At 50.4% G+C, this 143,016-nt stretch overlaps 1 protein-coding gene across 1 annotated transcript; it reads right to left on the bottom strand.

The window, feature by feature from the left end:
- Nucleotides 1–27,636: 27,636 nt before the first annotated feature.
- On the bottom strand, nucleotides 27,637–89,594 carry Nectin1 (nectin cell adhesion molecule 1). The gene is made up of 6 exons (XM_057767959.1): nucleotides 88,614–89,594; nucleotides 43,260–43,610; nucleotides 42,492–42,794; nucleotides 42,079–42,196; nucleotides 40,464–40,615; nucleotides 27,637–31,382 (listed from the first exon to the last, which is right to left on the bottom strand). The coding sequence occupies exons 1-6, from the start codon at nucleotides 88,687–88,689 to the stop codon at nucleotides 30,838–30,840; spliced, it is 1,545 nt and encodes a 514-aa protein (XP_057623942.1). The 5' UTR covers nucleotides 88,690–89,594; the 3' UTR covers nucleotides 27,637–30,837.
- Nucleotides 89,595–143,016: the final 53,422 nt, after the last annotated feature.

Below are 143,016 nucleotides of genomic sequence, written 5' to 3'. Positions count from 1 at the left end.
TCTCCCGCCCGTAACTGGTGAGCAGAGGCAACTCCCTCTCCTCTCAGAGGCTCTTGATGGATAAGCTTACAAAATAGTGCTTCTCAACATGTGGGGCTCCACCCTCTGGCGTATCAGATATCCTGCATAGCACCTATTTACATTATGATTCATAACAGTAGCAAAACGACAGTTATGAAGTAGTGGTGCAGTGATTTTATGGTTGGGGTCAGCACGTTGTGAGGAACTATTAAAGGGGTGCAGTGTTAGGAAGGTTGAGAGCCCCGTTGTAGAGGCTTCTGTTAGTCCAGTGGCAGCAGAGGCAGAGAAGGGCAGACTGCTCAGGAGGGAGGCTTAGAGCCACGAGTATGGGGCATGGTGCTTGGTGGGGACAAGGGGAGAGGAGTGCGTAGTGGGGTCTGGGGGTAGGTTCTATCCTTGAGTGGAAGCTGCAGGGTACAGTCTGGCTCCTCGTATGTCCCCAGGGAGGCCTGTGACTGCTCGGTGGAAGGGGCAGCTGGCCAGAGAGCGAGATGGAGGAAGTTGTGGTGGGGATTAAGGCCAGGCACAGCTGTCTCAGTGCATCACAGCGATTGTTACGGTGTGTCTCGGCCCGCTCTACAGGGGACCCCACTGGAGTCTGTCCACAACTTTGCAAATTGCAGACTTCCATCATCTTTTCTCCCCATGCCACAGCCTGGGCCCCTCCTCCAGAAGAAAAATTTTGCAAATCTTGGGAGGGGGGTGATTTTCTCTTCTGGGGATGGTGGACCTCTTGACTCTGCTTTACCTCACCCACTCTCAGGCACCTTGCCCACACTTCTCCTTTGCTGGACTGGACAGGCAGGCAATGGACCTGGGTCTTTCTGCACCAGTAGGAAGCAGGAAGCTGCACAGGGCCTGCTCTAGGTGCCCGTGTCTTCCCTTCATTCCCTATGTGTCTGGTGGTCGCGCTGGCTACTGCGCACACAGCGCCTTGAAGCAGGCTCCCGGGGACCTGGAGGGTGGACGGTGTTGTCCTGACTGCTCACTGGGTGGTCTTTGTCCAGGCTCTCAAGTTCATTGAGCCTCAGTTTCCTAATTTATCAAGTAAATGCCAACAAGGCCTGTGGTTTAGATTGTTGGGAGATTAAATGAAACAGTGTTTGGAGAACAATTGGCACGAGGCCTGGGGCCCAGCCAGCACTCTGCACTGCCACTCTGATCTCCTTTGTGGGAGCTGGCAGGGTAGTGCTGCATTCCCTCCAGTGGGGATGGAAGTGGAGTAGGGTTGCTCTCTGAGGAGTCAGTTTCATGTTGTCGCTTCTTGGTCTGACCAGAGGGTGGTCTTTTGTACCCTGCATTGTATCAGAAGGTGGAGGCTGGGCTGTTCTTCTGGGTGCAGTCCCTCAGAAGGGAATGTGACCACCCTGGGGCCAGGATTTGGCACCTACGTTGGGCCTTCATTGGCACTTCCAGCCAAGAGGGAGGATAACTGTGTTGAGGAGACAAAAGCCTGCCTTGGCCACCAGTCCCAGGAGAGGGTGTTATCTTTGGGCCCAGCCACTCTGGCCTGGGTCTCTAGGCTGGCACCATATGGTACCACCTTCAGTTCCCAAGCCTTCTGAAAGGAGCCGGCCGTGGACAGAGATAGCAGCCATTCAACTGGTGCTGGCCCTGTGAGCAACTGGGAGTGGGGCCAGGAGAAGGAGCCATGAAGGAGCTTTCTGGTGGTTGGTAGAGCCTGGAGACACAGAGTGCGGGCACAGGTGATGCTTGGGGGAGTGAGAGCTGGGCATCAGGTTGGTATTAGCAAACTCGGAAGTCCTATCTCCCCTCTGGTATATGTAGGAGGCAGCACCCCTTGCCCGGGGGGACTGAAGTGGGGCTTCCTTCTCCCCATCTCTCCTGATTAAGTATCTTGTGTTCTTTCTTTCCCCCACCACCATGCGTGTGTGCGTGTGTGTGTGTGTGTGTGTGTGCGTGCACACACACAAGAAACATGAAACACATGAGCCACAGCACACGGAGTCAGTGCTCTCCAACCTTATGTGGATCACCAGGCTTACCTGCTGAGGCATCTTATTGGCTTTTTCTCCCCTCTGAGACAAGATCTCATTGTATCTCAAGCTTGCTTCAAATTCCCTACCTAGCCAAGACTGACCTTGAGTTTTTCGACCCTGCCCCCTTGACTTCCCAGATACTGGAATCACAGGAGTGCAGCACTAAGTCAATTGAGCTCTATTCCCAGCCCAGCATCTCATTCTTTTGTCTGTTTTCTTTCCCTAGGGTTTAGCCAACCTTACCAAGGGTCGGTAGATGGCGGAGACTCCCAGGTCATAGTAGGGTGGCTGTAGGGGCACATCTTCTTCCTGCTGTCTCCCCAGCTCTAGATGGAGACCCTGGAAGGAAAGAGGACTCTGCACAGACCATTCATTCCTCACCATGCTCCAGATGATCGTTTCTGCCCTGGAGTTGGTCGGGATGCTCCTCTTGGTCCATGGGCCCCGTATTCACTGTAGTGGTGATTGGTTTAGAGGTGATAAAGGCACCCTGGCAGGAGCCAGCGCAGGTCAGGCACCTCACAAGTGCTCAGGGATTGAGACAGTCGCACATGGCAGAGTAGCCTCGAAGCAGCCAGGGCTGGTCTTGAGTGCTCTCCCTCTTAATCTGATTTTTTTTTTCCTCCCTAACTCTCTTTTTTAAAAAGAGGGTCTCACTATGTAACCCTGGCTGACCTGGAACGCACAGAGATCTGCCTGCTTCTGTTTTTGTTTTTGTTTTTTTGAGACAGGGTTTCTCTATGTAGCTCTGGCTGTCCTGGAACTATGTAGACCAGGTTGGCCTGCCTCTGCCACCCAAGTGCTGGGACTAAAGGCGTGCACCACCACCACCACCCAGCTTGGCTTGGTCTTGAGCTCTTGGTCTTCCTGACTCCATGTCCAGAGCACACTACCTTATTGAATCTATTCAGTGCCGGACCTTGAACCTGGGGCTTCATGCATGCTAGGTAAGCACTCTACCCATTGAACCACCTCCCCATGGGTGGTTGAGAGGCAGTGAAAGTTTCCTCTGAGGACTCTGGGTTCCAGTGAGGGCTCTGACTAGGACAGCCTGAGTTTACCGCTTTTCAGCATGGAGCAATGGAAGGTTTTAACCTAACCTAGGGACACTGGTGCATGAGGGCACCATCACTCTCTTTAGGATAGACTCTCACCTTGAGGCTAGCTCTCACTCCACCCCCATCCCTGTCTCCTCAGGCCAGGGATCTTGCCCTGTGCTGCCCTAGGCCCACCTGAAAGTCCTCAGGTGCGGATTGGCTCTGCCTGTCAGCAGGTGGCTCCAGCTTCTGGTGGGGAGACATGTCCATCCTAGAGGAACAGAGTGAAGGTGAGTTCAGTGCAGGCTCGAATGGGGACCTTTGTTCCTGTCAGGACACCTGAACATAACTATCCTCAGAGCCCCGAGTCCTGCTCCCAGGCAGCTGCAGGTGGACAGTCTGAGGCGTGGCTGCACAGCAGTGGTGAGGAGAGGCGGAGGGCGACCTGTCCTTCCCAGGTATCCTTGTGATAGTCCAACCCAGCCTACCTAGGACACTGTAAGAATCCTGTGAGTCTCAGGTCTCCTAGCTCCCAGCAATAGCGAGAACTCTACTTACTGCTCCCAGGGTCAAGAGAAGGAAGGAGAACCTAGGGACCAAGTGTGGGCCAGTGACCATCTCAGCCATCACAGCAAGCCATGTTTTTCAACTGAAAGTTAGTGTAGAAATCCATGAGGAACAAAGTAACATTTTAAGTAAAGAGAGGATCAGTACCAGCATGCTGAGCCGTATTGGAGCCTGAGGCAATGGGGAAATCAGTCATTCTAATTCTGTCTCTATTTAAAATGTGGGTGTTTTGTTCATCCTAGATTTTTTTAAACACTGATTTTAATAAAAAAATATTGCATTCAAACTTGGCATGAGAGTTGAGGCAGGAGAATGGTTTGGATCCAGACATTTGAGGCTAGCCTGAGCAACATAGTTAGACCTTATTTAGAAAAAGAAACCAAAAAAATAAAACAAATACATTCATCAATCAATCTATCTATATATGTACATATACATATATAATATATAAAATGAAAGAAAAGAATTAAAATGATATTGATGGTGTTGGCTAGAGTTTGGGGCTCCTCCATGAACTTTAAACCTCAATGGTCTCCAGCCCCACTCTTGGTCAGTGACTAGGTCCTGCAGTTCTCAACCTGTGGATCGTGACCCTTTTGAGGCACATATCAGATATTCTGCATATCAGATATTTACATTACAATTCATAACAGTAGAAAAATTACAGGTATGAAGTAGCAAGGAAGTAATTTTATGGTGGGGGTCGCCACAATATGAGATGCTATACTCAGGGTAGCCGCGTTAGGAGAAGATGAAGCTGTAACAGCTATATAGCAGTTTCTTGGGGCCACATTCTGCCTCACTTTGAGCTGGTGTAGGGTGAACTGCGTCTTTGTGGCAGGATGTAGGCAGACTGACTGCGCACAGGACTGTTCTTCCAGCTAAGACTACTAATGCCTGTCCCCTCCCACACGGGTTGAGGAGCACTTGACCCCCTGAATCCCTGAGAGGGCAAGTGCTTGCTGGGAGTTTAAGAGCCGTGGGGGATGGCAAGGAAGATAGGATTGTCCACACTCACCCATCTATGTCAGTTCCTGACTGGTTCTTCTGCTGCCAGCGGTACAGAAGGAAGACAGCCAGAGTCAGGACGAGGACGAGGACCATGGCCAATGCTCCCCCAATGAGCCTGGCTGCACTTCCCGGGCCCCCCTGGGGGAGCGGCTTTTCTGAGACCAGGGGGAGACAGAGAGATGGGGGGAAGGGGAGAGAGAGGCTCATGAGCCAGGGAGAGTCAGTAAGGTCAGCAAAACCTAGAAATGCATAGAATCAGACCCTGCGACAGCATCCCGTGTCCCCCTGGTTCTAGGAGGGTGATTGCCTGGTTCGACCAGGAGGTCAGATCTCTCCCAGAGCTGTCACTCCAGTGCATGCCTGGATCCAGATCTAGGGCAAGGAGGTGTGTGGGGGGACCCAGGGTTGGCTGAGGGTGCTCCCAGATGGGGTCCCCACCTCCTTATTCCATTTCTGGCCCTGCAGGGGAGATCCCTGCTGAGGAGTTTAATTCCTTCCCCTCCCCACCCAATTAACCAAGCAAATGAGCTAATTGGAGCCCTGCCCTCACAGCTTTGAAGAGGATGGGATCCTGAGGGGAAGAAGGCTAGGAGATTAGATGGGAAGGGGTACCTGGAGGCTCCTGAGGGAATCCTAGTCTCTTCAGGCTGGAGGAGCTGAGGTGTGGGGCGGCCCCTCTCAACTTGCTCTATGTGGGGTATGCCATGTCTCTGGGCCTTGGAAAGAAAGGGGCCTTGGAATTGTTGGGGCATGGGGAGCAAGGTCCCAGTCTGAGCCGAGCTTCCAGTCCACCATGTGCCAGGAGTACAAGCAGCATTCCTACTTGCAGAGTTGGCACATGAAGACACGGAAGGTGCCAGGCCCTTGTTCCTCCCTCTGCTGGGCTCCATGTCTCACCTCTGATCTTTGTAACACTCTGAGAGGAAGAACCTGAGGAGGGAGTCAATGGAGCCCTTTCTCTCCTTCCTCCCCTCCACCACATTATACCAAATTAAATGTGGAGAGGACCTGAATAGAGATGCTAAATTGCAGTTTGCAATAAACATCATGTAGCCAATTTTCCTAAAGTGGATTTGACGAGTATCATCCCCTCCTCCACAGTCCCAATGCTGTGAAGGAGAGGAGGAGGACTGTCTGGCAGGTACCCCAATACAGCCTGGCTATCATAGACTCTGTAGCCCCCCTTTAGTTCTGGCTTCTGATATTCAGAGGACAGTTTCTCCACAACGGCTCCAGTCTCAGCATCCTGGCATCCATACATACACAGCTGTTGGCCTATGGCTCCATTGGGAGGGCTGTGTCTGCTGGAGGGAGGCCTTGTATGGCAGTTATAGGCTCTTGGGGCCAGTTGCACACGTGTGTGCATGGTGTGTGCATCTATTCACAGGAGCTAGGGTGCCTCAGGCTCCCTTAGACCCTCTGCCTCAGCATCGTGTCTTTTGTTCACAGACATCTCGGACTGGGATACTCTAACCAGATAAACAAACCTTGCCCATCTCCTCTCCTCTAAACGCTGGTATCTTGCATGAGTACTTCTCATCCGTATCCCCAACCTTCCTGCTCTCCCCACCTTCTCTAACACTCCTCTCTCTTTTCCCTTTGGGTTTGGCAGATGCATACAGGTAGGAGCACATGGATTGTTCCACAGTTGCACCGGTCCTGGCCACGGAGATGTGAGAGGGCGAGGCTGTGCCTCTGAACTCCACCAGTCCTGCCTACCTCCAGGGCAGCTTTATCATCAGCTGCTATCCAGAGCTAAACGTCTGTCTCTCTGCAGCCAGTCTTGTCCCCTTGAGCTGTTCTCCACCCTCCAATCCCAAGTGATATTATTTCCTTCTTCCCTTATTATTTTTTTCAGAGCGGGTTTCTCTGTGTAGCTCTGGCTGCCCTGGAACTCACTCTTTGTAGACCAGGCTGGCCTCAAACTCACAGAGATCTGCCTGCCCCTGTCTCCCGAGTGCTGGGATAGCACCATGCCCGGCTTCCTTTCTTTCTGAGGATTCAGTCTCATGTTGCTCAGGCTAGTCCTAACTTACTATGTAGCCAAGGGTGACCTTTGACTCCTGATCCTCTGGTCTCTTCCCTGAGATTCTGGATTACAGGTGTGCACCACCACAGTCACTTTATGCAGTGCTGGAACTCGAACCCAGGGCTTAGCATAAGCTAGGCCAGCACGTGCTCTACTGCCTGAGCTGCATCTCCATCCCCAGAGTGATCTTCCTAAACTGCAAATCTGATCAGTTCCCCCCTCTCCCTTATAAGGTTTGGAGGCTCGTCGAGGAATGGTCCTGATGTTTCTGTGTCCTCCTCCTTTGACTGTGCTGGATCCTCACAGCGGGATTCCGGCTACCTCTCTTGCTCAGGTGTTGTGGGAGCTGCTCCCATACACTCCTCTCTCTACTAGGTCAACCTGGTATCTGCTGTCCTTCTATTTCCTCCATTCCCGTGGCTGTCCTCCCTGGCACTCTCTTTCACTGTCTGGTCTATGGACTGTGCCTGAGTAACTAGTTTGACATGGCTGTCATGTGCAGGATCAACCAGTTTAGTGGAGGTTGGCTAGCTGGTCCCCAAAGGGCAGTTGGGAGCTAGGGGGCCCAAGCACTGGAATCTTACCTTCCACCAGGGGGCACTCTCACCCTGAGCTGCCTTCATGCTTTTCTGGCTAAAACCCAAATGTATCTGGTACCCTGGGCCCAGAGGTGCTGAGTGGGTGGAATGGCAGGGGAATGAACACATGCCCTGTTTGGCACTCATATTTCAGGGGTCCCTTCTACCAGTCCACCTGTAGGGCAGCAGCTACACCAATGGGGCAGAAGGGAGGGGCAGCATTAGGGCCAAGAACTGCTTATGTGTGAAGGACCAGGATACAGGGCCTTCACCCATCACCCTCTGGGACCACTTTGGAAGGAAGATGGCAGCTGTCCTAATAAGGGGCCTGGTATCCAACTGTGTGACATATAACAAAACAAAACAAAACAAGACAGCTGGGAAGGGTTTGTTATATGTGCTGGAGTGGATGGGTGGATGGGATTAGGAGAACCAAGGCCCACAGAGGGTAGCAGGCTCCAAGCAAGCCCTCACATGAGCCAGGGCCAGGATGAAGGCCTCTGACTTTGTTTCTTCTTTGAGAGGTTTGCCCTCTCAAAGACGAGCTACCTACATTGTCCCTGGGTTCTGCCTCATTGACCTGGAGGATCCCCTTCCCTGACTCAGAGGAATGGGTACTAGTAGAGAGAAGATAAGAAAAGGGATTTAGAAAAGAGAAGGCCAAGGGAAGAAGCTGGCTTATGTCTGTGGCTTGCCAGGCATTCTGCCCGGCGCCTTGGCTGATTTCTGGTTCATTTGATCTTTACATTAAGCTTACGGAATTAGATAATGTTCTTCTTGATGAGCAAAGTCCAGCTTAAAAAGGTGAAGTCATTTGTTCAAAGTTCTCTAGGTGGTCAGGAGTAAACTGTGACCCAGGAGTGTGTGGCTTTCCCTGGCCCAGACTCTCAGGATTTCTTAGAGATCCTGATTCCCTTCCACTGCATGGACCCGCTGTGGCCATCCTGTCCGTTTGCAAACAGGGCCCCACCTAGCCCTTGCCCCCCAGTGAGGCCCCTAGTTGCTTTGTCTCAGAGCCTCCTCTTGACAGCTGTGAGGAGGGGGTCTGGCGCTGGCCCCAGCTGGAGCACTGGCATCAAGCCCCCAGACACTCTCTGGTTACACCGTGACAAATGTGTTCCCCAGCCTTAGCTCCACGGGGTTTAGAGCAGGCTGTCACCTGCAGGCAGCCGGACATGGCTGGGAGAAGAACCAGTAAGGGGCCAGAGAAAGCTGGGAAAGCATTGGAAGAGAAGTGAGGGCTTCCACAAAGAACCTGCACTGAATGTGAGCCCAGTCTTTGCCAGCCTCGTGAGGCTGCCTGTGTGCCTCTTGTTCTACTGAGGATGCTCAGAGAGGTTAAGTCACCAGTCCAGAGCTCCATAGCCAGGATCACCACGTAGATCCAGCGTGACTTTTTTTATTTTTCTCCTCTCCTCTCCTCTCCTCTCCTCTCCTCTCCTCTCCTCTCCTCTCCTCTCCTCTCCTCTCCTCTCTTCTCCTCTCCTCCCCTCCCCTCCTCTCCCCTCCTCTCCCCTTTCCTCCCCTCCCTTTTTCTCCCTTTCCCTCCCCTCTCCTCCCCTCCCCTCTCCTCCTCTCCCCTCTCCTCTCTTCTCTTTCCCTCGGCCTCCTTTCCAGCCTCATGTAGCCCAGGATATCCTTGGCCCTACTACATAGCCTAGGCTGACCCTGAACTCCTGCTCCTATTGACAACAAGCTTTTTCCATCCTGCAAACCGAGCACATGGAATCCAGTCTGTTACGAAAGAGGCCAGGGCTCGGGTCTGGTGGCTTGGACCAGAGACAGGGAGGGACCAAGGCTCCTTCAGGCACCAGTCCCATGAGCTCCCTGGAGGAGCTGGGGATCTTATTCTCCCCTCTGTGCCTGCCCAGGTGACTGTGCTCTTGACTCAGGGCTGCAGCCTGCCTCCCAGCTTGCTGCCTGTTCCTGCTGAGCCTCCTCTGCAGTCACACCTTAAGCTCTAGATGCTAAGCCCTGGGGCAGGGGCCTTTTCTTGGGGAAAGTGGGGTCAGACACAGACACAGCAAGTACCCCACTTTAAGATACCTGCCTCGAGAGGTCTTCACAAAGCCCAGGATGAGGATGGAGACGAAAGTGTTTATCTCTGAGAGTTCAGGTTTCACAGAGCTGGACCCCTTGGTGGGGTTTTGAGAGTCTAATAGGAGTTCCCAAAAGTGGAAAGGGACAACAGTACAGACAGGATTGTGCTATGGGGACGGGTGTACGGACTGTGAGGTAGGTGCGTGAGAAGAAGCCTAGTTATTGCATATGGCAAGGGAATGGGCTCCAAAGTGGGTGGGGCAGGAAGCTGGTAGTGGGGACTGGGCAGAACATGCTTAGACGTTTAAATGGTAACAGCCTCTCTCACGGGGTCCCTGCCTGGGCACAGAGACCCTGCCTTTCTGAGCAGCTGGATTGACTTCCCCCGTGTAGCTCCCTCAAGAGCCCTTTACCCAGGGCTGTCCTGGGTGGGTCACCTCCTATGGAGCAGGCCAGACAAACTTTCTGGGGGAGTCTATGGGTCATACAGGAAAGTAGCTGCCCTGGTAGGGGAGGAAGAAGATGGGGCTTTCATTTTGGTGACTGTTTGGTTGGGTATAGGGGAGGGTGGGACAGAGGAAGGGCTGGCTGAGTTCTCTGCTCAGGGCCCACCCAGTGGGTCACATGACCACTTCCCCAGCCCAGATGTACAAGGTGGCTTCTATCTGCTGGATAGAGGGAGGGCTGGACGGAGGGTACTGTGGGACAACTCCAGAAGATCTGAGAGCAAAACCTAGCCTTCCACAAGCTCACCCAGATCTCTAGGTCTAAGTAGAGCAGGTGTTTCACGATTATTTTTTCCCTTGGCCTTTTGAGACAGGGTTTTTCTATGAAGCCCAAGCTGACTTTGAGCTAACTGCCACAATCCTTCTGCCTCAGCCTCCTAAGTGCTGAGATTGAAGGCCTGTATCACCACACCTAACTAATTTTAATGTCGCGGTTGTACGGAAGCCTGGGTCACATGACCTGTTTCATGGGAACTAGAAACTTCTGGCGGTACAGGTCACTACAGATGTGAGGCTGGGACCAGGTGACATACCAAGACATCAGGACTTCCGGTGTGACACATCACGGTCAGTAATTAACAGCCACCGCCCCTGCAGGCCTGTGGCCTTGGCATCTAGACTGAGTGCCTTAGCTCCCTAAGACATTATGTGGACTCCCTAGCCTGACTCCAGTCATTTCCCACACAGCCAGCCCTGCAGCTTGTTGCTTGTTCCAGTTCTCTCCAACACTGTCCCATTTCAGTTCCGTCTTCCCAGGACCCCAAGTGTAGCTGGCTGCTGTATCAGCATATTTGGGGATTGTAGGACTGCCCCCTTCCTGCCTAGAGATGACTGTATCTTTTCTCTGTCTATGGGAGCCAACTCTCTCAGGCTCTTCCTTTTGACCTGGGCTGGTATAGAATTTACCTAGAGGCATGTGGAAAAGAAGCCATAGTTTGCTTTTCTTGTTCTAAGTAGCCAATGGCTGTGTGACTCAGACACAGCCAAACTCTACTGTTTCCTTCCCTTTGGCTACAGGGCTAGGTATGGTCTCTATTCTTCCACCAAGGTGCTCCTGGGCTGGAGCTGCTAAGAGCTTCTGAATACCTCATTCTAGAGCACCTGCCTAAGGTCTGGGCTGTCTGTGCCTGGCTTGGTGGCCCCTCCAGTAAGAAGAGTCTTTCCCCTTGGTGTAGAAGTTGCTTTGGTTTGGATAGTGGCCGGGGGTCACTTCGTAGTCACCGTCACAGTCCTCGTCTCTTTGCTCTCCTGCCCTTGACTTTCACTCTGCTTGCCTGGGGCAGGCATAAATGATGTAAAATGCTCAGCCCAATGCCTGGCACATAGTCAATATGTAATAAATGGTTACTATTTTTGTTATTAGCTATTCAATAAGTAGTAATTGATGGTGGTGGTGCTGGAGTTGCTGATAATGGGGATGAGGCTACCGCTGCTGCTGGTTGTGGTGGTGGTGTTGTGGGGATGATGATAATGGACACATTATCACTGCTTCTCCCCTCTTTGGAGATGATATGGGTGGAGATGAGATGGTTCCTTCTCTTCTTCCTCTCCTCTTTCCTCCTTCTCTTCCTCCTCCTTTTTTTTTTTTTATGTTTTGAGACAGGGTTTTATGAAGTCTAGGCTGGTCTTGAATCCACTGTGTAGACACAGCTGGCCCTGAAGTACTGATCATCCTCTCTCTACCTCCCAGATGCTGGGATTACATGGGTGTACCAAAATGCCTGACTCAGAAACGTGGTTTGACAGAAATGACACTCAGCCAAATCATACTTGCCACTGAATCATCATATCAATTGTGTCGTACATATACTTTTACTTAAATTGTCTCATTTGACATCTCCAGTGCTTAACCTCTGTAGACAGATCAGTAACTGAATCTCAGAGAGAGTTCATGACAGGGTTGAGGCCACATTGCTGCTGGAGATGAGAGAGGAACTGGGGGAGGCCTGATTCTCAGGGCAATGTTTTGGGTAGCATGAAGGAAAACCCTGCCTGAGCCTATCCCCGCCCGCCCCCCCCACTTTGGACCTGCCTCTAGCTCTCAGGTGCTCTGCAAGGGAGACAGGCAGCTCAGCCTTGAGCTTCTTACCAAGTCATTCAAAACCTCCAAGGGAGGTTTTCATCTGGAAGATGGGGACAGTGGCACATGGCTTTCAGGTGTTATTCAGCTAACACATGTTTGAAGCTTTCGCATAAGTGCCTGGACACACTGTTGACAAGCATCTCTTCTTGTAGGGCCCCTCAGGAAAATATGCATGCTAGTCTTCTCCTGCCCACAGCATTCCTTAGTCTCCCCACCATTATGATTAGCTCATAAAGACACCATCATGAGTGCCTTTACAGGCTTAGGATGAAAGACTAAATGTGTGTGTGTGTGTGTGTGTGTGTGTGTGTGTGTGTGTGTGTGTTGAGGACAGTCATTTTCCATTCTGGAGCTCTTCAGAGTGCCCAGGCTCCCTTGCCCCTCCTACCTAACTGTTGCACCTTGAGTTGTCATTAGGAAAGAAGAGACAACTTAAGCTGAACCCGCCCAACATCAGACGCAGCTGGAGAGAGTTACTGGGATTTCATGCACATTCCTGGGGGAGGAGGAACTATCTTCCTAGTGGGGACCTTGCCCTGCAGGGACCTGACCCTCAGCCTCTTGAAGGGCAGGGTATGGCCCAGCCAAGTGAGAAGATCAGGAGAAGCCACTGTGTCACACAGCCATCCCTTACCCTTCTGGGCACCCTGGTTCTTCTTTGTCAGCTCCTGTTTCTTTCCCAGCTGGTCTCAGAGAGCTGCCTTGACTTAGGAACAAGGACCCAAACTGGAAAATGTGAAGGACAGTGAGAAGACAGAGGCCTGATTCTCCACTTTTAGTAGCATGGCCTTCACTGGGCTGAGATAGGCTGTTTGTGCCTCTCTGGAAGGAACAGATGCAGGGCATGATGGCCGCTGTCATGTGGAGAGGGAGCAGGCCACAGACAGCAAGCAGTACCTGCCAAGTCCCAGTTCTCACTGTTTTCTGGATAAGAATGGCAGGCAGGGGAGGGAGTCCAAGTTCTGGAGTCCAGGGTCCAGCAGGAAATCTGGAAAGAGCAAAGGGCTCAAGACTGACCTCATAGTAACTAAACCTCACTGGTAGTATGGAGTCACCTGGGAGCAATGCAAACAGCAGATTCAAGGCTCAGGCCAGGCTAAGATCACTGGAGTCAGGTCTAGGATTCTTGGGGTTGAGTCTGGGATCTTTCCCTGGGATCCCTATCCCCCTTCCCATGCTCAGCTGTGGGAAACCTGGGAAATACTTGTATATTTTTCCTGGGAAATCCTGTCTATGGGGTGGAAATACCCAGGGAAGTACCTCTTCAGCCTGTTAAGGGCTCAGATTCCCCTGGCCTACCTTCCTGGGACTGAGGACTGAGAATTTTCTACACCTCAGTTAGGAGAGTATGTGCTTAGTTTGCTTTAAGCCCTGGGTTCCTCTGAGGCAGTGCTGTGGACTTCCTGAACTTGAGGTACTTTAAACAGATCTCGAAGTATCCTCGGTGGGGAAGGACCTCAAAAAGTCATTGAGTGTCGACCCATCACAGCGTGGGTATGGAAGTCAGGGGGTAATTTTGAGGAACTGGTTTTTTGCTTCCACCATCTGGACTCCGGGGATGGAGCTCCATGTGAAGATGGCATTCCTGGGCACAGGACCCTTGTTTCTTGTCTCAGGTGAACTCACAGGGACCCTGGAAGTGAACATCAGTGTCTTTTCTTTACTCTGTTGGCTCCAAGTCTTCAGGTTCTTTAAAGGCAGCCTTGGCTCCAAGGGACTCTAGACCTGGCCACACCTTGTACTTGTGTGTCTAGGCTGTGGCCTAAGATTCTTGGTTACTGCCTCAGACAGGCCTGGGGCTCTTCTATGCAGCTAGTAAATTGAAAGTCAATGAAACCTGTGGGCCACAGTTTCAGCTCAAGTCTTTTTAATTAGTTCTTTTTATTTCATGTGCATTGGTGGTTTTGCCCTGTATGAGGGTGTCAGATTCCCTGGAATTGGAGTTATAGATGGTTGTGAGCTGCCATGTGTGTGCTGGGAATTGAACCCAGTTCCTCTGGGAGAACAGCCAGTGCTCTTAACCACTGAGCCATCTTTCCAGCCCAAGTCTTTCAAAACCAAACAAACAAAAAAACCCAAAAAACCAAAACCAAACAAACAAAAAACTCAAAAAAACAAAACAAAACAAAACAACAACAACAACAAAAAAAACCAGAGTGTTACTCTGTAGCTTAGGCTGGCCTTGCAATTACTGCAATCTCCTGTTTTAGCCTCCTGACTGAGTGCTGGGTTACAGGCATAAGCCTTTATACCTGGATCACCTCAGATCTTCAGTGAATATTTCTAAGGATAAGAGTGGTGGGAGGAAAGAGGGGATGTAAATAAGTTACTAAAACAATGAGTGAGCGAGAAAATGAACACACTTGTTTCAAGAACCTTCCTTGTGTGCTTAGCTAAATTTCGGTGTGCTCTGAATTGTCCATAAACTCCCCTAGTTCTTCAGAATGTGAGTTCTCTCTGTATGTGTGTGAATGCGCGTGCGCACACATGTGTATGTACAGTGAGTTGAATACAGTGCAGAGCGCTTGGCTTGGAGTCAGAAGGCATGGATGTGAGTTCTACATCTGCTACGCATTACTCTGTGACTTTGGGCACGATGTCAAACACCCCTGACCTTGGGGTGATCTCCAGTTAATTTGGTTGGCAGGTCTGCCTCTTGCTTACCTATCTGGGGGTTACGGAGATTATAGGACACAAGGTCCCATTTCAGAAGTCCAGAGAAGCTAGTCATTCGAATCCCTGCTTGCTGTTGACATGTTCATGTAGGGCTTTGCTCTGTCCTAGTTCTGTGGGTTCTGCCATTTTCTCCAGATCATGTCTGTTTCACAAAGTTACCCTGATATCATCTTTTCCAAGAAATCTTTCTTCATGATTCCTGCCTGCCTCTCAAAACTCGATTTGATATTGAACATGATTCTCACAAGCTCAGGCTGTACCTGCCTGCCTGGGGCACTTACTGTTTTGTGGATGAACAGAAACATGTATGGGGCCCACATTCCCCTCCCAGGAGTAAGAAAGGCTGATGTGTGCCCCCTTTCCTGGACCTCTGCCCAATGTCTCTCCTTGGTGTACACCACACACACACACACACACACACACACACACACACACACTCCACTCCCCCACCCCAGAGTCTGCCTAGGTAGCAGCCTGACTTTGAATTCACTGGTCTTGAACTCAGGACAATCCTCCTGTCTCAGACCCCTCGGCCCTGGAATTACAGGTTTGGGTCACTGTATCTCCCCTTGCCTTTTTTTTTCCACTTTTATTGAATTTGCTCCACGACAATTCCATACGTGTATGAAGTGCATTATGACTACTGCATCTGCTCACCCGCTCACACCCTGTGAGCCTCCCCTCCTCCCTACAACCTCCTTTCCCACATTCGTATCTCACAGATCCCAGCCTGTCATCGAATACGTGATATAGATGTAGACGTGCGGAGGATAACCTCGGACTTCCGATTTTTCTGCCTCTGCTTCCCGAGCACTAGAATGTCTGGACTGATTGTGTATCAGCATGTCCAGTTTATGCAGGGCTGGGAATTGAACCCAGCTAGACCTCATACTCGCGAGCAGTCTACCAACTGAACCTCTGGCCTGTCTTTGGTCTTTAAGTGGTGGAGGCCAGGAAAGGAAGGGACTGCAAAGGGGTTAGAGGAGTGCATAGCCTTTGAGGTAACCTGGCTGGAGTTGATGGCCAGCTCCTAACCAGCTGATTCTGTGACTTTGGACAATGCTGTCTGCTCCTCATTTCCCAGTGTCCTCATTTCCCAGTGTCTTTGGATGATGGTTGTAATACTAATGTCTCCCAGGACTGTGGCAAGGGGCTGACATAGTAAAGTGTTCTAAACCAGACCCAGTCCTCAGTGCGTGATGCTGTAAGTCAAGTTGCTATTAATATAGCCGAAGTCACTGTGTGATTTCTAAACATTATATAAACATAAGGATTTCTTATCACATTTAGGTTCCTGGGATTCAGTGTCTTCATTTGAAGGCAAGGGGAAATGATGGCTGAGCTTCCACCTGTTCTAATGTTTTATACCATGAGTTCTCTGTATCCGTGATCTGTATTGGAGATCACCAGGTATCTGCGATCTCCAGCCTCTGAGGATATTCAGAAGTCTGGTGAGATGGCTCAGTGGGTAGGGGTGCTTGTGCACACAACCCAGTGGCCTGAGTATGGTATCTGGAACCCACAGGGTGGAAGGAAATGACTGACTCTTACAAGCTGTCCTCTGATCTTCACACATGTGCTGTTCCACCCTTACAAACAAAGATGTGGATGTAAGAGGCAGGTGGATCTCTGTGAGTTCGAGGCCAGCCTGGTCTACAGAGCGAGTTCCAGGAGAGGTTCCAAAGCTACAGAGAAACCCTGTCTTGAAAAACCAAATTAAAAAAAAAAAAGATGTAAATTAAAAAAATAGTCATCGTACCTGGGTGCCATTGTGTATGGCTGTAATCTCAACAGTTGAAGGACTAAGTCAGGGGAATTTGCATCAGGGTAAGGGTTAGGGTTATGAAACCTGGTCTATGTGAAGACTACATTAAAAAAGAAAGCAAGATATTGGCTATGGTTTGGGTCTGATATGTCCCCCGCGGACTTGTATGCTGAAGATCTGGTCCCTGGTGCTGACTGAGAGGCCACTAACCTCACAATGAAGTGATCTATTGAGGAGCTCAGGGATGGATGGGCTGTTAGGAGGCGCAGCATGGCTAGAGGAAGTGTGTCACTGGGCTGTGCTCTGGAAAGGTACAGTGTGCCCGTCCCCAGCTTCCTGAGCCGTGAAGTGAGCACCCTTCCTCTACTAGGTGGCATTTGGTCTTTTTCACCCAGAGCAGGCGAACCGTTTAGAACAGAGTCGCAAGAAACCTTTCCCCCACTAAGCTCCCCTCGGGTATTAGGTCACATTGGTGGGAACACTGAGACCTCCTCTGTACTGAACACATGCTGACCCTTCCTCGTCATCATTCTTAAAACAATGCGCCACAACAGCTATTTACATGACACTTATGCTGTATCCAGTGTTAGAAGTCATCTAAAGACGGTGTGAGCTATGCGGGAGGATTGTGTGGGTTCCGTGCAAACACTGAGGCATTTTATATAAGGGGCTGGAACATCTATAGACTTTGGTATATGGAAGTCTTGGACTCTAATGAGATTAAGGATGGCCGACTCTTAAAGACTAGACGATAGATCTTTTGCTGGAGATTTTCACGTGTTGAGCTTTGAGGGCAAAAGCAAAGGGCACAGGGCAGAACACCAGTGGCTTCGGCTTTGAGAGAAGCCTCTGACCTTTGAGAAGGGCTGGTGGCAGGGGTTGGAGGGTGAGCTCCTTAGTTAGTTGGGCCCTGGTGCCATGCTTGTCCTGGAGCCTCCAGGAAAGCCAGTACCAACCAATTGGCTGCTCTCAGTACCACAGGGTTGAGGATGTCTCCTGAAAGACTTACATAAACGAATCCAGTTTTCATTGCTTAAACCTGCTTCTTCCTCCAGTGAACAGAGAGGAAAACTCTGGGGACAGAGTAAAGGCACAATTTTCTTGGGGGTCTATCTCTGCCTCCACTATGACACGGAAAGGCACGCCTGCTGTGGTTTTCCCTGTAGGAAGGACTTCTCTCCTCATCTTGTCATAGAGGAGGCTTGGATCATTTTTGTTACCATGGTGGAGCACAACAGATCCTTCATTTCTTGGCATGGGAAGACAGAGTGGTGGTGGGGGGCTGTCACTGATGAGGTGGGTCAAGCAGTGTGACTGGCAATTCATTCTCCCACTGCTGCCGCAGCAGCCAAGTTCCTCCGCAAGCCTACACTCACACTCCTGCCCCAGGCACCTGGCCTCAGCATCCACTGAAGTAGACATAGGCTGTGGAATCGGGCATAGCAATTCATCATTGTCAGTCTGTGGGGAGCTTGGGGACTCGCTGTCCTGACTCTGCAGCTTTGTCTACAGGAGCATGTCAGGAGAAGCCACCATGCTCCCATGTCCCCTGCACTCTGCTCCACATGCAGACAGGGACCATGCCCTAGTCAGTTCTGTCATGGAATCAGAGAGCTTACTTGGTGAGACATAGAGTAGGGGAGGAGAGCCCAGCCCTGGGATTCAGCCCAGTCCTCTCCAGTGCTTTTCCTGCCTCCTGCCTGGGATCCAGTTCTAAGCAATGCTCTTCCCCGGCAACTCATGATAGGTAGTCATTGGAGAAGAAGCGTGAGGGGTACCTCCCTGTTCATTGCCCTCGTTTTGCTACCCCCCAGGAACTCTGTGTTATACAATATTAGTTTAAAATGTGTCATATTCATTTATACTATGAAATATTTGTTTAATAATACAAAGATGTGTTGCATTCTTTTATGTTGCATTTGTTTAACTCTTTGAAGCTGTGTTACTTTGCCTGCCTAAAATACTTGATTGGTCTAATAAACAGCTGAATGGCCAATAGCTAGGCAGGAGAAAGGATAGGTGGGGCTGGCAGGCAGAGAGAATAAATAGGAGAAGTCTAGGGACAAGGGGGAGGAGTGAGAAAAGGAGAAGAAGAGAGAAGGATGCCAGGGGCCAGCCACCCAGCCACCCAGCCACTAGCCACCCAGCCACCCAGCCACCCAGCCACCCAGTCAGCCACAGAGAAGAAGAGAAAGAAAGAAAGAATAAATAAATATAGAATAAAGAAAGGTAAAAAAGTCCAGAGGCAAAATGTACTTTAAGAGAAACAAGATAATTTAAGTTAGAAAAGCTGGCTAGAAAGCCAAGCTAAGACTGGACATTCATAGGTAAGAATAAGTCTCCATATATTTACTTGGGAGCTAGGTGGCAGGCTCTCAAAGAGTAAAACAAAAAAACAAACAAAAAAACAAAAAAAAACTACAATTCTGAGTTATTTAGGAGTCAACTATGGGGGAGGAGATGAGGACAGAAAAAATTTCTAAGCAAATTCTACTGGGCAGTCAAGGCAGCAACCTTAACAGCTCAAGCCAGTCAGCCAGTCACGCAGGCTGTCATGTTCTTTACTGCTGGTGTTTCCTTCTACTCTTGGACAGCCCCTTCCCCCTTCCTGGCTCTCTCTACCCTCTTCGACTTCCTAAGTCCTAAGAAGACTCCATTATACCTGGATGGGCAGACATCAGCCCTCCTTCTGGGAAACATGTACCAGTGGGCTTCCAAACTCTCTGTGTGTGTGTGTGTGTATTCATGTGTGCGTGAAGGTGTGTGTGCACATGTGCTCACAGGCCAGAGGTGGACCCAATGTCCACCCTCCTCCGTTACTCTCTCCCTTAGGTTGTGAGACAGGGTTTCTCACTGAATGTTGAGCTCACTGATGTGGCCAGACGTCTGGGCAGCAGTCCTCAAGGATGCTGTCTTCTGTCTCTGCCTCTGAAGCACTGGGATTACAGGTGGGCGCCAAACTCTTTTATTTTATTTTTATAGAACCCTTTCAAAAGATCAAATAATTTATCGTCATGAAAAAAAACAATCAAAATGTCACTAGTCATCAGGAAAATTCTTGTTAAAGCCACAGTAAGACACCACTAGGTCCTTGCTAGGATGACTGAAGAGAGATGGCAGCAAGGCCATAGGGCCATGGGCACTCACACACTGCTGGCAGGGGTTTTGCCTAAACAAACCAGGCTGTACTTCTGTCTCTAATCCATTCTCGGGCAGGTGCCAGCCGACACAATTGTGATGGGCCCCACAGTTTCACACGATGTGGGTAGCAACTGGATGTATAATCATGTCAAACAGGTCATCCCTGTCCACAGAATAAATACACTGTGGCCCCCACACACAACAGAATAATACACACTGAGGAAACACACACCAGAAGAGAACTGACGCCTGCAGACTGTCCACTGACCTCTACACACATGCCACAGCAATGCACATGTGACGTATGTGTATCACACACACAACTACTACTACTACTACCAACAACAACAACAATGATGACAAAAGTAAATCTTTGAAAACTATCAAGGAAGGGTGCACTTCATGGCTCCAAATGAGGGTCTTGCCTATAAGTGTAGTATTTTTGAGTTTCTGTCCTTTTCTTTTTTATGATTTATTTATTTATTTATTGGTATTTTGCCTGCATGTAACTCTGTGTGAGGGTGTCAGATCTTGGAATTGCAGACAGTTGTTAGCTGCCATGTGGTTGCTAGGAATTAAACCCGGGTCCTCTGGAAGAGCAGTCAGTACTCTTAACTACTGAGCCATCTCTCCAGCCCCATGAGCTTCTGTCTTGATTGTGTCTCTGTGTGTGTGTTTGTGTGTGTGTGTGTGTGTATGAAGCTGAATCTTGACTGTCTAAGCATTTTATCCTTGGCAAATGAAGAAGCTTAAAAACTAAAAGTGACTAACTCATACACAAAGTCCTGAGAAGTAAAACAGACCAAAGCTGAGACCTAGTCTCTTACTTCCCCTAGGATATTTCTATCTCTTTCTGTAATTAATTATTTTGCAGGGCTGAGAATCAGACCCAAGGCCTTCTGCATGCAAGGCAAGAGCTCCATCCTGAGCTACAGCTCCGGGCCCCTCTTTCTACAGATGAAACTTTGCAGGGGGCGGAACCCAGAAATCTTTGCTCTGAAGTAAGCACCGTCTTTTGTTCCTGCAGTTGGTCCCAACTCCCCACTAGTGAAGATAAACCAGTGTGGGGATCTTAGCCAAGGCTAGCTCTGCCAGCTACCACACCCAGCCTTAAGTTGGGATGAGGCAGAGGGGGGAGGAAAATACTAAGAGGGTGGTGGTCACCACGGCATGTACGGTGCAGAGCTGGCATCTTAGCTATGATTTGACATGTTCTTACAGCTGATGTTTTCATGACCAATCCTGAGATACATATACTAAAAGTTATGGTGAGAAATTTATCCTCTCTGCTAGACCTAACTGAGGCCCCCATCTGTCCAGGAATATATGCGGAATGCTTGACAAGGAGGTTGTTTTCGTTTGCTCCATACATAGCAGCAGCCTGTGGTGGGTACCACTCTTATTGGCTCTCTGAACCATCTCTGAACCATCTTTATTCATCCTAGCAACTTGTTGACATAAATCTCAAGGACAGCTGGCAATGTACGTAGGTCCACACAGATGACCCTTGGACACAGGGCTTGAACCCTGTCCCCTTCCTCTCAGTACATCTCACGTACATCCACAGGAGGTGTCTGTGATGAGCAGAAGTGATGATAGAGTCAGAGTCCAAAAAAATGGCAACAGGCTGAAGTTCTGACCCTGACCATTGAGATTACATGTAGCAGAGTCCCACGAAAACCACCACATTCTGCGGTGAGGGAATGTGGATAGGGGACCCTAGTATAAGAGCAAACAGGTTAGAGCGGGGACATATAAAGTCTCAAAAGTCTAGACATCTGCCTGTTCACTGACCCACCAATTTTTCTCCCTATCTACTTATCCACCCACTCACTCATCCAATCCATTGTTTCTTCCTTTCTCTCTACCCGTCCATTTACTCACCCCTTCTCTTCATCCCTGTCTCCATCCCACCCATCCTTCTACCCTCTTCCCTTCCTCATTCCTCACCTACCCATCTACATTTTCATCCATCCATCCATCCATCCATCCATCCATCCATCCATCCATCCATCCATCCTTTTATCCATTCGTCCATCCATTCCTCCATCCATCCATCCATCCTCCCAATCTTTCCTCCCTCTTCCTTCCCTCCCCCTTCCCTTCCTCACTCCTCACCTACCCATCTACATTTCCATCCATCCATCCATCCATCCATCCATCCATCCATCCATCCATCCATTCATCCTCCCAATCTTTCCTCCCTCTTCCTTCCCTCCCCCTTCCCTTCCTCACTCCTCACCTACCCGTCTACATTTCCATCCATCCATCCATCCATCCATCCATCCATCCATCCTCCATCCATCCATCCATCCATCCATCCATCCACCCATCCTCCCAATCTTTCCTCCCTCTTCCTTCCCTCCCCCTTCCCTTCCTCACTCCTCACCTACCCATCTACATTTCCATCCATCCATCCATCCATCCATCCATCCATCCATCCATCATCCATCCACCCATCCTCCCAATCTTTCCTCCCTCTTCCTTCCCTCCCCCTTCCCTTCCTCACTCCTCACCTACCCATCTACATTTCCATCCATCCATCCATCCATCCATCCATCCATCCATCCATCCATCCATCCTCCCAATCTTTCCTCCCTCTTCCTTCCCTCCCCCTTCCCTTCCTCACTCCTCACCTACCCGTCTACATTTCAATCCATCCATCATCCATCCATCCATCCATCCATCCATCCATCCATCCTCCCAATCTTTCCTCCCTATTCCTTCCCTCCCCCTTCCCTTCCTCACTCCTCACCTACCCATCTACATTTCCATCCATCCATCCATCCATCCATCCATCCATCCATCCATCCATCCATCCCTCCATTCATCCTCCCGATTTTTCTCCCTCTTCCTTCCCTCCCCATTCCCTTCCTCCCAATCTTTTTCCCTTTATCTCCTCTCCATCTACTCAGAAACTCAATTATCAGGATCGAGCCTTTCTATGTTCCATGCCATGACTAAGAAGACAGTTGCTTTGGCTGTGCCCACTGCACAAGAGTAGGTAGATCAGCATCAGGGAGGACACACAGTTTCCCACCCCTGCACCCTAATCATCTCCTGGTCAGGCAGTTGCAGGCCACAATATTTCATCTGGCTCATGAGGATGAGAGGGAGATAGTGTTTTGTTCTCCCAGGAACACTGGGATAACTGAGGGCTTGACAAACAGCAGACTTTATTTTTTTGGAGTAATTTTAGGTTCACAGTAAGGCTATATGGAAGGCAGAGAGATTTCCCAGAGACCCCCTGCCCTTATGTACAAACAGCCTCCCACAGTCTCAGCTGTGGGTTTCTCCTGAGACTGAGGGTCCCAAGGATGTTACAAAATGCAGAGGAGCTATGTGCCGGCTAGTTTTATGTCAACTTGACATAAACTAGAGTCATTTGGGAAGAAGAAACCTCATTTGGGAAAATGCCCCCATGATGACCTGTGGGCAATCCTGTGGTGTGTTTTCTTACATAGTGTCTGATGTGGGAGGGCTGGCCCACTGTGGGTACTTACCTCACCCATGGCAGGTGGCCCTGGGACATCCAGAAAGCAGGTGGAGCGAGACTTGGGGAAGAAGTTGGTAAGTAGCACTCCCCCGCGGCTTCTGCTCCAGTTCCTGCCTCCAGGCTCCTGCCTGAGCTCCTGCCCTGACTTCCTTAGATGACAGGCTGTGATGCCGAAGTGGAAGTGAAATAAACCCTGTCTTCCCTAAGTTGTTTTTGGGCATGGTGTTTGACCACAGCAACAGAAATCCCAACTAGGACAAGCTAGAGCCTTCCGTTGAGCAGAAATTAGGCATGAGGAGGTCAGGGGACTTGCAGGGCTCTGAATCAGCCATCCCGCCCCCCCCGACGTTTTCATTCACTGGGTAATCAGGCCTTCTCAGAACATGTGGGGCCAGTCCTCAGACAGGGAAAAGGGCCTAAAGGGTATAGGCATGGCTACCTTTCCTATCGAGGGAACTGAGCTTCCTTCTTGAAGCACATTTGCTTCTTTCAGCACCATGGACCAAGAGTCTTCATTCACAGAGGGTCTTGGAACCTCCCTTCTGGTCTGGAAGATGCCTAGAGTTCTCACATCTAGGAGCAGTGTAGCATCAGAACACCTGCTCACAGCTATTGCAATCTCCTGGCCCCCTACTTACCTCCAGGTGGTGGCTTCTGTGACAGGCGTTATCATCTGGACATCGTGCTTTGAAGGGTAATGATGAGGGTGGCTAATAATGATGATAATGACATAGTCGTTACCTAAGTCCTACGCACACTGTCTTGCCGTCATCCGACTACTCCTCCACTTTGCTGTTCCAGATATTACACTTGTTATTCGCCAATAGGTCTCTCTCTCTTCCTCTCTCTCCTTAGAGTGTTGCTTTCTATCCAAGGCTTGTGTTGAACTCACAATCCTACCCCAGCTTTCTGAGTTCTGGGATTACAGGTATGCATAGCCATGCTTAGTCATGCTCCTGTCTCAGGACTGGCTTTTTCTTCATGATTGACACCTGAGGATGCTCCCAACTTCATGTTGGAGGCTTGAATTTGACTGTCTTTTAGACTTTCCAAGCTCCAGAACTCCAAAGGTTCTGCCTATACCTGCCTGGGGCATGGCTTAGTGTTTTAAAACCTCAACTGTGGCCCAGTGTGGAGGAGCATACCTTTAATCCCAGCACTTGGGAGGCAGAGGGAAGCAGATCTTTGTGAGTTTGAGGCCAGCCTAGTCTACAAAGTGAGTTCCAGGATAGCCAGGACTACACAGAGAAACCCTGTCTCAACAACAACAAAAACAAAAACCCAAAACAAAGCCAAACCAAACAACTGTGTGGCTAATCTTGACTGTCAACTTGATAAAATTTAGAATCACTATGGAAACAAATGTCTGTGAGGGATTATTTAGATTAGGTTAATTGAGCTGGGAGGGTCCATCCTAAATGTGGGCAGCACCATTCCCTGGGCTCTGGTGGCAGACTGAAGGAAAGAAGACAACTGAACATAAACGCTCATTCCTCTCTACCTCCTGACTGTGGCCCTTCCTGATGCCGGGACACCTTCACCCATATAAAACACACTTTCAAAGAGTGAGTAAGCAGGATCCGAATAAACTCTCCCTTCCTTAAGTTGTTTTGGTCAGCTCTTTTGTCATAGCAACAAGGCAAGTAATTAACACGTTGAGTGATTCTGGATTAAGTACTCTGTGCTCAGCGGCACTTGTGGTATACACAGATGGTGCTGTTGTGTTGGCTCTCAAGGCAGGTTGTCTAGTCTGAGCCTGGAGTCCAGGGTGAACTGAATATGATGAGGCCAGAAGTGGTGCAGAGTATGGGGTGTGAAGTGTGTGTGTGTGTGTGTGTCTGTACCTGGGGAGGAGTGGTTGTCAGAGGGAGAAAAAGAGGGGACAATGCCTCTGACAGTCATCTAAGAGCTGGTGGCAAGGGTGAGGAGTGACAGAGCAGTCCCCAGAAGACTAGGACTTGGTGGTCATCATCAAGTATATCAACCAGGGGGAGAGAATAGGGCTTGAGGACCCCGGAGGTTAGCATCAAGGTCAAGCCTGAAGACTGCTTCCAGGAAGCCATTGGACATGGAGGCAGGTACCGAGGTGTTTCCAGAAGCAGAGTCCAGCCAGCACTTATTCCAGCAATCAGAAGCCTTCCTCCATTCTCTGTGCCACCATCCATGTCCCTGTCATTGTTTTAAACCAGTTGCTGGCATCTTTCCAAGGAAGTCTTCCTCAATGAGTCTAATATGATTGGCAGCTCTACTCGGTACTCAGCGTAGCTCCTGCGTGCTCCACTGGGGGCTTGTATTGATTTTCAGTCAACGGAAATCTGTTCTAGATCTGTTTTCCTGTCCCCTCAGTCTCTTGACACCCCTCTTCCCACTCCCCACTCTCAGAGGTGGCCCTGCTCAGCATGAGCAAGCTCAGAATACATTTACTGGGGTGCGACTGGGTTCCTAGCTTCCACTCTTAACTTCAGATCTCCACGTACAGAGTGAGGGGGTTGGACTGGCATGATCACTTTGGAACAAATAATGTCTGAAATCTGCCCAGAGTACTTGTGACCCCAATATCTGCAGGACCCCTATGTATTCTTCAAGGTCAAGGCAGAGGTCATGTCACCCCCTTTCAGACAAAGCTAGCAATACTCATCCTGTGCAGCTACAGCTTTGCCCTGCTAGAGCTCTTGGTCAGGAGGCCAATGTCTCATTCGGAATCTAGAGTCCTTGGTGTTCTGAATTCTTGGAGCGGCCATAATCACAGACTAGCAGAGTGGTCTGGCCTCCAGTGACCCAAACTATGACCTAGTGGGGGCTGGAGAGATGGCTCAGTGGTTAAGAGTGTTGCCTGCTCTTCCAAAGGTCTTGAGTTCAATTCCCAGCAACCACATGGTGGCTCACAACCATCTGTAATAAGGTCTGGTGCCCTCTTCTGGCCTTCAGGCATACATACAGACAGAATATTGTATATATAATAAATAAACATTTAAAAAAAAACCCTGTGACCTAGGTGAAAGAATATGTAACCAAATATATGACTCCTGAACATCAAGTTTATTCCCTTAGTCACCTGCAGCGAGAGATTTGCTCGGAGAATGGTTTCTAGAGAACAGGGTACCAGCTGGGAGTAGGCAATGGTGGCATGCAGGAGGCAGACGGCCCTACTCAGGCAGGGACTAGTTCGCTACCCAGCCTTGGGTTCCCTACTCTGGCCAAGTGTTTTGGGTTTGGACAAAAGGAGGAGCCAGGGCCTAACTAACAGGAATTTTCTCCTAAGCCTAACTCAACTAGGAAGTGAGTGCGGACACTAGCTAGTATCCTCAAAGTTGGGTATCCAGCCTCAGGCAGAGGGAAAGTGTGGGTCAGGCTTCTCCAGTGCAAAGCTCCGCCCACAGAGGCTGTGCCTGAGACTAATTGGCTTGCCCTCCTTCCTCGAAGCTGGAGAAAGTCTTGGCTAATTTGCCGGAACGCTCTAGTTAAATGCCAATTAGGATGTTCTGTCCACTGCTCTCTTCCAATATATTAATAATGTAATTAAGCATTTATTGCTCGCACAAATTAAAAATTAACTTAAACAGACAGCCTGAAAAACTGAGGAAATAACCGCTTAGACAACCAATTTGCATCTCATTCGAGTATCAACATCTAAACACAGCTCTGTCTGTCCTGGGTGCCTTGGTTTAGCCTTCCAGTGAGGGACTCAGCCAGCTGCCAACAGCTGCGGGCTCCTCTTCCACGCTGGATTCTGCCTTTCTTAGGGGATCTAATCTTAGGTGTGGAAGAGGTGGCCTTGTTCCCACGTGGACCTGAGGACTTGCTAAGCAGCTGTCTTGGCTTCTATGGTCCCTGCCCCCTCTAGAGCCCGAGGCTCTATGGGGTAGATCTCGGTAAAAAGAGATGCCACCAGGGGTGAGTAGGAGGGGCAGTCCCTGAAGCCCCCTGTCCTCCCACCCTCGGGGCTGATTTGTCCTGCATTCCAGCCCAGGAGGTGGGAAGCAGATGTTGCTGGCATGGGGAGGAGAAGAGAATGGAGGAACAAGAAGAGCCTCCCAACCAGCCCCCTGGGACGGAAGGGTTAAGGCTGGGATCAGGGAGAGTTGTTGGGGGACAGGGCGGCACTACATCCTCAGAATAGAAGAGGGAAGGATAGAGTCGCCCCGCCCCCATCTCCGGGGATCTGTCTAACACAGCAGGTGCTCCACTGCGTGTTTTCTTCTCCTCAGAGACACAGGGGACCCGGCAGGGAGGAACAGGATTCAAAGGAAGTGGGCAAGAGGGGACCAGCCCAGGAGAGGGGTGGGGACTGAGGCAAGAGCTCTGGAACAGCGGCTGCCTGTGGCTCGAGCCAGAGCACGTCTTCCTCAGCTGTGTCCTTCTGTCATCCCTTTCCTGACCCCCATCCTGCCTGGGCCCTGCCCAGCAGACGCCATCCATTTCCCTGTGCCCTGCTGCTATAACCAGCTCACATCTCCTCACTGCAGGATGGTGCCATTGCAGCCTACCGGTGCTCAACCAGAGATGCCGGCAAGGTGGCTGATGGGGCACCTCAATGAGTCCCTGTCATAGGACCAGTTGTTCTGGTTATCTATAGTGTTCCTGCATCCTCTCTGCTGTCAGGCTATCTTCTCTAGCTTTGCCCAAACCCTACTTTCAGTGACAGGATGCAAATGGACTTGTTTTTAAACACTTTATTTATAAAAAAGTACATTTTTTTTCTCAGTACATTTTCAACCCATCTTTTTTTTTAATACAAGTAAAAGGGGGTGGGACACCCCCCTCCCCAGGTCAGAACCAGGAGAATCTGCTGGGCTGTCCCCCAGGACCAAAGAGGAAAACGGTGACAAAGAAATTGAAGCAAAGGAAGCTGGCCACACTCAGCGGTAAGGGTGGCAGCTTCTCCTGGATTTTGTTTCCATTGGTTAACATAAAAACAAAACTCACCCCCCCCATCCCAAGCCCATTCCTCACAGCCAGGGACAGAAAGCAGCATCGGTGAGACTGGATTCCTCACTTCTGGGTGCCTCTGGCCCAGGCCAGCTTGAGCCACCTGCCCTCACTAGGAGAGGGTGTTTCAGTTGGCAGTCAGGCTTGGGGAAGTCTCTCCCTGGACCCCCAGAGGCCTGGGAGCACCCCCCTCCTCCCAGTAAAGGGAATGTGGTGTCTGCTGGGCTCAGGGCGGCCCCACCCACCAGACATGAGTTCTGATTCTCCCACCTCAAGGGCAGCAGAAAAGTTATTGCACCAGTGACTGGGGCACAAAGGGCACCTTCCTAAGGCTGGGTCCCCATCCACTGTCTTGGGCCTGAGCATTCCTAAGGGCTTCTCGTTCCTCATGTGTGTACTTGTGCACACACATGCCTGTGCTTGGTCTGTGAAAGGTGAGCGCCAGTGTGCTGGACATGTGTTCACTGATGTGTGCTGCTGTTCTTTTCAGGGTCTTCTGGTAAATGAGACTCAGAATATCAAAATCTGCAGGGAAACAGGAGTCCAGGGGCAGCAGAGGGAGGGCAATGAGAGATGACAAATGGAGAGGCCCTGGCACAGTTAACACACCAAGTTTATTCTCTGTGCAGCAAGGCAGATGCTCAGCTTGGGTTGGAGCCATGAAGGTGAAGCGGAATGCCCTCTGCTCTGCTGCACTGGGCCTTCCATGGTCAGCTGGATGTCGCCACTGTCCTGCAACAAACACAGCGCCAAGAAAGCCCCTGCTCCTTAGGCCCAGCAACTGATGCCTGCCTCATTTCCTCTCTTAACCCAGGTAGCAACTGCCTGGTAGCAGCACCACAGCTGGGATCCTGGATCCTGCTGCAGACCCCGTAAATTGTGCTTTGCTTGGGGGAAAGGCATGCAGGTGTCTAAAGGGGAGCTTAGGTGCTTTGTCCGGGCCCAGGGCCTCCTCAGTACATCACGAAATAAGGAATAAGGGGTGAGAGTGGAAGGTTTGAGAGGTGCAGGAGGGTGAGTCTTTTCAGAAATGCCTCCTGCCTCGGGAGTAAGGGGACCAAGCAGAGGGGCTAGAATTGGCATGAGGAGGAGAGAGGTGCTGTGACATGGGAGGGTCACTAATACTGCTGGGAGAAGCAGCCCGCTCCTCCATCTTCCTCTGCCCTGTGGCTAGAAAGGCCCTAGAAGTTTCTTTCCTGAACTCCACCCCATCCAGTGTCCCCAATGCCAAGAGGGGAGAGCCGCCACAGGGCTGGCATGGCTTCAGACTTCTGCTACATGGCTACTGGGCGGCCTGGGCTGGGACTAGGGCAGTGAAGGCCTGGCGAAATGGCCCCAGCTGGTGGGCTGAGGGGTGCCAGAGATGGCGCTTGGACTGGGAATTCAATAGCAGCACCAGGGAGCGGGGTGGGGCAAGGGCTGGGGCTCCCTTAGGAAGCCTATGGCAGGGTGGGTCAGTGCCCGTGGGGCACAGAGTGCTCTGCCTCCCTCTCCCCAACACCTGCTATCCCTCAGAGTGTCACCTTGGGCTGAGTTAGTTGAGACCCCAGGCAGGCCCTAGGCCTCTCGCAGCCCACTTTGCCTACCCCAGGGCATAGGCATGCCCATTTAGAATGTGGGGAATTCGGGGCACAGATGGAGAAACTGAGGCACTTTGAGCTTGGGGACAGTGAGCTGGGAGAGCCTTTCTCCATGCACTCAAGGGAGGGCCCTTCATCGTCCACCTCACCTCAGAATGGCACTGGTAGAAACTGTGGACAAGCAGCAGGTTCCTAGGTGCTCCTGCACTTTCCTTGAGACTTGTGACATCTATGCTGGCCTTCCTGTATGAGACGTTAGCAGTCCCCTGCAGTCTACCAGATTGTGTTTTGCGGAGCTTCCGTGCGGACGCCCTCGCCATATAAATACTTCTTTGCCTCAAATTCCTTCCTGGGATCCCAGCCCCGACTTCCCAGAAGAGTCAAGTGTTGCTAGCACTTGACAGATGAAGAGAAATCTGAAAAACGTCACCATTGGAAAGGTTGGAGCTACACTGAAATCTTAGAGCGGCAGCAGCTGGGTGGTTCATCCTCTCTGTCTCTGGATGCTTCTGTGGGCTGATCCCTCCCTGAGCAGAGGAGGGTGGGGCCTGGGGCAGTGTTTAGCCTGGGCAGGGCGTGAGAGCACTGGGGGAGATCCAGTGGTGTGTGTGTGCATGTGTTGGAGGAGGCATACAGGGACTGTGAGTAGAGTCCAGCTGGGGTCATCCGCTCTGTAGAGAACAGACTGGGAGTAAAGGGAAGCAGTATATGACAGCAGGCCAACTTCATTTTGTAGGCCAGCAGAACAGAGAAAGCATAAAGCCACTCTTACCAGGAAAACACAGTGCCCAGGACCCCAGTAGGAACCTCAGCTCCATCATTTCACAGACAACACTCCCCTGATACCACAGAGAACTCCCCTATAACCTTTTAGGTGCCCTGGCTGCATCACCAGTTTAGAGTGGGGGGACATTGGGCAAAGGAGCAGCATACGGGGTGAGGTGAGGGTGCTCTTCATCTTGAAGCCCCCTCTGCCCTCCCTCCCCAATGAAGAGAACACAAACAAATTCCAGTGTTGGGGGGTGGGAGAGGACTGGCTCCCCAAACCCTGGAGGGACGCCCAAGTACACAAGACAAGAACAGGGCTCCCAACACAGAGGGCAGTGGATGGGGTCCTTAAAGGAAAGATACAGCAACACCAAAGTCACAGTCGAACACAACACCGCAGGGAAGGGTGGGAGAGGGTGGAAATAAAAAAACGAAGCCAAGTGGGGTCTGCCCTGAGCTCCCCTGTCTCCCCAGGAGTTTGGGGCTGGTTTAGGGCAGCTGGTCAAGTCTCTGTTGAGCTCCTGGGGCAGTGGGCTGTAGGGGTGGGCAGGGGGCGTGCGGGTAGGAGCCAGGGAGAAGTGGGCACAGACAGAGGCTCCGGAAGGTAGGGCTACACATACCACTCCTTCTTGGAAATGAAAGACCCATCGTTCTGAGAAACCATGTTCTCAGCCAAGTCCAGTTGTTCAGGGTCATACTGGTAGCCCAGAGTCCGGTCCCCATAGCCGTCCTGACGGGCCTCCGCTTCATCCACAGTGAAGTAGGGCCGTTTGGCGTCCTCGTCATATTTGGGGTGGGGTCCGCCCACCTTGCGTTCGCCCCCTCCACCGCCCTCCTCCTCTTCTTCCTCCTCATAGCTGCTCCCGCCCAGTGGGCCGGCCTTCTTTTCGTCATCTGAGTCATCAGGGTACTGCAGGTTCTGTGCCATGGGCGGGTGATGCTGGGGGATCCCTGCCTTGCTGTAGCCATTGCCATATACATGCTTCTTGGTGCTGTAGTCGCCTTTGAAGGTGTGCCGGCGCCGGCGCAGGGCCACTATGATCCCTCCAACCACAATCAGCACCAGCAGGACACTCCCTGCCACGCCCCCGATGATGGCTGTGGGCACCTGCCCCGAACGCCGCCCGTGTTCAGGAGACGGGGTGTAGGGGAACTCTGGGTGAGGAAAAGAGATGGAGGGGACAGAGTCAGTGTCTGCTCTTCAGAAGTCAGCAGGGGGTGTAGGGAAGCAGGGGAGGGAAAGGCTCAGGACAGGATGTCCACACCCCGTGTTTGAGCAGTCCTGGTTCCAGAGGTTCCTAGCACCCCACCTCCTTGAGGTCACATCAGCTGCAGCACTGGGCGCTAGAATAAGGCAGGCGAGAGGAGAGAGGCAGCTAAGGCAGCTAAAGCACCCAGAGCACCCAGCCTTCTATCCTGACCATCCCTGGAGGTAGTGCCAGTCCTATTCCATTCCATCATGGTGCAGGGGCACATCTGCAGGTACCCAACTGTGTGCCCCTCACCGCCACCACCCTCTAAGGCTGGTCTGCTATTCATTTCTATTCAGTGCAGGAGACAGTTAGGGAGGTTAACTTACCCAAGGCCACTTAGCCAATGAGATATAGTATTGCTGCTTTTTTGGTTGTTTTTAAAAATAAACCCTGTGCACATGTCACCAATGTCCCTTTGCCTGACAGGTAGACATCATTGTCCCAACACCAGGAGTCTAGTAGGTATTCCAGAACTGGTTTCTTTTGCCTTCTGGACATACAGAAATTGGGTTTCTAACTTTTGGCTCAATAGATACCCTATAAGTGCCAGTCATCTGCCAGTGTGCTACAGACCAGGGTTGTGACTCTTGGTAGTGCTCCTGCCCTGCAGAGCAAGGTGGAGATCTGTTGGAATTGCCAGGTTGGGCTATGGGGTTGAGACACCAAAGAGACAGATGGTTAACACAAAGTAAGGACAGGCAGAACGGGGCTGTGGAGGCCCACATGTGTATTACAGACCAGGAACATACACATGTATGAGCATGTTTAATGGCTCACAGGCCGTGCCAAGCACAACACATGTGTGCATAAAGATAAGGACATAATGAGGACAGACTGAGCCAGGCATAATCACTCATACTTGTAATTTCAGGATCTGAGAAACTAAGGCAGGGGGACTGCTATAAGTTCAAGGCCAGTTTGGGCTATAGAATAAAACTATCTCCAAAAATAAAAAAGAAAAAGGAAAAATAGAAAAAGAAAGAAAAGGAAAAGAAAGGTCAATAATGTGGGCAGAGTAGAAATAAAAAGATAATAAAGGTGGGGGAAAGACTAAAAGAGTTTGGAAGGAAGAGACAGTGAGGCGGGTGACTTTTTTGGACAACCCTGTAATCTCCTTTTCTCCTTTGTCTCCCAGGCCTGGGAGGTGGATGTGAGAAGGCTAAGTCAGGCCACACCAGGCCAGAGGCCAAGAGGTCCCAGGGCAAGACACAGGGAGACGGTTCCCAGCACTACCACAGGGTGGCACTGGAGACCATGACTGGCCTTGGTAAGGAGCTGGGGCAAGCTGCTGTCCAGTCAGTCCTCTCTCCAGCCTGGCCCAGGAGGGCCAAGGCCAAGGTAGCATGCCTGTCTGGACCCATGTGTCTGTTCCTGGGAGCCCGCTGCAGCTGGCTCACTCCCTAATTCAGCATCACTCACTTCATCGGAATCCTACTCCTCCCATGGGTCCCATGTGAGTGTGTGGGGTGCTGTTGGCTAGCAGGCAGGAGCAGGGCGGAGGTTCGGAATGGGGGAAAGGCTTTCCCGTGGCTCACGGGGGCCCCAGAGGGGGGTAAACACTTGCCCGAGATCACATGGTTGAGTTGTGGCCACTCAGATGCTCCCGAGCCTGGAGCTGGTGGAGAGAAGCACAAGCCTGGGGGACTGGGTTCCCCGTTTGTCACCAGTGTGTACTCAGTGTAGGTCACAGAGGAGATGGTCTGTAAATGTTTACTGATATCTGTCTTGACTGACTATCCCTGCAACAGTCTCTGGGAGCAGTCTCAAGTTCCTCTTGGTTTCCTGGGTCCCATCTGCTCACTGCCCTTAGAAAGGAAGCACCTTACACATCTGTACTCTCAGCCTGCCTCCTCCTTCAGTTCTCAGATCGGATCCTCTGCATCCACCTCCATGTCTTTCTTTGCTTGGTTGGTTTGGAACAAGGCTTCACTAGGCCAGGCTGGCTTTGAACTTGAGATCTTCCTGTCTCGGCCTCCTGAATGTTGAGGTTACAGGCTTCCACCACTCCTGGCCCACCCTTACCTGTCTACTTCCGTATTCAGCTAGCAAATATACCCCAAATATCTTTCTCTCTAGTCACGGCATTGCTATGGAACCAAATGACATGGTTGGAGTCTCAGCAGCAAGCAGGCAATAGAAAGCTGGCCATAAAGGGCTCAGGAGGGTAGGAGAAAGAGAACGCTGTGGCATGTACTCAGAAAAGGCTTCTTGGAGGCTGGACTTTGCCCTGTCTGGAAGGATGATTTGGTCTTAGAGAAGCCAAGATAGTAAGCAAGGTGTCCATAAAGAACTTCTGAACTGTGCCCCTAGCTTGCTGCGTCGAGACTCCCTGGGTCCTTGGCTTTCCCTCTTGGGCTTTCTCCAGCTCTCCTAGTGGAGGCTTTGTCTTTGGACCTCTGTCCCCCTCTGTCTTTGCTCATGACAGAGCTCTTCTCCATTTCATGACTTAACTGTGATCCTCCTGGTGTGCCAAGCCACTTCAAGTACACAGCTCTCACTCAGCTGCAGAACTGTATCTCTGAAGGTTTCTGGGATACAATTCCCAAACTGTACCCCATGAGACCCTGAGCCATTGACTCAGAGCTCAGCAAAAACCAGTAGGATAAACACTCTGAAAACCATTGGCTTAGATGACACACGGGAGCCCTTCGCCTTCTCCCACACCCTGCTGGACTTTGAGAGAGATCCAGGATGGAGTAATTCCCAGCTTCCTGAAGCTTGACCCTATCTTCCTCCTCATAGGACCATCCCAGGGAACTAACGTTTAGGGTTATAGAGTTGAGAAACTTCTGGAATCACCAACTCAAATCCCACCTGCTCCAACACGGTTGTCTGTCCTCCTTCCTCATCCTCTTCATCCACCAGTCCTCCACTGGGGCTCCCAGTGCCACCAGCATCTGTCCACTCTGACTCTTCCCTCTATTATGCCAGTGTTCCTCTCTGGATTTGGCTGTTTGTAGAAGATTCTCGGGCCTCTTACCTTCACTGGGTCTCTATCCTTTTAGCTGTCCCACTCAGAGTGAGCAGATTAATTTCCACTGTGTATTCATGGGCACTCTCTATCCCAATGACCGGCAGCAACTCGCGATTGCCTGCTGGGCCTTAGAACCTGGCCTCTATCACACAACTTCACGACTGTCCTCAGCAAAGGCCTGGATACTAAAGACTTGGTTGCTAGTTCATGACACTACTGGGAGGTGGTGGTATCATTAGAACCTACTGGGACGAATTCCGATCATTGAGGGGGGTGCCCTTGAAAGGGATATGGGGACCCTGTCTGTTTGCTTGCTGGCTTCCACAGAATGAATGAGTTACTCCACCTCACAGTCTTTCCATGCTCTTATCATAGGCCCTAAAGCCTAGGTCAAACAACCATGGGCTACAGCTTTTGAAACTGTATGCTAGAATTAATTCACTGCCACCACACACACACCCCACCCACACCAGAACAGGCGTCTCACTATGTGGTCACAGAGATCAGCCTGCCTCTGCCTCCCGGAGTGCTGGAATCAAAGGAGTACAAACTTTTCCTCCTTTTAAATTCATTATCACAGGTATTTTATGACAGTAACGAAAAGATGATTAACACATTATGCTTGCTATCTAAGTGGGTTCTGTGTGTGTGTGTGTGAGACTAAGGATTTAACATAGATCCCAGCACAAAGCCAGGCAAATACTCTACCACCAGGCTATATTCTTAGTTCTCTTTTACTTCACATTTTGAGATAGAATCTCACTAAGTTTCCCAGGCTGGCCTTGAACCTGTGATCCTCTGGCTTCAGCTCCCCAAGTAGCTGGGATTACAGACCCAGTTTCAAGTGAGTCCCTATTCACAAACAAGCTTTGGCTCACACCACCCACTCTGCCTGCACCCTTTACTCTATTTCAAACAATTTCAGATTCCAATTCATTAATTAAAAATTCATCACTAATAAATGCAAATTAGGATTAGCCACAGTTGGTTCTGATTCCCCTTTCAGTTGGGATAAGAGAAGGGCCGAGGGAAGGAGCCGCTCATCCTCTGGGGCTGACTCACTGCAGCATGACCACTGTGCATAACAGAAGTTCTACCGTGGTTACTTTCCTGCTTTCCCAGCAAAGAACCAATGAAAAATACCGTGCTCTTACATTTAACTCAGCTAGATTGGATTTCCTGACCCCACTAATCACAGAATGACAGGGTTTGCTGTATCATCTGTCTGATGAGAATGGTCGGTGCCCCAAACTACTCTGTAAATTATATTTTGAAATAAATCTAGAATCTAGCCAGTTCTCGCCATTCCATCCCAACCACCCTCATCCAAGACACCACCATTTCTCACCTGGACGATTTATGGCCACCTGCTTCCACCCTTGGCTCCTAAGGACTACATCTGATACAGCAGCCAGCAAGATCCCATCAATGTGCAAGTCACATCCCACCGCTACCCTGCCCAGAGCCCCTAATGACTGTTTTCCCCTCAAAGAATGCCAAAGTCACAGAGTCTAGAATGTTCTCCATGACCTGTGCCCTGCTCCACCTCTGATACCATCTTGTTCTGCTTTCCTGCAGGCTGAGGGCTCTTTGCCATGGACTGGGGCTTCACGCCATCACCTACTTCAGGGCTTGGCTTGAACATCACCTACTCATGAAAACTTTCCCCCACCCACCATCTTTAAAAATGCAACGTACAAGTCCCTCATCTTCTGCACAGTGACCTTTCTTTTCCCTACATTACCCTCAGGATCCCATAAGCTTCACAAAGATGGAGTCTGGTCTATTTTACTCACTGATTTATCCCAAATGCCTAGAACACATGACGATGAAATCTCTGTTAAGTTAAAGAACATATTCTCTCATGCCATGGCTCTGCCTTAAAAGTGAGGCTCATCCAGGTGGCGGAAAGCATACAGTCACAGATAACGTGGGCCTGGGACACACTGGGGACCTCATTTCATAGGAGTCGGGGTAGGAGGAGAGCAGTGGCTTAGGGATGGGTTATACTTGGTTCTCTACTTTTGAGCTCCTCCGTCCAGGTCTTCTACTTTATTTTTCCTAAGCTCTAAGGAGGTTTACTGTTCCTGTGGGCCTTTTTGTGACCGAAGGGAATCCATATTATTCTGACTACTTTAGTGTCGGTTCTGGGTAGAGCAGAGGAATGGCTACGTGGCCAAAATAAACACATCAATCAAATGAGCGAGGAAAGAAAGGGATGGCTAACTCATGTGCCAGCAGGGGAAAGGGACATCCTGCCCCTCTCCTTCACCCCTCCATTTGTCACACTCAGCAATAGTCTCTATGTCAGAAGCAGAACCATAAGGGCCACAGCTGGGTAGAGGGGAAAACTGAGCACTGGGGTCATTTGCTCTTGTTGCTGGGGGCCCAGTTGGCCCCTCTCACATCCTCTTACAAAGTGGCCCACCTGGCTCTGCTTCTGAAGAATTGCAGGCTTCTGAGATGGACAGGACCTCAGAGCAGTGGGACTTCTCATTCTGGGTCCATAGTTCCCAGACTAAGATGGGTGATTCAGTGTGAGGGGCTTTGGGTTGATCTGAGGTGAACTGGAGTTAGGGTTTATAGTCTGGAACTAACCTCTAGGTTCAAAGAAAATGCCTGGGCATGCTTCCACAACCAATGTTGAATGTTTTAGCTGGCAGGAAATGACCTACAACAGATCAGGCCAGGAAGTTGTGAGAACTACATTTCCCAGCATGCAATGAGATCAGCCACAGGGAGAATGGGAAGGCCTGGGGTCATACCCCCGAGAAACCCTGCTGTCTTCCCGCAGCTGAAGCAGCTGTGTAGTTCCTCCATTGTCTGCTGGGGCTCCTGCAAGTTGGAAGAGGAACTCCCAGAGGTATGGACTCAGCTGCATCCGTAACTCCCAAACACGTGCCATTTGCTGGCTTGGAGACAGGCATATTTGCCCTCAGCATAGCCCCAGGCTTCCATTTGCACACTCAGCAGGCAGACAGTGGTTTGCCTGCTCACACTGGCTTACACATGCTTACAGAGGAACACACCCACACTCATGCCTGGGCATGCACACTTGCAGAGACACTCCCTGTGAAGGCCCACCATCCTTGGTCCAAAGAACTGGCCTAACTGGCATGCCCACGGGACGAGCCCAAACTTCACCGAGAGTAAGAGTTGGGACAGACACACTAAGCTTGAGTCGCTTCCCTGCCCCGCTCTTGGGAGTGGCAATAGGCCAATCTGCCACCTTCCTCCTAACACCCCTAGGGAGGAAAGCTATATCCTATTTGGTCAAGGCCATATCCTGGACCCCTCCCCACCATTAGTGTTAGCCCTCGTGGAAGAAGGTAGGTCCTCTAGCTACTATGCTGTGCAATCCCTTACCCAGCACTCTGAAACTGCTTCTCGGTACAAGGCCTTGGACATGGACTTCTTTGAGTGCCCAGACACTGTTAAATGCACCCACAAATTCCGCTAGGTTGCTTCTACAGCTTTCTTATCCCTGTAACCAGTTGGGCCTATTTCACACTCGGGGTCATTCACTGTGACAGCGACTGACTAGTCCTAGTGACACCGTGCAGCAATCCGAACATAGCCCTGCTATGCTGCTTTCATCATGGGCCGTCCTTCTTCCATCCCCCCTTCCACGTGTGCCCCCTGCCTACCCCACCCCAGTTTCTCTTTGTTCCACTCTCCAGATGTGCGCAGGGCAAAGCTATGACCTAAAAGGACAGTCAGAATGAAATATTAAATCCCCACTTATCCCTCTCACTCATGCATTGCCTTCAGACCAGTGGGGCTGGGAACACAGGGCCCGGCTATGCTCATGGGGGTGGTCCCCAGGGATTGCAGAGGCCACTTGCTGATGTGGGGGAAATGGTGATGAGGTCGCCTGCCACTTAAAGAATCAACAGCACTGGAAAGGTTCAAACATCTGGCTGAATCCTTCGAAAAGGCTGGAAGCTGCTCCCGATGGGGCTGACCCACACAGCTACTGAGCCCATCAGGAGAGCCAGGAGTGCCAGGTTTTCTTGTCTCTTGGCTCCTGACTAATAACAGAACTGGCATGGTATGACCCTTTTCCAGCCGGAGCTCTGGGCTGTTTTAGACCACCTATCCTCAAACACACTCTAGATGTTATGTGCAGGCGAGCACACACCACCGACTAGATAGACCTGATCGGGTCACACAGCAGGTACCGGGTACCCACGGCAGCTTCCTCCCCATGGCTAGTCTCTTCTTCCTTCTTCTCCTCTCTGCTCCTACATCTGAGCCTCAAGGAGCAGCCCTTCCTCAAGACCATCGCCTCTGCTCCTGGGCTTTTGGAGAAGGGAGGATGCACCCTCCTGCTGGCTGTGATTCTGAGGCTGGGCATACTTGCCCTAGCAGGGTTTCTGGTCAGTCTTCTCATGCTGGAGGATGCTTCTGGGTTCCTTACTTCCACCAAATTTCCAATCAGCTCCCCCTCCCCCCCGCCCCGCAGAGTTCCTGGGTGGCAGGGTGGGATGCTGCGGTGGCTTTGGTGTCCTGTTGGAGGGAGCGCTCCATGATCACATGGACAACGGCATGTAAGTTGGACTACCTCCACATTACAAATCGGGAAGCTGAGGTTCAGAGAGGTAAAGAATTTATTCAAAGTCACACAGCCAAGAAGAGTCCTTACACGGACACATCCCTGGCCCTCGGGTAACACTGCTCATCACACTTGGTATGATGGCTCCTCACAGAAGGCAGCTGTGCATTTCCTCATCCAACCCCACAGCCTCAGGGCCAGAGTTCTGGACCCTATATGTCTCCAACTTGTCCCAGAAGGGGGAAGTGTGGTGCAATCTACTTCTGCTGTCTGTCCCTGTCCTGGCAGGTGACCTTGGCTATTAGCAGGCTCCAACCCTGGCACCTCTACTCCTATAAACATTCTCAGAGTCAGGGGCAGGGTGCTGAAGAAAATAGCAAGTGACCATAGACTCTCGTTCCTAGGTGACAGGACAGCCCCAAGGACAGCCCAGTGTGGTGGTCCCTGGATAGCTCCAGCTGCTCTCTGTGCAGCTGTGTTTGGAATGTACTCAAAGATGATGTCCTCAGGGCGCCCCCAAACCTGTGTCTAGCTAGACTACGTTACTGCCTCGTTTCCTGGAAGCCCAGGATCACGCTGTGCACGTTACATCCTGTCCTTTGGTGGCAGTGCCACGCCTCTTCCTGTTTTTTGGAGGTTCTTCGTGTTACTTTCTCACTCTGCAACCAGCTCAGGTCTGATACTGAAAACACTCCCCCTTTTGAAGTTTGGTGGCAATTTGGTGGCAATTTACTCCTTGGTGCATTTGTTTTGATGCTCCTATTAATGACAATGATAATGATGGAGGTCGCGACAATAATAACAGAGCCTTGGCCACTTACTGACAGACTGGGTTGTGCTAGGTTTTGTGACCTGCATTATGTGTCATTGGACAGCAGCCCTTCCTTCAAGGCAGGTCACACTACCCCCATTTTACAGACGAGGCTCACTCAGGTCACATCCCAGGTGAAGCCTCTCTGTGGAGCAACACAGCCCTCATTTCCCCTGACTGATTCACCCCTCCTGTAATGACAGAGGAAGATCTGGGAAAAGAGCAATTCGGTATCCAATGCCTTCAGGGTGCTTGCTCACTCTAGCCTCTACTTTCCCGTCTGTCTGGAGGCGAGCCTCGCCCTGCAGCCCTCCAGGCTTCCTCAACTCCAGCTGCAGAACGTGGAGGATGTGAGCCCACCTGCAGACCTGTTCCACCAAGCCAGCAGGACTCCCTCGTACAAGCGTTCAGCCATTGCTGGAAATAGCACTTCTGCCCCCCAAAGGTCACTCTGACTGCACCCTATAATGCCCCCTCCCCATAAGGCAAAGAGGAAAGTGTGAAGAAAGAACCATGGCCAGAGCTGCAGAGAAGCAAGCGGGGTACAAAGTCACAAACTTCCCACCGGGTGCAATGAAAGGAGCGGATGTGGCTATGGAGGAACCGGAGGATGGGGAGTGGGAGGGGAGGCAAAGACTCCTACCTGTGATATTGACCTCCACCTGCCCTGAGCGGGTGCCAATGGGGTTGGTGGCCTCACAGATGTAGGTTCCTGCCAGGCTGTAGTTGATGGGTCCTCGGAAGAAGAGGGTTCTGTTCTGGGCCTCCACACCCTTGGGGAGAGAGCCATTCAGCCTGTAGGTATTGGGAGACACAGGGAAGGGTTAGGACTCTTCAGCTCCAAGAATCAGCCCCCGGGGCATCCACCAGCTCTTCTGCTGAGTGCATGTATTAGGGACTGTTTGGAATGGAGGGAAAATAGGAACAACAATAGTGTCTTGCATCTCAGTTTTCTATTATTCAGGAATTCATGGGTTTGGAGACAGGGTTTTGTTACGTAGCCCAGGTAGGTTCTGAACTTGCAGCAATCCTGACTGGGCCTCCCTGGTGCTGGGATGACGGGGTTTGGGCCACCATGCTTGGCAGTTCATGTTTGAGCATCATGCCACTGAAACCTATTCAAGGCAGATGGGTACCACTCCCCCATTAACAAATGAAACCTGAGATTCAAGGCCAAGGGCACACAGCTAGGAAGCAGCAGAGCAGAGGCCAGCTGGATCTGCAGGCTTCAGGAGAGTGCTTGTTCTACCGCTCCTGTGGCTTCTCTTTGTGTCTCCTTGGTAGTGGGTTGACAACAGGGACACCTGGGTCCTGATCCTAGTTCTCCTTTGGTGGGGCCACTGAGGCCAAGAGCATTGGGAGAAGCTATTTGGATGCGAAAGCAGGCACAGCTGAACTCCTACTGATCATCTTGCCATTGCTGGAAATGTCTCAAGACATTTTCGTGTGGGGAACAGTCTAGGAGTTTGCCAAATACAGAAAGCCTTCATCCTTCCCTTGTTAGCTGTTCTTCAGTAAGGTCAACAGCTGCTCTGGGTACACGCTGACAGGCAAGAAGGTTCTGCCCACCCTCACCTTCTAAAGCAGTTTTGTGCCTAGAAGTGCAGGCTGATAGGGAGGGTCTGCCAGGGTCCTCTACTTCCTAGAAAACGGTTTAGACTCACTTTTAGCTGCTGACTTCTGGCCATCCATGTCAACTTCCTTAGCTCCCCCGACACCCTGAGTCCCACCTAGTCTCTGGAAAGAATGGTGGTTCGAGATGTTCAAGTTGGCTAGCGGGGATAGATTCCCCTCTGAAGGTCAAGAACCAGACTGTAAAGTCAAGAATGGGATAGTGGAACACGGGTGTCCACTGCTGCCTCCACCCAGAGAACCTGGGGCTGTTGTACAGAAAGACTAGGAACAAAGGAAGACTGGGGTGTTCCAGAACACCAGCTTCCCAGGGGACACCTTGGTAAAAAAAATAAATAATGGGCACTGGGGTAGGATGATTCACCAAAGAAAAGTGACAAAATCCTTTATTAGTGAGTGAAGGGAAGCAGGTCAGGAGGAACACCCCCGCTGGCATGATTATTATTAGTCCCAAACCCTAGCACTCATATGCAGAGGTGTGTGCACAGTCTGTGTGGGTACGTGGGATCTCTTAAATCAACCCTCATGGGAAAATCTGAGCCTAGGCTCTAATCCTCCCTACTCCCTGGAGGTGTGAGGTTCAGCAAAGGGTATTTTCAGGGGATGGGTCAGCCCACAGCACTCACGTGGTCCAGTGGTACTCGGTGGCTGGGGGGTTAGCATCTGCTTTGCATGTAAGCTTCACATCTGTCCGCTGCAGGTACCAGTTGCCATCAAAGCCCTCAATGGTCACCTCAGGTTCATCTGTGGGGCAAGGGAGGATGTTGGAAGAGGGTGAGGTCAGGGAGCAGGCAGGGAAGAGATAGAAGGAACAGTTAAGGAAGAGACCCAGGAGCAGCTGGAAGGAAAGGCAAGTTGGCATTCTAAGACCTCAGAGCAAAAGCAGCAAGGGGAAAGGTTAGAAGGAGGACACAGTGACAGAAAGAGAGGATGGGGAAATTGCAGCATCTTGGAGGAGAAAGTCATGGGGAGAGACTAGGGGACAGAAGAGGAAGGCAGACCGCAGAGGGTGGGGTGGGAGGGGCCGGCCCTGGCTCACACTGCACGTTGAGCGTGAGGCTCTCCCTGAAGCGGTCCAGGTGATAGTTGACGATGCAAGCCAGGGACTGCCGGTGGGCTTCCCGGCTGGGCACCAAGCGGTAACGGCTGATGACTGTCACTGTGCCATTGGGGTTCCGAATTTCCTGGTACTCTGCCTCGCCCTTTAGCCGCGTTTCCCAGGACACCACACTGGGAGGCTTCCCATTGGCTGAGGTGCAGGTGGCCACCAGGACCTTGTCATCCTGTCCCTTCCTGGCTCGAAGCACTGCATGGGTGCCCTCGATCCAGTTGGTAGGTTTGGCTGTGGGCACAACACCATGGCATCAGTTGAAGTTGCCCGTCACCCCTGCCTCTCAGCTGTACTTTGCCAAAGCCCTTCCCAGAATTTCCCTTGGGAAGTGCCTCCTGCCAGTAAATCCTTCTTGCAGCACGAACAGTCCTGTTTTAGACTTTCTAGAGTTTTGGCATGATCAAGCCAAGCAGCTTCCTTCCTTACTACGGTGTCCTATGCACCTGCCTGTGTCCTAGTCTCCAACACAACGTCCCTTGGTGGAGGCTTCAACCTAAATACTGCCCCTGCCCAATGCTAAGGCCTCATCCCCAATCCTGGGAATTGTGGACAGTCTGGCTAGTCAAGTGAGAGGCACTATGCCTAGAGCTATGGGAACATGCCAATCCAACAGGGGTGTCTGGGACCACTGGGGCACATGCTAAGGATGGTCAACCCCTTTAGACAGGCAAAGGAAAGAGGCCCAGGGCACCTTACCCATCACAGTGAGATTAAGCTGGCTCTCGCGGTTGCCTGTAGGAAAGGTGGCAAATTCACAGATGTACATGCCCTCGTCCTCCAGCTCCAGGCGGGAGAGGCGGATGGTGCCATCAATGAAGGAGGGTCGCAGGAACTCCACTCGTTTCTCATAGGGAGGCAACACGGAGACGCCCATAGTTGGGTTGTAGATGGCCATGTTCTGCTTGGAGCCATTGGTGGCCTTCTGCCACGTGACCTGGGTAATCTTCACACTGGGCAGTGGGTTTGCAAAGCTACAGTGCAATACCACATCTGTGCCGATGAAGCCATACATGGAGTCGTTCACCTGCACCATCTGCGTGTGAGTGCCTGGTGGACGGGAAGACAGGAAGTGGTCAGTGACGGGTACCACTCCCCACACCTACCATTCTCTGTCCTTTGCTCTTAACTTTTACAGCAGTCATTACTTTTATGAAAACAATCACTGGGTCTGGTGGTTTGCGCCTAGAGCCCCAGCACTTGGGAGGCTAAGCAGGAAGATTGCTATGAGACTTTGAGGCCAGTCCGGCTTACATAGTAAGGTCCAGGACAACCCGAGACACAAATGAAACTCATTTAGAATCCCCCCAAAATGAATTAATTACCCGATATAAAAACCACCTATTAAGGTGGCCCAGTGGATAAAGACATTGGCCACCAAGGATGATGACCTAAATTTGATCCCCAGAACCCACATGGTAGAAGAGACCCCCTTTCAATTGTTCTCGGACCTCCGTGTGCCCACCACAGCATATACACACAGACATAAAATAAATAAATGGATTTAATAATAAAATCTCACTCTAGATAATTCTGAAAAATACCACGAAGACAACGACACCATTCACTTGTAGCTCAGAATGGCCCTGGATTCATGATCCTCATATCTCAGCATCCTTCTCCTTCCCCCTTCCCCGAGACAGGGTTTCTCTGTAAAATAGCCCTGGCTGTCCTGGAACTCACACTGTAGACCAGGCTGACCTTGAACTCACAGAAATCCACCTGCCTCTGCCTCCTGAGTGCTGGGATTAAAGGTGTGCACCATCACAGGCCGACGTCTCAGTTTCCTGAGTGCTGTGATTTTCCACTAATGCCACTACAATGCCTGGCTACTATCTGTGGGTTGTTTTTTTTTTTTTTTTTTTTTTTTTTTTTTGGCATGTGTGTTACACATGCACACGAGGGTCTGAGGTTGATGCTAAGTATCCTACTCAATTGATTTCTACCATATTTTTCTTTCTTTGGACAGGGTCTTACTATCTGGCTGGCCTGGAATTCGCTGTGTTAACCAGGCTGGCTTTGAATTTGCAGAGATCTGCTTGCCTCTGTCTCCTCTGTGCTGGAATTAAAAGGCATGAGCTTCTTTGCCTTCTATTTTTAGGTAAGATCTCTCAGTTGGACCCAGATGGTGTTAATTTGGCTAGCCAGATTGCCCCAGGGATCCCATCTTTGCCTCCTAGGCAGGTCACTATGCCCATCTGGCATTTGTGTAGGTGCTCTGGTCCTAATGCTTTTATGGCAAGCACTTTACCCAGTGAGCCATCTCCCTAGCTCCTCCCTATATATATATTTTTAAAAAAATCAGAATCATATTGTACAGATTGTCCAAATGGTGCTTTTCACTTAGTGATGTGGGTCAGTGTTCCATGTTAGTAACTAACATACGTCCACATGCTAGTTTCTCCCTTTTGTTCTGTGGACGGAGACGACATGCTTGGCAAGTCTTCCACTACTGAGCTACATTCAAGCTCTGTCTCCCCTTGCCCTCACAAGATGCCTCTGAAGGCAGTTTTGACTATATAGTTAAGTCTGATCTTAAACTAACCATCTTCCCACCTCAGCCTCTAGAATTTTAGGATGTAAGTGGTGGCACCTTACGAACTTAGCATGCTGTTTGTTTGTTTGAGGGTCAAAAGCTCTACTATCCAAGCAGAGCTCTAGCTAGGAGCTTTCCTGGGCCTCGGTTCCCTCATCTGACAAATGAGCCAGATGATCCAGTCTTCTCTCTCCCACCCGTTGCTGGGGAACCAAACAGCATACAGGTAAGAAGCGGCAAGGGGGCGGGGGCAGGAACTGGAGAAGGTGCACAGACGAACGGCAGAGGGAGGCCCCTCCCCTTCAGCTCCTATGAGGAACCACTCAGGTTCTTTTGTTAGGAAGCTCTCAGTTCAATCTTCCAGGTTCCTCCCAGTACAGCCTCCCTGTCTCAGAATACGGCTGTGTATACCTGACTTCTCTCTTGGCCTAGGAACTCTTGCAGGGAGTTCTTTCCCTTCCTGAGTCTCCAAGGCCCAGCCCAGCTCAGCATCTGGCTTACACAGCAGGCTTCCGTGTTTTCTTTTCTCTAGTGTAGCAAATATTTATTGCTGGGCAAACTGCAGTGGTAGCCAGGAGAATGGAGACTCCCAGGAAGGAGTGGGCAGCGGGTGGCAAGGCATACGTTCCCTCCAGTCTCCACTACAGAGTCCTCGCTTTTGAGACCCTTATCCTGAGACAACCACCCCAGGCCAGGTTCTGCCCTCCACTTTTGTCCATCTCCAAGTCTGTCCTTCCTGTGATTGACTATATTTGTGTTCTTTATACCCAACATCCTCATTTTACTGAGTACCATTAGTACCTCTGCTGATGCAGGGGCAGGAGGATGGCTTTGAGAGGCCTGGGATCCAAGAGTGGGGAGCTGGGGCTTCCCCTTGCCTCCTCTGTGTGAATGGAGAAGTGGGGGTTCTTGGGAAGGTCCCAAAGCTCACGGTCAGTTCAGCACATTGCTTCCCATTCCACTCTTCCAGAGATCACATTCACCGTGGGATCTTAGGGGCTTAGTATATAACATGCTCTCAGCAAATCCATGTTGAGCCATGCACGGTGGGATGTACTTGTAATATTAGCCTTCAGGAGTCAGAGTCAGGTCTTAAGTTCAAGGCCAGTGTGGACTACATAGTGAGACCTTGGGAGGCATGTGTAGGAAAGGAGAAAAGGAGAGGTGTGTGTGTGTATGTGTGTGTGTGTGTGTGTGAGAGAGAGAGAGAGAGAGAGAGAGAGAGAGAGAGAGAGGCCGAAGACATGTTTTTGGCTTTCCCAAGCCATGTTCTTGGCATGGAGAATTTCATACATATCCATTCTTTCTGCCATTCACACTAGAGTCTTAACGAGCACATTGGGTGTTCCTGCCTCCCTGCCCCCACCGGCCCTTGGAAGTATCAGATCCCTCAAGCAGCTGGGGGCTGGGGGAGCTGTGAGACGAGGTGAGGAGGGTGTATGGCACATAGTTGGGGGCTGAATTTCTGCCTACTGTGAGACCCTAACAGTCATTTCCCTTGCCTTTGTAGAGGAGCAGGCTGGCTGCCTGGGTCTCCCGTATCCTTCTGGCTCTGTCTCACAGCAGCCCCGCCCACACCCTACCCAGAAGCAGCTTGAGAGGAGGTCAGTGGGTCAGATGGTCTAGCACTCTTGCTGACTGGTCAGCTGGCAAGCAATTAATTCTTCCATCCTCCCTGACAGGACAAATGGGTGCTCCCTGATGCTCCTCCAGCCTCCACTCCCCAAGCCTGCTGGAGGCTGCCCAGCAGCTGAGATAATGTGGGCATAATTGGGGAACTTGCGCCACATAAAGCCAAGAACTGGAAAAGCCAGTTGGGAGGGCTTGGGCCACAACGTGAGAGTTGGGGGAAGGGGCATAGGTATCAGGAAGCATCTTGGTGCTAGGTATGGTGGGCCTGGAGGAACACATGGCCCACCGAGTCCCACTACCCCGTCTCCTCTCATCCCTTCTGCAGTTGTGGGGCAGGCAGAGGGGAGGCCCTGATGTACAGACTGATTGATATTCCTGTGCTGTTTCCCAAGCAGTGACCTCACCCTTCAGGGATAAGTTGGTGCCAGGAGGGGAGGTTGCTGATGATGCCCCATGTAAGCTGGGAGGTTTCTGTGCCAAAGCAGGTGTGTGTGTGTGTGTGTGTGTGTGTGTGTGTGTCTTCCCTAAGTCTACGCTGGATAGAGGCCATTTTTCTCTCCTTTGGGTTCTCCTAAAAGCAGCTTCATGGTGTAGAGAGAAGAGAGAAGCATTCCTGGTGTCCCCTCATTGTACACAAAGGCATTTCTGGCCCTTTCTGGTCCTGCAATGGACTGGGTGGGGACATGAGGACCTTTCAGTAGTAGGCATGCTCACATTTAGTCTTGGCGTCTGTCATGGCTGGCTATTAACAGAGCCTAGGAGGTAGTCCATGGGTGGCATGTGGGGCTCCTGGAGTATTAAGGGTAAAGCCCTCAGTGTCTTGGCGTTGAGAGGGGAAGATTAGCACAATTAGACCCCGCTTCAACACTCTAGCCTGAGGGACCTGGTTCCCAAGCTTCTGTGGGGGCTCCCTGGCTTGGACTAAGCATGCCAAATCAGATCTAAGTATCTAGCTCTTAGACTGGGTGGCTTTCAAAGGGAAAAGGGCTCACCCTTGAATATGGAAAGGAGGGGCTGGGTGGAAAGCCTGAGAAAAGGAACAGGATTGGTGGGTGCCTGCAGCGGCAGGTGTCAGGAAGGGAGGTCTTAGAGCATGCTCAGTTTTCTCCATGCCTGCTACAGCTTCACGGTCTGGAAAACGACATGGGTGGCTCCCAAGCTCTGCATGGCCTTTCTGGCACCCTTATTTGAGGTGTGCGATGGGATTGGGAAGAGTCTGCAATATGAGTTTGCATTCTGCCTCTGTGCCTTCCAGTGGGCCAATGACTCGATCTTTCTGTGACTCAGTTTACACAGAGGGTACACATCTGAGAAACGGGGGTCCTAATAGCTAATGTCTGCTGTAAGGATGGGATGAAGGAGTACATGGGAAACTCAGAAAGCAGCACCAGCACAAAATAATGTTGGCTGTCGCCATCATCGTTGTCATCATCACCAACAACATTATCTGTGGAGCAGTAGGCCTCCCTTTCTGGGACTTCAATCAACAAATGTTTACTGATCATTTACCTGGCACGAGGCACTGAACGGGGTGCTATAGGCCCCCTTTTCTGGGACACCGAGATGGTTCTCACTCCTGACTTTCTGGTGGGCATTTCTACTAGGAACCCATGCAACTGTACCCATTACTATTTCCTACATTTGTGCGGAGTGTTTATCCTGTCACTCAATGGGTATCTAGCTACCAAGGGAAAAGCAGGGATGTCCTTGACCTCGGGCTGCGTTGATCACGTTATGCCTGCCATGGTAGGCAGCACGGTTTGGGGAATCTGCTGACTCTCTGGTTACCCGAGCAATAAGAAAGCTTCCCCTGCGGATTATAGAGTAGAACTTATGACATGGTCGTGCACGAGGGCTCAATGGGTTGGGCAACCTGCCACTAACTAGGTCAGGAGGGGTTAGGTCACCTGCCCAAGAACAGACTAGTAGCCCCTCTGGCCTAATGCAATTCCTACCCTAAACCAGAGTCTGGCTCAATCTTATCTCCCTAGGGACCTTGTTCTGGTTGGTGATCTTCTGGGAAATACCCTCAGAAACCTTTGAAAACGATACAAAAGCTAATCCCAATACCCAGCCCTGGTACTCATAGGTGCCTCATGTTGACTTGGGGTCAGAAATGGAATCTAGTGAGCTCAGGCTGGAGCGCCTACGGAAGGCTGTTATGTGTGCAGTGGGAAGAGAAAAGAGTAGGGGGCAAGGGCTGCAGAAATCATAGAACTTGTACCTACAGAAGGGGGGTTCTTACACCTTAGGGTACACAATGAGTCTTTCCCTGCCCCGACCTTAATCACTGCCTAGATCCCCCCTGACCACCCTATATGGTCAGGGTCCAAGACACAGGTCTCTGGGACCTCAGTTTCCTTAATAGAACATAGGCGATGTAGTTGGGGCGACCTGGCTTCTCAGAAGTGCTGAGCCAGCAAGGCAAGCGTCGGACCAGCCCCCCTACAACGTCACAGGGCTGCAAAAGCCCAAGCTCAGCAACAAGACACAAAGGCTCTTCAGTTGTGGCAGAGGAACCTGCTCCCCAGGGCCCTGCCCTGCTTGCCGTGGAGCTGATCTGCAGAGGGGTGGCAAGAGTTCCCACGCATCGGGCGTGGCCACACGAGCAGTTTCTCTTCCTGCACTTTTTGACTTTAGAACTCCTGTCCTAGCTGGGCAAGCTGGGTCTGAGCTCAGGAGGTGGGTGTGTAAATGAGGGCTTTTGTGAGGACCACTGTGCCTGGGCCTGGCCGGGCAGATCTTCTCCAGGCCTTCATTTCCTGAAGCTTGCCTCTGTCTCCAGCAGCGGCTTGAGCAGAGTGTGAGCACAGGAGACAGAATCCAGTCTGTGTGTACAGGTGTGGGCTGCAGGGCTCTCTGACAAGGGCCTGCACCAAAACAACTTCTCTTTTGGGGAGGGTTTTACTTTGTTGTGAGACAAAGTCTCACACTGTAGCCTAGGCTACCCTAGAACAAGACTATGCAGTCTAGGCTGGCCTCAAACTCATGGCTAGTCTCCTGTCTTAACCTTTTGACTAAGTTTCCTGCCCAGTGTGGGCTTAGTTACATATGAGAGCTACCATGACCATGACGCCTGGCATGACCCTTTCCCCCAAGTGTGTGTGTGTGTGTGTGTGTTTAGGTCTGGGACTGTATTGGAAATTCAACCCAGGGCCTTGCACATGCTAGCTAATTAAATGCCCTACCAACAAGGTATATCCTGAGTTGAAACCAATATCCTTTGCTAGTTCTAGGGCTTTCTAGGCATGCTCCCTCCCTCCCCTCCAGGAGCTGGCAGACAGGACAGGACTTCCGGTGGTGAGGAACAGCTAAGTGCAAGTGGGAATGACTCACAAAGGGGAGGAGGGAAGGGTCCCTGAAACTCTGCTGAGTCAGCGAGGTGACCTAAAGCTTTAGGACCCTCCCTCCCCTCAGCACAGCTTCTTTCAGAAATGTGATCCCTCCGGAAGTCCAAGCAGGAAGCACTTTGGGTAGACCAGCAAGGAAGCCGTGAGACCAGGAGAGAACCCCCTTTCTGGGGCCATCTCTTCTCGGAAGGTTTTGCCAGCCTGTCATCTGGACCCGATGGTTCTGCCAGCCAAGAACCCATAAGGGTAGGGCACTTGCTAAAGCCCTTTGAACTTGTCCTTTCTCGTCTCTACGCCCCAGGCACGGTTCCCCATTAATTCAGGAGCTCCTTGGCTCCCAGGCTGCATTGCCTGCTTCCAAACTCCCCTTCATACCCAGGACAGGGCCACAGTGACCTGGCTTAGAGGGCACTAGGGGCAGACAGAAGAAGTGTTCCATTTCTTATCCCAGTGCCCAGCCAGTCCACGCTGGGGAGCCACAGCAAGAAGGCATAGCATGCGTGTTTTGTGCCCAGCGCTTTAGCATCTCCATTTCTCACCTCCTGCAGTTCAGGAACCTCTTGCTGGTGAGAAGGCCTTGGGGACAGAGCTTCTGGGATGACTCCAGGGCCTCTGTGTTCCTTGCACTTTCACCACCAGCCACTCACAGTAGTGATAATGTCCTATGATCCCACAGTCAGGGGCTAATTGCTACTGTCTGAGCCCAGGCGCCTCCACCCCCAGCTCTGGGGTCACAGAAACTGCCCATGTTTTCCTCTTGGCTAAATGCTCCCCCAACTCCCCATATGGAGTTGGCTAATGATGGGCTATGGGGCTGGCGCCGGTTGCCTTTGGGTGGGGGAGCATAGTGCGTGGGAGAAGAGGGGGCGAGGCAGCCTGGGAAAAGACCCAGGAGGAGCCAGGGCCCAGGATCTTCCAGACAGACTGGGCCAGCCCCAATCCCCCTGGCAGTGCAGAAGCCCCAGGGATAGCAGCAGCCATGGGGGTGCTCTGACAAACCCCATCTCTTCCTGAAACCTGGCAGGACAGGCTGGGGGACGGAGATCAATCAGGGAGCTGGACTTTGATTCTCCCATCAAGGAACAAGGGGTTGAGGATGCCTGGACCACCCCTCCTGCAGGTTCATTCCCTGTTGTCACCCCATCCCCAGGAACTCTGGCAAGTAGGGAATCTACACTGGTACCCCAAGAAATAGGGCCTCGCTTCTAGCTCTGTCTATTTCCATCTCTAGCCTTCAAACTGTTAGCTCTTGGCCCATTCTACTTCCTCTCTGGCATTACACCTGCCACATCCCTGCCACCTTTCCTCTGGGCAGCGGGAAATTGGGAGAGGCAGGCTCTGGTTCTTACTACCTGGTCCCTGTTGTCACCTGGGCTTGAGTAAGGCCAGTGTCCTTTTCTGTAAATGGGAATGGTGGACCTGAGAATCCGGGAGGGTTTCTGTGGCTCCAGCCCACTCAGCTCACTCTGCCTCAGCTCTCCTCCTCCTCTGGATCCATGTTCAGGAACCTGTAGCCTGACCAGCTGGTCTCAGTCTTGGTATGCTGGCCAACTGCTGAAGTCCTGCAGGATCAAATCCAGGCTGTACCCCAGCTTTGCTGTGGTTCTTTCACAGCCAAGCAATTACTCAGTCCAGCCTACAGAAGGTCCTTAACAGCTCTGTTCCCTATGCAGCATTTGTCCAGATCTGAACTCCCCCTAAGCCGCCAGCACCCTCATCTCCAATAGCCTCTCAATGTTCCTGGGCTGGGCCCCCATGAATAACCCCTTCCTTTGTAACCTCAACCCTCTTATCTTATGCCTCCTTCATTCTCTTCAAGCCTCACCCCTGTGCCCAGACCACCTCTCAATGGTCAATGCTGTACAGCATTGAATGTAGAGCCCCCCCTGCCTAGAGCTCCCACGTCATAGAGTAAACTTCTTGAACTCCTCAAGATCAAGCCCAAGGTCACCTAAGTGGGTTTTGAACTCATGGCAGTCTGCCTGCCTCAGCCTCCTGAGTACTGGGATTATAAGTGTGAGCCACTGGGCTCCAAGGGAAGAGGCTGAAGAGCCCCAGATTAGGAGGGTTGAGAAAATGAGGGCACAAGAGACGGCTAGAGGTCTGGCTTGCTATCCCTGCTGAAAACACACACTGTGACTTCTGTCCTTCCCCAGTTCCCCAGGATTCGACTTCTTGGAGCCCTCTCCTGGCTTTGTCAGGGGTTAGGTAGTGCTATATGCTCAGGGTGCACACATGGGTATGTTCCTGTAATAGCACCTTAGTCCAAAGTCTGACACTCAGAACTCACAGGGCACCCCCACTGGTTGGTGAAGGTTGTAAGCCACTTGTGGTCCTGGGCCAAGACTAGCCATCATCTCAGATCCAGTGGCAGCATCCTGGGAAGCGCATTATTCAAGGGGCAGAGACAGAAACCGAGCCCTTAGCTGTGTAGAAGAGACACAGCTTAAGGCCTGACTCGTCTTCACTGCCCAGAAATGAGACGCAACATCCCCACAGGATGTGGGTCAGTTTGGGGGTCAGTTTGACCACCTGCCCATCTTTCAATTTCATGCCTTCCTGCTTGCTTGCTTCCCAGCTGACAGGCTTGATTCCCTTTTTCTCTCTTCTGTCCCAGTTCCTAGCACCCCGTCTCCCTGCCTTCCTCACACCAGAGTAGAAGGTGAAAAATTGTTTTCTCACCTAAGCTGCTGCAGAGAGCCCTCGCTCCCACCACCTAAGCCTGTTTATGCCTTCGTGTTCACCAGCTCAACGCCCTCCCTCCACAGCCCTGGGCCACTCCTTGTCTGGCCTGGCCTTTCTTGACTTGCAGGCAGAAAGGCCTCTGGCTCTGAGGCCAAGATTCAGAGAGGTTCAGGGAGGCAAGGGCAGCCGACACCGCAGTGAACCCCATTGTCTCTTAGCAGACATGGCCTGGGTGGGTTTCCTTCCGTGAGCACGCAGCATCACTACCAACACATTTGGGAAAGTGTAGGCAGCAACCTCTTTGGAAGAGGAATGCTGAGGAGCGGGGGGGGGGGGACTGGGGGCTGCTGAGAAGGCAGAGGAATAATTCCCTAGGCTTCCCCAGGAGAACCTTCACAAGGCTCAGGACTGACATGTGCCTTCCTTGCCTCAGCCCTCAGAGTTCCAAATACAAATATTCAGCTCTCAGGTCTGCCTTGTACCAAGAAGGGCAGGGTGGGCCACCCCAGCACCCACCTCTGCAGATGTTCTTTCTTTTAGGATGGCTGCAGGGAGGGGGGCTATCAGGCAGGTACAGCTGCCTGTCGACAGGGAAGGCTCACTGTAAGACAAAGGACTCGGGTGGAAGGAGTGATGGATAGAGAAGGGGCTGGGAGATTTAGCGGCTGTGGTCTGTGGAGAGGATTGGAATGCATGGAGTAATTAGTCCATGAGCACTGACTTCCAGTTCAGTTCGGGCAAGACAAGGGTTGGCATGTGCCACTCATGAACAGGACAACTTTGAGCTGCATGGATCTGTCCAGTCCTCAGTTTCCTCATACATAAAGTGGGCTAATGACAGTGCCGTTTCCTAGAGCTGACACGAGGGTGGAATGAGACCATTCCCATGTACTCCTAGCATGGCGTCTGGCACATGGAGATGCTGCATGACGCCTGGGGAAAGACCCGCCTGGATTCAGGTGAGCCGGCTTCCTGAGCATGAGCACAACTGACCTAGATACTGCTGACATTTGGGGCCAGACAATCACCTCTGGTGGGATCTGTCTTGTGCCCTGCAAGTCACTTAGCAACATCCCCGGCACCTACACACGAGATGTCAGGAGCATCGCCTTCATTTGTGACAAAAATGAAATGAAATAAAAATCATATGGAGATACTATCACATGCCCCCAGGAGAACAAAATGGCCCTGGTGAAGACCATGGGACTAGAGGAGGGGACTGTGAACTCAGGTAGGAGCAGTGAAATGCATGATGGGTATGTACGGCCAGTCATGGCAAGCTGGATGTAGAGGGGAGAGGAATACATTCTGCTGTAGGACGTTCCAATGGGGAAACCTTCCTTGTATGTCCTGAGTAAGAAGAGAGATGCAGGCCTCTTCCTGTCTGAAGGCCAGAGCTGAGCTATGCATGCGGAGACAGGTGGTCAGAACAGTGGGCTCACAGGGTGGCTTCTGACAGAACACAGGCTGTCGAGAGACTTTCTTGTCTCCGGAGGATGGGCAGCCAGGGGAATGGATGCAAGCAGGTAGACCTGCTGAGGGAGCATGGCACGGAGAGTGGGGAGGCTGTGAAGGCAGAGGGCTGGGTACGCTCAGGGCTGCACTCGGCAGAACCAAGGTGAGGTAGCATCTTCCTTCGAGGGTAAACTGCTATCATTTTGGAAGGATTTTCACCTCATTTGGTTCCTGCTTAAGTGAAATCCACAACATGTGTTCTCTGCATTAGTGGAGTGTTTGTGCTTAATTAGTGGCAAATTCTTTCATATTAAAGTCATTAAGTTTTGCTGTTTGCTCTCCTCACCCTGGGCCTGGCTCTCCTGCTTTTGCTTTAATGTGGGAAGGCCTAACTGGAGAAACACAGGTCCCTCCAGCGTGGTGGTATTCATGCAAACATATGCACACGCATGTGCGCGAGCACACACACACGCACACACACACGCATGTATCCTGTGGCATTCAAATTCCACTGGCCAGTCCTGATGGCTGTCCCACCCAGGACTGGCATCTGTCCCTCCTGGCCCTGTGTCCACACCCCCAGGCACCTGCACGTGGTACTTTTGGAGCTACCTTATAGGAAAGGCTAAAGGTCAGAGGAGTATCCCAGACTACCGAGTGAGGGCCTGCTTCTCCAGAGGAGGGACAGGGACAATGCAATGTGGAACACACAACTGCACAGCAGGCTGAGTTTCCATGATCCCAGTGGGCAGCAGGACTGAGCGCAGGGAACCAAGGGCCACTGAGAGATCCTGGGATAGGACCGAAGGCAGGCCTTGCTCCAGCCCCTCTGGAAGGATTGTCTTATCAGTTCCTAAGGCTGAAATACAGAACTTGAAGGTGGTGCTTTGTAGCCCAGAACTACAGTGACCCCAAACTCCTATATATGGCATGGATGCCCTTAGAATATTAGCTTTAGGGGTCATAGCCCAACTCCCTAACACACCCAGTGTAGACCTCCAAACCATCCTCCCCCAGCTACCCAACATAAACCCCCAACAGCAGTTCCAGCCTGGTTTCATAGCAACCCAGACTACAACAAAACCAGGGTCGTGACTCCAACCTGAGTGCTGACCTCTTCTGGGTCTTAACCACAGAACACAGCCAACCCAGCACTCCAACCTCGCAAGGACAGTCCTAGCCTCTCCTTTTTAGACACAGATTTCCCAGGCTGGGCCTGGAATGGTGGGTTTGAGGGATCCTTTTGCCTCAGCATTCTGAAAAGGATAGATGGGACTACAAGTGGGTGCCACTATGGTGGCTTCCTTTCAAATTCAGCCAAGCTTACTGTCACAGAGAAGCAGGACACTTATGACTCGGTTTGTGTGTGTGTGTGTGCGCGTGTGTGTAGAAGATGGCAAGTCCTTCAGAGGGTCCTGACATGGCAGTTCAGGGAGAAGGAGGCTGCCTCACTGGGGCACCCTGCTGTCACCTTCAGCAGGTCCGTGGACAGGTCCAGGTTCTGCACAACTGTCCCTCCGTGGCCTTGCCCCCGAGCACCCAGGAGGCTGAGGGTGTAGTAGTGGGTTCAGGTTTTCCTGACTGACCTGAATGGGCTCAGTGGTTCCCAGTGTCAGTGCCCATGGCCAAGTCTCATGCCCATCCCCAAACCCAGACTTTTCACCTCGACAGTGAGTCCCAGTGTCACTCAGCTGGGGTGAGGTCACCGCAGCTTCCTCTGTTCCTGGCACATGCTGTCATTGTTCCTTCCTTCTTTCTCCACAGCACTCAAAATCATCACCTTACACTTGGCAAAATGCTGAGGGGAACACCTCCCTGTCGCCACTGTAGCCTGTCCTCTTCCTGCCCTGCCTGGCAGGGACGCATCGGGTGAGGGGACCCGAGAGTCAGAAAAGGCTCTGAGTCCAGTCACCACCCCACATCCTCCCAAGTCTCCTTCCCAGCTTCCCCTTGTGGTGTGACAGTCTCAAGTGTGGGGTCTTTCCCACCTTCCTCCCCACACCGACCGTCCCTCTGCCCAACCTGAGTCTATCAGGAGCCTCACCCAGTCCTGCTTCCAGCTCAGACTTGTCAAGGTTTCTGGAGTCATTGGTAGGGGCTGGCATGCCAGGGCCTGTTCCTCATCCTGCCTTGCAGAGGAAGCCAGCACGTAGGCACAGGGCATGGCGCCCAGCTGCAGAGATGTAGCCAACTTCTGCGGCCACCTGCTTCCCCCTCTCCCATTCCCTTGTCCTTCTGACCCTGCCCAGAGTGGCCTGAGAGCCTAGGGGCAGCCGGTGGTAGTGATGTACTGTGTGTGCAGCCATCCCTCGTCCTTCAAGTGTGGGAGCGGTATCACCTGTCCCCTTCGACCACCAAGATGGGGCAATACCCTGAGCAACAAAAGCCTTCAGATTCCTGAAGAGATACAAGAGGGTCATGTTCCCTGCTGGGCCCCTCCTGGAGATGGCAAGAACAGTTAGCAAAGTGTGTCAGTCACCTGGGCCAGGCCCAAGCCTAAATGCTCACAGGTAATTTGTTAATTCTCAGGACTCCTAAGTGCTAGGAGTCATGACCATTTTCTTCATAGAAATGAACTCAGAGAGGGCAAGTAACCTGTTCAAGGTCAAACAGTCTGTGAGGTCACTTCTGGTCTGGACAGCCTTCCCCGAGGCTAGGCCTTTCATCCTGGCACCTGATCATAAGTACGTATCTTGCTCCTGTCCCTTTTGGAGGTAGCAGTGGTCTACACTTTCATGACAGAAACACGGAACCTATCTGAGGCAAGGAGTCCCTACGGGAGTGTGGGCACCATCCCCTCTGCCTGGTGCATAGCTCCAGGAAGAGATTGAGTCTTTCACCCCTGCCCCCTACTTCTGCCAGGAAGGGCTGCAGGCCAGCTGAGCTACAAAGAGACCCGACTGAGGACGGAAACACATATCATCTCTGTTCTTCCATGTTGCCTCACTCGGGCTTAGTTTTTCTAGTCCTCTGCTTCGACCTGGGAACTGTGTGGTGTGAGCTGTAAGGAACCAGAGACAAAACACTGAGGATTTCCAGGAATCACAGAGTGGAGGGTAATGGTGGCTACCAGACACCAAGGAGCTAGAGTTGGAGTGTATGTATGTATGTATGTATGTATGTATGTATGTATTATGCATGTGTGTATATATGGATTTAATCTTTACAGCCACCACAGGAGAGGAGTTTCCCTCAGCTGCAGACCTAGGCAGGTATGTGACTGCCAAGCTGTCCTTTCCCATGGCTGGAGGAGGAAGGTGTTGGTTTTCTTTCCTATTTCATCTTACCCCAGCCCATCCTACCATCATCAGGCCCCAAGTCCAGGAAGCCATGAGACCCCAGCCCTTCCCTGAGTGGGCCTGGAGCTCCACTGCAGCCCTCGAGGTGACCAGGCTTGTCCCACCTCCACCACCACCAAATGTTGGCCAGCTCCATTGCCGGTCTTCCCACCAGAGGCTGCTGGGATAGCATGCCAAATTAGCTTAATGAGTGAGGCCCCGGCTTTAATTGGGGCCCTGGGCTTTGTAGCACTGACTCCTGTTTTCATTTTTAAAGCTGGGAAGGGGTTGGGTTTTCTCTCTTCTCCCTCTCCCATGCATTTTCACCCGGGCTAATGGTCCCTCACTCAGAAAGGCCCCTACAACTGCTAATTGGATTTAATTACTGGGGTAATTAATGATTTGATTGGGAAACTAAAATGTGGTGGGTGAATTCTGGTACATAAATAGGAAAGTCAAAGGGACAGAGGACTTAGATTGAGATCCACGGAAAGTCTAGGGTGGAGAAGAAGCAGGCTGTGGATTCTTCAGCGGTCCCTTTAGCTGGGGACCAGATGTACTGGCTCCCCATGTGTCCAGGAGAAAAGAAAAAAAAATCATAGAGGAATTAACTGGTCCGACAGTTGTAAAGAGGTTGGTAGGGATTAGAATTGAGGAGCTGGCTGAAGAGGGGTGGGAAGGCAAGGCTTGGCCTGTGACGGCTTAATATGATGATAATGGCCAGGAGAGCACCTGGGGAAGACTTATCAGCCAGCCACAAGACCTTAGAAATGTAGTATGCTTGTTTCTCCTGTTGTGGTTACAAAGGCCTTGCCTCTGGGTCACAAGATAAGCAAATGGCTCATCTAAGAAACCAGGTGCAGCCAGAGCAGTGGGTGTGTGGCTAGAAGGACCATACGTCTCTAGCCAACATCTCTAGCCATACATCTCTAGTCATATCTCTCTCTCTCCCTTTTTCTCCAGGTTCAAATGTTTCCTAAGTCTCCCGACCTTCCATTTCTTTCATGCTTGGTTGACTCTGCTAGGCTGCAGAACTGGGGGGATAGGGAGGCTAAAGAATTAGCCCCTGGAACTTTATAATAACTTAGGGACTTTCTACGACTTTCAGAAGAGGCAGATGGGGAAGGAATTAAAGATAAAAGAGGAGTGGGTAGCTGGACAGTAGCTGGGTCAGAGAGGCTGAGGAAAGATTGAGAGTCCAGGACCAGCCTGAGCAACTTAGCAAGAACTTATTTTGAAAGTTAAAACCACAAAACGAAACCAACCAACCAACCAACTAGGAGCTGAAGAGATGAGAGAGAACAGGCTGCTCTTACAGAGGGTCTGAGTTCAGTTCCCAGCACCCACATAGAGGCTCACAACGGTCTGCAACTCCAGGTCCAGGGGATCTGCACACCCTCTTCTGGCCTTCATGAGCACGGTCGTGCACACAATGCACATATATATGCAGACGAATGCTCATGTACATAAAGTAAAAAATAAATACTACTGAGCATGTTGCCTGCGCATCGCTCCCTTACCACCCACAAGACTCAACTCTTCAGTTACAGCAGTATAGTGGCTTCTGTATAACTCTCCGTGGGAATTTCTAGATATGCTCTAGAGCTTTAGGTAACTCTGAAGACAGCGAACCTTCCCTGAGAAGCACCCACGTCTAATTGTGTGAGGTTGGGCAACAGATCTCACAAACACTGTGTTAAGGCAGGTGCCACTGTCAGGCTGGGAAACTGAGGCTCAGGCTGGCAAAGTGATTTGTTCAAGCAACAGTGCTAACAGGTGGATCTGAATGTAAACCAGATCTTATGACACAGCCTCCTGCCCTCTCCACTGCCGGGGGGCAGATCTAAACCAGTATCAGGCCTTCAATCTACCCCGCTTAAATTCCCAGCTTCCTCTCTTACCCCTCCCAGGTCTCCACCCGCCACACCTCTTTGAAGTGGAAAACTCCTACTTCCAACAGCATCACCTGTTCTGGTCTCAGATTCCCACAGCCCCTAGCTCCGCCTTGCTCAAAGAGTAATCCTTGGGTGCTCCATGATTGGCTGTGCCAGAATCAGAACCAGAAGCCTATGCTTGCACTGGGACCACATTCCATCTGATCTCCCTGATGAACTCTGCACTGGAGTCCAACCCTGGGGAACAGACTCGGGGATGGTCCCCATTGGCTTCCCAGGTCACTGAGGGCTTTTAATCATGACTTCTTAGGAAGCTGAAGGATCAAAGGAGTACTGGGCTCCCTGGCAAAAGCCATGATTACTTGCCAAAAGAGAGAATTGTCTAAGAGAGGGGCTGGGGGAGCATTCCCTCTCACCTCTGCTAGCCAGGCTGGCTAGTCAGGGCCATGCTACCACTCCTTCCTCCAGCCTCTTTGACTTTCAGCATCCAGAATCCTGAAGCAATTGAGGGGGAAGTGCTGACCATTTTGAGGACGATACAGTTGAGACATAGCAGAGTGACCTGACTTATAGTTAGTTATAACAATAAATGAAAGAACCAAAGAGAACCCAGGACCCTTTTCACTTTGTAGAAAATGGGGAAGCAGGGCCAGCCACTGCGTGAGAAACAGCACTCTGAGAGTGTCTCTCGGGGGTAGGGGGACAGGTTGGCATCCTGCGCACACTGCTGGGAAACCCAGTACAGCAGGATCAGGGTGAAAAACGGTGGTACCCCATTCCCTGCCATCCCTAGGCTGCAGCTGCCCCGGCAGGGCCTCTTGTGGGTACAAACAGGAGGTGCTCTAGAGTTCAGCCCTGCCCCCCCCCCAGGGTAAGGGGGGGTGGGTGGGAAGGAGGCCTGAAGAAGCAGGCCAAAGCCAACTCTCCCCACTGCTCCACCCCCAGCAAGAGCAGCACAGCCAAGCCTGCAGGACCAGAACCCAGCACATTGTCCTGACACGTCCTGGAGACACAGCTTGAGTGGGAAGTGAGGGAGTGAGTCAGGGCTTGGAGGTGGGTAGAGGGGGGTAAATTGGGGAGGGAGTTTGAAGGTCTGTTCATCTTGGAGGATCAAGGGGCTGGCAGGCAGCAGACCAAGGTGGCATCTCCACGTGGGAAGGCGGCACTTAGGATCAGGGGTCCCTTGTCCCAGATCTCTGTCTCCCTAGTATGACTGAGGTTGTTGAGTGAGCAAGGCAGCCTCTGGTAGGTAGGGGCAAGGCAGGGGCACCTTCGTACCTCCATTGTGCAGGGAGAAATCAGGCCTGGACTAGATAAAAGCGAGAGTTGAGGCTTGAACCCGCACAGTGCACTTCAAAGGACAAGAAAGAAGCCTGGCTGTGCCCCCTCTTGGCCAGCACTCCAGGCACTGCCCACCATGGCAGCACAGTCTGGCCTTGGGAGTGGCAGAGTCCACACCCCCCAGAGAAAAGCCTCTTGCCCACAGTGGTGGTGGGGGCGGGGAGGTCCAAGTGAGGATTAGGGCGGGGAGACGCTTTGAACCCCAGAAAGACTGGTGGGAACTGGTTCTTGACTCACAACAGAGAAAGGGGGTGGGGAATGGCAAGGCTCCTGCCTTTTTATTATTATTATTATTATTATTATTATTATTATTATTATTTCTCCCCCTTTTATGAGATGTGAACTCAAGCAATTAAAAAGGCACATCTGACTTTAAGCCCTCATCTTTGTTCCAGCCCTGGTCCCATCAGAAGGCCAGCAGTCTCAGCAAACTTCCCTTTCCGAAACAAAGAATGAATAAGCTTGTTCCCCATCCTTCAGGCTCTCTGAACCCTAAAACAACAAATACTGGTGGGCAGAGTTTGTACTTCTGGCCCTTTTAATCGGAGAACTGATGGCTCTACTCTGGACTCTTCCTATGCATTGGGCACCCTCTTCTGGAATCTTCCACTTTCACTGCCATCTTCTGGAGCAAGTCTTGACACTCCCATTTTATAGAGGAGAAAACTGTGGCCCGAGGTTGGGTGAGAATTTCACCAAGTTACACAGCCAGGGCAGTGGAACCAGGACTCGGCGCTAGCTAGGCCTTTTGTCTGAGCCGTGTCCTGTGTCTTGGAGTTCTGCTCCCTGTCTGGCATAGCAAATGGATTTGCTGAAGTCTGCAAATCTTCCTAAGAGAACAAGGGCATCATAGGTTGACGTGCTCAGTAACATACCCAGTCTGGGGTCCCTTCTGCCCCTTTCAAGGGGAAGGAAGGAAGCAGGTGGAGCTTGGAGCGGCAGTGTTCTTAGTTGGGAATCAGCTGGTACCCAGACAGGTAGTTGGGCCATACCCGCCCAGCCTCACACACTGCTCCAGGCCTTGGCTAGCAAAGGTGCCCAAGTGGACTGGAATAAAAGTCTCTGGAAAAGTGACATGCAGATCAGACCAGACTCTCTTGGCCAGGTAGGAGCAAACAGAAATCACACCCTTCTTAGTCACAACGGAGGGTTCAGAGAGGGGCTGTCATACGCTGCCTATGGCAAGGCTGACCTCCACACCTCCCACCCAGTTACTGACTGAGCTCCTTCTCCTTTCAGGGTCTCTGGAGTATGGTGCTTTACCACTGTCCCTGGGCAACTGCTAAGTTACCTACACCCTCTCGCTTCTGGGGATGTCTGTCCTCAGTTCCTCCCGCTGCAGAGGAAGCACACCCTGTTCCACCGTGTGCTTATTAGACCTGTTTGGCCAGGCAGCAAAGCTAGGGGTCATTAAACTCTTCTTCCAAAGGAGAGAAGTGGGAGAGTAGAGAGAGAGCTTGGGAGGCAAACAGAGCCTGGTCTGGGCTCTTCTATTAACTAGCAAGTTGCCTCAATTCCAGGAGTCTCAGTTTCCTTACTCAAAAAGTGGGTATTTTATCTCAAAATGGCTGAAATAAAAGAACACACAGCTGCGTGGTCAAGGAATTGCTCAGGTGGGGGAGTTTGATAGAGCTACCGTGGGATTAAGCCTAGAGCCAGAACCTGACACCAACCCTCAGGGCCTAAGGTGCCGTCTAGATTAATCTTTCTGGATTCTCTAAGCTGTCTTGTAGAAGTCTCAGAGCTGGACAGCTCAACTGCTCCCCATCCAATCAGCATCCTCATTTTGACCTACAGAGCTGGGCCAAGTCCTGAGGTCCCAAGGCCAGAGGGCCAGAGACCCAAGGGAGCTCCACAAGGCACTGGGCATCCTTCCTGCAGAGATTAAGTGCAAGTGGCCCTGTGTCTTGCCTGGTCGGGGTGCAAGGGTGTGGTAAGAAGCATGGGGAGTGGCTCCATGGTGCAAAGGGGCTTCTCAGTCTCCTCCTCAAGTTCCTCAAGTCCAAGGCAGTTCCAAGTGGCCTCAAGGGAACTCTGAGACTCCCTTCCATGTCCAGCCCACAGACACAGACACCAGCCTTGCCAGGCCCCCCTGTCTCCAGCCCCTTCCCCATTGGCCACCCAAAGTCCTCCTGCCTAACTTTGAAACCTGGAGAGCAGAGGCCCCCATGCCAACTGCCTGCTCCACTCCTGCAATCCAGCACCTCTTCCTGGCAGGCGCACAGCAGGGCAGCCGGGCAGCCCTGGTTAGAGTCACAGGATGGCCGCAAGGGCCCCATTCCATCCCTGCTTAGTGAGGAGGGAAAGTGGCAGGAGGCTGGGCGGGGCCTTTTGAAAGCTACTCGGGAGATAACTGGGCACTGGAGCCACCCCAAGAGCACCACACCCGCGGCTCCTGGAGTCCTTATATTTCAAAAGCAGGTATTCTAAAATGACAGCGGGGAAACTGAGTCTCAGCTACACTCAAGGACAGTCAAGGTCACAATTACAGGAAAGCCAGGATGCAAACCCACGTCTGCTCATTCTAGATACTTCATACTGCTAATGAAGAGATGTGGCAGGGCCCTTAATGTCCCCAAGGTCAGAGGGGTGTGCGTGGGGCTGTGACCTTGCCCCTGGACACGAATTTTGTAGTCTGAGTGTGTACCCCACATCCCCCAGAGATTTTCTTGGTTCTGAGAGTCCCTGAGGTGACAAATTAATTTACTTTCAATGTCATTTATAAAGCCCTGACACCTGTTCATGAGGCGCATGGCCTGAAGTTAGGAGACACAGTGCTAATCCCGGGACTGCCTTGACCCAGCAGGCTATGGCTCTCTCTCTCCAGGCCTCAGTGTCCTCGTCTGGGTTACGGGAGGCTACTCAGTGTTCTCTCCCCTGGCCAGTCTGGGGAAATCTCAGCTCTGTGCAATCTCTAACCAACTCCAGGCATGGCAGGCTTGGGAAGGAGAGCGGGTTTCATCTCTACAGTTCCTAGGCGTCTGGTGTTTTGTGGGCAGGTGACAATGTCTAGATGCTGTTGGTACTGTGGGACCCACAGAACAGGCTGAATTTTGCAACCCTCCAAGGCAGTGTCTACTACAAGGCGTGGCCATGGAGAGGTTTCACAGAAAACCACTCTGACACAGCAGGGCTGGGTCCGACTCTGGGAAGCCAAGCCAGGCTCTCACCCAAATCAGGGGGCAGCTGGGGTGGCTTCCCGGCTTGGTGAATTTGCACTCGCAACCAGGAAGTGAGACAACAGTTAGTAAGACTCCTTGAGGTGAGTCAGGCCCTGTGGTGGGGGAGATGGGTTGTCAGGGCTCAGGAGGCATGACCAGGGAGCTCTTGGGAGCTCTGTCCTTCCCCACTAGTCACTAAGGCACATTTAACCCCTTAATCTGTACTCTGGAGACCACTGCAAATGTGAAATCCTAAGGATCTCGAGGGTGAAGACTATTTTTTTTTCCAAGACAGGGTCTAGACTTTACACAGCCCAAGGTGGTCTTGAGCTAGCAACAATCCTCCTGTCTCAACTTCTTGAGTACTAGGCTTATGGGAGAAAACTACCACTTATAGGCTTAGGATGAAAGAAGAATTCTGAAGAGGTCCCGGCAGTTCTCCTAAGTCCTGTCTCCCAAGTGTCTAGAATGGCGCTCGATGCTGGACACAGTCCCCATAGCCTTGCATGAGGCAAGCAGTGACTGCTTCAGTGACAAAGTGACGTGAGACAGGGGTGTCCTGGGGCTCCGCGACCCAGGGAAATGGACAAGGGTGTAGGGTCTCTCAGCTGGACTCCCTTTGAGTCTCTGTCCTCTACTCTAGGGGTGCTGTTAGGCGTGGTTGGGACAGGGACCCTGAAGCCCAAACCTGACCTCTTGCAGACTTTCCTCCTTCCTGTGCTGAGGGTATCTGGAGAGGAGACAAATCTCAGGGAGCTGTTAATTAGTTCTGACAAATTAATAAAGAGACCCTAATTTATTTTCCGTATCTAATTTCCTTTTCTGTGTTTTATTTTCCTGCCCAACAAGCTGGTGCTAGGGAAATGGAGGGGAAAAGCGGAAGCAGTGGTGGGGTTGGTCTGAAGACAGCCCAGTCTCCCACTGCCCCCATCTTTGGCTCCATGCCCTGCCCCCACCCCACCCTGCTCTGCTCCAGGAAGCCAGCCCCAGACATTAAGCTGTCAAACCGCTCCCAATTATCTCCCTCTATGCCCGCTGGCTTCAGGGGCGACAGTTGTAGCAAGCTGGTGTTGACTCATTCTGTCACCGGCCTGCCCTGCTCTGGGAAAATGCAATTTAATGAAGTCCAATGGCAGGGCTGGAGCAGATGGGGTCCTAGGAAGAGGTGGGACCAGTGTGGGGACGGGCAGCGTCTTTGGTCTGTAGGACAGGGTCTCAACTCCAGACCCTAGCGAGGTCAGCTTGCACACTTTCCCTCACTTCACCTCCCACAAGAGCTCTGGGCAATGACAGCATTAGCGTTCTCTGCGAGGGCCTCCACCTTCCTGGGCTGCCAGTTTTAAAAGCGTATGGTCCTGACAGCTGGGAAGGTCTTCCTGCTGTTTAATCTCCATCCTTTTTCGCTGAAGGGGAAGTCCATTTCCCCATGCTTTTTGATGCTGAGCCCAGGAGTGGATCTGTTATGCCAGACACCACCCAGGCTAGGGTTAGAGATGGATACTGTCCATCCACCATCCCGTCACGTCCGGTGCTAAATCCTGGGAGATTCCCTTTTGTTTGGGTTAGGGCTAGGTCCCTCTCTCACACTGCCTTCTTGTTCCACCCAACCAGGGACTCTTCTGTCTCACTGTGTAGCCGAGAACCCTCTCTCTCCAGTTGCTGGACCCAAAGCCCCCCTCTACCACGCTAGCTTGTGTGACTACACTTTCGACACCCATGTCCTTATCTATGACCACGGAAAGAAAGCAGAGTATGGGAGCACACGCCCGAAATCCCATGACTGAAGATGCAGGAGAACCATACCTTTAAGCTAGCCTGTGCTATACAGAAAAACTGTTTCACCGAAGAGAAAGAGGGAGGGAGGGAGGGGGGGGAGGAGAGGGAAGGGGAAAAAAGAGGGGAGAAGATTTCCTTATTCATTGATTAGTTATTAGAAAGATCAAATGACTAAAAAAATTAAGGACATTTTTATTTATTTTGTGTGCACGTTTGTATAGGTTGCTGTGTGCCATGGCACATGTGGAGGTCAGAGAACTCCTTGCAGGAGTCAGTTTTCTGTCCACCACATGGAGATTAAAGCTGGGTCCTTAGGCTTGGTGGTGGGCACCTACCTGCTGAGCCATCCTGCTGGCTCTGAAAGATCAAAGGACTTTCTATAAGCTGAGTCTAGGAAGCTGACCCTGACTTGACGCACCTGCTAAGTAATGCCCACGAGTCTCATGAACACACACGGTCCTTCCGTGCTAACAGTGGGTGCTTGGAGGCTGCCAGGGTGTTCACATGGGAGACCATGAAGAGCTGACTGGTGAGCCGTGTGACCAGGAGGCCAGGGCATCCTACTGATTTTCCAGCCCCCGTGGAAAGGACTGGAGCTTAGTTTAAGTAGAGTTTTGACCTTAGGTTTCTTTGACTGACCCTCTAGAGCCCACATGCCGAAGGCCCTAGCTGTCACAAAGGGCTCCTGAGCCTACCAAAGGGACAGCTAAGTAAAGGCCTTACACAAGAGGTGGGATGCATCTCCACAGGCCACAAAGGTCTCAGCCCTCACTCTTGTGCAACTTGCTTGCTAGTTTGTTAACGCTTTGACAAGAGGTAGGAATGGGTGACAGACTCACATACATCCGCTGTGCGCAGAGCATGGGACAGAAGATCCCAAGAACCTCTGAGGAGCTACAAGGCCAGAGGACAGCCAGGGTGATAGCAAACCACTTCCGGTATGATTCCCACCCTGGATGTCTACCATCTGGCTTATCACTAAAGTACCCTGGTGTCCTCAAACACTAAGGGCCTCAAAGGACTGATCGTGGAACCTGCAAGGCCTGCCCAGAGAGTGGAGTGTGTGGGGGGGACAGCATAAGCACTCGTCACGTGAAGACACGATCAGCCTTCTTTACCCCTGACTCAAATCACACACTTACTGGGCTTTCCTCTCTTCCAGTCAGTTCTCCTTGCAGGAACCTCTTAGGGTTCCTGCCCAAACATCCAGGGGACATAGTTCTTCAGGCTGGAAGGAGCTACCTCTGATAGGTGGCTCACTAACGGCACTCATTGTACCATTTTCCTGGACTTTCACCTGAGAGTAGGGCCTGTCTTCCTCCTTCCTCTGGCCTTCTAGGACAGTCTCAGGGTTCCCTGAGGGGAGGACTTCAGGAGGGAGGGCGAATGGGGTCAGAGGCCACGGACTAAATTCCTTGGTTCTAACGTAGGGAGAGATTTCTAGACCCTTCCAGTTCCTGTGTCCATCTGTAACTATTGGACTAACATGAGGAGGGCTCAGAGTGAATTCTCTCCTCCTTGGAGGAGTAGAGACTCCTCTACTCCCAAAGTGCCTCAAGATACTCTGGGACAAACGGGACAAATGGAAGACTCAGGAAAGCGACAGGAAGCTCACTGTGGCCATGTGGACATCATGGGCAGCTTCCTGGAGCCCGCCCAGGTGAGCAGAAGATGTGTGCACGTGTTTGCAACCTGAGCATGCACGGGAGGGTCAGTGTGTGCAAAGGCACTGGCAGTGGCTTTCCTCTGGGGTGTCCGCTCAGTAAAATAGTACTGTTATCACAGGGTCCTATCAGGTCCTCAGTAAAATAGTACTGTTGTTATCACAGGGTCCTATCAGGTCCTCAGTAAAATAGTACTGTTATCACAGGGTCCTATCAGGTCCAGGGATCTAGCACTAGATAAACCATGAAAATTCTCTGTTCCTGGGAAGCTTGGATGCTAATGATGAAAAAGACAAGAAATGAGAGGCAGTGTCTAGGTTTCTCACTGAGAAAAGACGTTTGAACAAAACAACCATGACAGGTATTTACCGGGGAGAGCCACATTCCAGCGGAGAGCAGAAGGTGCAAAGGCCCTGAGGCAAGAGACCTGGAATTTTTGGCCTGTGTTGTTGAGGTAAGAAACACAGGAGTCCCATAACATAGGGCCTAGACAGAGGGAGATGGGAGGCCCTGGGGGACACGCGGAGGAGGCGTCTGATCTGGCTTGTTCTCCCCAGATCACCGATAACTGCTGGGAATAAACCTGGAGGGAATGGAGGCAGAGAGCTGCACTGGGCTGCTGTACCAGCCAGGACACTTCATGGAAGCCCCCAGGCCTGATGGTGGAGCAAGGTGGGAGGAGGCCTCCAGCTCTTCATAGCCAACCTGTCCCACCTGTGCAGGTGACAGCTGGCAGCCCACTCCCTCTCCCTGCAGACAAGCTGTCTCACCCATCCTGGCGTGAGGGAGGAGGAACGGGGTGGGAGTGGGGGCACACTGCATAAACAATGCCCTCGGGTCAGCTGTCACACAGAGAAGAGCCTTCTGGGGTGGCCTCCCCCCCAGGAACTGGAGCCTGGCCACACTCCTCCCTCTCCTTACACTTTCCCAGACACTTCGAGATCAAATGACTTTCACTCCAGAGGAAGTTCTCCTTTCCACTGGGCACACACCAGCAGGCCCACACCCAGATTAAAAAACGATTTGGTGACTTGGCTTCTGTTAGGGCAGGGGGTCTGTTTGGCACCTTTCTTGGGAATTGAACCCCCTCGTAAGGCAGTAACATGGGCCTTGGGCCAACCCCTACTTCAGTGTCAAGGAGTAGGGAAAGACAGATCTCTAGGCTTTGAGAACTTCTGCCTCCAGGCCTTTGCATAGCCCAGGAAGATCCTGCAATCCAGGGCTCTGCATCTCTCTCTGTACACATGAGCCCTGGAAGCAGAAGGGACAGAAAAACCCATTTCCTCCTATACCCAGAAATCACAGCGTGGGCTTCTTTCCAGTCTGTTTCAAATGCACGGCCTGGGCCTGCCCCCACGGTGGCTTTTAAACCTTTGGAAATAGCAGAGGACATCAGAGGCTTTGGTGTGGCCTCTACTTCCATTCAGCTAATGGTGTCCATGGCACACCTGAGGGCAAACACTGGCACTCCCTTCCAGTTCATTGGTCTCCACCATTTCTTTCAGTCCTCATGAAAACCCTTGGAGTTGGCAGCATAACAAAATAAACAAATAAATTATGTATTTATTTAGTAGTAGTTCAGGCTTGCCTTGAACTCCTGATATTTCTGCCCTAGCCTCCTAAGTGCTGGGATGACAGGGATGCCTCACTGTGGGCAGCTGGTCAGTACTTCAGAAGAAGAAACTGAGGGCCAGACCCCTGGCCCTCAGACCAACCCTTGTCCCTCAATTCTATTCTTAAAAATTTATTTTTATTTTTGAGTCACACGTGGGTGGGTGTGCGATATGAGTACACACAGCCATGGAGGTCAGAGGTCATTGGAGCCTCTGGAGTGGAGCTGGAGTTACCTGCAGTTGTGAGTGACCTGGCATGGGTGCTGGGAATTTAACTTGGGTCCTCTGCAAGAACAGCAAGTTGGCAAGTGCTCTTACTTGCTGAGCTATCTCTCCATTAAGTCCCAACCCCTTAATTCTTCCATATAAAGCTAAATGGGTGAGGAAGGAGAAGCATTAACATCTACTGTTTGCATTCTAGTGGTCTCCGTCAAGTGAGCCATCCTTAAGTGATCTTGAAGGATGAGGGGTGTGATGGGTAATATCGGTTGTCAGTTTGGCAGGATTTAAAAACACCTAGGAGCTAAACCTCTGGGCATGTCAGGTTTTTTTTTTTTTCCTAAATTAAGTTAATTGATGTGAGAAAACCCACTCTATGGACTGGCGTCCAAGACTGACTAAAAAGGAGGAAGCAAGCAGTTCCAGCTGTTCTCAGTGTCTCCTCAGGTTGTCAGTCTCTTCTTCCTGAATGGGGCTGTGGCTATGATGTTCTCAGTCATCTTTAGCTGCTGTTCTGGCTCTCCTGCCATGATGGACTGTATCCTCTCAAACCGTGAGCTAAAAAAAAAGCCTTCTTCCCTTGAGTTGCATTTTCCAGGTGTTGAAGAGTCACACGGAGAGGCACGCAGCAGGTACAGGTGTGAAGGGCAGCTGGCCCCTCTCCACCTACCCAGGCTCACCACTGCTCTTCTCTTGTCCTGTGCTGGGCTCTATGCCAATGTATTTTAGGCACTGGCCCCCTACCCCCTCTGGGTTTTTGCACTGTTTCCCCATCTGTAGGGACTGCCTTCCCCTAGGCCCACCACTTTGACTTTCTGGCTGAAAGTTACCGTAGTACCACATCTTTGTGGTTAATCCCCATTCTGCTCCCACCTCTGCCAAATTTTCCAAATCCATTTCCCATGCTACCACTGACAACCTGGACATACCGCAGAAGCTACTCCCCCATCCTTTGTCCCTCGTAAGACACTACTGACCACACGCTGTGCGCCTACACTGTGCCTCTTGTTACAGGTGGAGACAACAATAGTGATGAGCACTAGAAGACGGGAGAATGAGAAAGACAGAGATAATTTCTTTCTTTTTCTTTTTTCTCAGGCTAACAAGAGTCCCAGGCATGAAAACAAACAATTACTGCACGCCAAGTGCTGGGTTTTGTTTGTTCTGTAAAGTACGAATCAAAAGTGAGGGAGGAAGCTGTCTGAGAGTGATGGAGGTACTACAACCAAGATGAGGCTTTTAGTTGGATCTCATCAGAGAGGAAAACAAGAGGGAACAGAAGAGAAGAGTACCTTTAAAGGTGTGTGGAGGGAAAGACTTCGGAATCCGTGGCAGAGGGGAGAGTGTTGGGAAGGATTCAAGGGAGGTAATTGTGTAGCTAGCATGCATAAGTCCCTGGGTTCAATCTCCAGCACAACACAACACTGATTACTCAACTGTGATGCTGGCATTTGGGAAGTGGAGACAGGAAGATAAGGAGACAGACAGCCTCCGCTACATAGTGTATTCCAGCCTGATCTACATGAGACCCCCCTAAGTAAGTAAGTAGTCCTTGTAGTAGACAAGGTTGTAAACTTTACCTATGAACCACCGGGTGCCATTAGTGCTCTCTGGGCAGAATCGCCACATAATCACTCAAGGGAGAGGGCTTGTGGAGTGAGTGCTAAGTGGAAGAGGCCACACATTGTATGGTCTCACTTAAGTGATGTGTTTAAATGGGCATGTGGGCAGGGGCGGAGAAGGGGTGACAGGTCTAGGGGGGCACAGATGTCCTGAATGCTAGGGTGGTGATGGTTTCTCAACTCAGCAAGTATAATAAACGCCATTGGGTTGCATACTTTAGAAGGGTGAAGTTTATGGTATGTCAATTATATTGTAATTTAAAAGTCCACCGAGAAGGTTGGGTGGTGGGGAGCTCTATTCAAAGGCCAGCCATGAAGGAAGGGTCTCTGTGAAGGTGTGAGATACCTTCTTCCAACCCAAGCCCAGAGCTGATTCTGCTTGGGTAGGGTACTGGAAAGGCCCTAGGACCCCACCCCAGGCACATCGCCATCCCCCTGCTGCAGTCAATGTTTCATGTATGCCCCGCACATGATGTCTGGGACCAGCATAACAAACAGGTCACCTGACAAGCCCCACCACTTATTTTTGAAGACAGGCAAGTCCCCTGGCAATAGAGCAGGCACGGAAAGGCTTTGCTATAGATGAGAAAATTAGGGCAGAAAATAACATCATGAAAGCAGATCTGGCTATTGGAGATAGGAGGGATCCCACACCCCCTCACATCCCAGTGCGTGGGGCCTGTCGGAGCTCCTGGGAGACCAAGGGTCACCTAACTTCAGACTGCCACACTGTCTCCTTGGAGCCAGAGTTATCCCCGCCACTGTACCTGCAGAGGCCTAAGGTGCTCCCTGAAGCAAGTGGGGAGGGGTTCAGAAGCCAGGACCCCTTCTAATGATGGCCCTTGCTGTAGGACACTGACTCACAGGCTCCATGCTCTGAAGACACCTACTTCCCAGTGGGGGATGTAGAAGGCCCTGCTCCTTAGGTGGTTCATTTGTGAGAGTTGGGGTTACCCTCCCACTGTAGAGTAGGGAGATGTGAGGCCACCACAGGGAAACTTTGAAGTGGGGTGGGCAGGGAGACAAAAAAGGTACCTGGAAGGAGGCAGAAGCTGCAGGCTCTCATTCTGCTGGGGTGAAGGACAAGGGCAGCCCTGCACACCCCAGTGTGCACACATGGAAAGTACTTATGAATGGAAGTGGAAGGAGGGGGAGGCCACAAGAAGCCTGGGAACGGGCTGGGGAGATGACAGACAGATCCAGGGAACTCCAGCTCCGGGACAGCGGTGCTTCTTGTCACGAGTTCACAGGTGAAGGCATGGCAAAGACGAGGGGACGAGACAGAGCAGGTTGAGGGGAGGACTTAGCTATTTTTTCCCAGCATCCCCCAGGCCACTTCTCTCACCACAAACCTCAGTCTCAAGCCACTTGGTTGTCATGGAAACAGGATGGAATAGAACAGATGGTCTCTACTAGCCAAATTCCAATTAAACAGGGCAGAGATAGATAGGAAAGGGGGTGTGATCTGATAGGGCCACGGAGGGCTCTGCCCCACAACCCACCTCACACATACCCAGGGCTCCCCTAGGATGGACGGAGACTTGGGCAGAGAGTCTCACTGCCAAGCACCCGTGTCCTCATGCCTTCAGTCCTTAAAGATGCAGGGCAGGGAGGTCGAGGAAATGTCAGCTGTGGGGAACGCACTGGGGGATTCACCTTTAAATTCAGCGCATCAAAATGAAGGCACACACGCATACGTGCACACACATATATACAAGCACGCCTGTGCGCCGAAAACACATCTACACGAACAGGAGCATGCAGGAGCAGAGCAGAAAGGTTAAGCAAAGTCATTACGGAGACACACTTTTAACATGGTACAAAGAAAATGCTTTGGAAACAAAATAAGCAATTTATTCCCATTTATTTAATTAACATCTTGGAAGACTCTCATCAAAAGCCTTATAATAGAGATATAAACATACACCTGTGATCGCATACAGTCCCTGGCCTCAAAGACACGGGACAAATGGACTAATAACATGAGCGCTGCTGCTTCGTTCCGACTGTGCACAGAGTGCGGTGGCTGCAGAGGAAATGACAGATCTGCAGAAGGCGACTGGAGATGAGAGGACCTACGCAGAGGGTGCACGGGGCTTTGAAGGGTGAGTAGAAGCTTGCCAGGCAGTGAGGCCAGAACAAAGCTGGGAAAGAATGCAGCTTGCAGGGGAATACATTCATTTGAGTGGAATTGATGCGTAGAGAAATTTGTGGGAGGAAAGACCCCTAGACAAGGCCTGGTATACAAATGGCACCACTTCTGATGCGAACACGCCAATATCTGACACACAGAAACATGCCACCACTCGGTTCCCGCTTGCAAAGCCACCCAGCCACACACAGCCTGGCACACACAACTACAGTGCTCCAGTACTTAGCAAAGGGGGAAAAAAAGATTTGTTTGCTCCGAAAAAAGCGAGGTGGGTTTAGAGGTGTCAGGAAAAACGGAGCATCCGAAGTTCTCTCTTGGCTACGGGGTGAGAAAGGGTGCCAAGAGCGGCACAGAGATGGGGTGCTCCAGAGCCAGCTGGCTCCCATCACGTTAGCATACATTCATGAGGCACCTGCTGCTTACTGAGGCTCTGAGCTGGGCTGTGTGAAGGCCTTCCTTAAGGAGCAAAGGGCCTAGAGGAAGGGAGAGGAGACAGTCACCCTGAACAAACTGGGTGTCTCACAGGCAGATGTGCTAGGGCTGGGGCTCAGCCATCAGCAGGAAGTAAGGCCCAGGAACAGGAGTTGGAGTGGTTCACTCTATTCCCAGGTATTAGGATGGGAAGTAGCTCTGGAAAAACATGTCTGGCTGCAGCAGAAGGCTAACCCAGCGATGCTCAGTGTGCTGCCTGGGGGAACCGCAGCAATGTTTTTGGTGGTTTGTTCTGTTTTGGTTTTGTTTGTCTGTCTGAGACAAGGTAGCCTAGGCTGACCTCAAACCCACAGTGATCTGCCTGCCTCTGCCCCCACTTCCCTAAATTCTGGGATTACAGGCTTGTAATCGTGGCTTGAAGACATCTATTGTTATAGCACACAGAGTATAAAGGGGTGGATGTTACTGGTCTCTAGTGAGTAGAGGCCAGGGAAAGTGCTAAACGTGCTTCCATGTGCAGGATGGTCCATGCCAAACGATGTCTGGCTTCCAAGTGAACAGTGCTAAGGCTGAAAGGCATGGCCTAGATCGTGGGGCACGGACTGAGGTTGGCAGCAATGAAGAGCCCATGAGGGCTTCACAGTGGGATGGGACAGTGGTATGCTCAAACTTCTCTTCATTCTGCCAGTGATCAGTGGCTGCTCAGGAATGGGGAAAGACATTGGGGAAGACTGACAGTACTGAGCTCAGAGGTGTCCCAAGGACAGTGCCAGGCCTTGCAGCAGCAAAGGGGGTTCCAATGGCACAAACGGGAAGAGTCCAGGGTGGGCGGTAGCTTGGGCAGAGGGGGACAGGTGAGTAAAGATCTTGGGGTGCAGGACTACACACAGGTCAGGGTGAACTAAGAGGTGGAGGGTTTCTCGTTATCCCTCCCCCTTCCCCAGGGCCTTCTAAGGCTCCATGCCCACCTTCACACACAGGTCTTCCACTTGGGGCCGTCCCTGTCTGTCTCCTAAGGCTTCGGGGCTCAATGTCAAGCTCTCTGTCCTGGAGCAGCCTCTGGACCCACTCTCGTGAAGGCCAGCTATCCACGTCTCCTTCCCAGTCTCTTTATCCACTCAAGCAGTTCTGACATTCCGCACAACTCCCAGGGACCGGGAACCCCCTGTCTTGAGGATAGACCCCCCACTTTGTGTATGCATATGAAGGAGAGTTGGGGAGTCCACCCTGGCGCCCTGCCTTCATTCAGCTCTGGCCTTTCTCTGGCTTCCCTTTCTGCCACTCTGTCCCCTGATGGCCAGTTTGTAAAACCAGCTACGGAAACTGTTCTAAGGGCCACCAGGACAGGATTATACCCAAGATCATAAGTCAGAGGTGGGAAACCTGGCTAACCTCCAACCAGCAAGTGCTCCCGTAGTCAATGAAGAAAATGCTAGAACCTTAGAACATGTGACTCCCCCTCTTTTTACCTTACATGGCAGGACCTGGTGCAACTGGTCTCAGGTGCCCCCAACATGGACCATGAATAAATTCTAGAATCATGTTTCTGGTTGCTTAAAGCATTTCTTCTTGACACACAGTACCTGGCACAAAGGAGCGGCCCGAGGAGAATCTGTTGGCTCATTCCTCTTACAGGCACCAGAGGGCTGCAGAAAGGGCCCACATATAATGGCAGCCTTGCTCTCTAGGGTACCTGGAGACCCTCTGTGGGTGGCCTGCCCTCCCAGCAGGAAGAATCTAGGGACATCCACAGCCTGTGGGGGAGGGCAGGGAAGGCTGGTCACTAATCTCTTTTGGAGATTACACAGCAGGCTGATTCTGGGTGCCAGAGACCAACTGGGGGATGGGAGCATAATGGGAGGCTCTTGCCTGGGATGGGGGTGGGGGAGGCGGCAGGACCAAGCAGATGGGGCTTCTTTTCTGGGACCTGGACATAGGCAGAAAGACCTCTAGGATTAGGAACTGAAATTTGGGGACAAAACTGCCAATGATTTATTAACCAGAGTTGCCAAAGATTAACCCAAACACCTAGACCTTTAGGCTCAGGCTTCCTCTGTCATCTAAGTTGAACAACCCCCAACCCCAACCCCCACCCCCAAACCCGTGCAATTAGGCCACTTGTGGTCTGGCTCTTATCTTCCGGTGCCCTGATGGCTGCAACTCTCCAATGACTCCTACACCCAGGATTGACAGTTGTTTGGGACAGGTCCCCAGCTTGTCTGAGTGAACAGGGAGGTCCTCAGCCCTGTCCAAGTCTTCATTTCAACCTCTACAATGGCTGGCTTGGCTGACTGCTGTTAGCATCTTACATCCCCAAACTCAGGCTTGGACCAGGCTGGGGGTCTGAAGGAGAGGAGGGAAGAACTATCAGACACCCTCTCTGCTAGAGGGGGACTAATGACATGTGGCGGCAAGCATCAGTGAGTAGCCAGGGGTGTGGGCTCTACACAGCTCAGTCTCAGGGAAGCAGGAGCTGGGTAAGGGGGAGGCAGGTTGAGTAGATCCTGGGTGACCCCTCACCTCTCACGTGGCATGCTCAAAAAGGCTTCTGAGTGGCTCTGAAAGTAGAGGAAAGCTGATCATCCCTCTCAGCCTTGGCTTTGGGGAACTGGGAGCCCAGTGGCTATGTGGGTGCCAGGACAGTTCTGTCAGACTACCTCTGCCCTTGAACTTCCACCTACAGAATTTACTTCAGTATTCTAGTGCCAAAAAGTGAGCGCCCCACCCTGCCACATGCTGGGTCTGGCCTTTCCTGTGTTATGACATGCCCCAGAGCTGCTTCCCATACTGGGTCATGAAACACCAGAAAACAGGAGAGGCTACTGGGAGATCACTCCACCTGCAGCACCCCATGGGGTCACCAGACTCTCCAAAGCAGTCAGAAATTTGGTCCCCAGGAGGGCACAGGAACCTTGGAGCCCACTAACAGCATACCCCATCCCCACCCTGCAACCTCCCAGGTAACAAGCACAGGCAGAAAGGGTCCCATCCCACCACCCTAGCTGCCCCCAAGCAGCCTCAGGGCCGCCCCACACATCATGATCCTCTGCAATATGCTCCCTCCACCATCCCCCTTTCCCCATCACTAACTTAATTCCTTAATTCCCACTGGAGATAAGCCGATCTTCCACTGCAATTTATAGATAATCCAAAAGAAAACAGGGGTGGGAAGGGGTGAGGGCTGGGCTAGAGGATGGGGGTGACAATGGAGGGAGGTGTGAAGTCAGCCTGCCCACTCCACCTCCTCTTAGATCTCTCACAGTCAACTGAGAATTGAGGCCAAATCCCAGGCTGCTCAGTCTACTTCTGGTCCGCTGGGTTCAGTCTGGGGCAGTACTTCTGCTACTAGCTCTCCAGACAAATTGTTCCCAAAGACAGCACCAGAGACTGAGAGGTGTGTGATGCTGGGCCACCAAAGCACATGGGGTCGGGGAGAAAGCCGTGGCTTGAGGCCTCTCTGAGCAGATGATAAGGGCACCAGATGTGCCCCAGGCAATTTCAGGGGACGGGAAGGAGCTGGTGCATCAGGACACAGATCTTGGTATAGTTGTATGGGGAATGTAGGTCTTCCAAGGAGGGTGGAGAGCTCCCTGTCCCTAGAGGGTTTCACACTGAAGCTGGAAGCTCTACCAACTGGAAGGGGTTTGGGTAAGGGGGTTCAGGATGTGAACATGGTAATACTTTATTTGATTTTGCCTCCAATACTGAGACTCCAGAATTTTGACCGACCTGCTCTTCCCTCTTTGACGGGACAGGGAAACTCCCTAAATTGTGGTTCTGCTGGGAGGCTCTCTCTAGTTCTGGGACTGGTGGGGAAGCAGGGGCTCTCCTTGAAGGGTGTAGGAGAACCTGACCTAACTCGTCTATCCTTAAGTTCTAAACAGGGAAGATTCAGGGAGATGAGCGTTGACATGACCCACCAGGCTGCAACACTGTCTACACAGCCTCCCAGGCATCTGTGTTGTGGGCATTCTTGCCTAAAGGAGAATTCACCTGAGGTGTCATATGCTGTATGCGAGGGCAGAGGGCAGAGGGCTGATGCCATCCTCTGCTGGCCAGGACATTATGTGTGCTGCTGTGTCCTTGGCCGCCATCTCCAAGGGAATGTAGGAATGCACCATGCTTGCACAGGGTGGTCAGGAGTACATGGGAGAGTCAAAATCTTGAGCCTCTCTCATTTAATTGTGGCTTCCAACTTTTTAAGAAAGGAGACCAAATGGCCCCAAAGAGGCACCAGGCACCAGTTGACCCCCTAGGGTGGTGGTAGGGAAGGCATATCTCTGCCCCTAGCCTGGAGGAGGGGATATCTTGACCATATGATAGGTTACTGCTGCTAGAAGGGGCCCTTCCTTTGGAGACTGAATTTTCCTTCTCTAAACTCAGGGTCCATAGATGAAGAGCTAATGATGGCCCCTGGTATGGCATCAGGCTCTCTATCAGCTTTCAGTTGCTTCCTCTTTCAAAGCCTCCACCCAAACCTAACAGTTAAGGGAACCTACGTTTACAGGTCGTATGGCATCGATCCACAGGCCAACACAGGTCACTCGTAAAATCTTACGACCAAAATAACTTGTGGGTTCAATCTTGAGAAGAAAAATAGTGAAACACGTTACTGATCATACAGGAAAAAAAATTGCAAGTGACCTCCGAGTGTCTCTACATGGCACTGGGGGCAGAGCAGACATTGGCTAGGGGAGGCAGCGGTAGTCAGGGGCCACCTCTCACCTTCCGGGGACCCAGACTCTGAGCCAGCATCAGTAGCTTGGCGAGAGCCCCCCACCCCGCCCGGCACACATACACAGTCATAAACCTCCCTAGTACACACACAGGAGACACGAAAACACTCATGAAGAACACACATAAACCACACAGATTATTACCACAGTGCAAACCGTGTCCACAGCGCTGAGGGGATGGGGTAATGGAGTGATAGGGCGTGGACGCGGTAAGAAGCGCTGCCTGGGAATGATGCCTCCATGCAGGGCTTGGGGCGGGGTGGATATGGAGAATTCCCAGCTATCCCTGCGGCAGCAGCGCTGTGAGGTGGGCACCAAGGATTGTCACTGCATCCCTCCTTTATCATCCCCGCTTTTCTTCAGTGCAGACCCAGGCCCATTATCTGCCTCCTGGGAGGGCTGGGTAGGGTGCTGTGGCAGGGACAGAGGAGGGAGCAGGGGAGTAGGGTCTGTAGCCTAAGTTCCCCTAAAGGCCCATCCATCAAGTCGTCGGAGATAATCAGTGCTCAGCTGGTTCAGGACACTGATGACTCTCTGGGCACTACAGACACAAAGAATAAATTTAGGAAGGGGCTGTGTAGGAGGTATCTGGGTAGCAGGGCTGCTGTCTTGCCTGGGAAGGGAGAGAAGGCCCATCCATCATTCTGAGAGATGCAGCAATCTAGGCCAATGAGATGGCGACGCTTCAGGGCGGGGGTGGTGGGCAGTAATAATAAAATCATCTCGTGCACGGTGTGGCTGCTCCGTCAGTATCTTATTTACACTTGGGAGATGCCTGTCCCTGCCTGTGCTCTGAGACTCCCAGAGAAGCTGTACAATACAGCCACCACAGATGCAAAACCTCCTGGGTAGGGGGCCCCTTTGTGATCACTGGGCAATTCCCGGGTTTGGGGAGGATCCAAGCAGATCCTAAGTCTGCTTTTTCTAGGGGCTTTCAAGTAGATTCCAGTCTGGGATGGCTCCAGCTGGTGTTTGGGCCACAGGGGCCGCATTATGATTCAAGCTAGTGGAGCGTGGACAATCTGAGGGTCTGGGAGGAATTTCTCTTTGGCTTCGGAACCGATCAGATGACTCTGCTTCAGCCCAGCTAACTTCCCAATTAAGCCAGTGGAGCCGGACCTGTGAGGCCAGAGTCCACTGGGTGACCTGTAGGGTCATGAGAGCCCAGGAAAAAGCACTAGCTCTGGGTGACCCTGAGAGGGCAATGTGTTCACGCCCTGTGCAGAGGCCATTGTTGGTCCTGAGCCACAACCTAGGGAAAGGTCTGAGTTTTTCACTCCCAGGATTGTCTCTGTTGGGTTTCTCCAGTTCTTTATCTGGCTGTACCCTACTGCATGGCTGAGGATCCCAGGCCCCGAGGGATGCACTGCCCCCCCCCTCCAGCTCCTGGTCCCTGGCCTCCCTGGGGCAGAGGAAGCACTGGTCCTTTCATCCCAAAAGATCAAAGCTTCCTACACAGGTGAACACCCTAAATCCGCCCCTGCAGAGGCCCCTCCCTTTCTATCTTTTGGGAATCCTAGGAGACAGCAAAGGATACAACCTTCCAGAAGCCTAAGATGAGCTCAGGACCCACCTAGGATACCTTGATACCTGTTGTGATGTTTACTGAGAGAAGCCTCTGCCCTGCTTCTTGTGTCTGCATGGAGCATGGTGGGAGGCTCCCACAATGGCACTGGTAATGTGTAGACTCAGGAAGGAAAGAAGGATAACATGGTATCTTATCCGTTCCAGCACAGCCAATGGACACTCCTGAGGTCCAGGAGGGGTAGGGACATGAGAAGGGACAGGATGGTCCAGGAACATACTCATTGCACTTCTAAAACTTCTAACATAGCTAAAGGACACCGCATAGCTCCCAGACCATGCAACCACAGGACGGGGTTATGTATGATCCTCAAAGGGACACAGACATAAGCAGTAGCACTGCTAAGCGCAGAGCTGACCCACTCTTTTTTTAAAAAAAAAAAATTTATGGCTTATTTAGCTTCATTTTATGTGCATTGGTGTGAAGGTGTCAGATCCCCTGGAACTGGATTTTCAGACAGTTGTGAGCTGCCATGTGGGTGCTGGGAATTGAACCTGGGTCCTCGGGAAGAGCAGTCAGTGCTCTTAACCGCTGAGCCATCTCTCCAGCCCCGTGACCCACTCTTAATGTACTATCTTGCAAATGCTCCACGCTTAGCAAACAGGCTCCTCCACCATTTGCCCACAACGCCCTGGAAGAGAAGCAACTCAGCCAAGTGGAAGCATCATGGACACTGGGTCTGACTTCCTAGACCCGAACTCTGACTCTGCCACTCGTCAGCTGAGTGACCACAGGCAAGTCACCTAACCTGTCTGGGTCTCATCCTTCCAGACATAAAAGACGGCACACTGCATCTGCCATGAACATTCCACGTGATCTGTGATGATCATACGTTATTAGATGATGCTGCCAACAGTGTCTGGCACCCAAGATCTCCGAATACAACTTTGCTTTCACCATCACTATTATTCACGCTCCTGTCCATCCACGCAGCAGCACTCCTAGCCGACTACGGGGCTGACTCCCTGTTAGGCCACGAGAAAATTCGACCAAGAGGTCCTCGTGGCCTTGTGAAGAAGATAAGGCCTAGGTTCAAATAACAATGAGGCACCAATGAGGTACGGCAAGGTTGATGAGAGAAGTTATCCGCAGCTGGAGGGCGGACAATGAAGGCTTCATGATGCTATTAGCTCAAATTTAGTGTTTAGAGTTAGCCTTTAAAGGAAATAGTGGATAAGGTGCAGGAACGGAAGGTGCAAAGGCACTGGAGCAGGGAAAACACTTGTCCTGAACTGAGTGTGCAGGCGAGGGCACTGAGCCACTGCAGGGAAGGAGCAGCCCTCATAGGCTCCTGAGCTTGTAAGAATCCTTTTCGGGTGTAGCCTGGGAGTGTGGGAACACGGGAGCTGGAGTCAGGGCCAGATACAAGCCAGGAGCTGCAGTAGCAGCCTCACCAAGGAGATACTGTCACCAGAGTTCATAGAAGTGGCTTGACCCGGAGGCACCTTCTCTGACACTCGTCTTAGCAGTTGACAGGGAGGGGGGTGACACCTGAGGTGTGGCTCAGAGGCAGAGAGGGGAACCACCTCCCCATCCCAGTGTCACTTAAACAACAGAAGTAGCTTGAAGGGGCTTCCAGGGAATGCCCTGGAGCCATTACTGGCCCCTTGCCCCCTTCCCTCAGTGCAGAGTGGACTGTGTCTGCCCAAAGAGATCATGCTTCCCTCTCCACTGACTCACCTGGCGGTCCTACCAGCTCACCCGCCAAAGCGTGGGCTGTCCTGCATAACCCTCTTATGGGAGCAGGGCAGACCTGGGAGCCTGAGTGTGCTCACACCAGTTATTTGAGTCTGGCCTGCATTTTCCCAATAAGCCCGAGGCACCAAGAGGGATCTTGTTTGGTTTTCATGGTGACAGCTATGGAGCCATGCTGGTATCCTGGTAGTCTGGGTTTCAGGTGAGACTATAAGACAGGAAAACGGGGTACAGGCAGAACAAGGCTGGCTATTCGTGGGCACTAGAGCCTGCTATGAAACAGCCCCATCTTTGGGGAACAGAACTCTGGTCAAGGCACCCAACTTCAGGGAACAGGTGAGACAGGACTCATGCCAAGGGTACTAGGTGGTTCTTGGTAGGAATTGGCTCTTTCAGTCTTGGATGAAAACTCCAGTTAGAGATGAGGAAAATGCTTTGGCCACAGGGTCACTAGTCCTCTATCCTCTGCCATTTGGATGGAAAGACAGACCAAGATTTAGTCCAAGGCCACTGAGGACCCTGGGTTTGTATCTCTGCTCCAGTTGCATGTGGGGATGGTATGCTGTCCCTCTCCCTAAGGGCCCTCATCCATGGGGTGATAATGGTATAGCCTAGAGTCAGCTCCTTTCAGGGAACAGCCCGGGAGGGAGCTGGGTCTTCTCCCTGCAGGCAGGGGGCAGAACTGAGAGTCCAGCTGGCTTCCAGTTTTGCGGTACAAGTATTCCAGGACTTTGGAGGGATGGCCTCCATTTAAGCCCATCGATTGACCTCAGTCTCTCAATGGGACATTCTTGTGCCCATGGCCAATGGCCCACTTTGCTTCCTGGACCACGCCTGGAGCTGGGTCCCAAAGGAGCCACGAGCCAGCAGAACTAATGTCCTCTAATGAGATTCGGGCCAGAGTGGTCAGGCGGGTTTTATTGTCTGTGGCTGGGTAATGAGACTCCTCATAAACTGAGAGTGATTTGGGGTCTGTGTAGGCTAGAGGTGGCGGGGGTTGTCCGGGCAAGGGAGTTGACTCAAAGTGCCAAATTGTACCCCCAAACCTCTCTTGGGTGCTCCATTCACCCCATGATGCTTTCTGGGCTCCTGCTTTCTGCCTGAGCCAAGCCCACACCCTGTCCTGGCATGCCCATACCCTGGGGCCCCACGCTCACACCTCAGGGCCCTGCCCTTGTCTCAGCCCACATTTCCAGGGGAGGATGCTCCCTGTCACCCTCTCCTTCACCGCTCCACTGGTAGGCTTACCCTGTGCCAACCTGGGTTCTGTGTCACCTCCAGAAGCACTCTTCTCCATGTTTTCCACTTACCCCTCACCTCCTCCAGGAGCCACTGTACCTGCTGTAGGGCAGGAAGGTGGCAGCTGATGGTGGCTGACAAAGCCAATGACTGTATCACGGAGACAATGGTGACCTGGCTCAACCCCTTCTGTGTGCCCATCCCAGCTTGTTCCTTCTTTCTGGTCTACTGGATTCACCCCAGAAGCCCGGTGCCTAATTATGGCCACACTCGCATGGGAAGGCAACACGTCATCAAACTAAGATCCACTTTCTTTGTTTGTGAAAAGGAAGCAATATTAATTCTAACACAACTCACGCGAATTCTAGCTGAAGCTCCGAGTGGAGAGTGGTACCCACCACACACGGGTTCCATCTGCATTATTTTCATGACAATTTAGTGGAAGTGTCCAACTTGTAACAGAAGACCGGGAAGAGAAGGAGGTAACCCCAGGAAGGACTCTCTTTACCCGGCCTCTACTGCCTCACCAAGAGCTGTTATCTCCCCTCCCCTCAGATGTAGAAGTTTAAAGAAAAGCAGGGGGCAGAGAGTCCCAGGCTCTCCCTGCCAGGCCTGGGCCGCTGCCTCTGTAAGCACTCCAGATGGGCAATGGCGCCCCAGCTGGGCTGCAGCCAGGGAGTGAAGCCGGTGCCTGGAGAGCCCTGGGCAACATGCTGCAGAACAAAGGCTGCCCAGCACCTGCTGCCTGTGGAGTACCCGGCCTCCACAGGACTGGCCTGGGCAGGTACCTTCAGGCCACCCGGGTCCTCCCACCGTGCCAGCAGCTCCCAGGTGGCTGCAGCATCATGCCCAAATAGGGGCAGGGCCACTCAGAGGAAAGACATTGGGAGAGAACCTGGGCTCTTCATTATTTCGTGCTATCACATGCTAGCCTTAAGCTAAACACTTTTAGTTCATCATTCTCCATCTCTCCTTGAAAGCCTGGATATCATAGCAACATTTAGTTCCATTTTACAGATAGGAAACCTGAGGCTCATGCAGCAACCCTGCTAAGGTCTCTCAACTAGTCATTAGTAGAGCTGGGATTCCAACCGAGGTTGGCCAGTTTTACTAAGTTGGGCCACCAAGATGGGGTAAACACTTGGTTACGGGAGAAGGACAGCTAAGCGACCTGCTTCTCTGTCCTCTACTGAGAGTCTGAGAAAGGCACAGTTCTCATGCCCTACCCCTGGAGAATAAAACCCTATAACTTCCTTTTCTGCATTTCCCAGGATAAAGATTACCTACCAATTGCCCTCAAGACCCTACCCTCTGCTATCACACAATCTCTGGGTCTGTCTTGGACTCTTCTGTTACACTGGGTTTGCCTCTGCTTGTGGAAGGGTCAAGGTTCTGAGAGTGTATCTGACACGTTCTCACACTTCTTCATTTTCCTCTTCTAGTTCCACCAGGCACTCGGAGCTTCAAGGGTTAACTGGATGCAGGGGTGTTATCTCCAGTTCAGGGCATTCCCTCTGCAAGGTGATCTGGCTCAGATCTTAAGTTACCTTCTGTCCCAGCCAGCACATCTGCTGTTGGCTCTGTGGGCTTGTTCTCTATGGAGTGGGGTCGGCCGCCCAGGGGAATACTTGTGTGCTAGGCTTGGGCGAGGAGGCTAAGCCCCTAAGACCGCTGTGTCCTACTCCTTGTCCCTTCCTGCCACCTCCTTTTCTAACAAATGGGCTCTCTCCTTCTATTGCCCAAGCCTAGGATTCTATCAGGTACATTCATGTTGCTGACCTGGCTACCCACCCGGCTTTGCAGACTTCTTACAGGGACCAAAGGGCTCGCTATCTTTGAAAAAGGACAGTGTGGTACCTAACTCCCCCAAATTCCATTCCCTAAGTGCCCATGCAGGAAGCAAAGATCCATAAGGAGGAACTGAAAACCTATGTCCCCTGGCCCCTTCCAGACATTTCAGGATCTTGAGAGCCTATGGAGTAGGCCAGGCCCATTATGGCTCCAGCATTGCTCTGATGGCTGAGGAGACAACAGAAGGTTCACAAGAAGAGAGAAGCCTTTCCAGGTGTTGTCGAGGTCTTGTGCTCCTCCCTGTAAGGATTTAGGGGAAAGCCAAGGACAGAGAAGCAAGAAAGCAGCACCAAGGCTTCCTGGGACCCAGCAATTTTTCCTGGAGTAAGCTAGCTAAGAGCAAATTCTAGGTCTCTTCCCAAAGTCACCCTCAAGTCACTGAGGTAGACACAGGCATTGTCAAGGCTCAAAGCTACTGATGCAACCCATCCGGATGCCATAAGAAGTCAGTTATGTGTGAACATGCATTTGGTACTTACAGCCCCAGTTCCATGGTGATCGCAAATATGAATACAGATACTAACTAATTCTAGTCCTTGCAGACCTGTGCTTGTAACAGTGAATTGGAGATGACCAACATCATCACACAAAGCCCCACGTACATGTGTATACACACCCACTCTGGAGCAAAGGCGAGCCTGTCAGAGTGTGAGAGGCCAAGTCCCACAACTGGCTACAGAACATTCTTACCTGGAGTGCTGGCTACTGTTCAAAGTTAAAGGTAAAAAAAAAAAAAGGCCCAACAGGTGATGCAGACACCTCTCTGCCCCTTCCTCAGTTGAGAGGTTTTCAATTTGCCAAGCTAACCAGGAAAGATACCATCAGAAGAGCAGAAGCTACAGTCACACCTCCCTTGGGTGTTTTCGATTTGTGCTGAACAATGAACATTAGTCAGCGCTAAACAATGGCAGCATCATAGATGCAGCAATGGGAGCCGACCCTCTGGCCCTCCAACCCAGCCCGCTGTCTCAGCTGTGGGCACAGCCACGCTGGCAGCCTACAACTGGGCCCACAGGCCAGGCAGCCCAGGCGATCGCCCAGGTGGACTCATTGTGCAGAGCCAAGTGGCCAAGGAAGGAACTGGCAGCCTACAACTGGTCCCAGCTTGCTTTAGGAAGCCACTGGCTACATGGACTAGTCCAGGTTCAGAAACCTTCTAGGCCACTCGGCCAGGACTGCTGGGCTCACGCTCTGCAGCCTTCCCTCCAGCCTTGAGGGTTAGGCCTTGAATCTGACTCAGATGCTCTCTGCAAGGCTATCTGACTAATGGGCCTGGAGACGGCTGTGTTTGACACTGCAAACCCCAGGCCAGGAGAATGGATGCTGCTATAATGCCCGGCCCAGTAAATCCAAGCCCACCATGGTCTTTGAGAAACAGGCAAAAGGAAAAGAACCCAACAGCTTAGCTGGGGGCGGGGGGAAGGGGAGCTTCAAAGGAAAGCACCAGGAATGGGTGCTGTGCACAGGCAGTCTAAAGGGAACGAATGCTGTGGCCTGACAGGTCTTTGCATGGTGAGCTTGACACCTAGGGTGTGGGTTTCTTTCTAGACCAAAGGTGTGGGGAAGCCAATTAGAGAGGGTGTGGTATAGGTGGGACACCTACTTCCCAGGCAGCTTCTCCACCCCATCCTCTTCTGGTAACACTGTGGGTAACACTGACCCTTTCCTCTAAGTGAGCACCCTGGAAGGAACCTGTCATCTCAGGGAACAAAGTCCTGGGCCCTTTCTACCCTACCTGTACTGTCTGTCATACTGAAACATACTTCTCTTTGTACACTACAAGAGCCAGATCAGCTGTGTTACGAAGTCAGGAGTCATCACATACACTGGGGGCTCCTTCCTCTCCACTTCCACAGTGGTCCCTGTCGCAGCCCAGGAGAACCCAGGAAAGAGCAGCAGACTGGCGAATCCCCAGAGAAAGGTCAGGGTAGGAAGAAGCGGAGGAAGGGAGAGGAAGGTGCACAGTGGGGATGGGGTGCCAGCTGGGCCTCCCAGCCTTCTCAGTCAGAGGATCAGACTGGGTGTAGCCATACCTGCCCGCTTTCTGCCACAGCGGACCTCAGAAAGCAAGCAGAGCAGCAGACAGGCTCCATCTAGGAGCTGGGTGAGCCCAGGAACTTCGGTTGCCTCCACGGCACCCATTCACCAGTCACAATCATTGGCAGAGCACCTACTAAATACCTCTGGGCTGTGATTCCTTTCTGGGCATCCTAGCTTCTTGCTAGATTTTTGGTGGGGGAGCAACTGCTTTGAGCCAAGTGAGTGTCACCTCCCTGTCTTGTAGGCGGAGCACATCGGGCCACTAACCCCCAAGGATGGAATTAAACATGCTTCAACCCAAAACGGAGAAATAGAACAATAAATAGAGGGGTGAGCTTCCTTCCTTAAATCCTCTGACCCTTTGTCCATCCCAGGATTAGGTTAACCCCTAGTGTGCTAGGAATCCTTAGGGCTCTTGGTGAGTTCTCCTTGCTCTGGGTTCTGGGAAGGGTTAGGGATTTAAAAGGTTCTCTTAAGCCTGTGCTGACCCGGTACATTCTAGAGGCTGAGTTTCTGTCTGTTCTGCACTTGACATCAGCAGCAAGAAAGTGGATGAAAACCTCTCATTACCACCCAGACCATACTGGCAGAGGGTTCAGCACGTTCCTGTGAACAGTGTGGAATGCCCCCTCTTGGGACACTCAAGGGGCGAGTACTCCACACTGCCCATGCCCCTGCCTCCCCAAATCGCTTTCCTGGCACCCACTACTGATGAAGAGGTGCAGTGCCCTAGCAGTGAGCTGGCTGGCAAAAGGAGGCAGGAAAGGAAGTAAATGAGGCCAGGCTCTTGTCTTCCAGGAGTGCATCCAAGCCACACCTGGACAGTCAGGCCAGTCTCTTCCTAACAAACTGCCTGGCCAGCCTGCAGAATCCCACTGGCTGGGAAGCCAATATTCTTAATCCAGCACCTTTTTCTACCACCCCAGGTTGGCGACCACCAGTTACAGTCAAGCTTCCCTTAGCCCCCCAAAGCCCCATCTTGCTAAGGCCAGAGCTCATCTCAGGTTTGTTTGGGGGGGCGGGGGGAAGGGGTGGCTAGAGAGATGCTTCTCCCACCTTGACCCAAATTAGTGTCCTGCTGGCAGCTCAGTTGCTTCCCTAGGGACACAAGGGGTTAAATCCAGGCGAGGGGACTCGGTAGGATTTGCCTCCTAAACGCATTTTCCAGTTCATTCCCCAGCACAATATGCCTGGGCCGGTCCCAGCCTCCGCCCCCCACCCCATCCGTCTGAACGGGCCACCACGGGCCACCTCAGGGTCGGGAGCGGAGTTAACCCCTCTTCTGCCAGCAGCTCACACCTCGAGGAAAGACTCGCGGGACACCTTCGGGGCCTCTCGGGAAAGTGGGTCATGCGGCCACCTGGCTGGCATGAAGCCCACGGAGCTTCCTCCTGGGGGAGCCCTCTGCTTTAGAAGTGGAGTTCCAAGGCGGAGCCCAGTCCCGTGCAAGGCCGGGAGTTTGCGATCCCAAGACGGCCCGGCCTCACCCTCCAGAAAAGGAACCGCAGGTGAGCAAGAAGCTGCTTGTGCCGCAGGAGCCGGCTCCAAGCGCCCGCTGTGGGGCGATGTGGGACAACAGGGGGCCCCCCGCGAGCCTGAAACCGTCTGACAAGAGGCCGCCAAAAGAAATGAAGCCCCCCGCAACCCTCCAAGCCCACAGCCCACCAGCTCCGAGACTGACGCCCTCCCCCTGGGGCTGTTGTCTCATACCCCAAGCCCGTGATTACCGTGATTATTTTGCATTTATGTAACACTCAGTGTTTCCAAACTGCTTCTCGAGCTGAGAACTGGTTATTAAATAAATAGAACCCTATTACATATTATTATTTTTGTGAAGAACTAAGCGGAGAAAGTGCTTTCTTGCTACATAGAGACGTGCATCCGATTGCTTCCCTGCAGGGCAGGCTGTTCGGCTTCTCAACCCCTTTCTCCACGGTGCCACCTCCTGCCCCCCCCCCCATCCAAGCGTGACCCAACTTTTCTGGCTCCATTCGCTCCCTACAACCCAGTCGTGCCCGTCATCCATCTCCCAGTCCCGAGGAGGCTCTGGTTGGGTGGGGGATATGGGGGGTGAGAAGCAGAGGCGATCGCCTTACCTGGGAAGAAGGTGGCCAAACCGAGAGCAAGTCCCCACCAGCGTCCAACGGCGCCCGCAAGCCCCATCCGAGCCATCGGAGGGCGGGGGTCCGGCGAAAGGGGAGGCCAGGAGGGCGCTCCTCGCGCTCCAGAAACCAGCCTGGAAGACGAGGGCGGATCGCTGGCGGCCGGCTGGCGCTCGGTGGATCCAGGTCAGCCGCAGCCGTCGGCCGGGGCGGGATGGGCTGGGTGGGATCCGCGCGGCCGCAATTCGGGCCCGGGCTGCAGCCGGCTCAGAGCCTCGGCAGATGCCCGCCGCAAGTTGCACGAGTCATGCCCCCTTCGCCTCCTCCGCTCTCCTCCTCTTCGACCCGGTCCCCGCCCTCTTCTTCCACGCAGAGCCGGGCTGGGGAGAGGGACCCACCCCCGGCGCGCCCGGCTGCCCGACTAGCGCGGCGCAGGCTCCCGGCCCTGGGCGCACTCACACCCTCCCGCTCGGCTCCAACTTGCAGGCGTCCATGGCCGGCCGTTCTCCGAGGGTGGCCGGGCGGTGCGGAGGGCTCGGGGCCCAGGCGGTGGTGTGCGGCTACGGCGGCCAGCTGCCCTCGAGGCTCCGGGCTGCGCGGTCTTGGAGGTGCGAGGGGAGCGAGCCGGGTGCACCACGGGTCCCCACCGCTGCCGCTGCGCCCGGTGCGGGCGATCCGCAACAATGTGGAGCTAGCTGCCTGGGAGCCGAGGCGAGCCGCGCTTGCTGCTCTCCCTCTCTTTCTCTCACTCGCCGATCCAGCCTCTCACCCGCTCTCCCGTGATGTCAGCCCGGGGGGAGGGGTTAGCGTTAACCCCCTCCTGGCTCCCACGCGCCCGGCCCAACCCTGGCCGGGTCTCCGCCCGCGCGCCTGCACCTCCCAACCCCAGGCAGCTGCGGCTGCGAGCGTGTCCGTGGGGTCCCGCGCAGACCCTTTGGCTAGCAAGATGCCCCTCGAGTTGCCTTTCGGCCGTGGAGAGGGCCGGAGGGCGGGCTGCCCTCCCCGGTCGCTGACAAAGGGAGGCAGTGACCCCTAGCGGCCGGCAATGGGGAAAAGCTGCTCGGTAGGGGTGGAGTTAAGATGGGGAGGGGGCGGCCGTGGGGAGCCGTGTGAACGCTGGATCTGGCATTGTCCGAACTCCGAGGGCTTTTTTAGCCCTTTCCTCTAACCCTGGGCCCATTTCGCAGATGAGGAAACAAAGGCCCAGAAGAGGGCGTAGAGAGTGGTCCCGGGTAGAAAGGAGCAGAGAACAGTCTAGAACTCAGCTGGTTATGCATCTGCACCCCGAGATGTGGACGTAGTACGGAAGCTGTTTAACGGAGGATCAACCGCGAAAGCTGTGGAGAAGCGGAGGGAAAGCATTAGTGGATGAGATCAGGGCACTCAGGTTTCTAGTGGGACGTCCTTTATAATCCTCATTGCCTTCAGAGGGTCCTTGTCCCGAAATGGAAGCATTCTGCTTTCCCTCAAAGAACAAGAAACCAAGTCGGCTACCATTGCTCGCACCTCGTTTCTGAGCGGTTTGCGGGATTCCCGCGAAAGTGGTCCATCCAGTCGGTGTCCCAGAACGGCCTGGACTCTCCGCCCCATCCTGTTCGCCACCCACCACATCCGGGTGGCTTCTTGCCAAGGTGACTGAGCCGGAGGGGCCCTTAGCAGTCTGAAGCCTGGATCTTCTGTTCCCCATCCTTGGCCTGGGAGAGGCAGACAGACAGGGTTTCCCAGTCAAGAGAGTTGAACACTCCCAGAAGGCCTGACCAGACAACGCCCCCTTTGCCCTTTGCCCAGCCCGAAGGGCACAGAGGCAACGGGAAGCAGCCACATTCTGATAAAATGTAAATTTCCCTTTCCAGGAGTGGGAGGGGCAGGAGGATAAAGGAGGGTGACCCTTTCTCCCTACTGAGCTCGTGGCCTCGGTCTCCCAGGGGAGCCACTCCACTCACCGGAACACTCACTCCCTGTAGCCTTTTAGGTGTCACATGCATAACTCAGGAACAACTCCCTAACCCAGTAACTGCCAGACCTGGGAATGCATTACGTGGTCTCACAGTTGGTCCTTGCCCGAAGCTGGATCTAGTCTGGGGAGGGACACAGAAACCGAAGTTCTGAGGAGTCACTCACCACAGTGTAGTGGGTTTTCAGAATCACCAGGAAAACATCTACCTTAGCCTGAGCTGGGCTGGACCCTTCTATGAGAAGGGAGCCCTGGGATTGACTGAAGGTCTCAGACTCAGTCCCTCAGGCAATTGAATTTAAGGTAGGGGTCAGCACAGGGAAAACCACAAAGTTGAGCAACAGCTAGGGTATTAGGTAGGGAGCTCTTAAATAATTGGTCCTAACCCAGCCTCAGCTTGAGGTAAGGTCAAATCTGTAAATCAGAATTATGCCAGGTAGTGGCCGCAGGAGGGTCTTAAGCTGGTGAATGTCCTGTTAAATTTAGCGAGTGGTGGCCAGGCTCGCAGCCAGGAAGCTTCCATCTGGCTGGCAAGTGCTTTTAAGTTTGCCAGAGCCAAAATGATTTTCTTGCTTGTGCCTGAAACATCATAGGGTTGGGTTCAAGGGGGTACTTCAGATACACCAGGTTCTTCCGATTTTCCTATTTCTCCATCAGATTTCCTCTGCTGATAGGAAGGAAAATAAGACCAGGCATCAGAAAGGTGCAAGGTGTGGTTCCAATTCTTTTTTTGTTTGTTTCTTTGAAATAGGGTTTCTCTGTGTAAGGTATCCCTGGCTTACACTCTTTAGACCAGGCTGGCCTCGAACTCCGAGATCTGCATGCCTCTGCTCTATGAGTGCTGGGATTAAAGATGTGTGTCACCACTGCCCCGCCCTTTGCATGCTGACACAACTTCACTTCTGCGCACATCAGCCTTGTCCTGTGCTGGTGGTTTCTGTGTGGTCCTCACAATACCCTCTGGCAAAGACATGGCAGAACCATCATCAGCTTTTGCTTTCAAGCTGGAATGTGACAATTAAGTGGGTAAAAGGACTCCTGGACTCCTGGGCTCCTAGCTTAAGAGATGGGACCACGAAGCTGGGTGGTGGCGACACACACTTTCCATTTGGGAGTGGAGGTTCGAGACAGGATATCTCTGTGTAAGAGTCTTGGCTGTGCTGGAACTCACTTTGTAGACCAGGCTAACCTCGAACTCACTGAGATACACCTGCCTATTGGTCCCAAATACTGGAATTAAAGGCATGTGCTCTCCCCCCCCCCCCCGCCGCTTTTTTTAAAGACAGCTCTGACTGTCCTAGAACTCACTATGTAAACCAGGCTAGTCTTGAACTCATGGCATCTTTCTGTTTCTGCCTCCCAAATGCTGGGATTAAAGACCTGGGCCACCCAGTTTAAGAGGTAGTTTTTTGTTTGTTTTTGTTTTCTTTTCCTCCCCAATCCTAAAGATTCCATTTTTGCTATTTTGGTTATTGGTTTTGTGTTTGAGACAGGGTTTTTTTTTGTTTTTGTTTTTGTTTTGTTTTTTTTTTTTGTATTGTTTTGTTTTGTTATTTTGACAGGGTTTTCTCTGTGTAACCTCCCTGGCTGTCCTGGAACTTGCTTTGTAGATCAGGCTGACTTTCTGCACCAAATGCTGGGATTAAAGGCATGCACTACCACCAACTGGACAGACAGGAGGATCTCTTTACATAGCCCTTGCTGTCCTTGAAGTTACTATGTAGGCCAGGCTGACCTCAAACTCACAGCTATTCACCTGCCTCCACCTCCTAAGTACTAGGAATTATAGCTGTGCATCACCATGGCCAGCTCTGACTTCAAATTATTTTTAAAATATGTATTTTATTATTTTTAATATGTGCATATACCTGTGAGTGCAGGGCCTGAAGTGGCCAGAGTCATCAGATCTCTTGGAGTTGAGTTACAAGTGGGTGCTGGGAGTTGATTTCATGTCTTCTAGGAGAGCAATATTCACTCTTAACCACTGAACCATCTCTTCAGCTCTGGATTCAGATTCTTAAATGCCGGTTCCCTCCCTGAGTAACTGTGTGTCTTTAGATGACAGCCCCTAGTAACTATGTGTCTTTATACGATAGCCCCCAGTAACTATGTGTCTTTATGAGAGCCCCCAGTAACTATGTGTCTTTATACGATAGCCCCCAGTAACTATGTGTCTTTATACGATAGCCCCCAGTAACTATGTGTCTTTAGACAAGTTCATTACCCCATACTTGCACAAGCTGTCCCATAAACCTGTCATTCTCTCTTTTGCCTCCCTTGGTTCAAATTTGATCCATCCTTCAGGTTTGCAATCAATTGCCAGCTTAACTTTCATGTGTTCAGCTTCCTTATCTGTATAATAGGAATAGATAACATAACATACATGTTTTAGGATTGTGAGGATTAAACATGGTACACACTTGGAACAATGCCTAGCATACAGAGAAAACTGTTGTAATGTTGGTCATCATCATTCTTATAATCTCTGTTTCCACATACACTTGTCTTCTTCTCTGCCAGAGGGATATATATATATATATATATATATATATATATATATATATATACACACACACACACACACATATATATATATTATACAAAATATGATACAAAATATGATACAGACATTGCATTCCCATCCTGTGCATTTAAAGTATATTTTATTTTGAAATAGGTTTGGATTTACAAAAGAGGCATAACAAAGGCAGAAGAAATGGCTCCATGGTTAAGAGTATTTGCTACTTATCCAGAAGACCCAAGTTCAATTCCCAGAGTCCACTTTAAGTGGTTTGTAATCACTTGTAACTCCAATTCCAAGAGACATGACATACTTTTCTGCATTTATGCATGTACATACACATGGACATACACACAAGCATAATTTTTTGAAAAAAAATCTTTAAAAGTATAAAAGAGAGTGTAGTTTTCATTTCACCCTCACCTACTTTTCTAAATGTTAATGACTTATATATGAGCCATGTAGCAAAATTAAGAAATTAGCATTACTATGTCTCTATTAAATGAAATAAAGAATTTATTTGGATTTTCTCAAGTTCCTCACTAATGTCTATTTTCTCTTTATTTCCTCTTCTAGGATCTAAATCAGGACACCACCTGGCATTTAACACAAGTGATCTTCTAATGCAAGCGATCAGCTCCAAGCTGATCCCTTCCTTCCCTGGCCTGCCAAATTCATGACCTCAGCAATGTCTCCTGGATCCTTCCTGCTTTAGAAGCCTCACATTCCTCTGTTCTAGCGCTTTGCACAGGTGAGTCTGTACTTTCCTGGGGGTCATCAAATGTATTTCTTCTGTAAACCCCGCCCCCTTTTTTGGTCAGCTTCCTTTTCTTTTGTTCACTTGTACCACGTCCTGGTGGTGGTAGGTAGACCAGACTTGTGCCCTGTCTTCCCACAGCTCTTTTCTGTATCCCTGCAGTCTCATTGGTGATTGACTATTTGCAATGTTTGATCCACTCTAGGCCAGGGACAATACCTGTTTTTTATCCCTAGGACCTAGGAACACACCGCATACCCACTAAGCACCTGATGGGAAAGCTTTGTCTTCTCACTTGCATCTTGTGTCCCCTCCTGCTCATCATATGCTCTCCCTGGGCCTCGCTTTTCTCACCTGCAGACTGAGGAAGTTAATGTCCCCACTGGATTTCAAGGGTCCCAGATCCCTGCTTCAATAGAGCCATGTTTAAAGAACATGCTGTTTTCACACGCTGTAAACACTGGCCTCTGAGAAGTATTTCTCTTAATGGAGTTTGAGGATTTGGCTGTTCAGAAAGTTTGAGACTCCTGACTGATTACTGTACTATAACTTATGATTGCATAAATGTTCGTGATTTCACAATTTCATGATGGTTGGTTTAAATAAATATTCTTTCTTTCCCTTCTTCTTCTTCTTCTTCTTCTTCTTCTTCTTCTTCTTCTTCTTCTTCTTCTTCTTCTTCTTCTTCTTCTTCTTCTTCTTCTTCTTCTTCTTTTTGAAGGCAATAGGAAGCCATTGAAGAGTTCTGAACAGAGAAGTGCTTATTGGGAACTGCTGGAGCTGGGCTTCCAGGAGATGAATCTGGCAACGATGTGAGCAGGACAGACAGATGATGATTGGTCAGTGAGGGAGGAGGGGAGCAGAGAGAGTGGGTTGTCATGGAAGCCAGTAAGAAGAGAAGAGGATTTAACTGAAGAAGAGGAAGGGGAGAGAGGGGCGGGGGAGTCGGGGGCGGGAAGGCCACCACCAATAGGGACGGATTCTGCAGGTGCAGGCAGGGATCGGATGGCTCTTGGAAACAGTGGCCGGAGCACCAGTGACCTTTGCGAGAATGGTGTTGACCTCCAAGGGGGAGCCGAACCCAGATCCAAGGAGGGGGAGCGGTAGGTGTCCTGCTTCCTAGAAATTTGGTATGCTGAGTAAGCAAGACGATCAGAAGCACAGAAAGAGCTAGCCAGATGCAGCCGGCAAAGGGGCTCACTTTCTCCTTCTGAGTGGGAAATGAAAGACCAGTGAGAGACTGGGGAAGCTGGGGAAGAATTGGAAGTGAAAATCCTTTCAGGAGAAACCCTGGAAGTGGTGATGGTGGGGGAGGGCAATAGGATGAGGGGTGGGACCCAAGCCCTGGAAGTGGTGGGGGGTGGGTGGGTCGAGATGAGACAATGGGATGGGGGTGGGACCCAAGCCCTGGAAGTGGGGGGGGAGGGGGAAGGCAATGGGATGGGGGGTGGGACCCAAGTCCTGGAAGTGAGGGGGGGGGTGAGATGAGACAATGAGATGGGGGTGGGACTCAAGCCCCAAGTCCTGGAAGTGGGCGGGGAAGGCAATGGGATGGTGGGCGTGGTGGGACTCAAGCACAGGAAGTGGCAGGGAGGGGGGAGGGGAGGCAGTGAGATGGGGGTGAGTGGGACCCAAGCCCTGGAAGTGGTAGAGGGTGGGGGAGGCAATAGGGTAGGGGTGATGGTGAAACCAAGGACAGAAAAGAGATGAGTTACGGATTTCTGTGCATGGAAGAAGTGAGGAGAGCATGGGGTGAAGAGGATTTGGGGAACAGAACACAGGAGGGGTGAGTAACAGGATCACTGGCTGGAGGTGAGGGCTGGAGTTCCCTGCAGGGAGAGGTTAGAAGGTGGCTTCGGGTTTCACAAGTGGGAAGGCTGGAGAGAGTGGAGGGGAGGTATGATCAACAGTGTCCCCCACCACCTGGGAAAGGAATGCAGTGACGGGTGTGCCTTTCCTGGGGAGTCAGGACGGAGGGTGTCCACTTAAGAAAATTCGGGTTCAATTTAATCTGTCAGAGATTGTTTAGAGATTCGAGCTAAGAGGCAAGGGAATGAACTCCAGGTCATCTTCCCACTGAGGCTGCAGTCCGTTCATCAGACTGCTCCTGATGGAATCTGGGTCTGGCTTGGACAGTGGGTCCTACCTCCCTTTCCGGCTCTGAGACCTGACATGCGTCAGTGTGACAGGCCCCTCCCAGAGTGGGCACTTGGTCTTTCCTTTCTTACCTAGTCCAGCCACAGGGGTAGAGAAGGTGGCAACTGATCTGCCTGGGAGCAGCCCTGGGAAAGCACACTCCTAGGAGAGTCTCCCTGAGGCACACTCTCGCCTTCCACAGGCCCTTTCAGACAGGCAGCTGTTAGGCCTGGAAAAGGCCCAAAGTCAACACAATAATGACTTCCCCTCCCGGCCATCTCCCAGGCCCCTCTGTGTCATTCAGTAATTAGCTAATAAAGCTTACTTTGATGTGAGGAAACCCTTATGAAATCCCCAAGGTTCCCCCAAACCCTGAACTCTGCTGGCAGGAGAAGTGCTACACTGATTAAGAGGTTACCCCACCCAGGGTCTCTGGCCCTCAAGGTAAGGTCAGCAGCGGTTGAGGTGTAAGGAGAGGAAGATGATGAGGATGGTGGAGGAGGAAGGGAGGAGCAGTAGGACCACAAACACAAACAGGATCAGAAGACAGAATCCCATGGAGAAAGGATGCCCAAAGCTCTGGCCAACCCCCGGGATGCCCCACCTGCCATAGGTACTCCCTTCCCTCACCTGATAGACCAACATCACCCTGGGCTGTGCTCTTGGGGGGAGCTGGAAACCACAGCCCCTAATTACTGTTATCATCGCCATGGTAGCTGTGGTGATTATGATTGTGCTTCTGTATCCCACAGTGCTTAGCAGTATTTAATTATTGTTATTCCTAGAGAGATCACCGCAGAGCTTCCTCATTGCCATGGCTGCCATTGCTCTTGGGACGACCAGCTGAATACAACTGCACCTCACCCCCAGGTCCAGTGATTTAGTAAGTCAAAAGGGAACCAAGATGGTTAACTGAAAGGCCGCCTCAGGAGATGTTCCAGGGACCTTACTGGCTCGTGGACTGAAGTCCAAAGGTTTTGTTTTGGGGTTTTATTTTATTTATTTATTTTTTTTGTTTTTTTGTTTTTTTTTTGATATAAGTTCTTATAGGCTGGCCTCAAATTTACTTTCTTTCTGTCTTAGTTAGGGTTTACTAGTGCTGTGAAGAGACACCGTGACCATGGCAGTTCTCAGAAAGGAAACATTTAATAGGGGCACTCGCCTTCAGTTTCAGAGGTTCAGTCCATTATCATCATGATAGGGAACATGGTGGTATGAAGGCGGATATAGAACTGACTGCATCTTGACCTAAAGGCAACAGGAAGTCAACTGACTGTCACACTGAGGAAAGCTTTAAAAAAGAAACCTCTATAGCCTGCTCCTCCCTCTGCAGTGAAACACCTCCTCCAACAAGGCCACACCTCCTAATAGTGCCGCTCCCTTTGGGGACCATTTTCTTCCAAACCACCACAGTAGCCAAGGGTTACTTTAAGCTTCCGATTCTCCTGCCTCCACCTCACAAATGCTGAGATTACAGATGTGTCCCTGTAATGCCTGGTTTCTATATTGATAGGAACGGAACCCAGGACTTCATGTGTGCTAAACGAACTGTCTACCAACTGAGTTACATCCTGTCCCATCTTGAACCATCCGATTCTCCAGAAAGAATGAAGCCTGGAAGAAAGTTAGTCATTCCTTCTTGCTTCTGGTCCAGGTGCCTTCCTAGTATTCAGGCCGTTTACCACCCTGAATCCCAAGGAGTTCTGTGTGTGACTTGAGGCGTCGTGCCTGCCCTGGGTGGGGGTTCTTAAACTCTGCAGCGGTGATTAGAAGAGGGTTGAGTGAAGATCTGCATCTTAGGTCATGAGGATGGGAAGGGCAGGGACCCAAGGGACAAAAGATTTTGAGAAAGGAAGAGGACATGTCATCTAGGGGTTAAGGAAGGTGTCTTCTCAGTTAGGAAGCAGACTTTTCAAGAGCTTTATGAGTTTAAGCAATAGAACTCTTAAGTAGAGAAGCTTGACTTCTCCAGCTCGGCTGCCGTCCAGCAGAGAAGGGCACACTGTGGACACTTGCCCTGGGCATGCTGAGCTGAGGCTGGGCCCGAGAGTTAGGGCTGTTACACTTGTTGGCCTCAACCTTTCCAAGGAAGGATGGAAGAAAGCTGTGTCCCTCTGTCTGGGAGCCCACACATCTGTGTAAGGACAGTGTCCGTATGGCAAGCTAGCTCTAGCAGGCTTTACGGAGGTACTGTTCCGTGTCCAGGCTCCCTGTCATCAGACAGTGGCACAAAGACCCCGGCAAGAAGAGAATCCGTGTCAGGTTTTATGGTGTGAAGCAGGAACGATCAAGCAGGGTTCAGATACTGTTTTATAGTTCTCAGAAACAGGCACATATAGAGAAGGGAATGTGGAGGAATGAAAATAAATTGTGGGTGAAGATTTTTTTTATTTTAATTTTATTTAAATTTTTACTTTAATACCATTATGAAGTAACTTTAATAATTTAATTTTTCTGTATTATGAAAAGTGCTTTTCCTGCAGAAACGAGCTCTGAATTATATTTGATTTAGGGTAATATCAATACCCTGTTCTCCTTGAGCACATGCCTCTGGGAAGAGGTGCTCCAAGAAGGTGGCAAGTGGCCTGCGGTGTCAGCCAAAGCACAGACAGTGCCCATGCAGATGACTGAGATTTAAAGGAACAGAGACCATGTGCTGTTCTGTTGCTTGGGGGGCGGCCTAGCCAGGGTATGGGGGAGTGATATAGAGTTAAGAGAACTAGGGTAGGGTTCTGGATCAGCCATTTGTTAGCTATGAAGCCGGGGACAAGAGTGGCCTGCTGTACTGGTTTGCCTGAAATTGAGGGAACTCCAGGACACGAGGCTTCCCTTTGTGAAAACTAGGAAGGGCCATGGAAAAAGTAGGACAAGTCACTCACTTTCTTTTTTGTTGTGGTTATTTTTAAATTTATTTATTTTATGTGCATTATTATTTTTCCTGAGTGAATATCGGTGTGAGGTTAACTAGAATAAAAGTTACAGACAGTTGTGAGCTGCCATGTGGGTGCCGGAAATTGAACCTGGGTCGTCTGGAAAAGTAGTCATTGCTCTTAACCACTGAGCCATCTCTCCAGCCCCTCATTCACTTTAATGAGCCTCACCTGTGAGATGGTGCTGATGACTCCGAGAATCTCCGTAAGTGTGCCACAAACTCTGTGTCTTCCTACTTGTTGGGAATTATAGGAGCTACTGGGACAGGGAAAGGTTAAGGAGGAAGGAATTGGGGAAGAATGGTTCTCTCTGGCCTTAAGACCTCATAGCTCCAAAGCTTGCCTGGATTAACACCACAATTTATATGTGAAGAACTTATATTTATGGGGCCGAGGATGGAACTCAGTGATAGAGATTTACCTAGCATATGACAGGCCCTAGGTTTAATTCCTAGAACCCAGAAAGGAGTTACTGCCAGTCTACAGCCAGGTGCTATGCTCCTTTCTTTTCCTGGGAGCAAAGTCTAGTTGGGTAGGCAGGGATCAGGAAGTGGGATCGTAGGGAAATTAGGAATCTGTGGAAATGTCATGTGTGTAGGGACTTGTTGCTAGTCCAGGAGATTGGGAAAGGCTGGGAAGTATGCCGCAGAGGTTGAGGGTGGTCCAGTCAGGCCAAAGCAGGTCCATGAAAGGCAGGAGGCCCACAGGCTGGGCACTTAGGGACTGGGAGGATGCCGATGCTCCTGAGCGAGAGTTCAGGGTGACTGGGGCTGACCAAGAGGAGAATATGAGCCAGGTGATGGTGGTGCACACTTTAATCCCAGCACTTGGGAGTCAGAGGCAGGTGGATCTCTGTGAGTTCAAGGCCAGCCTGGCCTACAAGAGCTAGTTCCAGGACAGCTAGGGGGGGCTGTGAAACAGAGAAACCCTGTCTCGAAAAACGAGAGAGAGACAGAGAGAGACAGAGACAGAGAGACAGACAGAGAGGAGTATGAGGGAGGGGCTGGGAGATACATGCTGTGTGGGCTTTATGTGTCACCTCCTGAAGTCAAGAGTGAGTTCCCAGGGCAGTCAGGAGCTACAGTAAGACTTGTCCCCTCAGCAGCCGCTCCCCCAAGACTGCTCAGGCACTGCTTTGTCCTGTCATCTCTAGGTTCTTTAAACATGGCAGTACTGGCTCTGTCTGTCTTGTTTTGAAGGCTTTTGAGTCTTTCCCACCTGCTGCACACCCCTGCTGCTCCTAACCCGGTGCATGCATCTACACCTTCCTCTGGCAGGGGTCCTGACACCTTCACAGACAGTGACTCCAAAATGCTGAGTTCTACTCATCCCAAATGTACTGCCGCCACCACATTGTGTCTGTGTGGGCTGGATGGCTCACAGCAACAGTGCTCACAACCAGCCAGGGACTCGCGGGCAGCTGGTAGACAAGGAATAATTATATTAATTGGTACAGGAGTGGGGAGGCGGGTGCGCACCCATAGGTCCATGCATTCACACATACATGAGAACATGTATGTTTAGTCTGCCTGACATTTTTGCTTATATGCATACTCAAAGTCAGGCAAGCCCACAGAGGCCCTCCCTGCTAGTTGGGTGAGACGATTAGGCTTTCAGTTACATTAGATTTATCTGAGACATGACTCTTTCAATACTGACGTACCTGTGTTGAAAACACCATTACACGGCCTCAATAGACGCTTGTGTAATATGTTGGCCTGTGGGCCTTTTCACGCCCTTAAAGACACATCGCAGAAGTTAAAAGGAGCATCCGCATCAATGCCTGGCATGTAGGAGTTTTGTATTGTATTTTATATCGTGTATACCCTTATATGAAGACACTTTGGTGTGTGCACACACACTCACAGACACGTATCTATTGCCTCATCGATTGCCTTTGGAAGCAGGTGCAAATCTGAGGACTCCACCCTTCCCCAGAACAGATGGGTACTCACCCTTGCTCTTGCAGCCGTCCTTTCTCCCTGTTGCGCCTACATAGACTCTCTTAGCAGTGATAGTCTTAGCAAACTCAGGCCAGGTGAGGTCTGGAATCTCACTGGGACCTTAGAGCAGCTCTTGGGGTAGATGGGAGGAACAGGCATCATCGCTCCACATTTATGGCGGAAGAATCAGAACCAGGAGATGAAGTTCTGCCCCGGGAGGTAGTCAGCTTCTTGGTGGTGAGCTTCCTATGGTCACCTTGGATGCCAGTTTGAGGACTTCCAGCCCTCATTATGGAAAGCAGTGACCAGGACAGCCCCTGCTGGAGTCTTCATTCCTGGTCCAAACATTTCCAGGAGTCAACTCAGGCCAGCGGAGAAGTGGGAATTGGAGGCTGATAAAGGGAAACTGCCATCATTAGAAATCCCATAAAGTCTCATTTACAATTCCTGTCAGATGAAAGGAGCAATTGAATGTGTTGGAGGGAAAAGCAAATACCGATTTCCTTTAGGACACCCAGCCTCACACAGCTGATCCCAGAGGCCCCGGAAAGGCCTGGGGGGAGGGGAGGTTGTCCTCTCTGGACTCTCCCCAGCTCTGTATACTTCCTTGTCCTTAGGCTGTCTATGAGTCTCAAGGGGAAGAGAGGAGAAAAGGACAAAGAATGGGATGTCCTCTCCCCAGAGCCCTCTTTTGCAACACACTTACTTTGGCTAAAATGAAGAACAGTTTTCAAGCCTCTAAATACCTACTTGCCATGTTCTCTGAGTTCAGGCAGACTCTTAGACCCTTCAAAAGGCCATGAGGGGAGTTCTCTTTCAAAGTCCGTGCCCAGTAGGGAGGTCGCCTGCTGGGAGGGCAGGAAGAGTGACTGTCACTGCTGCTTCAGTCTGGTTGGTCATCACAGTTAGACCTCAATGTCTGCAAAATGGGACCTTGAGGACCGGTTGAGATGAGACGCACAGACCCCGGTAAGGTGCCTGGCACACTGCTGCACCCCAGGGTCAGACCTTGCCCTCTGTGTTGCCAGCTTCCTGGCGAATGCCTTCACTGACAAGGCTGGGAGGTGGCCTGGTGAGAAGGGCATCGCCAACCTCCGGGTGTGCCTGATGGGGCTGGGAGGGAGGGAGGAAGGAGGGGCAGGGAGGAGACATCTGTTTGACACTCTTGTCGGCATCCGTTACCTGGTGTGTATTTTCCCAGGAGCTGATTACATTACAGCATGTGTTGATAAACATTTGGAGTCGGAGCAGAAGGAACTGAGCAGAATGTTAAGCGGATGGTAGCATGGTCAGGAGATTCGGAGAAAGGGCTGACTTGGAAGAGCTGTGGGAGAGTCTAGGCATCTCAACTGAAGGCTTCTTAGCCTGGCTGGCCCTGATCGCCTTCCGATTCCTCTGCTCTGATGTTCCAGCTCTCTGGTACAAGTCTAGTCTTGGTCCAGAATCAGCCAGCACCTATAGCAGAAGAGGTGTGGAACTCAGTCTGTCATGGATCCCAGGCCTCAGTCTGCCATGGATGCTCTAGTGGTACTCTGGACCAGTCCCTTAAGCCTCCCCAAGCCTCAGACTTCTTCACTGTAGTGGTCTTAACATCCACTCCTGAGTGGAGCAAAGGCTAAAAGAGAAGATATTCACTGTGCCTTGCGCATGGGGTCAGGATCCACACTTCTTGTTTTAGTTTGCTGAGGAAGCCTAGATGGTGGTGCTCTAGATGCCAGGCACCCCTTTCTCCCCTCAGCCTTGACCTAAGAGGGGCTTGGCTGGTATTCTCCCTGATGCAGACTCCCCTCCTTCCAGCATGGCTGGGATTGGAGCCTGCAGCCTCTGTTGAGCATGGAGGTGAGTACTGAGGGCTTCCTCCCCCAGCACGTGAGCTCCAGAGCACAGTCATTGTGCCAGGTCACAGAGTTTAGGGCTTAGCTCAGGCTGACTGCGACAGAATAACCCACTCGAGTTCAAGAAGGCCTCGTTTCTCTCTGGGTCTGGATTCCCAGCACTGGCTACAACTCTGCAAGCTTTCTCCAAACAACCCTGGGTGACATTTCTGTGTGCAGCTCTAGTTTCTGAGGCTGTGACCTTGAGGATAAAGGCTTTTATATCTTCAAAGGAGTATAATTGTCCCTCTGTCTGATTTAATGGACATGTACAAACTCAGTTTGAACGAGTGACTTCGTGAGTCTGACTTCCTATGTGCCTCTTGTCCTTCTGTGACCATTGCTTCCAGGTGCTCCAAATGGCCTCCCAAACTGCTGGGCCTGCCCCAAGTTGCCTGAGTACGGTGAGGCCAGCGCCACCTAGCGGGTGTGGGGCACGGGGGCTGCACGTTCGGGTTGTTCCTGGTATATAGGACCATGGAGCTCACCACTGTGGTCACTGCCTAGTTTGACTTTGTGTTCTTTGCATCCACATAGTGCATAGACTTTCCCGGACAAACTCTTCCCGGGTTGCAGGGGTCACTTCGAGAGCAGTAGGCCCGGGTCCCGTGCCCCAGTGTCCCAGTAGCATCCTGTACCCCTTCCCCCACACCGCGTGTCCTAGCTCCTCTCCTCTCTGTGCCACAAAGAGGCCATTGACTGGCAAGAGTAGCCGGGCTGTGGTAGGGAAACTGAGGGGATAGGCATGCACGCGCGCGCATACACAATCACACACACATACACACATTCACGAACACACTAGTGCGCACACACACACACATTCACATGCACACACAATGCCTCTTTGCAGCCCCATCACTCAGGGGGAGGGTAGAGTGGGAACTCGGTGCGGAGGAAGAGATCTGCCCCGAGATTGCAGGTTCCCTGCCCTCACCCTCCACGCCTCATTTTTGCAAGCGCCTTTGGATGCATCCCCAGCTCTAAACCTCCATTCTGGCCAGCAAGCCACCCCCATCCAACCCTTCCCGCGCCGGCTCTACCCTCCCTGAAAAGCTCTTTCGTGGCACTTGGGGGCCCCTTTTAATACCAGGCAAAGCCGATACTGTTAGGAAAGAGGAACCGCCATGCAGCTGCTGCACAGATAAATACGATGCAGCAAAGCCTGTCGGCTGCTGTGGCTCACCTGGCCCTCCCCAGGGATGCCCAGAAGGCTGTGTACAAGAGGAAGTCTTGAGGCTGGGCGAGGTGGGGGAGGGGAGGAGAAGATAGGAGGCGAGCTGGGGCAGGAGTTCTTGATGCCTCTTCTACCTCTTTAATTGGGAAACTGCCAAGGCTTCAGGATGGCACTGGATTTGTGCCCGTCTGTGGGGCTTTCTGACCCTTCTACAAAAGACTTTGTGACTCGAGCTAGGATAGCAAAACATCAACGTTCTGGGCCCCAGGACTGCCCGCTTCCCTACAGGTCAGTCTACATATCCAAGGAGCTGGCTTTCTTCCTGGTCCCAGCCCTCACAGCCTCCAGCTGGGCAGCTGGAGGTGGGGGGCGGGGCAGGCAGCTGGTTAGGGTAAAAGGAGCTGTGGGAGTGGTAGGGCACAGGCTCCTGGGACTAGCTCCTTGATCTCTCTCAGCTCCTGCTGGCCACCTGCCATTGTTGTGTGCACAGGAGTTGGCTGGGAGGTGCTGGTTGGTGTGGTTTATGGTGTGTCTTCCTGTTGTTTGTAGGCATTGTGGAGGGAGTGTCCCAATTCATATGCAAGGGTTTCCTAAAGTAGGTGCTGATGAGAGTTTCCCCATATATTCACAGACTTTCAGGATTGGAAAGGACTCCCCCTCCCCCACTCATCTAGATTCTTCTCGATTATCCCTGATGATTGCAAGTTCACTTCCTTCCCAGATGGCCCATCCTGCTATAAGTTGGAATGCTGAATTGGAAACCTCCAGGCTACCTGGACAATAGCTTCACCCCCTCTGCAGGAAAACGGCAAAGACCACAGGACCAGGAGCAGGTGCCAAGAGAAAGTACTTGGAGATAGCAACGGGTAGAGGCCCTGCTACTAGTAGGGTGCTGTGGGAGCCTCTATATTCACACCCATGATGGCCATAAAGAGTCATTGAAGGGGAAACTGAGGCCCAGAGAAGAGAAGGCACTGGCCCAAAGTCTCATAGCCAGGAAGTAGCTAAACTTCAATTCAAAGCCAGGAAGTGTGGTTCTGTCTGAGTTCAATCAGTACCATACACACACACACACACACTAATAATAATAATAATAATAATAATATATCTCAGTACTATGGACAGAGAGATAGGGTACTCGTGTCCAGAGAAAGAATGACGGCGAGAGAACGAGTAAGCAGGCTCTCACGTGTTTATATTCACCAGTTTGCCCAAGCAGAGCTTCGTGGGTAAGTAGGAATCCTAGATAAGCCACTAAGACATTGGGAATCACCTTCTCCTTCTCTCCTCCTCCCCACACCCTTTCCCATCTCTTCTTTATCTTTTGCCCTTGTTCAGGGATGAACCCAGGGTTTCATGCATGGGAGACAAATGCTCTATTCCTGAGTGCCCCAGCCAGACCCCTCTTCTTTTTGCACTTCTTCTCTGTACCCCTCTTTATCTGCCTCCACCATTTGTCACCTTCATCTTAAAAAAAAAACAAAATAAAAACAAACAAACAAACATGGCCTCCCTCTGCAGCATAAACTAGCCTAGAACATCCTTTGTATCCCAGGTTGGCTTTAAGCTCATGACAATCTTCTGGCTCTGCTGGGATTGTAGGCATGCAGCACTATGCCCAGCTAAATTGACAATCTTCTTTTCAGTGTGTACGCTCTGAGGCTTTCCCAATCCTGGTATCTCTACCTGGGAGCTGTCAGGCCAAGCAAGATGCACTGGTCTATCCAGACATTACGTGCGTACCCACCAAGGTGGTGTGGAATAAATGTGGTTGGTGGATGGGAAATAAATAAGGGGCTCTGTATTTATGTTCCGTGCCAGCCACAAGTTGGACTGTGCACGGTTCAGGGAGCTTTATGTTCAATTTTATGTCTAGACAGAGTTTGGGATGAGGTTATCACTTCTCTAATTAGTGCAGGAAGGCTTCCCCAGGCGCTGCTTTCAGGAGCTCTCCTGCTGTCTTGGCTTTACCATCTGTCCCCAAGAGTAAGACTTGGGTAGAAAGGGGCAAGAGAATGAACAGTGAAATTGTAGTCAAGATCTGTCTTTTTTTTTTCACCCTGGTTTTGCCACCAGTAGCCATATGACCTTGAACAAATTATCAGTCTTTGGATCTTCTCCTCCTCGTTTGTAATATAAAGGGGTGAGCTGATTCAGTTAGTGGATATGTTTCCTGAAGTCTGTCAAATAGAACTACTCTTTCAGCTTGGCCTTGTGCAGGTGAATTGGAGTTGTGAGTCCTAAAGAGGGATTACCAGAAGCTGAGATGTGAGTTGGGGTTAGGGCAAGGGCAGTGGGAATAGGGCTGGACTTCAGGAGTAAAGAAGAGACATCACCTAAGCAGCCAGTGGCTCCTGCATGGGATGGGCCCTTTGATGGAACAGTGTGCCCCATGGAGCACTGGTTCCCTGCCACCTAGCTCACTCCTGCTCTGTTCCCACAGGCATCTGCTCTAGCAAGAGTGGCCCCTCTCAGCTCCCTGTTGGAAGAACCCTGGGGTTTCTAGTGTTCCTTTTCAATGGACATTTCCTTCTCTAACCCCTGGATTTGGGGCCTGTGTTAATTACTGTTCTCCCTCCTGTGAGGGAAGCAATCTAAGGAAGAAAGTATTTGTTTGGGCTCATAATTTGAGGGTCTGGTTCATCATGGTTGGGGAGGCGTGGTGGCAGGCATTGGTCATATTGAGTCCATAATCAAAAGAGAGAGAGAAATGAGTGTTGGTGTTCATCTGGCTTCCTCCCTTTGCCCTTGTTATTCAGTCTGGGACCACAGCACATTGGATGAAGCTGCCTACATTCTTGGAGGGTCTTCTCAGTAGAAACCTCTCTGGAAGTGCCCTTACAGATGCTTCCAGATGTTTCCTGGGTAATGTAAACCCAGCCAAGTTGACGATGAAGATTAAGCACTGCAAACCTACCCCTTGTGAACTTGCTATTCAATACATCATTTTAGAATCATAACATTCCACCTGTGGTCCTCAAAGCCTCATGGCAATCTTGTAATAAATTGTTCTAAGTACCCTCTGAGCCTCAAGGCAATCTCTTAACTGTGCGCACCTATAAGATAATTTTGAAAAAGTTAATATACTTCCAATATTTCTATTGCAAAAAGAAAAAGAGAGGATCAGAAGTATATCACAGAAAGATTGAACCAAAGCGAGATCGAAACCCAGCAGTGTGAACATCAAACCTTGAAGCTGTGTGGCATCTGGAGCTATGATGGCATCATCTGGGCTCCAATGGCCGTGTGTTGCCCTGCCTCGTTAATTCTTCTTTCTGTATTACACCTAACTACTCTCTCAGCTAGGTTCTGCCTAGTGCCTACAGCTTCCCTCAGCAGATACCCCACATTTGGAGTTCCCCCAAACCTGAAATCTTCACTGCAACTTGAAGGTCACGTCTGTAGCTTCATGCGATTGCCTCTCAGGCTTTCCTTGTCCGATAATCCAACCCTGCTACTCAGTGTGGTTTCAGTAGCTTTCTGGAACCTTGGTGCAAATCCATACGATCTGTAACACTTGCATTTTACATGCCTGCAAAACCAGCACTGTATGGATGCTGCTGCCAAATTCTACGGCCAGCTTGAGGCAAATTCTTTTTTTACCATAGCTGGACTGCACTTTCCCAGACTAACCTGGAAAACCGCTTTCCTGGGTGAAGTAATTGTTTTCTAGCAGGGAACCCTTTTCATGACATTCCCATTTCAGGCTCTCTCTTTCTAAACTAATTTGCATTTTCACAACTCAGAACCTTTAATTGAGGGAGGGGGAGTGCTTTGCTCTAAGGGCATATTTCCTATTACACCCGTTTGGAGCATGAGGTTTATCTTTAATGGCATCGATCTTTGTAACAATTATGGTTGCTTTCTCTTCACCGGCTTTTCTGCAACCTTAAACTTGCTCACACTCCTTTCTTTATCAGACTGCGTATTTTCCCGTATATGTTTGCCCTCTCTCGCTGTCCATCTGACTAAGAGCAGTGTGGAGTAGTCGTGCCACAGCCTGGATATCATACTAACTTGAAATTTCCTTCACCAAATAACTTAGTCAATTGCTTCTAAGTTCAGCCTTACTTGAAATTACAGGAAACTGACAGACTGGCCAGGTTCTTTGCCAGAACATAACACAAATAGCCTGTAGCCCACTTCTTGATGGAGTCCTTGTCATCTTGTGAAACCTTGGCCAGCATTTTCTTGGACATTTTGATCTTTCAAATCCCCAGCAGAATGACCTATTAAGTTCTGCTTATAGTATCTAGGGTTTCTTTAGCCCAGTGCTCCAAACTCTTCCATATTTCTTTTACAAACCAATTTCAGAGTTTCACAAAACAACTTCATATTGTTAGGTTCTTCAGAGCAACATCTCCACTCCTGGTACCAATTTCAGTTAGTTACTTTCTCTTTTTCTTTCTTTCTTTCTTTTTTTTTTTCTTTCAAGACAGGGTTTTTCTGTAGCTTTGGAGCCTGTCCTGGAACTAGCTCTTGTAGACCAGGCTGGCCTCGAACTCACAGAGACCACCTACCTGCCTCTGACTCCTAAGTGCTGGGATTAAAGGTGTGTGCCACCATCACCCAGTTTAGTTACTTTTCTTGTTGCTATGATGAAATACCTGAATTAAGCAAGTTAAGGAAGGAAGCACATGGGGGTGTGTCTTGGCTCACATATCCTGAGGGTGCGGTCCATCGTGGCAGGGAACCATGACGAGAGTGACTCTAGCTGTGACAGTAGGAACTGGGGCAGCTGGTCATGCTGCATCCCCAGCTGGTCACTAAGCAGAGAGAGATGAATGCGGATGCTCAGCTTTTCCCATTTTTCTATTCAGTACAGGACCAAGCTCATGAGACAGTGCTGTCCACATTCTTTCAGTGTTAACTTCTTTGAAAATGCTTTTACAGACATGCCCAGGAACGTGCCTTCTAGGCTATTTTAAATTCAGTCCTGGCTGGGTATAGTCAATGAATACATTTAATCCCAGTACCTAGGAGGCAGATGAAGGTGTATCTCTGTGAGTCTGAGGCTAGTTTGGTTTATATAGTGAGTTCCAGGACAGCAAGAGCTACATAGTGAGACTCTGTTTCAGAAAAAAAAAATTACCACCACATCAAAATCAAACAAAAAAACCCAATTTAGTCCCTCTGGGATCCTGTGCCAAATAAGTAGTCCTAGACCTTGCTACCAGCAAGCTCATATCACCTAGGTCCAGTGTGGCCTGGTCCGACAGGAAGTGTCCCTGTCACAGGGAAGACTATGAGCATTAGACCATTCTACACGGGACTCAGTATGGTTATGTAAGAAGCCTTTTACCTTAGAACCACGGGCTATGAAAGGCCACCAAGTAGAAGATCCACTGGGGACAGATGCATATACATCTTTTCACGCTCTAGTGAGGTTGTGTGATCACTGTGGGGAAGTCTGGGGACTAGAGCTTCTGCAGAGGGGAAGGAGAGACTGGCTGGAGGTGGGGGGAAAGTCTTACTAGTTAGAGCGGAAACCGAGGAGGGCTACTGGAGAGGTATATTTTGTGAATAGGGTGACCCATAATTGATTAGCCAGACTGAGTTTGTGGAAGCCATCTCGTCTCCTTCCCCATTCCCATGTTTCACTTGTAGCAGGACAGAAGAATAAATAGCCCTCCTCATTTATCAGGTCTTCAGAGTAAGTCCTACGCTATCTGGGCACCAGAGAAGTCCTCCTTTTGTCTAACTCCAAGTCCTTCCTATGGCATATCGTGTTCATTGTACATTGCACAGTGGGTGGAAGGTTTGATGCCAAACCATTCCTAGGGCCAAGACTTCCTCAGTCACCCTGCCTCCCTGGCAGTACCATTGTAAGGAGTGGAATAGGGTACAATTAAGCTCCCAGCTGTCATCTCTGCAGGGGCAACTATAGGAACATCTTTGTGTCTGTGCTAGATGGGCCCACCCCTCTCTCCCGGGTGCCCACCACTGTTCTTTAAAAGAAAGGGGCTGCAGGGATGCTGATCATCTGTCATATTTACAAAGTGACTGTGCCAAGTGACACTTTGCTTCAAGGCTGTCCCTACCCACTGGCGGTCTTCCATCCAGTCTCTGCTCTCCAGCAGAGTGCGGTACAGGTTTTGAGCAGCTCACATAGGAAGCAACTGTGCATCCTCCATCCTGTCCAATCATAAAGATAATGAAAGTGACAATGAGGTGATGTCTGTTGAGCTTTTATTGTGTGCCAGGCCCTCTCCAAGGGCTCAGCATGTGCATGTGTTTCCTATTGATGCTATAACAAATGGCCCAAACTCAGGGGCTCACAGCAACAACCCTGTGTCTATCTCGCAATCCTGTCCAGGGTTAGAAGTCTGATGAAAGATTCTCCTGGATAAAAGTTAAGGTATAGCACTTGTTTCTGGACTCCAGGGTCTAGGCTGGGCTCTTCTCAGGGGAGGCAAGAGCTGGGGATCCTGTTTCTCAGGGACTTCTGCTGTATCAGCTCTGGGTGGCCAGGCTGGGTTAGCTCTAGGCTAATGGGGTTGGCTTACTGTGTCTGGCCATCCCTCATGATGGAGAATGGGCCTTGGGCAAGCTTGGGACCTGCAAATCACAGAAATTATGACCAATTAAAGGGGGAGGTAGCAGCTCCTGGTGGAGCAGAGGGCCACAGAGGCTGCTCTGGAGCTTTATGGATGCTCCCTCCCACTTTGTGGTCCAACTGGGAGGCAGAAACATGCCAGCTCAGCACAAAGCCATGTTAGGATGCTCTGAGATAGGAGTGGGCATCCTCTCTGCAGAATCCACAATTCCCACCTGCTGCCTCTCTCAAACATCCGCAGGGACCACTAATGTCAGCATTCATCCAGTGGAGCTTCTTAGCCTCCTGTTGCAGGCTATTTTCTCTCCACACTGGATCTGTCCTTCACACAGACCTCTGGAGGCCCGAGCCTGGGGACCTGGAGGAGGGAGGGAACCCACGTCAATCACCTTGAGGTTGTGGCTCAGTCAACAGCTGATTTCTACTTCCGCCTCCCTCAGTGTGCCTATCCCCACACCAGCAGGAAGGCACTTTTTTCTTCTCTGTGTGGGTAACTCTGGGGCAAACCAGTTGTCTAGTTTGATATCTCCAGGAAAAAGGAGAGGTGCAGACCCTTTGTGTTTGTGTGACTATGGCAAGAAAGTGCCCGGGGCTAAAAACCAAAATCCAGGTTAATCCTCTAGGTTCCCAAGCTCTCTACAGTTCTCACCCTTGTCCTTTTGTGCTCTTGTCTTTCATTAGCCCCTCCCCCTTGTTATGAGTTGAGAGGAACAGAGCTGGGTCTCTGCAATGGAGGTGGGAGAGGCTGGTTTTGTAAACGTCCCTTGAGGGGCTGGGACTAATGGAACCTGAGCTGATCATTGACCCTGCTCTCTGTGTGGAGTTGGATAATGCAAGGGTATCGGGTGCCATGCTGTCTCAGCTCTGGGTTCTAGGTTCTGAGTCAAGCCCATGGTGCTGGGCTGAAGTTACCTTCTGAAGAGATAAAGCCAAGGAGAGTAATAAGAGGGAGTTTCAGTGTCTGGCCTCCATCTTTCAGAGGCCCCTGGGTAGGGTATCAGCTGATTCTTTTTCATTACCAAGGACCTAGGAGCCCTGGAATTCTGGCCAAGCTGGTGGATGACAGAGCTGGGCAAGAGTACTCCAGCCATCATCAACCTGGGAGAACTGGGGGGAAAAAGAAGAGGCCATGTACAAGAGGAAGCAAGACCCTCCCTTGGCTTCTTGCAGATACTTCATAGAGTCAGCGCATGGTGGTGCAGGCTAGGCCGGCTCTGGGCACCACTGCCCCATTCATACCAGGACTCATCTGTCTTCCTCCTGAGCCTGTTGTCTAGGGTTACTAAGTGACTCCTGGTTCTTCTAGTCTGATTTCAAGCAGGAAGACTCACCTTGCTGCCCTTGAGTAGGGGGCTCAACCTTTTTGGGTATCAGACTGAGCACTTGTCCCATAGGTTATGATGGAGATTAAATAATTCAAGTATATACAACATGTAGAAAAGGAAGTGCTATATAAGTATTAGCTATTATAATAGTTATTACTTATACTATTTAAGAAAGCATATTATGAAGCCAGGGAGATGGCTCAGAGGGTAAAGGCTCTTTGCCATGTCAGTCTAAGCTGGAGTTCAACCCCTGGATCCTATGGTGGAGGGAGAGAATTGGCTCCCTCCCCAAAGTTGTCTTTTGATGTTCATCCCACATACACACTGTGGCACGTGCATGCATACACAAATTAAATTTAAAAAAAAAGAAAAGAGAAGAACACATTATGTTGGCTTAAGATTGCAAAATGTGGGGGAGGGAGACAGGGAAATAAATATGGTCAGAATACATTATGTACATGTATGAAATTGTTACAGAATACATTTTAAACAGGCCTTTGAAAAGGAAGAAGATTGCAGGGTTTCCAGGCAAGCAGGGTTTGCATGACCTTAGTAAAGTGTTTTCACTGTTCTGAGTTCCTTTTTCCATTGGTGAAGTGGAGACAATAACTGTGACAATAAACAGTAGCACACCTTGCAGAATACACTGATTTTTTTTTTTTTTTTGCTTCTGATGAGGCGTTGGGTTGGGACAGTTGGCAGAAAACAGCTATGACCTGCAAGGAGGCCAGCTGGTGCAGGAAGTCTGCAGGAAGAGGACCTGCTTACAACTGGACAATGGGAAACCTCGGAGGAGGAAGCCTGGTTCTGCCATACCCTAGCCCCAGTTCTGTGGCCCTGGGATTCAGAAGTGAAGTAGTAGCAATTGAAGTGGAAAGGTCTCAGTTCCTGGCATGTGCCTTGGCTAGATCCACTTCATGTGCCTGTGGATGCTTACGTGTACATAGATGTGCAGACACAGTGGGGATATTTGGGACTTGTCCCTTCCAGATAGCCTGCTTTGACCTTCTACATTCGTTAAGTCTTGTGCTAAAGGCCCTCTGTAAACCGAGACTGTGTTTTCGTTCCTGGCCACTCAGACCTGAATAATCACATAAAAACTATATTAATTGCAACACTGGCCAACAGCTCAGGCATATTCCTAACTAGCACTTATATCTTAAATTAACCCATTTCTGTTAATGAGGTTGTGGCTTACCTTAGGTAAGGTTCTGGCACCTTTCTCCTTTGGTAGCTGCATGGCATCTGCCTGACTCGACCTTCTTTCTTTCTGCAGTCAGTTTAGTTTTCTCACCTAGTTCTATTCTTCCCTGCCATAGGCCAAAGTAGCTTCTTTAGTAACCAATGGTCATAAAACATATTCACAGCATACAGAGGGGAATCCCACATGAGCCCTCAGAGTGCTTGGCTTCATTAGGATTTCGATCACCATGACCATGATAACTCTTATAAAGGAAAACATTCAGTTGGGGGGGGGGGGGGATGCATTCCATTTCATAGGTTTAGTCCATTATCTTCATGGTGGGACTTGGCAGTGTTCATGGTGCTGGAGAAGGAGCTGAGAGTTCTACATCTTGATGCCCAGGCAGCAGGAAGCAACTGTGTGCCACACTGAGTATAGCTTGAGCACAGGAGCCCTCAAAGCCTTCCCCCCACAGTGACATACTTCCTCCAACAAGGTTACACCTCCTACTATTGCCCCTCCCTTTGGGGTTGGTTTTTCCTTCAAACCACCACAGTCTTCTATTCATTATCTTCATAGAAATTTGTTAAATACATAGTTTTCACATGATTATTGGAAGACTGAATTAGGGATGGAGGTCAGTCATAGAGGGCTTCCCTAGCATGCCATGCTGAGGGTCCTGGGTTCCTTCCTCAGAATTCTACCTATGGTGATGACCCTGGCAGATGAATCTTATCCTTTGTTGTTGTGACTGTTTTATAATAGACAAATAAATAATAATCACAGTTAGTACTTATTTAACTTTTATTATGTGCCATCTGTTATTCTAAGCCACTTCTTTATAATATACCACAATGTGTGATGGATTATGCCTATAATCCCTGTACTTAGGAGGCTGAGGCAGGAGGATTGCTGTGTGTCTGATGTCAGCCTGGGCTACATAGAGAGTTTTAGGCTAGCGTGAAGTGAGGAGACCATCTCTCAAAACAAAACCAAAATAAAAATCACAAAATAAAAAAAATTAATAGATGTCTATGCAGCATCTATTAATGCAGACGAGAAAAGGGAAGCACAGAAAGGTTGCATGATTTGTCCGTGTTACACAGCCCGGGTCAGACAACGGGGCTGGAAATAAGGCAATTTGGTTTCTGCCCCATCGTTCTCTGTAGCCCTTCTGCTGTGCTCTCTCTTCCAGCCAGATTGCTTCTGGGCCACATCACCCCTGGCTCACACACCTACTCCTCAGAAACCTCCTAGGCTGGGTCTGGCAAACAGAAGGGCCATGACCTCTGTTGTCCTCATGGCATTCCTTCTTGGGACTCTTGCTTGAGGGAAGGACAAGTCCCAGCACAGACCTGCTATCCTTAGCACTGCGGTCGCAGCTGAGATGAGGAGCAAGATACAGGCAGGAAACGAAGGGGATCTGACTTGGGCAGTGCAAGTTTGGGCCAGAGCGGAACTGATCAAGACTCCTGAGAGGGGCGGGACTCTGCTCCCCGCCCCCGAGCCCCAGTGTTACCTTCAAGCCGAAGGAAGCGAACCCTGGAAGCTCACCGCTGTGACCCTTCTCTGGCTCTGATGGCAGGCTGAATGCTGAGGCCAGAATCTGTACGCTCACCTCTGCTCTATGATCAGTACTCAAACCTCTCGGGGAACCACAGTCTTCATTTACAGCTCGGTGAGGAGGGGCCTAGAACATATGACTTTTAAGGTCACCTCCAGTTTCAGGCAGGTCCTGGGACAGTGAATTCGAGGCCAGAAAGGAAGTGTTTGCTTTGTAGTTGGTGCAATGCCAGGGGCTTCACGTTCTTTATCTCATTATCTCATTTAATCCCCTACAAGAAGTCTATTCTTTTTAAAGAAGTAAAAGAAGAAAGAAGAACTTGGGAGCCTAACTAATTGCACAAGGTCGCCAGGTTTAAAAGGCAAACTCTGAGGTGGAGGCTGTGGCTCAGGCCTTTGTTCAGTCCATTCTTTATCTACATTCAGAGTCAGGTGAGGAGGATGGGGGTGGAACAGGCATTTATGGTTATTGCACTGGCTGGGGTGCCGTTGCCATCCCCAGAACAGAGAGGCTTGTCCCAGAGTTGGGGGCTGTCATATTAGCCCCTAGGGAGGAAGAAGTAGAGGGGCAGAGGAGCATCTTGGAATTGAAAGAGAGACTCTGAGTAGTAGCTTAAGGTGGGGCAGAGCGGGGAAGGGGGTAGGTGGGTGTGACAACGACAACAGGGAAGGGGACCCTGGAAGTTTCTGATGCCCCAGAAGCGTGAGGGCACATTGTTGGCTGTTGACTGCAGGGATAGCCACAGGTTCCTGAGGCACACACCCATGTGGTCCGCATGCACAGGCATGCTCTGTCCTCTTCTGTCACAGCCTGCTGTCACAGACACAAACAAGTCTGCTCTTGGCTTCCTCTGACAGCAGTTCAACCCTTGGCTCTCCCGTTCCTAGTACCGCCTACACGCAGCCTGTGTGTGATTGTTTGTGCGTGTATGCATGAGTGCATATGTGTGCATGTGTACGTGCATGCCCATGTGCATGTATGTGTATGTACTCACATGTGAGCACATATATGTGGAGGTACATGCCTAGTTTGTGTATTTGTCCTTGGCCTTCACAATTCTCTGTTAGCCCTTCATAGCCCCTCTTCGGTTTGCTCAAACGTTTTCAAACAATTTGATAAACACACATACAGACACACACACACAAAACTCCCCCCCCCCCATACACACAGTTTCTTAGCTCTGTCTGCTAGTCTTTCTGTCCAGTCCACACCTCTGGGTTCTGGAGAACTTCATTCACTTTAAGGGCCTGGCTGTCTTCTCTCTGCTTCTCTTCCTGTGATCACCTGTCTCTAGATGTCCCATGGGCTCGGATAGCTGAGGGGCTGTCAGGCCTGCTGTTGACCTTGAAGCTCTCGGGGACACTCTCGCAGGGCAGGCTCCTTCCTGGAAGTGGCATCCTAGGAGCATCTGGGCAGAGTATGGCGATGTGGGTGGGGCTGGCACTCTGGCAGGGATTTGTCTGCTTTGGATTCTTTTCCGTGAAATTTTTGTCTCTTTGCCACAACGCTCCATTCATTTCAGCTGATGTCACCGTGGTGTGCGGGAGCGCCTTTGACATGGGGAGAGCTAAGGCAGATCCCTGACCCAAGCAGCAGGAAGCCCTGGCTCCAGTTGCAGAGGGCCTATCTGCTTACCAGATCCCCCAGGAGCTTAGGCTCTAGGGCTTTGGAATTGGGGGTCTTGGGCTGTGAAAGTTTGAGGGTTGGGGAGACTTCACCATCCTCTTTTCTTCTTCCTCTTCCTCCTATGCTAACTCCTCCTCTTCCTCCTCTTCTTCTTTTAGACAGTGTTTCATTATATAACACTGACTGTCCTGGAACTTACCCATAGACTAGCTGACCTTGAGCTCACAGATATCTGCCTGCTTCTGCCTCCTGAGTGGTGGAATTAAAGAGACGCTCCCCTGTACTCAGCTTCCAAGAGGCTCCTTTCACTAAAATGTGTCTGCATCCTGATCTCTCCAATCAAAACTCTCTTGGGGATTTTTATGTACATACAGACATCACACATGTGTACATGCTTACCCCCTTGCAAGTCTACATGCCGCTTAGCCTTGCCAGGTTTTGCAGGAACTGTCTAACCCAGCTGGTCCTCAGGCTGTTTCTGGAAGGGGTTGTTTGAGCAGAGTAAAGAGGCTCTATGTGTGTGTGTGTGTGTGTGTGTGTGTGTGTGTGTGTGTGTGCAAGAGGGGGGGAGAAAGGGAGAGAGGGAGAGAGAGAGGGAGAGTCTGTGTGTTTATAATCTACATTACTTTATGGTGCATCCCTGTTGAAATATGCCCCGAGGTGACAATGGTTCAGAGTTCACCAGTTTCCTCTCATTTCCTTGTGTCTCCTCCCTTACAGTTCAACACCTGTCCTTGCTTCCTACACCCATTGGTTGTGAGCACAGGCACACTGGAGGGGCCTGGGAAGGTCGTGCAAAGACCACAGGATTCTGGAATGCCATCAGCAAGGGACTTCCCTGACCTCTCCTTTAGTTGGCAGCCTTCCAAACTTCTTCCAGCTTGGATCTTGAATGCTGGTCAAGTCTTGCTTAGACACGTAGACAAGCAAACCCCACAAAAGGCATGATGCTTGTGGTAGGGTGGGTCCTTCCCATCTGCGTGTCTACATGCCCCTGCCTGCATTCCCCACAAACACAACCTCCCTCTGACAAACAGTCAAACCCACCTACCAACCCTGGTCACCCTTGTAGGCCCATATTTTCAGTTTGGCCTCATCCAGACCTGTTGAATCAGAGTGGTGGGGGTAGGCCCATTTGAGAACCAATGGGCTTGGCTGGTTCAGCGCTCCCTCCCCTTCCCTATACAGATGAGGCCAGAAACCTAGAAACTGAGGCAGGACTTGCTCAAGGTTAGCAGACCATACAGCATCATGGACAGGTTGCAATGCCGGGTCACTCACCTGTGGCACCTGGGTGTGAGGTTGGGGGTCATCCATCTGTCTGCACCCCTGTCCCCGGTCCCCCGAGTTGACATGAATATTTAGCAGGAGTTGTGTTTGGAGCCATTTTGGCTTAGTAAGGCTGAATGGTGGTTGGTGAGGGATACTTCCAGGCCTTGTCTTTTAAGGATTGGTATGTACAAGAGCCCAAGACATAGAATGTGACTTGTCGTTACTCATATGATAACTCTGGGAAGGCTTCTGGGGAGAGGCACATTTAGGAGCAGACAAAATCTGAGGAAATAGTAGTGTATGTTAGCACAGCCAGGGAGAGCGGCTGCTGGGGGCTGGCTGGACACGGAGAGAAACCTTGCATGAGCTCCGTGAAGGAGCTATTAGAGGCACTGGGCTCGCCAGCCCTGCTACCCGGTCGCCAGAAAACCAGAGACTCCTATTTCATGGAGCCGGGGAACGTTTAACATGGCCAGCTAATTAGCCAGAACCTGCTAGGGACGAGGGAGGAGAGGGAAGCTCGGAGCCAGGAGGCTTTGAAAAGGAGGGCTGCTCCCTGACAACGCTGCCCGCGCGGTTTCAAAGGCAGCTTCTGAGCAGCCTCGCACGTTTCATGTTCATTACACCCTCACTTCCCAGGTTCCAAAGACAAACAGTGGGTTTGAAGGGCTTTGCTTTCCTTTTTAGAGGCATTTCCTTCTGAGCTGAGCTTTCAGCTGGGGAGGAGGCAGAGCAGCTGAGCAACTTGCCCTTCCTAACTGAGCCCCAGCCTCTTGGTACCCTGCAAGCTTCCAGCCCCTGCCCCGCCCCCTACTCGTGCTTCCACATCCTGCTCCGGGATGAATGAACAGAAATCTCTGGAGCAGAAGGAGAGAGAGCACGAGCAAGGAACTCAGGACCGCCAAGGGTGCACCCACACACTGAGGCAATGGGGATGTTCTGTCAGGAACTCACCAAGGCCAGCTGGCCGGGGTCTGAAAAAGCATGGGACAAAACCGGTCTTGCTGAACATAGCGGACAATGAGGACTACTGAGAACTGAAGAACAATGGCAATGGGTTCTTGATCCTATTGCACGTAATGGCTTTGGGGGAGCCCAGGTAGTTTGGATGCTCACCTTAATAGACCTGGATGGAGGTGGGTGGTCCTTGGACCTCCCACAGGGCAGGGAAACCTGCTTGCTCTTTGGGCTGAGGAGGGAGGAAGACTTGATTGGGGGAAGGGGGGAATGGGAGGTGGTGGCGGGGAAGAGGCAGAAATCTTCAATAATTAATAAAAAAAAAAAGAAAAGAAATCTCTGGCCAGCTCTGGGTGTGTTGCTGCAAGATACAGCCCCAGCATTGCTAAATCCTAAGCATTTTGAGGACAGGACCCAGCATTCTTCTTCTGCATCTTCCTGCTTGTTGATGTTCAATAAACACGAACAAGTGAATGGATGGAAAGAGGAATCAATGTGCCCATCATTTGCCTGTGGCTTCCTGACCATTTCTGACTGTTCCCAGCTCTCGTTTGTGTGTCCTAAGGAAACTACATTTCCCCGACTCTCTTACCTTCTGGATTCTTAAAGTCACCAAAAGGAGGTAGTTAGAGAGAGAAGCCAAGATCTTTCTCTGTCTCTGTGGAGCCATATTTCTACAGCACGTCTCTCTTTCTTAGCATCTGTGAACAAGCCTCTCCTTCGTCTGGTTGACTACAGTGCTCCATGTCCTGTCTGGTGGTATCTAGGTTGAGCTCTTAGAACATGGCCCTAGGTTCCGCCCCATGAAGGGAACAGCTTCCTATGTCGTTAATGTGGACTCCCCACCTTTTCTGTCATAAGAAGGAATTGAGCCCACCAGTTAAATCCCTCTGTTTGAAAGCCTGCAGTGGTTTCTGATTTCTCAGCAGACTTGGAGGGGGGAGTTAGTGAATGAGCATGCTGCGTGACCCCTTCAGAAACAGGCTCTGCATGAGCTTCCAGCTTCGAGGAGGCTGGATCTGCTGGGGACCTGGAACCCTTCTGATGTGGAAGCCTGCTCTGGTGGGAGCCCTGCTCCCAGGTCTCTGGCAAGTGGTGATGCTCCAGCCCCAGGGACCTTGCCTTCCCATCTTGGGAAAGCTCATTTGTTCCCTGTGAGCCTGGTTCTACTCCCTGCTGAAAATGGTAAGCTGGTCCATCTCACACCCGCTAGGATAACCTCCAGCAAAAAAATCAGACCACAATAAGCGTTAATGAAGCCTTTGCCCAGCTAGTAATGGGGATGGGAAATGGTGCAGCTGGAAAACACTGTGGTGGTGTCTCAAACAGTTAAACAGAAAATCATCACAACATCTTACTATTCTAGTTCTGGGTATATATTTTTAAAACTGAAAACAGAGTCATCAAAACTTATTGTACACTCATGTCCTTAGAAGGTATAGTAGCTAAAACGTGGAAGTCATCCACATGTCACTTACCGCTATGAGATCAATACATCTGCAAAATGTGGTGGGTACCAAAAGAATACTATTCATACTTTGAAAAGTATTCTGTCTATCTATCTATCTATCTATCTATCTATCTATCTATCTATCTATCTATCATCTATCTGAGACAGGATACGCTGAGGCTCAAGCTGGCCTTATATTTACAGCAGTGCTCCTGCCTCAACTTCCTGTGCTGGGATTACAGGTGTAACCCACCATACCTGGCCAGGAGCGGAAATATGGCAGAGACTACAATAGGGATAAGCCGCAGGACATTTTGCTAAGCCAAATAGGCCAGGTGTGAAAGGACAAATTCTGTATGATTCCACTCATGTGAAATACTTCAGAAGTCAAAAATTACAGAGACAGGAAGTATAATTGTGGTTGCCAGGATTGGGGGAAGGGGAGACGGGTGTTTGCCGGTACAGTCTTTCAGATTGTAGCATGAAGGTAATTATGGAGATGGATGGTGACGACCGCACAATCTTGTGCATTGAGTCCTGCGGAATGGTACACTCGGTGGTGGTAAGTTGTACGTCCTGTGTATTTTTGTGGTATGGCGTGTATGTATTAAAAGCCCAATAGTATGATAGGTGGCACAAAGACACAGCGAGGTGCAGCGAGGAAAAGCCGTCTCTGCCTGCCAGACCTTGTTCCGGTCTTCCAGTCACCCTCCGCAAACGCTCACAATGACGCTGCTGGGTAGTTCATCTTATCCTCATTTTGCAAGGCAGACTGGGTCTCTGAGAGCTTAAGTGACCTCTTTCCTCACTCGCAGCCAAATGGCTTTTTGCTTCTGCCCTGTCCCTCTCACGCTTCTCCTCCCTCGGTGCTTGCTGCTCTTCACAATCCCCGCTCTCCTCCAGTCTCCTGATGGCCTGCCTGCCTGCCTGCCTGCCAGAGCTCCCCTTCTCCCAGCCCATCATTCTCACCCCTGCAGGGCCATTCTCTAACACACAGATGAACCATATCTCTTTGCTTAACCCCCTCCAGTAATCCCAGTTGTCTGGGAGTAAGGTCTGTCCTCTGACATGACAGGAAGATATGAGTTAACTGTCCCAGCTCCTCCCCACCACCATCTCTAGCTGTGGCTCCTTGCTTTCCCTTCACACCCTCCCCTGTAATCCAACCTCATAAAACCATATAGAGTCTCTCCAACAGTGCTCAGAAAGCCAGGCCGGGGTTGTATATTCTTCTTATCTTTGTGAGTGCTGACCTATCTGCTCAGGGATCCCCCTTCCTCATTGCTGTACGATACTCTCAAGGCATGGCTACCCATGCATCTCCCTCTCCAAGATGTCTTACCCAGCTTCCCTGAGTGGGATTGGGTCCCTTTCCTTTTACCTATGTAACATCTATCTCTTTGTTCTTGTGGCATTCAACACAGCATATTACAAGAGTTCATACATATTGTAATTTTCACTTCTAAATGTCAGGCTTCTGGGGAGTAGGAATTATGGTTCAACCATTCATTCATTCATTCATTCATTCATTCATCCTTTCACTCACTCACTCACTCACTCACTCACTCACTCACTCACTCACTCCAGACTATTGCTTAAGCCCTAACTTTATACCAGGCACCACATTGGCTTAGTTACAGCCTGGAGTGCACAGTCTAGTATGTGCTGAACAGTCAGTAACAGTAACAAGCTCGTGCAGGGCAAGTCAAGGGTGTGGAGTCCCTGGCAGCTGCTACATCTAGGTATATCATACACTACTTCTCCAGGGTACCAGTGTGTCTTAACAGTATTTGTTCCTTTGTCCCCTGGTCTGCCGTGAGGGACTCTCTTTAACTCATGTCTCCAGGTCCTGGCACATAGAGATGTAATATAAAAAGGAGTCACCACGACAATACTGTGGTACCTCTGGTTGTGGGTGAGGATGGGATTTGCTACCTGGAGTAGCCCAGGTTACAGGGCAGGGAGGTCAGGGCTCTGGACAGACTTCCCCTCCCTCTCTCCTTCCTAATGCCAAAGCAATACAGAAAAAGCAGAGTCCTTCAACTCTGTCCCTAGCTGTGTGACCTTGGTCAAGTCACAGCCTCTCCAAGGGTCAGTTCCCCATTTGCAAAAGGGAGGTAGCGTGCGTTTAGTACAAGGAGGTTTAAGTTGAATAAACAAAAAGTTATGGACAGGGCCTGGCCTCCAGTGTGAGCTGTGAGCTCTGAGAACTCATGGCTCTTCTTTCTCGAAGGTTCCCAGTCAGTGCCCATGAGGTGTGTGTCTCCTTGCAGATCCAAAGCTCCCTCAGCTCCCTCGGGCTCTACGTGAAACTAGAGTCCCATCTTTTCCTCTCACTGGGCCGCTGCGGGTAACTGGGGCTTAATTAAGCATGCTTGACTGGGGTGTGATTATCGAGTGTCGTGAGTCAGCAGAGTGGCCAGGGTGAGGACGAAGGGGTTGGGGTGGCAATTGCCACCCTGGAGCAGGAAGGGTGAGCAGCTCTTTTGTTGTTTCTGCCCCTTCCGCAGCTGTCACCAGGGGCCCCACCTCCTGTGCTGTGACTGTACTTGCCCTTGCTAGGCACTGTAGGTGCCTGGGTAAAATAATCAAAAAAGGGTCACACGTCATCACCCTCATGGACCACACCCACTTTGGGAGGGGGCAGATAAGTAAGAAGGAGAGATTAAGGTGCCTGTCTTCATCTCCACCCGACACATAGGAGAGCCTCCGGAGAAACTTCCTGAATCACCTCCCAACATTCACTGAGATGGCAGTATTTCCTTACACTCCCAGTCTTCCCCAGTGTTGCAGGCACCCCCTCCCCGCAGGACATAAACTATGTAGTAAGTATCTCCAGGTCTTGGCATAGGCTCAGAGCAGAGTAGCTGTGGAATCTTGGTTGCTCAGGAAGCAACTGGTTGCTTGGCTCTCCAGAGCAGGGGCAGACAAACTGTAGCTGAGGACCGAATTCCACCTGTAGCCGGCCCGTCTCATCTGGCCCTCAAACTGAGAATACTTAAATTCTTCTGTGTGTGTGTGTGTGTGCGTGTGTGCACGTGTGTGTTCATGTGTGTGCAGGTGCACATGTGCATGCATATGCGGAGGCCAGAGGACAATTCTAGCTGTCATTCCTCAGGTGCTGTCCACCTTACTAGGCTGGGACTCACCAAGTTGGCCAGAATGTCTGTCCAGCAAGGCTGCCTATCCATGACCCCCCAGTGCTGGGATTATAATTACACAGTCACACCTGCCCATGACCCCAATCATACCTGCCCATGACCCCAGTCACACCTGCCCATGACCCCCAGCCCTGGGTTATAATCACACAGTCATACCTAACTTTCTTACCCGAGCTCTGGGCATCCAACTCAAAGTGAGTACTTACACTGACTGAGTTATCTCTCCAACTTTATTTAAAACACATTCTTAATTGACAGGTAGTAATTGTACAGACACAGGGGGTACAACGCGATGTTTTGATACATGTGTTCTTTGAGAGTGTCTGGTTTTAAACAGCTGTAGTGAAAAAATAATGTAAGATTCCTTAGCAAGTAAAGGCACTTGTTGCCAGCCTGTTGACTCAGATCGAGCCCCAGGACCCACATCATGGCGGAAGGAGAGAACTGATTTCTCTCCTTCTTCCTTTCTTCCTTCCTTTCCATCTGTCTTTCTTGAGATTTATTTATTTATTTTATGCATGTGTGCTCTATCTACACTCACGCCTTTATGCCAGAAGAGGGCATCAACCCCACTAGAGATGGTTGTGAGCCACCATGTGGTTGCTGGGAATTGAACTCAGGACCTCTAGGAGAGCAGTAGGTGTTCTTAACCATGGAACTATCTCTCCAACTCCCTGTCCTATGCTTTCTATATGAACTCCATGGCATATGCTTCCTACCTCCAAATAAACAAAATATATATTTTAAAAAAAGAAAAGAAATGCTTAAAAAAACAGAACAACAACAAAACAAAAACAAAAATCAAAAAACAACTAAAGACAGGTAGCATATTACAGAGACAGACATGGGCTATACAGCTTAAGCTATCACAGAAAAAATTTATGTCCTCTGCTCTAGAATCCCGTCTCTGGCTCAACTTCCTCACCCGTGAAACGGAACCTGAGTTTGGTACCACGATGGTGACAACCGCGGCATGGTTCTGTTTTCATCTCTAGGGTCTCAGCTGTGCTCTTCCTCCAGCATCAGCATCCCCAGCCCTGCATACGGCAGGTGCTCAGGAGATGCTGACTGTTGATGTCAGGGTGTGGTCATCCTCGATGCCCCAGAGTTCTAGCAGGCGACACCCAGTTGATACCCAATCTTGAACGTTCCGCCTGTTCCTAGTTCACCACCCTCATGCTTTCTGGCCTGTAATATGTGAGGCCTATTCAGGGCTCTGTGAGCACCCTCAAGGGTGTGGAGGAGGGAGCACTCACAGCCGGCTCTGCTACCACAGGGGTTTGTGGGATTATAAAAGTAACCGAACTCTCGGAGTCTTTGTTTCTGCACCTGACACACATGGAGAGTGGTCCCCTACCTTCTCCCTAGGGTCCCTGGGGGAGAACTAAAAGATCATTAAAGAGGCTCATTGTGCAGTTTGCAGTGCCGTTCAGATGCTGGAGCTGCAGGTGCTTCTACTGTGGGAGACAAGGGAACTCTGTTTTGTTCTTGGTTCCACTGATGTCATGTAGCCGGTATGGTGTTCCCTATAATGACAGTTCACTCCTTGAGAGTCACAGGGCGAGTAGGATTACTGGGTGTTTGTGGCCCTAGATGACCCCTGACTACCCTCTGTCTTCTCCAGTTAGGAGGCCTGAGCAAGGTGGGGAAGGATTAGGGTGGGTGCGCTGCCTGGGTTCTGATTCCCAGACATTCCCTGGAGCCAGGATAAAACAGGCAAGGCTCTCACTGTCCTAACTACCTACTGAGAGGGCGGCCCCAGCCTTGCTACTGAGTGGGTAGCCCCACCACCCTGCCATTCATTCCCTAGTAGCTCGTGTTGGAGTAAGATCTTGCTTCATCTTCCCAGAACCTTTATTGGTCTTTGTTTGGTATTTTCTTTCCAATGAACATCTGTTTTCTAAACAAAACAAGACAAAACCCATCACCAACAAAAACCAAACAAACCCTATATTGACAGAAATGGTAATAAACTCCCCTGCTTTTTTAAAATATTGACTTTCAGGGAGGTAAAGTCACTTACCCAAAGGACTGGCACAACATAGCCATACCCCCACACACACACTCACAAGGAAAGGTTTCAATCTGTGTATCCCAGACTGGCCTCAAACTCATGATAATTTTCCTACCTTAGCCTCCCAGAAGTCCTGGGACAATAAGTATGATCCACCATGCCCAGCTAGGATCTGATCTCTTCTAGGATTTTCTGCAAACATCCAAATGTCTTTCTTCATCTGCTTCTGGTTTCCCCATGAATCTCTTTTCTTCTTGCCCCTCCAGGATGCCCTTCTGCCCACCCGACCTGCTGCAGTGCAGCTGGCTCCTGCTACATCGCCCATGGTGACAAGGGTGGGGCTTTGGGGACCTCCCTTGCTTGGCCCTGACCCCTGGGGTTCTGGAGTAGGGATGGCTGGGAAGACACATGCTGGAGCACCGGGAGGAGATGTCAGACCTCATTACCATCACATGGAATATTGTGCTGCCAGGGGGCCCTGGTGTCACACTGCATTAAATGGCACTCAGGGCCTTCTCCCTCCAGCCAAGAGATCAGCTGGCTAGCCCTCCCCTTGTCCCGTTCAATTCCATGCTCAGTGGCACTCTTGACCCTGGGGAGTCAGTCAGGGTCACTTCACAGCAGCTGGGTGACCAACTTGGGACATCACGATAACCCAACAGTCTCATCTGGATTCTTAGGGACCAGGCTATCGCTTTGTGGTTGGCAGAGTGCTCAGGACGTAGGGACTTGATCCTTCTTCCTGGGAGCTCCTCTCACAGATGCTGTCCAATGGAAGGGTGGGAGAAGAGTAGGTGAAAGCTTCAGGATTTCCTGCCTACAGAGGAGACTGTCCGTGTCACTTATGACCCTCTCGGCCTCATTTGCCTACAGCCTGTCTGTATCTCCCTGTTTCCTCCGTATGCTTTGTTAGGTGGGAACGCCAGAGTGAGAGGAGCACACATACACAGAGACGCAGGCCAGGACCAAAGCCATTGTTGGGAGTGGGTCATGTTTTAGAGTGGCTGGCAATAGGATTGGAGGCATGAGGAGTGGGGGCACATGACCTTTGCTGCCATCTGATTGCTGTACCCACCCTCCTCATGAGGCATTCTCCACTGGCCCCTCTGGATCTGGCAAGGACCTCAGTCCCCATCCTTGTCACCAAGGTGTCAGTGTTCCCAGTGCTCTCCTGTCTCTAGTTTGACCCACCCCACCACTGCAGTTAAGAGGCTACTGACACCCTAAAATGTTGTTCAGACCTTCCTCTGCTTCAAATTCCTCACCAGGTCCTCACCACTGACAAAATGACATATCAACCTGTGAGCACAGCACTGTGGCTCATATGGGTCAAGTTTAGCCCTCATTCTCAGCAGCTGCCCTCCCCCCTCCGCCCATGTTTGGGCTATGGACCCAGCAACCTCAGACACACAATGCTGGACTGAGCTGACGCCTACTATGCTTCGTCCTTCAAGATACACCCCGTCTGTGAAACCATGGCGGGTCTCTGAGCCCGGTGAGCTCGCCACACAATTGGTCACAGCTGTGTTTCCGTGTTCACAATCATTCACAGTGTTTTGGTTGCTTAATGTTTCTCACAGACTCCTGACAGGGAGCTACTAAGCGTTGAGACAATATCTTAATCACCTGTACCCTTACCAACACTCTATGCCTGCCAGCACGGTTGATGCCTATTAGATGATTGGAAACGGCTCAAATTAGCACACTCATCAGCCTAGGGACACCGGAGAGGGGCTTCAGGAATCCTTCCTGTCCCCTTTTCCTGCCCCCATCCCCTGCGTGATGGGGCATTGGGGATTCAGACTATACAACCCAGGATTCCCCCAAAGGGATTTGGAAACTGATGCTGGCTTCCCAGCAGAAGAGTGGGGTCTCCAGAGAGCTGTCGTCCTCACTCCTAGTCCTGGGCTCTGTCCCTATCTCTCTGTGACATCCTTGGATAGCACTCTGTCCAAGTTCCTGGCATCCAGAATTGAAGTCAGCCTCAAGGTCCAACTCACAAGCCCCAGTCTGAGGCACTTCATTGCCGATGACGTCATCAACCTCTACCAGCACCAAAGTAGGTCAGGGCTTGCTGGCAGGGGCAGCTAGTACTGACTGCCCAGCGTGCTGGCCATGTAGTTGCAGTTTTCAGTGGTGACAGTCGGGCACAGAGTGGGGGCATAGTAGTGAGGGGAGAGTGATGCAGGTGGTGCAGAAGGCCTGATGCCACGGCCAAGGCAGGGTGAGGGGCTTCCCTTGTCCGGTGCTTGTGAACTTGTAAGCTACTCAGCTATTCACTTGTTTCTTTGTGTTTGTGTGTGTGTGCGTGACTGTATGTGTATGTGTGCCTGTGTGCATGCCTATGTGTATGTGTGTGTGATTGTGTGTGTGCCTGTGTATGTGTGCACATGACTGTGTGTGTGCCTCTGTGTGTGTGTGTGCATGTTGGTGCTTATGCACGTGTGTGTGTATGCATGTGGAAACCAGGAATATCTTTCTTTATCACTCTCTGAGACCTTATTCTTTGAGACAGGGTCTCTCACTAAACCTGGAGGTCACTGATTTAACAGGATTGATTGCCCCATGAGCTCCAGATATTGCCTCTGCCCACCCCCATCTTCTAGGGTTACAGATGCTCACTTACCATGCCTGGCTTTCACATCGGTTCTGGGAGCTGAATTCAGGTCCTCATGCTTATGTGGCAGGAGTTTGACTGCGTGAACCATCCCCACAGATCTCTTTTTTTTTTTCCTCTTTGTTTTTGGGACAAGGTCTTCTTTACACAGCCCTAACTGTCCTAGAACTCACTACGTAGACCAGGCTGGTCTTAAACTCACAGATATCTGCCTGCCTCTGTCTTCCAAGTGCTGGAATTAAAGGTATGCCCCACCACGACTGGCATCCCCTCCTACTTCTTTATTTAGTAAACTGCAACTGCTTGCCTTCACGGCATTGTTCTAGGTGTTGGGATAGGAAGAAGAGATCTTGGTCTAGAGAGGGAGGCAGAGACATAGCCAACCATAGCAAACCAAGCCAAAGTGACTCCGGGCAGTGACTAGATGTTCTAGGGAGCAATGGAGGTCTGAGAACTGTGTGTCCTGAAGGCCAGGTGTTTGTGTAAATTCAGCAGCCAATTTCTGCTTATAAGCACCCCACCTATAACATGTACTCTTGACCCCACCTCTAGATCAGTCTCAAAGCCATCCTCCTGCTCCACTGCTGCCTTCATGGTCCCAGCATCATACCTAGTGGCTGAGTGGCTTCCCCAAGCCCCTGACTCCATGACATCATAGGTCAAACCCAGGCCCTTAGACATACTAGGTTGTCTTCCTCCTCACCCGCCTCAGCTTCCTTGTAATCTGATGGTTGTCTTGTCTCAGCCCTCTGAGTTCCGGGATTACAGTGCCTCGCTCAGTTGCCTCTTGGGGCTTCCTGCTTCCACTCTCACTCATTTGGAACTTCGTCTCCACATGACAGTGAAGCTAATCTTGTTTTCAATATACATTTTATTTCCAGCAGATAATGCATGCCCTTGGTACAGAGTCAAATGATTAGAAACAACAAATCAACAGGAATCAGATTGTGTCTCTCTGTTGAATGACATCTACCCACCTACTCGAAGTAAATGACTTGGAAGTAAATGACTTCCCACCTACTTGGAGTACAGCCCAGACTCCCTGCTGGATCCGCAGTTCCTTCCCTTACCTGGGTCAGCCTCTGTGACCCACAACAGCCTCCCAGTACAGTGTGCCTCTCAAATAAGACATTCTCATTTTTGCCCACAAGGGCGTTGTATTTACAGTTGCCTCTGCTTGGGAAGCTGTTCCCAGACTTCTACGGAGCTGCTTCCTGTCAATCAGGTTCGGCTTAATGTTGTGGCATCATTTACTTTTCTGGTGGCCATGACAAAATGTCTGACAGAAGCAAGTAAAAGGCAGGAAGGTTTATTTTGTTCCGCAGTTTTGGGGGGATTTTAGTCCATCAGAGCAGGGGATGCATAGGTTGAGTAAATCATTGTTGTGGAAGTTTGCAGTGGAAGTGTGTAGTTGGTTTTTTTACCCTTGACTCTTTGCCCTTTGGGGGGGGGCGCCACCCAGCTCCCCAATAACTACACATGGAAGCTTATTCTTTAGTATGAGTGCTCTTCCTTAGCTTGGATTATTTCTAGTCAACTTTTCTTAAATTAAATTATCCCATCTACTTTTTGCCTCTGAGCTTTTACCTTTCTCTATTTCTGTTTACTTTTCTTTACTTCTTACTCCACGGTTTGCCATGTAACTGGGTGGCTGGCCCCAGGAGTCCTCCTCCTTCTTTAATTCCTAGATCTCTCTACCTGCCAGCCCTGCCTATCCTTTCTCCTGCCTTGCTATTGGCTGTTTGGCTCTTTATTAGACCGATCAGGTGTTTTAGACAGGTAAAGTAACACAACTTCACAGAGTTAAACAAATGGATCATAAAAGAATGCAACACATTTTTGCATCATTAAAACAAATGTTCCACATCAGAAAAACCATCCATCATGATCAAGTTGGCTTCATCCCAGAGATGCAGGGATGGTTCAACATATGAAAATTTGTCAATGTAATCCACCATATAAACAAAATGAAAGAAAAAACCGCATGATCATCTCATTAGGTCCTGAAAAAGCCTTCGACAAAATACAACATCCCTTCATGATAAAGGTCTTGGAGAGAGCATGGATACAAGGAACACACCAAAACATAATAAAGGCGATATACAGCAAGCCAACAGTCAACATCAAGCTAAATGGAGAGAAACTCAAAGCGATTCTACTAAAATCAGGAAGAAGACAAGGTTGTCCACTCTCTCTATATCTATTCAATATAGTTCTTGAGGTTCTAGCTAGAGCAATAAGACAACAAAAGGAGATCAAGAGGATACAAATTGGAAAAGAAAAAGTCAAACTCTCACTATTTGCTGATGATATGATAGTTTACATAAGCAACCCCAAAAGTTCTACCAAGGACTACGCTCATAAGCACCTTCAGTAATGTAGCAGGATACAAGATTAACTCGAAAAAAAATCAGTAGCCCTCCTTTACACAGATGATAAATGAGCTGAGAAAGAAATCACAGAAACATCACCCTTCACAATAGCCACAAATAGCATAAAATATCTTGGCATAGCTCTAACTAACAAGTTGAAGACCTGTATGACAAGAACTTTAAATCTTTGAGGAAAGAAATTGAAGAAGACACCAGAAAATGGAAAAATCTCGCCGGGCAGTGGTGGTGCACACCTTTAATCCCAGCACTCGGGAGGCAGAGGCTGGCGGATCTCTGTGAGTTCGAGGCCAGTCTGGTCTACAAGAGCTAGTTCCAGGACAGGAACCAAAAGCTACGGGGAAACCCTGTCTTGAAAATCAAAAAAAAAAAAAAAAAAAAAAAAAAAAAAAAAAAAAGGAAAAATCTCCCATGCTTTTGGGTAGGTAGAATTAACATAGTAAAAATGGCAATCTTACCAAAAGCAATCTACAGATTCAATGCAATGCCTATCAGTTCCAGGATAATTCTTCACAGACCTCAAAAGAGCAATAATGAACTTCATATGGAAAAGCAAAAAACCCAAGATAGCGAAAACAATCCTGTACAATAAAGGAACTTCTGGAGCCACCAACATTCCCTGACTTCAAACTCTACTACAGAGCTACAGTACTGAAAACAGCCTGGCTTTGGCATAAGAACAGACAGGAGGACCAATGGAATCAAATCAAAGACCCAGATATCAATCTACACACCTATGAACACCTGATTTTTGACAAAGAAGCAAAAACTATAAAATGGAAAAAAGAAAGAACATTCAATAAATGGTACTGGCATAACTGAATATCAACATGTAGAAGAATGAAAATAGACCCATATCTATCACCATGCGTAAAACTCAAGTCCAGATGGATCAAAGACCTCAACATAAAACCAGCCACACTGAACCTCATAGAAGAGAAAGTGTGCAGTACACTTGAATGCATTGGCACAGGAGACTACTTCCTAAATATAACCCCAGCAGCACAGACACTGAGAGAAACAATTAATAAATGGGACCTCCTGAAACTGAAAAGCTTCTGTAAAGCAAAGGACACAGTCAACAAGACAAAACAAAAGCCCACAGAATGGGAAAAGATCTTCACCAACCCCACATCAGACAGAGGGCTGATCTCCAAAATATACAAAGAACTCAAGAAATTGGTCATCAAAAGAACAAATAATCCAATAAAAAATAGTGTGCAGACCTAAACAGAGAACTCTCAACAAAGGAATCTAAAATGGTTGAAAAACACTTAAGGAAATGTTCAACATCCTTAGCTATCAGAGAAATGCAAATCAAAACAACTCTGAGATTCCATCTGACACCTGGAAGAACGGCCAAGATCAAAAACACTGATGACAGCTTATGCTGGAGAGGATGTGGGGTAAAGGGACCACTCCTCCATTTCTGGTGGGAGTGCAAACTGGTACAGCCCCTTTGCATATCAGTGTTGCGATTTCTCAGAAAATTAGGAAACAACCTTCCTCAAGACCCAGTAATACCAGTTTTGGGTATATATCCAAAGGATGCTCAGTTGTACCACAAGGACATTTGCTCAGCTATGATCATAGCAGCATTGTTCGTCATAGCCAGAACCTGTAAACAACCTAAATGCCCCTCAACCGAAGAATAGATTAGGAAAATGTGGTACGTTTGCACAATGGAGTACTACATAGCAGAAAAAAAAATAATGACATCTTGAAATTTGCGGGCAAATGGATGGAGCTAGAAAACATCATATTGAGTGAGGTAACCCAGACTCAGAAAGACAAATATCATATGTACTCACTCATAAGTGGCTTTTAGACATAAAGCAAAGAAAACCCAGCCTAGAATTCACAATCCCAGAGAACCTAGACAACAAAGAGGATCCTTAGAGAGACATACATGGATCTAATGTACATGGGAAGTATAGAAACACAAGATCTCCTGAGTAAATTGGGAGCATGGGGACCATGGGAGAAGGGGGAAGGGGAGGGGAGAGGAGAGGAGGGGAGCAGAGAAAAATATACAACTCAATAAAAACAATATAAATAAAAAAAGTAAAAAAAAAACCAGACAAATGTTTCACAGAATAAACAAATGTAACACATCTTAAAATAATATTCTACAACAGAGGTGTCTCGTACCTTGGTGGACTGGAGACAGAAAATTAGGTAGGAACCATTCTTAAATATAACTTTCTAAGGCTAGGCCCTAGTAACCTGCTTCTTCCAGGTAGCTTTAAAAACAGCTCTGCAAGCTGGGAACTGAGCATTTAAAACACAAGCAATGGGGTTGTTTTAGATTCAAAGAAGAAACTGATTCCTCAGAGAGGCCTTTCCTGGCACTAATTTCAAAGTAGTCATAAGACACTCCTCTGTTGTGATGCTGAAGAACAATAGCTTTATCGAGGTCTAACTGATATTACAAACTACACATATGTCGCTTCTTCATTTGGATATTTTTGACCTGTATGTACAGCGTGAAACCATAACCTTAATCAAGTCAGTGTATAAAGAGCTTGGGATCAGCTCAGTAATCAAGTCAGTGTATAAAGAGCCTGGGATCAGCTCAGTAATCGGGCATTTGCCTAGTGACCCTGCTGCCTTAGGTTCCAACCCTAGCACACACACACCCTGTCCCCACAAAAAGAATAAAGTTTCCTTATGTACGTTTGGTTCCTTTCTGCACTCAATAGCCGAGCACGTGTCTAGTATGTGTGAAGCCCTGGCTTCAATCTCCAGCTCAGAAATAAAGGCAAAAGCCCACAAAACCGAAAGTTTTATTTATTAATTTCCCCAGATGTGGTAGATCCTATTACTGACTTGGGAGGCAAATCTTTGTTATTTTGAGACCAGCCTGGTCTATATAGTGAGACTCTGTCTCAAAACACAAACAAAACAAAAAAAGCAAACCAAAGCAAACAGAAAACCCACCACCACCACCACTGCCAAAAGTTCTAACAACGTGAAAAAGAACAGCTCAGATGGTTCCCTCCTGGTTCTGTTGTTTTATGTCCCCCAGCATCCGTATCTGTGTGAGGATCCCTGTTCTGTCACAGCCTCGACTAGAATCAACACAGTCAGTCCTTCCAGTGATTCTATTAACTGTGGCACGGTTCCTCATTATGATTTTAATTTGCAATCCCCAGGTGACTAATAACGCTAAGAATCTTCTCATGCTCTTCTTCTTCTTCTTCTTCTTCTTCTTCTTCTTCTTCTTCTTCTTCTTCTTCTTCTTCTTCTTCTTCTTCTTCTTCTTCTTCTTCTTCTTCTCCTCCTCCTCCTCCTCCTCCTCCTCCTCCTCCTCCTCCTCCTCCTCCTCCTCCTCCTCTTCTTCTTCTTCTTCTTCTTCTTCTTCTTCTTCTTCCTTTCTTTTTCTTTTTTTTTTTGCCATATAGCTTCTTTGGTGAGTTGTTCAAATATTTTGTGTCTTCCATTTTAATTGGGTTATTTTCTTGCCATTGAGTGCTGTTTATGTTCTGGATACAAGTCCTTTATCAGCATTGTAATCTGCAGGTATTTCCTCCCTGTGTCTGCTTGCCTCCTCATTCCCTTCACAGTGTCTTTCTAACTCCAGAAATTCTACATTTAGTTGAGGCCTAATTGATCACTTTCTTCTTTCATGATTGTATCCTTGGTGCTACAGCTAAGAAATCCTCACCTAATGCATTGGTCATGGAGATTTTCTCCTAGGAACTGTATAATTTTACATTTAAGCTTATGATGTATTTTGAGTTAGTTGATTGTTTTTCACTTAGTTATCAAATAAATTTTGCATTTTTGTAGGGTTTGTAATATGGATAGGTGTTCTTTTTTTTTAACCTATAAAAAATAGCAGCTGACCAGACATGGGTGTTCTGCTCTGTTCTATTTATTCTGCTCAGTGACCTATTTGTTTTTCTTGGTACTGGAACCACAATATCTCAACAACTGTGGCTTTATGATAAAGTCTCAAAGTCAGATCATGCACATCCTTCAATTTTATTCATTTTCAAACTTTGGGTTCTTCTAGATATTTTGTACTTCCAAATAAATTCTAGAGTATGCATGATGATTTTGCTTTTAAAAAAGGGCCACTGGGATTTCGATCAGGATGGCACTGAATTGATAGATCAACGTGGGTAGAATTGATGTCCTAGCAATAATGAGCCTTTTGATTTATTGACGCATTATGTCTCAACAGTTATTCAGGTTTTCTTCCATTTCTTTTAGCAATGTTTGTAGCTCCCAGTGCATTCTTCTTGCATACCATGGGTCAGATTTATCCCTAGTTAATATTTAATACATCACAAAATATACTATTTTTAAAGATTTTAGTTTCCAACTGGTTGATGACAAAATACATTTGATTTCTGTATTCTCAGCTTGTAGCCCATAACCTTATCTGGCTTGCTTATTAGTTTTTATAGATTCTATGTGTAGATGATCCTCTCATTTATGAATAAATATGAGTTTATTCCATTTTTCCTACTCCCGATTATGTTTCTTCTTCTTCTTTTTTTTTTTGCTTTATTACATTAACTTGAACTTACAGGGCCAATGTCAGACAGAGGTGATAAAAGCCAAGATTCTCTTCTTATTTCTGATCTTAGATGAAGAGCAACCAGAATTTCATCATTAAATATGATATTGTTAATAATGGCACTGCATCTGAGCTATATCCTCAGCCCTAGATGTCATCTTAATCGTTACAAGAATATCGTAACATCCTGGGTATGGTGCTGCAGATCTGTAATCCAAGCACTGAGGAGACTGAGGCAGGAGGATTGTTTCTTGAGGTTAGACTGGGACTCTATAGCAAGAGTCTGACTCAGACAGATAAGTAGCAGCAGCAACAACAGCCAAAAAAAATGCGGTCACATTATGTTCCCATTTTATTCCCATAACAACTGAGGCTTAGAGAGATGAAGCAAACCTCCCAGGACTTCATGATCTAGTAGGTGAGTCAAGTACACGATCTAGGTGTGTCTATGTGATCTCTGTGTGTATGTGTGTTCATGCATGTGGAGATCAAATGTCAGCTTCAGGTGTCCTCTGCTATTGCTCTGTTGAGACAGGGTCTCTCGGTGAACCTGATGCTCACCAATTTGGCTAGATGAACAGGCTGGCAAGCTCCCGGAATTTTGTCACCGCTCTCTAGCTCTGAGGTTGCAAGTACCTGCTGTCATGCTGACTTTGACTGGGGACCTAGAAATTCAGACTCTGGTCCTCATGCTTGCTCAGAGAGCCCTTTGCCCACTGGGCCACCTTCCCAGCCCCTTACCGCTAGTGTTTACTTGATAGGATAGTAAAAGATTAATGGAGCAGAGAAACTAGACAGAGTTCTCAAAGGGTAGTGTAGACTCACTCGGAGAACCTAACAAAGGAGTCAGGAATCCTACCTAGCACAGGTTCCTCGGGTGGTTTGGATGGGCATCGTCCATGACGATGCCTGACTCTGCCTATGCAAACATGGGGATGTGATACCTGGTATGAAGGGACCTGGAAACCCTGGAAGGAGGGGTGAGATCTGAGTCTTCAGAACCCCAGTCCTGAGAATGGGCCATTTGCAGACATGTGCCTACAACTAAGAATCCCTAGGCCAAGTTGTGCACAAGGTCAGTGGCTTATGAAGCACTTGCCCTATCTCCTCTGCTATTTTCCCAAGTAGTTAGTGGGGTTTCTCAGCTCTTAATACACAGACTGCAGAGGTTTATGGACTTTCCTTGGAGAAGGTCCTAGAAGCCTTACTAGTTTCATTCCTCATTTCCTGTCCAGCTCTAAAGAAAGGTAGGACAGATGTGAAGAAAGCAGGTAAGGAGAGATGCTGGGCTATTTCCAGTGTAGAGATGTGACCTGTATCTGTGCCTTTCAGGGACTGGTCACAGTGGCCCTCTTAGCACATTCAGAAGAGAAGGGCAGAGAGAATTGAGGCCCTAGAAATTGCCACTGGAGTTACCCTTCTCCGGAAAGAGTCCCTGTTCATTCTCAGCTTGTGCAGGGAAGGAGCTAGGAAAGAGGCGGGATGTCTGGGATGGGGTTGGGAGGCAGTTGGGGGAGGCATTTGAGTAGAAGACATAAGTAAGACTCAGCTCTCTCTTGTCCCCAGGGCCTGGTACTGTGAGTTCCAATGCCTCAGCTGGTGGCTGCCCTCCCTGCCTGCAATGTCACCCCGGATGAGGCTTCTGCTGTAGTAAGGAGGACCTGGCAGTACAGGAAGCAAGGACTGGTATCCTGTAGGGCAGGCAGAGAGGGAGGGCAAGAAGAAGGACATGGAGAAGAAAGGGTGGGTTTCTGACCCAGGTGCCAAGGGGCACTGCTGTGGGGCCAGGGGTGGAGCACCCTCCCAGAGTCAAGTGATATAATGCATGGCTTGGCTGTCAACTGGCCCGGAAGCTGATAGAGTCATTTGCCTGCCATTACCACATTGGCCAGGACAAATGGAAGGGCACTTGTCCCCCGGGGTTGTCTCTGCCATCCTGTGTTGGTACTGGGCTGGACAGATGTCATTGCCCTCATGTTGAAAGAGGAAATTCTCCTCGGTACAGTGGTTCCTTATTTTATGCCATGGTCTCTATGATGGGCTCAGAGGGAAGGGTCTCAGAGAGCTCCCAGATGGCAGAGGTGGTAGGCCACCTGCATGGGGCATCAGAGAGGGACAAAGGCACATTTTTACTAGAAGATACTCTTTGTGTGTAATTTTATTTGGTTGGTAGCTCTATTTGTGTTTATAGTATTGTCGCAAGTGACTGCAAAGGAAATAGCAACTTAAAACAACCTGTATCTTACCATCCCACAGAGCCTGCTCATGAGCCTGAGTTTAATTTAGAGGGCATCTATTCATGGTGTTACCAACCTGCTATCTATATAGCCTTGGATGCCCTTGCGTCCTACCTGTATCCAGGATCTGCCTTCCAGGGCACACAGTTGTTGGCAGGACTCATGCCCTAGCATGAAGGATGGAGGAGGTCTTCCTTCACAATGGCTGCCATCACAGGGCCTCTCTCAGTCTCACTGGTGATCAACAGCTTCCTGCTGATCAGCTCCCACGAGCCCCGTCATGTGGCAGCTCCTTTCATCACAGTGGCTGGGAGAACCTGACTCCATCCTCGGGAAGATCCAGTTCCAGTTTTAGAAGCCATCATCTGATTAAATAGGCCCACCAAGAGTAATCTTCCACTGATGGACTTTAATGAACTCCAAGCCGATTTGATCTGAGACCTCGTCATGGTCCCAATTCCTTTCCTGCACTCTATACAAGAAAGGTAATTATATCATATATTAGTATATATTTGTATCTATTTGCAGAAACATGAGAAAACAGTGGACTTGGGGGCTGGCTTAGAGTTCTGGTATTGCAATATTTAATTTTATGCAGAGAGAGATACAGAGACAGAGAGATGCTTGGCTATTTAGAGGTGAAGGGATAGTGGGGGCTAGCTCTTATTCATGGAACCAGAGTCATAAAGAGCCACCTGTGATTCTGCTCTGCTCTGCTCTCCCTCCCTGCTTATAATGACAACAGTTGATAATTCAGAGTTTTCATTATAAACAGTGACTGTAGCATGGATCAGGACCAAAAAGAGCATTTGCTGTATGTGCTCATTTCTTACAGAGAATTGGTGGGAACTCGCTCAGCCAATGACTGTTGCTGTTAGCCATCTGCTGGGACATGCAAATAGCTTATAGAATCAGAAAGCCACAGACTTTGGAGCCAGAAGGGGCTTTGGGGATACTGTAATCTAATCCAAGCATTGCACAGATGACAGATCTGAGACTCAGAGAGGGCGTGGGAGCTGTGCAAGGTCACACGGTTGGTTGGTAGTGAGGTTTACTGCAGCCGTCCCACCCGCTTGCAAGCAGGTCTTGGGTGAGGACTGGGAGGGGCAGATGGAACCTAGACCGTTCCATGCACTTTCTGTGATACCAGTTTGCCTCATTACAGAGTCCCTGCCCCTCTAATGGGACCAGCCTCGCAGCACTCTTAATGTGTAAATTATTAATCAGCAGTTGCCTCGCCTGTCCTGGTTGGCTCTGGGGATGAGGCAGAGGGGGCTGCAGGGTGAGCACAGATGGGGTGACAGCAGGAGGAGGGGGCTCCACAATCTGCACCATGGCAATGTCGGTGTGTGTCTGCCCACGTGTGAGTGTGTGTGTGTGTTTATTAGTGTGTGAGTATGAGTGTGTGTATCCAACTGAGATTAGTCCTGAATGCAGGACTTACCCTTGCCCACTCCTTCCTCCCACCATCACATCCTACCCAAGACTGTACCATCTCCATCCCCCAGGCATCCTTTGTCAGTATCACAGATGCTGATTCACAAGTGCAGGTTGCCAGGGAAGGTGATTAATGATGGCAGCTGTGGTCCCTCGCACTCTCCCAGCCTCCCTGACCTTGTTCTGCCCCTCCTCTTCCTGGTTGCCCTTCTCTGTCATCCCCTAAGGAGAGAGATAAACATTCAAGGGCAAGGGGGAGGGGAGGAACCAGACCCTATAGGGTAGCTGCTGTGGGCCAGGCACTATGCCAGGCTTTCTTTTATTTATTCTTATTTGCAAACACATATATAAGCATTCTTATTTGCAAGCTATGGGGTATTCTGGGATGCAGGGGGATTGGACTGTGTTCTTCCCATGTCCCCATAGAGGGCAGTACCAGGCTGGTTTCCTGTAGGCAGACATATATGTGGCTCCTGTACTTCCAACGTGCATGCTGCCAGTACGCTTAGCTCGTAAAGATGAGTGTTGGAGACCTTCACCAGCACTCACTTAACTGGAAGGTTGAGGACGTCTCTGGAAATGACTCCCTCAAGGTCACACACAGCTAGCCTCTCCAGCTTCTTCCTTGAGGCCACTTTCTTACCCAGCTTCTGGTCCCCTGCTGTACATTCCCTCTTCTTCAAGAGCAGAGGCAAGGCTGCTGGTCAGCTCTCCAGAGAAAAGGACGCTTCAACCAGAAGGATGGATTCTCCCATTACCCACTGCTGAGCAGCTCTGCCCAGCCTCCCCACTAAGACAGACGGAACCGGCATTCGCAGTGACTAGCATGGCCAGGGCCAGTGTGTGACAGAGCTTCTGACAGTGAGGCAATGCTCCACAATGGACATTCATTTCACTGTGGCCACGTGGATGTGTGTGGGTGGAGTGGGGGAGGGCTGCGGAATGAGCACAGTTGCCATGCTCATGCCCACTCAGAGCCTGGTGCTCAGTTTCTGACTTGTGGTACCCAGCTTGGGCTCTTCATCTACTCTCACATCACTGGGGCACCCAAGAGTCATGTAACATGGGTGACTGAGTCCAAATCGGGGTCCTCAGGGGTATTTTTCTGCCTCTATGACTGCCTAGTCCAGGTGGGAGTTTAGGAAGGGACACTCACAGTCCTATTTTTTTCTGCCCTCTATAACTTGGTCCTTCAGTTTGGATAATAGAGAAGTAGGAGAGTAAGATTTGATTGCAGAAACCATGCCAGGCAGGTCTGAGAATGTGGGGAAAGACCATGGCCATGTTGAGTTTACAGCTGGGCGTGAGCAATCTGTTCTTCACTCAGGCAGGCATAGCAGTAATTTCAGCACCATGGACAGGACTCAGGCTCGTCATGCCCTTTGGTGCCACCACCAGGCCCACACGGGTGCAAAGCACAGGGCTGCCTAGAAACTCTGGAGCTTTGGGGGAGGTATTTAAGGGGAGGGGATGGGCCCCAGGCTACTGGGAAGACCTGAATTTAGTGAAGGGACTCAGACTTGACTGGGACTGACTGGTGAACAGGAACAGGCCTGGGATCAGAGTGGTCCCTCCGGAAGAACCCAGGGCAGCGGTAGCTGGGGATTGTCATGGCGTCAGTGAGCCCCACTCTGATTTTCTTCCTTATGGTCTTTCTTGCTGTGAGTTTCTTGAGGACAGAAACTGGGGAGGTTTCATTCACTGCTGTGTCTTTAGCACTAAGAAAGTGCCTGGCCCTGGGTCAGTGTCCCCCGTAATTAATTATGGATTAGGGCTGAGAAGACAGCCACAAAGAGGGACATTTATATTGGAACTAGAGGGGTAAATACAGGGCTTCTCTGGGAACTCTCCCCTTACCACCCTGCTCTTATTGGAACCTTCTTCCCCAGCCAGGGAAGCATCCTCATTGCACCTCACCCCCATCTGCATTGTATGTGTTCATTTCCCAATCTCCCACGAGTCCATTCTTCAAGGTTTTCCAAGGCCACCCCCCTTTCCCACAGCAGTGAGCTCTTCTGTTCTAAATTCCTAGAGTGCTGGCTCCTTGAACCCCAGCACTAAGAAACATTGTGTGATGTATGCATGTATGTCTCAGTTCTATGTTGGGGGCCTTGTATTCTGGCATGGATATAAAATGCCCATCTAAGTCTCATGTGTCAAAGGCTTGGTGCCCAGTGCAGCAGTGCCCAGAGGCTTTGGGGAAGCAATCAGATCATGAAGGATCCAACTTCATAAATAGATTTAATACACTTATGATTTCAAAGCTGAAAGGACTGTGGGGAGATAGTGGGATTGTAGGAAGTGGTGGGGAATGTTTGAAGGAGGACGGTCATTGGAGCGTGCTCTTGAAGGATCTACCTCTCTCCCCTCTCTTTCTCCCCTCCTTCTTCTCCCTCTTTCTTTTTCTTTTCATCAGCCTATCTCTTCTACTCTTTCTTTCTCTCCCTTCCTCTCTCTCCTGTTTCCCAGAAGCCCCTGCCACATGCTTCCTGCCATGATGTTTCACCTTCAGTACATCACCCAGAAGCAATGAATTCTGGGTAACTGAGGTAACCAGAGAATGAAACCTCTGGAACTGTGAGCTCAAACCAACTTTTCTTCCTTTAGCTTTGCTACACGTAGGTATTTTGTTGTATCAGTTTGTTGATCAACATACTTAATACTTTAAAGTTTTCTAAAAAATGTTTACAGCACATTTCCTTTAACCCAAAATAGTCAAAGCAGCCAAGTATGTTAACTATTTAAAACTTATGAATGAGACATTTGCAGTCTTGACAAACCCACAATGCAGCATACATATGTGACGATTGCTCTCCATTCTCAGTGCCCCAGGTGTCTATGTGGGCTGCACAATGCATTTAAACAGCTTTAGTACTGAGCAAATATGAGCCTGGGTTCATGCAGTAGGGGAGATCTCCATGCCACTTAAGGCACCTGTCCCACCAACATATGGTAAAGTACAGCATCCGGTACCAGTGACAGAAAGTGCTATGCATGACCCTGTGCTGTGTCAATAGTAAGAGAGCTCTGGGAGCCAGCATCCAGCATCCAGACTCATGCTTCATCCTGCCTGGGCTTCCTGCTGATCATCAGCTGGGTTTGGTCCTCATTGCTTCTGTTGCCTGTTCCTCTAGGGAGGAGGGGACTATTTTGCTTCCTCTCTCTATAACACCAGAAGGCTCTAACCTGTTATCTCAGCTTTCCCACAAATAGAAGGTGCTATATTTCTTTTGCATAACAGATCTCAGCCTATATGACCCTGTGTGCTGCTTTGAATCACCTCTCTCTGTTCCTGCTCCCCCAGTGTGCCCTAGAATATTGGGAAGCTCTCATTCTATTAGAACTGCCCACTCATGGATAGAACAGGTACTTTGGATAGTACTGAGTTTTCCATCACTGGGGGTGACTTGGGCTCATGTATTCGTGTGTGTGTGCCTTATATGCATGTATGGTATGTACACATGTGTGGGCGGCTACATAGCTACATGCATCTGTACTTGCATGTGCTGAGGCCTGAGAAGAGTTTTAGGTATCTTCTTCTATCAATATCTGTCTTATTCCTTTTGAGGCAAAGTCTCTCCCTGAACCTGAAGCCTGTTTTTTTTCTTCTTCTTCCTCTACTACTTCTTCTTTTTTTAAATGGATGTCTTTTCCCATCATGCAATTCTATCTCTTAATTCAATCAGGGGAAGTAGACAGCAGCAGGTTCTGAAGGGACATGGAAGACACTCTCTGGCTGTAGAATATATACAGTTTGATTGGGGATGCAATCTGGAAGAGGGGCGTGGACCATAGGAGACTAGAGAGCTCTGGAAACAGCATGATGGAGGAAGACATGTGCATGCCTACACAGCTTTGCTAGTGGTGTGACCTTGAACAAGACCTTTAAGCTTCTGCACTTTGATATTCTCATTCCTATTCACATCTCAAGGGGCTGATGACAGTGCCAGCCCCGCAGCATCATCCGGAGGATGGAGTGTGTGAGTAGCCATGCTGGATGCTGGGGATGCAGCAGTAAATGTGTTTGCAATAGTAAATGCTTGTGTGCAGCTCCTTTAGTGCCTCCCCAGGGGCTCTGATGGTTCTCCCGAGCAGCTAGCAGCCTTGCTTGTCATTATCTACCTTATGATGGCAGACCCAGGACTGAGCAGAAAGCTTCAGAGCTTGAGACTTTGACCCCCCTCTACTGGGAGACTGTCCCTCTGTTGACACTGCCCAGTCCTGAGTACTCCTGTCTATTCACTAGTGGCCTCATTAGCTTCTTAGGTCAAGTTGGTTTTCAATAACATCTTGAATCTATTTTCCACATGCCTCTGAGAGATGAGTTTCGCTCTGTTTTGTACCCATGCAGTTAAATATGACTCCGAGTGACATTATTTCTTCCCCTTCGTCTGCTATCATAGGAAAGTCACACTGCTTGGACTCTTTGGGTTCTGGGTCTTCATGTTAGTATGGGATGCTCTCTTTGCTCAGGACCATGTGAAGGTGTGACCGTGGGTTACAGTGTGGAGTTCCTTGGGCTGGCCATGATCTCTTGACATTGAGATGACCTGGGAAGGAGATGGATCAGCTTTTGCATTTTGTTTTTAGTCTTAATGGTTTGCAGCTTTGCCATCACTCGACATTATTCTAGTGCCTATGGGCCCATATTTGTGTCTCTGTTCCTTATAAGTCTATATGATGGGTGCCCACATGACCTGCCTCTTTTACTACCTTCCCCTGTCCCAAATGCTAGACCTAACCTCTGGGTTCACTGCAAATATACCCTTCCACCTTGCTATCTGGAAGGCT

Source organism: Chionomys nivalis, chromosome 4 (assembly GCF_950005125.1).
Source record: "Chionomys nivalis chromosome 4, mChiNiv1.1, whole genome shotgun sequence".
NCBI classification, from domain to species: domain Eukaryota; kingdom Metazoa; phylum Chordata; class Mammalia; order Rodentia; family Cricetidae; genus Chionomys; species Chionomys nivalis.
Note: the sequence above shows the minus strand (reverse complement) of the source record. Positions and strands in the feature narration are given on the sequence as shown.

What these genes read in the sequence shown, in the direction of transcription:
- Nectin1 (XM_057767959.1), bottom strand. Translation starts at nt 88,689, where the DNA reads ATGGCTCGGATGGGGCTTGCGGGCGCCGTTGGACGCTGGTGGGGACTT. An exon ending in GCTTAATCTCACTGTGATGG is followed by an intron (nt 42,795 to 43,259) that starts GTAAGGTGCCCT and finishes TTGTGCCCACAG; the next exon opens with CCAAACCTACCAACTGGATC. An exon ending in GGTGGAGGTCAATATCACAG is followed by an intron (nt 31,383 to 40,463) that starts GTAGGAGTCTTT and finishes TTCCTCACCCAG; the next exon opens with AGTTCCCCTACACCCCGTCT.